The following is a 140578-nucleotide window of genomic DNA, read 5'->3' on the forward strand; positions in this document are numbered from 1 at the left end:
AGACCCAGCTTTGGGGGCAGACAGGGCCCAATTCTACTGTTGGAGCACAAGCTATTCTTAACTTTGATGCTCAGTTTCCTCAGCTCTAAAATGGAGATATTGCTTATTTCATAGTTTCTGTAAAGATTAAAAGCTGTCATGACTGCCTTAAGGAAACTCCTAAATCATTGGGGGTACTTGGACCCATGCCAAACTCTGGGAGACCAGGTGAGAGTCCAGGCTGGGAGGCTGGGGGAGAAGCCAGGAGGGGAAAGTCTGGGAAGGCTTCCTGTAGGAGGTATTTGGAGTGCAACCAGGCTGGAGCGACAGAGAGAGAGGAGGAGGGTCTGGTGAAGAACCAGGTGGAGATTTTGTGTAGGAGCTGGCTACCAAGTGAACAGGGTCAGGCCATGGTGGGGGAGGCGTAGTTGGGGGCAGAGGGTTCACGTGGGGGCCATGGCTCCCATGGCCCCATGGGTGTAGGAGGAGGCCTGGGGAGTTTGACTTCTGCAGCGGGATACTTCTGAACCAGAAGCTCTGGAGCTCTGGTCTGGTAGGGAAATGGCCCTCTCCTCTGCCTCCCATGTTCTGGAGGCTGCTTCTGCCGTTCAAGCTTCTCTTAGCTTCCCGAGGTGATCACCTGGGAAACCTGGGGAGGCAAGGAAGGAGAGGGCAGCACTTGTGTGACACCTTGGGGAATCCTGGCCTCAGGCTGGAATTCTGTTGGGAATGCAGGAGCACACAGTGGGTTGTGTTGCCGTGGGAGATTGCCGAACACTTCCCTGAGGCTAAATTGGCTCCGGCTGGCCCAGACCAAGTCCAGTCCCACCTTCCAGGTCAGCAGCTTTGTCATTAGACCTATGATGGTGACACTGTGTCCTGCTTTGGGGTCGTCTTAGCCCTTAGACACCTGGGGATCCCGGAAGAAATGTTGATTATTGGGTGGTTGGTAGCAGGGCTTTCCTTGACCTGAGCTGGTCTCCCACTCTCCCTTTCACTTCCTTTCTAATAGATACACACACACACACACACACACACACACACACACACACACACACACACGCATGATGGCAGAGGCTTAGTCAATCCTTAGTGAATTCATCATATGTTGGTGCGGTGCCTTCTAAGCGCTTTCTAATGCTGTAGATACGGTAGTTAGCAAGGCAGTTAAGGTCGTTGCTCTCAGGAGCTTTCCCTTAGGTCAGGAGGTGTCCCCTAGGTCTGTCTGGATCACTGAGTAAGAGAGGTCATTGAATGTTCAATGAATGCATGTAATATTTATTTTTTGGATTGCTAAATAAAATGAGAAAAATGTTTGGGGACATTTCTTCTGGGTTATCCACAATGACTCTATATGAAAGCGTCACTGGAAACAGCATGCCCAGGCTTTTGGGCTTACACCAGACTTGAGGTCAAGTCTTGAAGGACTTTTAGTTTCCTTATCTGTAAAATGGGATAATGTTACCTTCCTCCTGCGTTTTTTTATGATTATAAATATGTAAGAGATCTGACACTTTGACCTTTAGTGGGACCCAGCAAATGAAAGCTGCCATCATCATCACCATCATTCATTCCCTACATCACCACCACCACCACCACCATCATGGTCGGCAGGGAAAGGAACCCTGAGTTGGGAGATGGGGAAGCAGAGGGCGTGTCAATAGGCAGAGCTCAGTTTACATGGCTGGCTCCCTGGGAATTGGATTTGCAAACTTCTGTTTTGCATAGTGGCAGAGTTTTGCTTGTTATCCCTTTATTACTATCCCAGAGACTCCTTCTTTTTTTTTTTTTTCTTGCGGGCCTCTCACTGTTGTGGCCTCTCCCGTTATGGAGCACAGGCTCCAGACGCGCAGGCCCAGCGGCCATGGCTCACGGGCCCAGCCGCTCCGCGGCATGCGGGATCCTCCCGGACCGGGGCACGAACCCGTGTCCCCTGCATCGGCAGGCAGACTCTCAACCAATGCGCCATCAGGGAAGCCGCAGAGACTCCTTCTTATCATCCCAATTGCCACCTCTCTCTAGTTAGCCTCCGAACCAGCGTTCTCTCCCACTTGAGCACCTCCTGTGGGCTGAGTGGACACTGCAGAGGACACAGAGATGCATGAGACATGGTCCCATCCTGCAAGGACTTCAATTCTCACAAGGCAAATGAGTCAAAGCGGGTGTGAACACAAGTTCCATGGGGTGATGGTCTCAAAGACAGTGAAGGGATGGGGGAGGCTGCACAGGGGGGTGGTGTGGTGAGAGTCGAGCTAACGTTGATTGACAACCTACAACTGTCAGGCACTGTTCCCTTACCTGATGTTCAGACCGGTCCTCTTAGGTAGTTGCATTTTCAGCTGAGGAAAAGGAACATCAGAGAGATTAAGTAGAGTGTCCAGCTTCACACCGTTGGGAAGTGGCTCCAAAGTTCTTTTGATTGCATTCACTATCCTTTGGCCTTCAGTCACACCTGGCTGCAGAGCCGATGAACATGCATTAACAGGCTTGGTGAGTCCCACCAGTGAGGAGTCCACGGGGTTCAGATTCCAGTGCTCTTCACAGCTGTGTGGACCTGGGCACGTACCCATCCCTGCCCGGAGAGGTCTTTATAAGCTTGCATGAGCTGAAGTTTGCAGTGCACATAGTTGGCCTTAGGATGTGTGTCTGGGGCTCCGCCAACCCATCTATTGACCCTCTGCCACAGCCTCCCAGATGACGATGCACGTGGCACTTGCACAAAGCTTGAGCTTTGGGAGTTCCTTACTTACAGTGAGCAGAAGTCTCTCTCTGGGGGCTTCTTCCTGCTGGTGCTGGATGTATCCCTTGGGCCACAGGGATGAATGTCGCTTCTTCTTCCTGGCAGTTCATGTTTCTTCTCCAGGGAACATACTCAGTGCCAGCTGAAAATGCAACTATTTAAGAGGTCTGTGGAATGTGGTTCCCATTCATCTCCTTATCCCAGACATCTCCTTGCATCAGCTCCCATTTGTCCAGGTCCCTTGTAAGAGTCAGACAAGAGCCAAACCCTGTTCTCCAAGTATGGCACAATCAGAGGGGAGGAAATGGCCTTTCCCATGCTTGGATCTGTTGCCGAGGACCACGGAGGGTTTCACGGCGGCCTCGTCATGCTGTTGCTGGCATGAAGGTGTGCATGTGCACGCGTGTGTGATGAACAAAGGTAAGGTGATGGGTGTAAACTGTGTGTTCAGGGGAGGGTCTACACATTCCCTCTGTGGCATGTACTCTGGGTCAGGGCCCTGCCAGGCAGAGGCTGGCAAAAGAGTTGGGAACTATACTCAGACACTAGAGGATGCTGTCCTGTCTGCAAGAAGCTATGGTCTGAGAGGAATGTGATGGCAAGGGAAAGTCCAGCAGCTCATGACAAGTGTGTGCAGCAATGTGGCTGGAGCAGAAGGTGCTAAGGTTCAGGGAGCTACGGGAAGTGCCTGTGTTGGACTCGGCCATGCAATCAACTGCCGTAGGTTCTTTCTTCTTACCGTCTTCTCTCCGCATGGCTCCTGGCACCCCACAAGCCTTCTCGCTTGTGTGCTGCAATAGCCCCCTTTCTAGTCTCCTGCCAGTTTTTGCCCCTACCATCTAACCTACACACTCAGCCCCCTGAATCTTCTTAAAGCACCACTTTAACCGTGTCCCCTCCTGCCCCACACCTTCCTTGGCCCCATGACCACCTTCATGTTCCATAGGAATCCTGTTCTCATCCAATAACTTATTGCATTTCCATACCTTTCTTTTCTAAGCTCAATTCCATCAAGCCCAAGCTCATTTATTTTTATTTTTTTGATTATTAATTAATTACTTTTTGGCTGCGTTGGGTCTTCATTGCTGCACGCGGGCTTTCTCTAGCTGTGGTGAGCAGGGGCTGCTCTTCATTGCGGTGTGTGGGCTTCTCATTTGGTGGCTTCTCTTGTTGTGGAGCATAGGCTCTAGGGCGCAGGCTCAGCAGTGGCGGCGCACGGGCTTAGTGGCTCCACAGCATGTGGGATCTTCCCAGACCAGGGCTCGAACCCATGTCCCCTGCATCGGCAGGTGGATTCTTAATCACTGTGCCACCTGGGCTTCTCTCCAAGGTGGGCTGGGCCTTAGCTGTTTGCATCCCATTCCTTCCTGTTTCAACCTCAGCTCTTCACTTCATCAGAACAGAATGGTCTCCCCAAACCAGAGCTTCCCCGCCAGGGTGCCTGGTCACACCATTTGTGCCGAGAGTGGGCTATACTTGTGTGATACATTGGGCCCACCAGCCCTCTGAGTGTCAGAGGGAGGCCTTGGGTGGCCAGAGCCTCTGGCCTGACCACAACTAGTCCCAAGCAGACCTTTTCATTTACCCCAGCTTGCCATATATGAATGATCATTTCCTGTAAGTCACAACACGACCGTGGAGAAGGCTGGGAATGGCCTAAGCAGTGGCTGTTTCCTGGGGTGAGGTGGAATGAGATCCAGATACCCGGAGAACTCTCAGAGGACCACGCCTTGCCCGTAACTTTTCATGACCCCACCAATGTTGTGCAACTCTCTCTTCTGTACTAGGTGTGGAAGGGTCACTGCTCCTGTATGTCAGGAGAGCAAGAAAGGGCCCCTCCTCTTCACCCAGGGTTGGGAGGGGTGCCTGAGCTACTGTGTGAGAGTGGGCCCTACCCTGGGACCCTGGCAAGTACAGGGTATCAGGGTGTTCAAAGGTTCTTTTTTTTTAATTGAAATGTGGTTGATCTACAGTGTTGTGTTAGTCTCAGGTATACGGCAAAGTGATTCAGTTATACATACATATATATATGTATATTCTTTTTCAGATCCTTTTCCATTATAGGTTATTGCAAGGTATTGAATACAGTTCCCTGTGCTATACAGTAGGTCCTCGTTGTTTATTTATTTTATATACAGTAGTATCTGTTAATTCCAAACTCCTAATTTATCCCTCCCCAAAGGTTCTTGTCCAACCACACTAGTTATGGTTTTTAAAAAATGTTTATTTTAATTAATTAAATTAATTAATTAGGTTGTGCCTGGTCTTAGTTGTGACAGGTGTGCTCCTTAGTTGTGGCTTGTGGGCTCCTTAGTTGTGGCATGCAAACTCTTAGTTGCGGCATGTGGGATCTAGTTCCCTGACCAGGGATCGTACCTGGGCCCCCTGCACTGGGATCGTGGAGTCTTAACAACTGCGCCAGCGGGGAAGTCCCTAGTTATGGGTTTTTAAGGGGGTGCCGGGCGGGTGTTTTTCAGACCACAAAGAGCTCCCCTTTTCAAGCAGACCCCTAGATTTCTCTGAGGCTGGGGGGTGTGGGCTGAAAAATGGACAATCAGAAGTGCATCCCGGACAAGACCAACTTCAGGCAATGTGGCGGTGAGGGAGCTCACTTCAGCATGCTTCTCCACCTCACCAGTCCTCCTGCCTCCTTGGAGGACCCTTGGACCCAACTCTGACACTCTGGTCCTCTTTTCATCAAGGTATGCCCCCCATCTCTCAAGCCCCGCCCCTGATAGTGCCAGTTTGCTGATCTGAGGACAGTCTCTGGGCTGCTAAACGCCCACACCACTCTTCTTGCTTCTCATCATTATACAGGAAGTGTGATATAGTGGTTAGGGCCTTGGAGAAAGAGCCACACTGCTGTGTGAGTCTGGGTATGTTTCTTAACCTCTCTGTGGCTCATCAGGTAAAAATGGTATTATAGCACTTACTTTATAGGGTTCTTACGTAGTGTAAATGAGTTAATACTTGGAAGACATTTTTGTACCATATCAGTATTATTATTACCCTATTAGAATAAGTGGCATTATGTGTCTGTCTCTCTCTCCCTGCACACAGTGAAGACCATTGGGGACCCAGTTCCCTCAGAGCCTTCCCAGCACGTGCCCAGTGTATAGCCACCCACCAATATACTGAATTAATGAAGAAGGACTCCTAATATTCACCTTTCAACAGAAGCCTTCAGGCCACACCTTGCTTTGGTCATAGGAGGCTCCTACCTGTACTGAACTGGTGTGAAGGGAACCAAAAAACTATCTCACCATACTTTTTAGGCTACTGCCTGATAAGTAAATGAGTGGACAAGTGAATGAATGAGTGAACAAAACCAGGACGGAATAAAGGCCTGGGGTCCCTGCCCCTGACTCCCCACCTTGGTCCTCAGGTTGCTGGGCAGGAAATTCAGAACAAAAAACCTCTGGACAATAGCTCCATTGCCCAGCAGCCCAGGCCATGGGTAATTCTCAGTGCTGGAGCGGGTGGTGGTGTGTGTGTGTGGGGTGCTGTAGCTGAGGCCCAGGTCCTTGCTGTTCCTTTTCCCTCCTGCGCTCCTGTCTGGTTACCTGACACACCTTTAGGAAAGCTTTCTTGCAGTGGAGCTGTGTAGTGGGGCTGGGCTGTGTGATTACTTCCTTAGGGTCCCATCCTCCCGGGGAGCCTTCTTCAGTGACTCCCTGCTTCCCACTTCCCATCACTCAGGCCTCTTGCATGCTGTCCTCCCCTCCATGAGTGGGACCCATTCGGGTCCTCTCTCCATCTCTGTCTATGTCCCTGGCCACCCCAGTGGAGTGTCAGGCTCTGGGGACTGGCCACTCTCTATTTTATCCCCTCAGAAAGGTGTATCATCCTTTCTGAGCAGGGACCCTGCAGTGCACTGGACTTGGGCTCTAACCTATTCTTCCAGGGGGAAGAGAAGAGTGTGTTCCTGGAGGTCTTGGTGTGAGAGCAGAGCCAAAACCAGGTGCTCAACCCTGGCGGCACCAAGGAAGCTTTATAAAACATGCAGGTGCAGCCTGGGTGATTTTGGTGTGCAAGTCCAGACAGACAATCAGAATGAAGGGGAAGGACTCTAACAGTTGAGCTAGGCTTGACTGCCCATCCAGCGGATGGCCTCTTCTGGTTTGGTGTCAGTGGAAGCGAGGGTGTGAGGATGGGAGACCTCATCATCTCCAGGCTGTCAGGCTTGTCTCCTTTCCTCCCTAAGAAGGTTTACCTCATGGGGAAGGTTCTCCCCATGCTTGTTCTAATAATTTCTAACCACATCTTCTATCAAAATCAACATTTCGGTTCGGAGAACATTCGTGGATGCCTAATCAAAGCGTAAAGCTCTGTGATGGTAGAATATGGATCAAGGCTCTCAGAGTGGAGAGGATTGTGATGTTCTCGTCCGAACCCTTACCTGATTTAGGAATCCTCCTACAGTGAGCCCAGTGGACAGCTGGTTAGCACACCTTGGGCTCGAGACTTCTAGGGACAGGAGACTGCTTCCTCTCTAGGCAGTCCATTCCCATTTGGGCTGGCTTTAATCATCAGAGCCGTGTTTATCACGAAGACAAATAGTCGCCATTTACCGAGCATCGACTATGAACAATTTTGGCCTTGAGGCACATGGCACAAAAATCAACAATCAAATCAACTTTATTATATTCATGATGTGGCTTACTGATGGGTGTTCCCACCATCTGTGGCTTCCCACTTAAATGAACTATTCTCGCTGCCTTGGTGCTAAACTCAGCTATTTCCATGCCAACAATAAGATTTTAAATTGCTCATCTTTTAAACTGATTTCAGTGCTTTGGAGATGCTGCCCTGGTTACTAACCTAGAGGCAGGGAATCTACCTTCCCTTCTATCCCCTGACCCGTCTGCTGGCCCACCAAGTCCGTACTTTATATATGTGGCTAATTTATGCTTTTTCTTTTTCGTAACAGCTTTATTGAGCTATAATTCACATACTGTACAATTCAACCATTTAAAGTGTACAATTCGATTTTTTTTACTATTTTCACAGGCTTGTACAACGATCACCATAATTAAGTTTAGACCATTTTCATCACTCCAGAAAGAAACCCCGTACTTTACCAGTTACCTCCATTCTCCGCAGCCTGGAGGTGGTTTGGCAACCTCAGATCTGCTTTCTGTCTCTACAGATTCGCCTCTTCTGGACGTTTCATATAAACAGAATCATGCAGTATGTGATCTTGCGTGGTAGCATGTATTGGCGATCCATTCCTTTTTACTGAGAATGATATACCATCGTATGGAGACGTTGCATTTTGTTTCTCCATTCATCAGTTGGTGGACATTTGTGTTGTTTCCATTTTGGCTGCTGTGAATAGCGCGGCTGCGAATGTGGTGTCTTTGTGTCACCATTCCTGATCACTGAGAAGAACGTGTTCAGACCATCTTTTCTGATGATTGTGAGTGATGTAGTGATAAGAGCTACCCTGCTCACCCATCTAAGCCCTCAGCCTTGACACAACTGCTCAGGGATTCAGGGCCTCCTCGGTGTCACCCTGAGCATCACCATCGGGGTGGAGGGAGCACGCGTCTCCTCTTTCCCTCTTCTGATCTCCAGGAAAGGCAGTTTGGAGCAGAATCGTCTGGGTTGGGCAGTCACCAGAAACACTTTCCCTTTCAATGGGTAGGCAGCAGTGTGCAGACCACAGTGGCCAGAGACAGTCTTACAAGGAGTTGTCCCCACGGGCCACCTGAGTGCAGTTTTCTGTTCCCTCACCACTAGGCCCTCGTCCTGGGGCCTCCCCCTATTGCCTCCATCCCGGAATCCCAGGCAGAGGCCACTGGAGAGGGCAGCTTTGGTCTCTTCTCTTGCACCAAGGCTGGGCTTGGGGCATGGGGGAGGGGTTGGCTGGGGTCTCTGGGCAATAGGGTGGTGACAAGTGAGATGCAAACGCTTCCGGCCCTGCAGTGTTCTGGGCTGCCCCAGCAAAGAGGGACTCCCCCTGGGTGAGATCTGGGCCGCCCTACAGCCCGAAAACCACAGGGTCCCTTGTAGCCGGCTTTGTCCTCACCTTAAACAAAAGGCAGTCCTGGAACCAGGGAACCAGGTGAGTTCGGGTGGAGGGGCTGAGATTTCAGGGAGGGCTCTGGGCTGCAGTTCTGTGCTCAGGACTTCAGGTGAGGTCTCTTCCCTCCAAGTTTGCCCAGGTGTACTCTGTTGGGGAGGAGAAGTGGGGAGCTGGTCGTCCTCCCTCCCCAGGGCTGCCATACCTGTCTGACCAGCCCCTCCCTCTCTCCTTCCGCCTTCTCTGCGCCTGATTTGGCACCGGGCCCATATCCCTCCCTTTGGTCTCAGGAAGGTGAAGTCTCTCTTTCCTGCACGGTGTGGGAGTCTGTTGGGGAAGGGGTAGCTTGCATTCAAATCACTCCTTGGAAAATTAAGCATTGTTTAAAGGGGCTGAGAGAGGGCCTGGTACAAACAGGTACTGCCTGGTTCCGTGTGGCAGGAGGCCAGGGCTGGGGAGGGTGGGGAGGAGAAAAGAGGGGTGGGGAGAAAGGGATGTGGTCTCTGCGTCCCCTCTAAGAGTCTTTGTCTTTGTCTTTCCGGAAGGGACTTCAAAGTGTGTCCTTTTGTGTGTACGTGTGTGTGATCTGGTGTGTGTGATCCGAGGGGAGCTTATCAGTGTGTCTGTCTTTTTGGATTTGTCTCTCTTCCAAGGAGGGGGCTTCTGGTCTCGCTGTCCCTCTGTAGGAGTCTCTATGCCTGTCCTCTGGAACCCTGGGTGTCTTTACCGGAGAAGGATAGGGAGGCATCTGCACATCTGCCCCCTCGTGATAGGTGGTCAGGGTAGCGGTCACCCTCTCCCCTGGGTTGGGGGTTGGGGGCTGTGGGCCATCTGTCCCTCTACCCCCAGGGGATCTGTTGGTCTCTAGTTAACAGCTATCCAGTCCCCACTTCATGCCCTGCAGGATCTTTCAGAGAATCTAGCCCCAGCCATTAGAGAATCGAAGCTGGAATCTCTGCCTCGGGGAGCCAAACCTCCTGTTTTCCACCCACAGCCTGCCCCACCCAGGCCTGGGGTGCCTTACTCAGCTCCCCATTCTCCAGCCTTCTGCAGGTGCATGCTGTGCCCCAGCCCACTCTCCTGACTCATTCTCATAATGGGTTTGTGGAGACAGGTGCAGGGACTCTTCCCCTTCTCCTCTGGCCATCTGGGGGCCTGGGAAGAGAAAGAGAAGGAGGGCCCAGGTGGCTGCAGGTTGACTCACCATCGGTGCCCCCCACTCCACAGTTCTGCCTCCTTTCCTGTGATTCACCCACTGGGAGCTATGGGACTGACTCCCCCAGGCAGCAAGGAGAGCGATGAGATGAAGTCCCCGCCGACGTAGCTGCCTGCTCTCCTGCGCTCTCCCAGCCTGCCCACTGGCTCTTGTTCACCCTCCTCTGTGCCTTTCAGCCCGGCCCAGGGAATCCCATGATCTTTTTATTTTTTACTTATTTATTTTTTTGCGGTACGTGGGCCTCTCACTGTTGTGGCCTCTCCCGTCGCGGAGCACAGGCTCCGGACGCGCAGGCTCAGCGGCCATGGCTCACGGGCCCAGGAGCTCCGCGGCATGCGGGATCCTCCCGGACCGGGGCATGAACCCGTGTCCCCTGCATCGGCAGGCGGACTCTCAACCACCGTGCCACCAGGGAAGCTCAATCCTGTGATCCTGGGAAGAGAGAAAGACACGGGGTTGTGTCCAGGACAAGTGTTGTGTTGGACCTCACGTTGACTTGCATGTACAGCCCCAGAGGGAAGACAGCCTGTGTGTGTGTGTGTTCATTCATTCATTTCACAAATGTTTACCCAGCCCCTCTTGGCATTGCACCAAGGGCTGGGGGCACAGCAGTAACTAAGGAGAGACTGGGCAAATGGTTGACCTCGGGTTCAAGGATTCGGAACCCAGCCCCGTCCTCCAAACTGGGCAGACCTTCATAATCACTCCAAGTGGAGAGAAGAACACGAAGGACACAGGGTGGTGCCTCTGGGGCGTCAGCTGCTCAGAGGAGACCCAAATGCCACAGATCGCTTTCCTGCTCTGCTCCTCAGTCTGTGCATTTATTTCCCACAGCAGGGAAGGAGATAAGACCTAGGATCCAGGGTTGCAGTGGCTGGGCCACCCCGCAAGGCTCTGTTAGGGAACAGGTAGAGGCTGGCAGCCCTTGCACTTCTCACATTCACGGAGTTACCCTTTCCTGGGCTCTGCGGTGGTGCAGGGGTGGGCTCCGGGCGGGCCCAGCTCTCTGCTGCCCCCACCTGAGTCCGGCCTGTAGGTGGCAGGTGTCAGGTTAGGCCCTGCCCCCTCAGGGCCTAGCCACTCAGCTACAAGGCCGATCCCCTCCTCCTGGGCTGGGCTCTTTCTTATAAGAGGCCATCCGGGGAGCTGCACCCCACCTAGGAGCAGCTTCGCAACTCCTCGAGTCTCTGTGTGCTTCAGCCTGCTCGCCTCCTCTCCAGCCTCCACCATGTCCATCAGGGTGACCCAGAAGTCCTACAAGGTGTCCACCTCCGGCCCCCGGTCCTTCAGCAGCCGCTCGTACACCAGCGGGCCGGGCACCCGCATCAGCTCCTCGGCCTTCTCCCGGGTGGGCAGCAGCGGCAGCTTCCGGGGCGGCCTGGGCAGCAGCATGAGTCTGGCTGCAGGTTACAGTGGGGCCCCGGGTCTGGGGGGCATCACAGCTGTCACGGTGAACCAGAGCCTGCTGAGCCCCCTCAAGCTGGAGGTGGACCCCGACATCCAGGCCGTGCGCACCCAGGAGAAGGAGCAGATCAAGACCCTGAACAACAAGTTCGCCTCCTTCATCGACAAGGTGAGGGCTCCCCCTGCGTGGCCCGCGGTGCCTGGGGCCGGACCAGGATCCCAGCCCTTTCTCTTGGTCACCCCACCCTCGGTGGGCACATCTCCAGCCCCTCCCTGGCGTCCTGCTGGGCCCCACCCACTCTGGCACCGCTCCCGCTTCCGACGGATGTCTCGGCGCCCTCCCCCGGCCCCATGCACTTTGGTTTGGGCTGGGGAAGGGATAGAGAGGGGGTCCGGGCGGCTTCGGACTCTAAATCTTGGGGCTCCCTCCCTCACTCGCCCATCTCACCCCAACTCGGGGTCTGATCGTCTGTAAAGCTTTCAGCTCTGGAAGAGTCCCACCTGTTCAACTGGCGTGTGGGAGGGCAGTTCCTCCCTCAGGTTCACCCTTCTCCCTAGCATGGCCCCAAGGGCTTCTCAACAGTGCTCCCGTGCTTTAAATTTTTTTTTTTTTAAAATAGGAGATTGATAGGATTCTGGGAGAAGGAAGCAGCTGTCTTGATTCAAACAGGCAAATATTGATCCAGGCCTTCGGCGTACCGGGGCCCAAGTGTTGGGGGCATCAAGATGAGTCATAACTTGGCCAGGGCCCCGGGAGCCGGCCATGTGGGCGGCGCCGGGCGGGGCCGAGGCCCGCGGTACTGGGGACACGCTCCTCTGCCTGGGGGCGTGTATCGGTGTGGGGTGGACGCCAGGGCCTGGCTTCGGAAAAGCCCATCCAGGATTCAAAGTCCGCGGGCGTGCGACACCCCACCTGCGTTTCACGTCCTGTTAAACCCCACGATTTACGGCTTTAGATAAGGCGTCTGTCCGCTAACGCCCCTCTCCCCGCTCGGCACTAGTCCCCTCTCACTCCTCCCTACTACCCCGGCTCCGCCCCAACGAACTGGCTCTGCTTTCCCATGGAAGGCGCCAGGCCGGGTTTTGCAGCCTCGGGGGTTTGCCTCCTCAGGGGCCCCAGGGCCCGCAGCGCGCTGGAGGCTCAGCCCCTCCCTGCTGACTAGCTCCTGGGAGGCATTTTGGGAGCGGAAGGAGGGAAATCCTGGGGCAGATTAGCGCCTTTAGGAATTGGAGTCCCCCGGGAAACCGGCGCTCCCCAGATTTTGGGAAGTGCTTGCTGGTTCCTTGGCTTTAAGCAACCTTCACTTTACTTCTTGACTGCGTTTTGCTAGCGCTGGGGTCCTCCCAGTGAGTAGCTAAGCACAGGCCGAAGGTTCCCAGTGCTCTGCCCTTTCCTTGGATGGACTACCTTGCTAAATCTGATTTCCTCATCTACAAAATGGGCACGCTAATCCCTAAGTCAAAGAGGTTTTGCCTATTCAAGCATAAAATGTAAGAGCTTAGCAGTGTTTGGCCTACATTAAACAGTCTAATAAGGCTAAATGTTATTATCACTTAGTTTTTATAATTTTGGGGCAGAATGAGCTGGGGAAGAAAGAGATTTACAGAGAGAGATTTGCTGGATCTGGACCAGACCCTTAAAATAACCTTCTGAGTCCTCCCAATTTAAAAGAAGTCCAACTTTGGGTTGACTTAAAAAAAAAAAAGAAAGAAAAAAAGTCCTTCCTCTTCTTGGAACCAGTTTATTATTCTTTCTTTTTAAAAATTTCCCTTCCAACGTGCCTTAATTTCATCCTAAAATCTGGATTCCTTGAGCCCCAAGGAACCTAGGACCTTTGTGTTTGGGACAGGAGGACAGGGTTGTGGATTCGGGGTAGGGTAGGGTAGGGTGGGGTTGGATGTTGAGCTCAAAGGAAGGGCTGTGGGGAGGAGGGTCTTCAGTTTGCAGACAGATTTACCTTGTTTCTTGCCTCTTCCCTGGCTAAAAGTGACTTCTGCACAGGGGTGGGGCTCTGGATAGGGCTCGCCTGAGTTCTTCTAAGTCATTGCAGGGCTGAGGAGACCCAGGCTCAGAGAGGGGAAGTAATTCAAGATCAGGTAGCAGTGTTTGGCTAAAACCTAGGTCTTCTGGCGAATGCTCTCCAGGCTGTAGGGCTAAAGTTTCCTTATAGTCAATGAGTCCCTCAAAGCCACTCCAAATAATAATCATGATGATAATATTATTTGCTGTGAACAATCTACACCTTTTTCAATCATATATAAAGTGTTAATTAAAACTTGGCTACTTTTATTGACTGCAATATTACAATCGAAGTCGATAAGAACCATTTGTTTTGCAAATATAGCTTCAACATAAACTGCTAGCTATCCTCTTACAACCATGTATCCCCTTCTTTCCCCCCAACTCAGCACTAATGGGGTTCCGGAGACCCCACTGCTTGGGGAGTTGGATGAGGGGAAAAGACAGTGCTTGCTTCATGCCAGACTTTGAGCCCTGGCCTGATGTGCGATGTGGACCTTTCTGCCTCATCGTGCAGGTGCGGCACCTGGAGCAGCAGAACAAGATTTTGGAGACCAAATGGAACCTCCTGCAGCAGCAGAAGACAGCCCGGAGCAACATAGACAACATGTTTGAGAGCTACATCAACAACCTCCGGCGGCAGCTGGAAACCCTGGCCCAGGAGAAGCTGAAGCTGGAAGTGGAGCTTGGCAACATGCAGGGGCTGGTGGAGGACTTCAAGACCAAGTGAGCCTCTGTCATCCCACCCTGCCCGGCCCCTTGGGACCAGAGGCCTAAGACACCAAGGCCCTCTGCTTGCTGGGCAGTGCAGTCTTATATAATTAGAGTGACCCCAGGACAAGGTTTTCTCAGGACAGTCTAGGTTTATGCCCATTGTTAATAGCACCTCCCTTGCCCCTTCAATCTCAGAGCTGTCCCAATTTGGACAACAAATTATCTGCTAATGTTTACACAGTAAACCTAAAATGGGAGACAGAGGTAGCCAACAGGCTCTCTTGTATACTAATAGCCCTAGACTCTATTTCTTCCTTACCCCTGATTTCCAGCACATTCCAGAAAGTTCTGTCTGAGGTTTCATGTCAGTGCCTGTTGCTAATCCTCCTCATATGCCTAATCCAATGTGTATTCGTGGATCTGGAGAGAGATTTCCTGCTCCAGGCCCCCCACTGGCTGATGATAGCATGGAGTAAGGGTGGGGAAACAGTAGCTGGTTGGGGCAGAAGGACCAGACCAGCCATCTCATATCTTCTTGCATTCCCATTAACTGAATTTTCTAGCTATCCTTGTCCCCCTGGAAAGACCCACAGCAACCTCACCTTTGCCTCCATCCTCTGATTATATCTGTCTCACCAGGTATGAGGAAGAGATCCAAAAGCACACAGACATGGAGAATGAATTTGTCATCATCAAGAAGGTGAGGGAGTACCCATTCCCCCACCAGACACTGGAGGCTGGCGCTTAGAGACTCAGGCTAGAGGCTTTCTGTTCCTAAATGTTTCTAAGTAATGGGACGACATTTGGGTGCCTCCTGGGTATCTAGCATAGAAGGACAGAGAGGTAGTTCGGTGTATTTGGACAGAACTCTGGACATCAATGTTGGAACATGGTTAAGAAAACGGAGCAGTAGAATTTGAGGTCTGGCTATAGAAGGCTTCCTGGAGGAGAAGGAGGAGGGGAGGGGGAGGGGAGTGGGGGAGAGGGAAGGGTGTGTGTAGGAAGCAGAGGTAAGAGTGCTGGGGCTGGGGATGCAGGTGTGATGAGGCAGAGACTGGACTGGGTCAGGCCACACATAGTGAGGTGGGAAAGACAACTAGTTAGAAAGTTCCAAGTCCAGGCCGTTGGGTGCCCCTGGCTTGGCGTCAGGAGTGGGCACTCAGCTCAGGCTCCCCTCCCCCTGCCCCGCAGGATGTGGATGAAGCTTACATGAACAAGGTAGAGCTGGAGTCCCGCCTGGAAGGGCTGACTGACGAGATCAACTTCTACAGGCAACTGTATGAAGAGGTACGTTCTTGGGCGCTGGAGACTGAGGTTCCCCAGCCCCATCAGAGGCCCCTCCCAGCCCCCAGTGCACCAACAGACAAGGGCCCACCACTGAATAATTACAGCTGCCAATAGTAGCCCGGCATGGATGTTCTATATGTTCTGTCCCCCTGCATGAGGGAGGGTTTATTATCCCACTTCACAGATGAGAAAATGGGCTCAGAGAACTGAAATAGCCTGTCCAAGGTCACCATACACAGAGTGGTGACCCAGCTGCAGCTCAGGCCTGCTCTGTCCCCAGCTCCTTAGTTAGATTCTTTGGGCCGAATGAGAGCCCTCTGTGGACGCCATACTGGTAGCTGAGAGCACGGAAGGGCTCTGCCCCTCTGGTTTCTCGCCCAAAGCCAGATTTCCTTTTATCCTGGCCTCATTTCATCTTTACTTCCCTCCAAGTTCCAGGTCTTTGACCCATTTTCCTTCTTTAGGAACTTTGCCTTCTCTCCAGCCCCAACTCCCACTGTCTTGTCCTTTACGGAAGGCCCTTCTGCAGAAGGGAACTCCTTGTATGCGGGCCCAGGGCCTCACCACCTCCCTTCCCCACCACAGGAGATCCGCGAGATGCAGTCGCAGATTTCTGACACCTCCGTGGTCCTGTCCATGGACAACAGCCGCTCTCTGGACCTGGATGGCATCATCGCCGAGGTCAAGGCCCAGTATGAGGAGATCGCCAACCGCAGCCGGGCTGAGGCCGAGACCATGTACCAGATGAAGGTGAAGAGCAGCGTCACTATAGGCTGGTGTCCCCTTCTGGCAGGTTCTGTGCCCTAGTCCTTGAGGAGGGAGCAGGATTTCAAACTGGACGCTGCCTGCTGCGAGCTGGGCTGCCGCGTAGTGCTGGGGGACAGGGACGTCCCCGTGCCCAGAGGTGTAGAGGCGGGTAGGGGAGAGATGACCTGGGTTCTGGTGACTTGGCCGAGAGGGCATTCTCCCTCGGAGGGACCGGGGGGTCCCCTCTCAACCTCACTCCTTGTCTCACATCTGCAGTACAAGGAGCTGCAGACCTTGGCTGGGAAGCACGGGGATGACCTCCGTCGCACGAAGACGGAGATTTCCGAGATGAACCGGAACATCAACCAACTCCAGGCTGAGATCGAGGGCCTCAAAGGCCAGGTACAGGCTGGGCTGGGCTGGGGGTGGGAGAGGGTCTTGGGACGCCTCCGGGTGAGAGGAGATAATGCAGGAGGAGTGAGGGGTCTGGGGGTTGGGGAAGGAATCCTAGACCAGAGTCAGGAGTTGGAGGGGCAGCTGGAGTCCAGACTGCTCCTGGGAGGCTGAGGGGTGCTGAGGAGGCCCCCGTGTGAGGGGCCGGGCAGGTAGGTTGGGGGTCCAGGATGGGTCCCCCAAGCCTGCTTTATTGTATCTGTCTTATATATCAGGGTAAGATTGGGCTCTGATGCTTTAAGGAAGTTTAGAAAGCAGAGATCTAGTCCAGCTGGGGGTGGGGATAACACCGCACAGCGTCCCAGGTGAGAAGTTTGTGCGGGGAAGTGGCTGGAAGCTGCTCATGTTTCCCCGTTCCGCTTCCTGACTCTCACCCCCCTGTAGCATTTTCTTGGATTGAGCCAGGTGGAGTTGGTTAGTCCAGGTCGGGGAGAGGGGGTCCCTAAAGGAGGGGAAAGGGAGAGAGCGGGTGCAGGGGGAGGAGGGGAGGAGGCAAGCAGACTCTGCTCTAACTGCTTACCCGTCCCCTCCCCGCCAGAGGGCTTCCCTGGAGGCCGCCATTGCCGATGCGGAGCAGCGTGGGGAGCTGGCCGTCAAGGATGCTCAGGCCAAGCTGGCCGAGCTGGAGGCCGCGCTGAGAACCGCCAAGCAGGACATGGCGCGGCAGCTGCGCGAATACCAGGAGCTGATGAACGTCAAGCTGGCCCTGGACGTGGAGATCGCCACCTACCGCAAGCTGCTGGAGGGCGAGGAGAGCCGGTGGGTGTGGGCGTTCTCTGACCGGCCCTGGCGCCCCATCCCTGGGACCTGGGGTGGGGAGGGGTGGGACTTGAGTCCTGTTGTCCTGGGATAGGGCCAGGGGTTGGTCCTGACATCCCATGTGTCCTCTGGGTACAGGCTGGAATCTGGAATGCAGAACATGAGCATCCACACCAAGACCACCAGCGGGTACTCAGGTGAGTGTCCTGGTCCTGGGGGGGCAGGGCAGGAGACAGCTCCTATACAGTTCCCTCCGGTATAGCTGAGGAAGCTGGGGCCCAGTTAAATGCCTTGTCCAAGGTCACGTAGCTGATAGCAAAGCTCTCTCCTGCCCTGCTCCTGGTTTTCCCCAACCATCTTGGAGGAGTGAACCAGGGGGGTTCCCTATCCCTGGGGACCACGTCCGGTCCGGAGTAGCAGGGAGAAGGGGGCGTGGCCCCTGATGTGCGCATGGGCTCCTGTGCTCACGTGGCTGCCTCTGTTCCTGACCAGGTGGGCTGACCTCACCCTATGGGAACCCTGGCTTCAACTACGGCCTGAGCTCCTACCAGTCCAGCTTGGGCTCTGGAGGGGGCTCTGGCTCCTTCAGCCGTACCAGTTCCAAGGCTGTGGTTGTGAAGAAGATTGAGACCCGTGATGGGAAGCTGGTGTCTGAGTCCTCTGACATCCTGCCTAAGTGAAAGGCTCCCGCGATCCCTCCCAGCCTCCCCAGCTCACTTGCTCCTGCAAGGAGTTGTGCAGGGGAGTGTTGGAACCAAAGACCTGAGGCTCAGTCCTGTCCTTAGCCCACCCCTGGGGGAGTCAACTGCCTGGGGCTCCCTCTCTTGCCCACGCCCCCCCAAAAGCCAATCCAAGTGTCTTTTTCAGAATAAAGCTTCAGCTGGCTCTGCCAGCACATTTTGCTGTGTGCAGCCCTTGTCTGTCAATGGGGTGGGAGACAGATGGTCAGGAGGCCTCCCTCTGGGATCAGAAGGCTGGGGTTGGGGGACACGTGGAGGAAAGTCTGACCTCCTCCAGGGAGACTTTGCTGAAAAACCTCGTTGATGCCTTGGTTTCAGATACCCCATTTCATTTGATCTGGGCAACAAACCCTGTTGGGGCACAGAGCAGGTTTTAGATTGGAGTATCAGGAGATTTCCTTTCCCGTAGACCTCACAGGAGGTCGGCCTCAGGACCAGGTCCAGAGAGACCAAGCAATTGGCCTAATTAAAAAGTGGCTGACTGGGATTCGAACCCAGGACCGTCCAGTTCTCCAGCCTGTCCTCCTCCTCAGCCAGGCACATGGCATTTCCTCGGTGGCCAGAGGTGTTTTTGTACATCTTCATTCCTTAGCAGCTAGGGACAAGGAATCCTGGTTTTCCCGTCCCTTCAGAGGCCCAGAGTCCATTCTCAGCAGCTGGGTGTGTCACACGCACAATTTCTAAAAGCCAAGATAGTATAGGATTTGGCATTGACAGATGGCCCCTTCCGTACCTCACTCACAGTCACGCCCACCCCCATGGTACCTCACCACCCCTTTCCACCCATTTACCTGCAGTGTTTGTACCATATACAGCTGAGTGTGTAAAGGGTGTGTGCGTTCTGTGTTTGCAGGTGGAGGGCGTGCTGTGTGTATTTGGGTGTGGATGGGTCCTGTGAAGTGTGTAAAGGGTTTTTGCTTGTCTTGTTGGGGCAGGAGCGGGGCTGGGTGGAGCAGTGGCTCCACTGCCACCACCCGTGGACTCCCCGGCAGACACGCTGGCCCCTTAGTGCTGAACTAGGTGTGGAACATGCCCTCACTTAGAATGGCTGAGATGGGGGCATTTTCAGACTTTCCCAAACACTAAAGGAGAATGAACAAACCCATGCAGAGGGTCCAGTCATTGGGACAGCCTGGCGCAGGAAGCTCAGGTTCTGGTCCTGCTGTGAGGTCTCCCAGGGTTCCTTTCCCTGGGGTCTAGGCTTCCCAGGCCCTGGGCTCCCACCCAAGGGCCCATCTCACTACCTCCCCTAGCTGCCCACCTCAATGGAGCTGCTTCCAGACCGAGCCCAGGCATTCTACCTCCTCCGCCCCCTCCACCCAGTCCTGGGACCAGGGCCAGGGTTCTGGACTCTGTCACAATAAAGGACTTCACTCTTCCACGATAAAACTTAACAGTACCATTATCTAGAGCAGTGACTCTAACTACTGTGGCAGCAGCTCTCAGTACGAAATTCATTTTTATCACAACCTGCAAATGTTTATATCTATATAACTGAAAGAAAAATTTCATAAAACCATACCAACCTTCTGCCCTCTGCTCATGTGTGACTGGCCATCTTACCGGGTCCCCGGAGCCCAGAGAGTGGTGTTAGAGCCCAGAGCAGGCGCAGTACCCAGTGAGAGAGATCTCTTGCCCACTGAGGACCCAAGTCAGCATTTTCACCTGTGGCCCACCCGATCCTCCTGGAAGCCAGCCACCTGTCTTACCGGGCCCTGCCCCCTGGCGGTGGGCACATGGTTGGGGAGGGGGCGGGCAGGCAGCCAAAGGCCCCACCAATGTTCTCCTGGAGTTTCCACACCCCCGACCTGACCTGCTGCTTGCTTAGGGAAGGGCAGGAAAGCTCCAGGGAGAATTCCCTTTCCCTCTCCCCCGCCTCCTTCCTTTCCTGGTTATTGTGCATCTACTGTGTCATCAAGGACACTCGGCCTTTAGGAGACACCATCTCATCTACCTTTCAGTATTTGATGATGTAATGGAGCCGGACCTCCAATTCTCATTTACAGGAGACACCGAGGAAGGATGAACGCTAACATTTCTTTAATGCCTATTTGGTGGTAGATCTGTGCTTCAGCACGTTTCAACCTTCCAAGGATCCTGTGAGGCAGGTATTAAAATCTCTCTTCTTTCAGGAGCTGTTTTTCCAGCTCCAACCCTGTGGTTTTGGTAGGTGCGACCCTCACAGCACCTCTTCTCTGGGGCCACAAGGGTGGAGGGAGCCAGGCTTGGCCAGTCACAGCCCCCTTTGTTATTTTTTTGCTCAGGTATAATACTAAATGTAATAGAATGCAGAAAGTACTCGATGGATTTCTACTTACAATCACACTGTGATATAGAACACTTCCTGTGTCACAGAAGAGTCCCTTGGGCCCCTTGCCAGGGTGCTTTTTTTTTTTTAATTGAAGTATAGTTGACTTACAATGTTGTGTTAATTTCTGGTGTACGGCAGAGTGATTCCTCTCTCTCTCTTCTTTTCTAGATTCTTTTTCATTCTAGGTTATTACAAGATATTAAATCCAGTTCCCTGTGCTATACAGTGGAACCTGTTTTTTATCTGTTTTATATAGAGCAGTGTGTATTTGTTAATGCTCAGCTCCTAATTTATCCCTGGCCCCTCTCCCATATCCCCTTTGGTAACCGTAAGTTTGTTTTCTATGTCTGCAAGGTGCACTTTTAAAAATGCACATCAAAAGAAAATGCAGGGCTTCCTGGTGGTGCAGTGGTTGAGAGTCTGCCTGCCAATGCAGGGGACACGGGTTCGAGCCCTGGTCTGGGAAGATCCCACATGCCGCGGAGCAACAGGGCCCGTGCGTCACACCTACTGAGCCTGCGCTCTAGAGCCGTGGGTCACAACTACTGAAGCCCGCGCACCACAAGGAAGAGTAGTCCCCACTCACCGCAACTAGAGAAAAGCCCACGTGCAGCAACAGAGACCCAACGCAGCCAAAAATAAATAAATAAATAAATAAACCATTCACTTTATTAAAAAAAAAGAAAATGCAAATCGGATTCAGTTACTCTCCTACTTACTCCCTGCAATGTTGCCGCCCAGGATAAAGCCCCAAGCTCTGCCTTGGCCCACCGCCTGGGCCTGCTCAGCACCCCCCCGCCCTCCTCAGTGCCTCCCCCACCCCCCCACCCCCACGCTCTCTCTGACTCAGTGGTGCGGCTTAGCGCTCACATCACATTCCTTCCTCACAGGGCCATTGCACATGCTGTTGTCTGCTTGGAACATGACGGCTTTTCTTTGTGGGCTTCCGAGCTTCCTAGGGATTCTGCAGAGTGCAGCCCAAATGCAGCTTCGGCAGGAAAGCCCCTGGACTCCACAGGTCAGGTGGGGTATTTCTAGAATAAGTTCTCAAAGCATTTCTTGTAGATTGCAGTCATTTATTCATCTGCAGCGATATTTTACTAATGTCTACCTTATCTGATAGACTGTAAGCTCCATGGGGGCGAGGACCCCTTCATATATGCCTGGCTCTTCACTGATTCTTTTTTTTTTTTTTTTAAATTGAAGTATAGTTAATTTACAGTGTTGTGTTAATTTCTTCTGTACAGCAAAGCGATTCAGTTATACGTGTATATATATATAGTCTTTTAAAAAAATGTTTTATTTATTTATTTATTTTTGGCTGCGTTGGGTCTTCGTTGCTGTGTGCGGGCTTTCTCTAGTTGTGGCGAGCAAGCAGGGGCTACTCTTCGTTGCGGTGAGTGTGTTTCTCATTGCGGTGGCTTCTCTTGTTGCTGAGCAGGAGCTCTAGGCACACAGGCTTCAGCAGTTGTGGCACGTGGGCTCAGCAGTTGTGGCTTGCGGGCTCTAGAGCGCAGGCTCAGTAGTTGTGGCGCATGGGCTTAGTTGCTCCGCGGCATGTGGGATCTTCCCGGACCAGGGCTCGAACCCGTGTCCCCTGCACTGGCAGGCGGATTCTTAAGCACTGCTCCACCAGGGAAGTCCCTATATATTCTTTTAAAATATTCTCTTCCATTATGGTTTATCACAGGATATTGAATATGGTTCCCTGTTCTATACAGTAGGACCTTGTTTATCCATCCACTGATTCTTGGGTACCTAGCAGAGCATCAGGCGCATAGCAGGTGGTCAATAAAAAAATTATTAAATAGGGCTTCCCTGGTGGCGCAGTGGTTGAGAGTCCGCCTGCCGATGCAGGGGACACGGGTTCGTGCCCCGGTCCGGGAGGATCCCGCATGCCGCAGAGCGGCTGGGCCCGTGAGCCATGGCCGCTGAGCCTGCATGTCCGGAGCCTGTGCTCTGCAGCGGGAGAGGCCACAGCAGTGAGAGGCCTGCGTATTGCGCAAAAAAAAAAAAAAAAAATTAAATCAAAGAATGAAGGAAAGGGTATTTCCCTGGCGATCCGGTGGTTAGGACTCCATGCTCTCATTGCTGAGGGCCTGGGTTAGATCCCTCACTGGGTAACTAAAAATCCCACAAGCAGTGCAGTGCAGCCAAAAAAAAAAAAAAAAAGAGAGAATGAGGGAACTGTTTCCAGATTGATGGTCATCTATTATTTATTTATTTTCTGCCATTTTAATTTTTTAAAACTCCTTCCTTTTGGGGAAGATAGATCCATTTGCTCAGGCCTAGTCCAGGAGCAGGTGATGTATTGGTCTTTTAAAGCGTCTCCCTGTCAAGTGCACTTAGCCACATGTTAGCAATAGACAGTCCTCTGTAAGGGCCTGGGAAGGAGTGGAAAGAGCAGAGTTAGGGCCGGGCTTGGTGTAAATGTGCCTAGCAGTGTGCCTGGCACCTGGACGCTGGGGAGGAGGTTGGCAGATGTGAATACAAAAGAGCTAACATAGGGTCCTTGATCTGAAACTACTTCCAGCTTACCTGGAAAAACAATACACATCCCAGAAACGTCCAGGCGCTGTGTTCAGTCATGGAAACATTCATTGGTCATCTGGGGTGAACCAGACTCTGGAAGAAGGTCTAGATGCTTGGCATGCGGCAAGGTGAGGAGCTGTTGTGCGTGGTGGGCTTAGCAGTGACTTAGTGCAGCACTGACGGCTAGTACTCCCCCAATGCCTGTTCCCTCTCTTTTCCTCAGTAGGTAGAATGCCACTTTTTAGTTGGGCACCTGGCTACCCAGAAAAAAGACTACATTTTTCTGCCTTCTTTGCAGTTTGTTGTGGCTATGTGAGAAGGGGATAGAAGTGGAAGTGGAGGGTGCAACTTCTGGGAAGTGTCCTTTAATTTTTTTTTCTTAAGTGCCTACTTTATTCCAGACATCATTTGGGGCCTTTGGGATACAGCAGTGTCCTTGTCCTCAAGAAGGCTTATTCTAGTAAAAAGCACATTTATCTCTCTTCTAGGACACGAAGAAGGTAAATTCCTTTTATAGAATTCTTCATTGTTAAGGTAGCACAGTAATTGCATTGATACCTTTGCATTATCCAATACCTTAGCCCAAACTTTACTTTTTTTTTAAACATCTTTATTGGAGTATAATTGCTTTACAATGGTGTGTTAGTTTCTGCTTTATAACAAAGTGAATCAGCTATACATATACATATAGCCCCATATCTCCTCCCTCTTGCGTCTCCCTCCCATCTTCCCTATCCCACCCCTGTAGGTGGTCACAAAGCACCAACGAGCTGATCTCTGGGAAATGTTCTTAAAGGGAGAGAGCATGAACTCTTTCTTTTGGCTCTCCTTTCTGCTGGTGGGAATGCATATGTGATGGTTGCAGTTCAGCAGCTATCTTGGACCATGAGGTGACCTGGGGAATGGAAACTCCCCTTGGTAGAGCAAAGGAGAGTTGGGACCTGGGTCCATGGCACCATGAAATGCCATACTGGCCTTGGACAGATTATCTCTATATGTCTGGAAAATTGAGAGAGAAATAGGCTTCTGTCTGGATTGAGCCACTCTTATTTTGGGTTTTCCTGTACTCTCAGCTGAGCTAATTCTAATATAGTGAGCCTACCAGCCTGTCTCAGGGATGTAGCTGCCAGAGGATCCTGGAGAATGAGCAGAGAGAGCACTGACTGGGATAAGCAAACTGGCTTCCAACCCCGGCCTGCATCCTGCTCTTGACTTGCTCTGGGATGTTTGGGAAGCCCCTCCCCTCTCTGGGCCTCAGTCCCCTCTTCTTGGACAAAGAGGGCTAGACTTTAGGGTTGCTATGGTATCTTCTAGCTGTGCCATTTTATCTTCTGGACATTTTGGTGAGTCATGGAGCCCAGAATGCCAGGTTTGAAATTTGAACTTGATCTCAGAAATGGTGGTGTCACTGAAGATTTTTTTTTTTTTTTTTTTGTGGTACGCGGGCCTCTCACTGTTGTGGCCTCTCCCATTGCGGAGCACAGGCTCCAGACGCGCAGGCTCAGCAGTTGTGGCTCACGGGCCCAGCCGCTCCGCGGCATGTGGGATCTTCCCGGACCGGGGCACGAACCTGTGTCCCCTGCATCGGCAGGCAGACTCTCAACCACTGCGCCACCAGGGAAGCCCTGAAGATTTTTTTGACGGGGGGCCAGGAAGTGAATTGATGGGAGGCAGTTCTTTAGGAAGATAACCTGGCAGGTCCCGACAGGGACACGTGACTAAAGTGGGGCGGGCACTGGGTGAGGGTCAGAAGACCTGGTGGACACCCTGGCTCTGCCAATCATAGCCTCTGTGACCTTGGGCATGCTGCCTCCCCTCTCTGAACTTCAGTTTGCTGCCCGTGACACGGGGACAATCAACACGGCCCAGAGTGGTTGTGAAGACTGGAACCGATCATGCATGTGAAGGTATCCTTTGAACTGTAGATGCTCTTTCCCTCAGATCTCTCTCAGGATGAATATTCTCCGCCTTCCCTTCTGTGTCTCTCCCCCACCCTGGTGCACCACATTCACTCCGCATAAGACCAGGGAGCCTCCCTGGGAAGAAGGCAAAGGGGCCCGGAGGCATCTGCCTGCTGCCTGCCCCCTTCCCCACTTCTCTTACGTTTTTTTCTCCTCACTTCTCTGTGTACTGAGCTTTGCAGTTTCGAAGTGCTTACAAAGGCTTCACCTCGTTTGGTTCTCACATGTTCTCTGAGAGGAAGGTTCAAGTCTCTTTTTATTTTATTTTAATTAAAAAAAATTTTTAACTACAAATCTTAAATGTTTTAATTTCAAAAATATCTCTAGTTACATGAAGTAATACTTCCAACTCACTGTAATAGAACTGTATTGTGCAGGACGCTTCTTTTATTTAATACTATAGTGAGTCTGTAAACTCAGTCTCCTTCTACTGTCACTCCTCTCATTCAGAAACATACTTGGAATATCGTCAAGTCTCATTTTATAGGTGAAAAATGACGCCCAAGGCTGGGGAGAGGGAGTCACTTGCTCAGGGTTGCCTGGCTATTTGGGGGGCAGAACTTGGGTCAGAACAAGGGCCTCAACCTGAGCTTTTCCCAGATTATTTTACTTGCCCAGACTCTTTTAACCTAGGGGAAAGTTGCAGGATTACAGTAAAGGACGGAGGAGTGAACCACACTGGTGGGTGCGCCTGGGGCAGTGGAGACGAGGGCAGTACAAGTTCACGGTTGGTCCCCGTGGGGTCACTTTACTCAGGCTTCTGGCGCCACCTGGAGGGAGATTTGGAAAGTGCAGCCAACTAAACACCCCCACTGCAGCCTGCTCCTGGCTTCGGGATGTTTCCTCTAACACTCCCTTTCCTTCCAGCTCCTGGTCTATTTTGGGGGCTTATTGGAACAGAGAATGTAAGTAACTTGGAGTTTTGTTTTTTGGTTTAGGAGGTCAAAATACAAATGCCCACAGGGGTCAGACCACTAATGTAAAAGAGGAAAGTGAGTCTGGGGTAAGAAACTGTAGATAGACACAGGTTGTTTGCACATGAAAAATGCTGGAATATTCTTCTGCTCACAAAGAATTGTGTTTTCCATTGTCTTTTTTGAAACCTGCTGGCCTTTCATTCTCCCACTGTAGATTGAAAGATGGGTGCAGGGATGGTTTAATTTTATTTTTAGCTCTATCATAAGGCGGTCCAAGTGTAGAAAAGGCATCTGACCTTCGGCTTCATTGTTGGGACAATAAAAGGGAATGGTGAGGACCATGGCCAGCTAGAATTACTGATAATCCCTGGACCAGAGGCACCCCTTCCATGCAGCTCTTGTTTTAGCAGGCTCTGCTCTGTTACCCTCCGGCTCTGACTCTTGACCCTTAGTTAGGAGTCCAAGGGGCCAAGGAGGTGCCCACCCAGACAGAGCTGTGTCTCCCTGTCCCTGTCCAGATGGACCTGAGCTCACTTCCAGAAACTGCTGGGCTTCTTCCCTGGGCCCTGTCTCCCTTGAACCTCTAGTTCTGACAGTGGCTATGGGATGGTTGATTTGGGGGTGGATGGGTGTCCAGAGCTGGCCCATCCTATCAGGCAGCCACCAGCCACATGCGGTGATGGAGGATTTGAAACATGGCCAGGCTGAATTGGGACACGCTGTAAGTATAAAATAGATAGCACCTCTTGAAGATAGTATGAGAAAAAATGAATATAAAATATTCATAATTTGAAATATTGATTACATGTTGAAATAATATTTTGGATATATTGGGTTAAATATGTGTACTATTAAAATGAATTCCACCTATTCCTTTTTACTTTATGAAGTAGCTACTAGAAAATTTAATATTCCATATGTGGCTGGCATTTGTAGCTTATATTCGGTTTCTGTTGGGCTGGTAGAGAGGGCCCTTGGAAGACTTGTTAGGGTGTCCACAGGCCTGTGCATGAGGGCCCTTCAAATATGGGGTGAGATTCAGGATGCAGCTGGGTCAGAAGAGCAGGGGGCTGTGGGTCTCCCTTTGCAACCCGTCCTGGCTCCCCAGATGCTGGGACCAGGCCCAGGGGGGCCTCTCTCCTCAGCCCCTGCCCGCTGTAGAAGACATGCAGGGATTCCAGAGCTTTCAACTTTGCAACAGAAATCGGAAATCTGGATGTTTACAAGAAATCTCTTGATTTAAAAATGTTGGCAACTAATTCAAATGTTTGGAAAAAAAATTGTCCTGGCCAAGACCTCACAAGCCACAGAAAATATATCTTTGGGCTCTGGTTCAAAGCAGGGAGACTGAGGGACTTCCCTGGCGGTCCAGTGGTTAAGACTCTGCGATCCCTGGGCGGGGAACTAACATTCCGCATGTCGCATGGCGGGCCAAAAACAAACCAACCAACAAAACAAAACCAAAACCAAAAAGCAAAAAACAAAACAAAACAAAGGAGGGAGACTGAGCTCAGAGAGAAAGCTTAGCTTGGTCCCCATAGCATAGGAGCCTGAGTCACCATAGAAGGACTGAGGGGAAGCAGATGAAAGGGGCTGCAACATCTCCACCACCAGCTCCCACCTCAGTGCAGCACTGGTATTAGGGGAAGTGAAGTGGTGGGGACCCAAGGGACACAGAGAGCCCCAGATTTTCCTCTTTCCCTGCAGCCTGCTTCTCAGTCTGTCTGGACCCCTGAAAGATGGGCAGTAATTGTGGGCTACGCTCAGAGGGAAGGAGGTTGGTTGTGGGCATATAGGAGGTTCAACAGGTGTCCACTGGGGGGCAGCAGAGGAGCAGGGAAGAAGCAGCTCCACAGGCTCCTTAGAGCAGAACTGGCCGGCCTGCTGCATCCTCCGCATTCCAGGAGCCAGATCTGGGAGGTGCGTTGCAGACCACCAGAAGTCCACAGAGAGCTTGCATGCAAATCAAAGGAAGCTCTCATCTTCTGGGGGGTTGCAGCCCCAGGTCAGGGTCTGGCTTGATAAGTGGAACTTGGGGTGGATTTTAGTCCCCATCCACTTATGCCCTACCCGCCTGGCAACCCAGGAGGCATTGCTGTGGTGGTGGAGGAGCTGAGGGCTGAGGGGACCGAGGTCTGGAGTGGGGCAGCCCCGGTCCTGCAGGTGTGTGCGGTTCGCTGCTCTGGTGCTTTGAGTTCTAGGTGAGCGGTGGCAGGGGTTCCCACACTGCCAGGTGCCAGTTGCTGGCTCCCGCCTTTCCGGCAGGTGGCAGGCTCCGGGCTCCATCGGCAGAGCCGACTGAGGCTGGGGTGACAGGGCTCTGCCGAGGGCTGGCAGGTGAAGCTGGGGAGGGGGCGGTGAGAGCTTGACAGGGTCCAGGAGGATGGGCACAGCGGACAAAGGAGGCGGGTGGGATTTCTGGTTCTGGAGGAGGGGACACCCGCCCCTGGCACTTGGGTCAGCAGTGCAGAGGCCGGTGCTCTCTTGTGGCGGCTCAAAGAGGGAAGTCACCGTGCGTCTGGGCAGAGCCAGGGCCCTTGCTCCCAGTCCATGCTCCTGCCTCCAAAGCACTCCTTCAGGTTGGTTTGGATCATGTCACACCCCAGCCCAAATCCCTTCTTTGGAGTCACCCAAGCCCCTGAGCTTGGCACTCAAGGCCCTGCCTGCCCTGGCTGAAGACCACCTCTGCAGCTGCAACCCCATCATCTCCCCCCCACCCCGGCCCAGCAGCTCAGCTCCTTGCAGGTCCCTGGAGGAAGCCGCACACCCTCACACCCCTCACTCTTTGTGTGTGCTTTCCCCTGCCGGCAATGCGGGCTCCCTCTGGCTCATCTTAAGTCCTCCTGACCCTTCTGAGGCTGAGCTCCCAGTTCCCCTGTACTCCAACCCGTGGCTGTTTTCTCTGCATTGCATCCCCCACCCCTTGCCCCAGCAGATGGTGAGCTTCGTGAGTCTGCCTGGAATGCATTCTATATCCCTATGCCTGGTAGGAAGGCCTGACTATATCCCCCCTCCCACCCTTCCAGCTGCAGCCTTGTCATCACAGAAGACTGGTGGGGAGCCAGGTGTGTGTGTGCATGTGTATGCATGTTTGTGTGTGTGTGCTCATATGTGTGCATGGTAAGTGCACATACAGAGGGCCTCAGGCAGCAGAGACAAGGACTAATTCACATGGGAGCTAATATGTGAGCAGGCGCAGGCAGGCCGTGCACATTGGCCTGGCAAGACAGAGCTCCATATGCAGTGCGGGCTTTACTTTAAAAAAAAAAACAGGGCTTCCCTGGTGGCGCAGGGGTTAAGAATCTGCCTGCCAATGCAGGGGGCATGGGTTCGAGCCCTGGTCCGGGAAGATCCCACATGTGGCGGAGCAGCTAAGCCCGTGCGCCACAACTACTGAGTCTGCGCTCTAGAGCCCGCAAGCTACAACTACTGAAGCCCACGAGCCACAGCTACTGAAGCCCGCGCGCCTAGAGCCCGTGCTCCGCAACAAGAGAAGCCACCGCAATGAGAAGCCCACGCACCTCAACGAAGAGTAGCCCCCGCTCGCTGCGACTAGAGAAAGCACGCGTGCAGCAACGAAGACCCAACACAGCCAAAAATAAATAAATAAATAAAATAAATTAAAAATACTTTCACTGAAGTACCTATACATGCAGAGAAGTACTTATGTCAAAAGTATACAGCTTAACAAGTTTTCACAAACCGAACACATCATGCTACCAGCACCCAGATCAAGAAAGCGCAGGGCCAGCACCTGCAGCCCACAGTAGGGGCTTTTAAAAGGCCTGTGCCTTGACTCTGAAGCTGGGAGGGGGTGGCGAGAGGGTGCGGGAGGAGAGAGTCTGGGGGGCTTCAGGCTTCCACCTGTCTCCCCTCCAGAGTCTGGGCTGCTCTAGGAGATTTACTGCTTTTTGAACCCAGGCCCTCTCCCTAATGCCTCCGTTTTGTCATGCCCGTCCTCCTCCAGCACCCTGGCTGCCAGGCCCTGGCATGGCCCCCTCCTTGGGCGGCAGGCCCAGGGCCTATTTCATTTCCCAGTCTACCTCAGGAGCCCTAGGGTCCCTATGGCCCTGTGCTCAAATCAGCTGATGGCCAGTTTGTGCTTTTCTCCCACGCCCAAGGGGCAGACTGTGGGAGTGCGTGGCTTCTGGGGTGACATCTGCCCCAGCCAGGCTTGTCATAACTACAGAATATGGACAGAACAGGGATAAATGAAGCCCACCCAGTGTCCTAGAACTGCAAACACAAGGTGGGTACAAAGACCTGCCCCCTAAAACCAGCACTCCCAGGATGGAGCTGGCTTGACTGTATCTGGGACAATTGTAAACGCCCAGTGACGCTGTGCAGGTCTGAGTGACTGGACACGCACAGGGACACTGTTTTATGGAGACTGCGTGGAACCCTGTGTGTGTGGCAGGGGGTTGGCGTGTCTGGTGGTGCTGGCACCCTGGGTGTGACAGGCCGGGAGTGGATGGCTGTGTGGCTGTGTGTGTAGGGCTGCGCGTGTGGGGCTGTGAGAAGGGCTGGTTGTGTCCGCGTGCTTGGGAGCCCATGTGTGCGCACCGATGTCTGCAGGTGAGGGGATAGTGCGGGGAGAGTTGTAGCTCTGGGCGTGTTTGCTCACTGCAATCAGGAGGTCACCTGTTCCTGTGGGGACCCAGTGCTGGTGAGGAGAGGTGAATCTGGAGAAGCAGAAAGAACAAGGGGGTGGTGGTCGGAGGCTGTGGATGGGCTGTCCCTTCCCCCCGAGGGTCTTGTCTGTGGGCCCCTCCTCTTGGCTCCCAGCTTTGCGGGTCAGTTACCCTGCCCACTGCCTGCAGAAATGGGCTAGGTGGGGACTTCCCTGGTGGTCCAGTGGGTAAGACTCCGCACTCCCAATGTCGGGTTCGATCCCTGGTCGGGGAACTAGATCCCGCATGCATGCCGCAACTAAGAGTCCGAATGCCACAACTAAAAAAAAAAAGGTCCTGCATGCCGCAACTAAAGATCCTGCATGCTGCAACTAAGACCCAGCGCAGTCTAAATAAATAAATATTAAAAAAAAAACAACTTAAAAAAAAAAGAGAAAGAAATGGGCTAGGTGGAGCCCAGGCTGGGACCTAGATGCTGAGGTGGCAGGCAGGCCTGGGAGGAGGGAGTGGGGCTGGTGACAAGCCAGAGCGGCAGCCAGAAGCATGGGGCACCCTGCCCTGTGTTGAGCTAGCAGCTGGCTCGGGGAGCGGGCAGGGCCCCACCTAAGCAGGCCAGGGCAGGCAGGGCAAGGTATGTCTTGGATCAGGGAGGGGATGGAGCTGATGCGGCAAGCCTGGGCCTTGTTTGGCCAAGATGGAAGGTTGAGGGGCAGCTGCGGGGGATTCCTTTGTGATGGGGGCAGTGTGTCTGTGCCTGCTTACTCATTATTGTACATGTGATTGATTTGCTTATGCATTTATCTCTCGTTGTATGCATGGATCCATGGGTCTGTGCGAGGGCCACGGGTGGTTGTGTGTGTGTGACTGGTACCCAGGCATGTCTGTGCGAGGGTCTTGCACGGATGTGTCTGTGGGAAGGCTGTGTGCTTGCATGACGGCTATGTGTGCACCTCGTCCGAGAGACCCACGTGACCTCTGTATGTCATGTTTGTGGCAGACATCTATGTGAGTCAGTGTAGGCTTTCTCCAAGGCCTCTGTGTGTGTGTGTGGTGTGTGTGTGTGTATGTGTGTGTGTGTGTGTGTGTGAGGGTCTCTGTGTACGTGTATATGAGTAGTTCAGGTCTTGGGCTCAGACAGCAGAGGGCCAGCGGTTGGCAGTAGCCTGTCCAGGGTGGGTGATGTGGGGAGGGGAGGGGTCTGGGCTTCCTGGGTTGGGGCTTGGCCAGGCCCTGGGACCAACTTGCTCCTGCAACAAATTCACATGTTCTTTCCACTCCCCCATCACCTCCCTTTAATGGTTCTGACAGTGTGTGTGTGTGTGTGTGTGTGTGTGTGTGTGTGTGTGTGTGTAATGACCCCCAAACCATTGCAACTCTGTGTATAAACATTCCACTGATCCCTTACGATGTGTTTGTGTTTACAGCAATCCTGAAGACCATGTGTGCACCATGTGAAACATGCAAGTGTAAGTGTGACACACACTCCTGTGTTCCTCTGTGTGGTGACTCCACAAGCCACTGGGTATGTGCCTTGGTGTGTGTGGGTCCCACAGTCACTGTGCATGTATGTGGGTCAAGCTGACATCGTCCCTCCTCAGCCCGGGGATCTGGCGCATACATCTTGTTGCCTCCTCCAAAGCCCACATGTGCTGACACTCAGCTTCTTTCTGCTCCCCACCCCACCCCTTCTCACAGCCCTCAGGGATCCTCCCTGGAGATGGAAACCCTGGGTGGTGAAGTTGAGAACAGGACCTCCTGCGGAGTTGGCATTTTTTCCCTCCCAAATCTGCTTTAGTATAATGGGTCCAGGAGGAGGCCACACCAGCTACGAGCTCAGGGGGCAGCCACAGCCAGTGGAAAGAGCACATGTTTAGAGCAGAACTGGGTTCAAATTCAGACTCTCACATCTGTAAGACCTTGGACAAGTCGTACTCTATGCCTCAGTTTCTCCTGTTTGTTTTTGGAGTTGCTATGTGAACATAATGCTCCCAGCAGTAGGTGAACAGACGCAGTAGTCTCTGGACAAATGGGGGTCCTTTTCTATTTAAGGAATCACTTTGAGAACACTTGAAGGTCACTGTGAGATCTTGCAGGAAAGGGCCACAGGGCTTGGAAGGGGCAACTGGAGCCTGATCTCAGGGTAGCATCTGGTCTCTGACCTTCAGGGGCCCTGCAGTGTGGAGGTGGGCAAAGCCGGAGCTGGAGAACTCTCCAAGTGTGTAGCCCCTGTCAGGCCCGACCTGGCCTTGCACTGCCTCATAGAGCCTCAGGCCTTGCACCCCTCTCAGAGGGAGGCAGAGAGTAGGGCATCCAAGGTGTGTGTGGAGGGGCTGGGGGCTACACAGATGATACTGAAACGGTGGTCATGGAGTGACACCCCAAAAAGTCAACATGCAGACTCCAAAAAGCCACAGCCCAGCAGCTGCACACACAAAGATCCAGGAGAGGAAGACAGAGACACCCTCAAAAAGACAGGCACACACACAGCCTCCCATTTCAGAGGGACAGAAGTCCCCACCGCCCCAAGGACGACCCCGGAAGACCAGACACCAGATTCCCCTCCTCTCCAGAGGGCTCGATTCTCCCGGAGGGATGGACACGCATTCCCCGCCCCCTCGCCCCTGGGGAGGACGCGCAGAGGGCGGCAGGCAGGTCCCTGCTCCCCCTGCTGAGTCAGCCTGTCCCCGCTCAGCCGGCGGGTGTCGGGTGGAAGCGGCTGAGTGGAAGCGGCTGGGCGGCGGTCCAGCTCCAGGGGTGGGCGGAGAGTCAGTCGTCAGGCTGCCGGCCGGAGCCGCCCTGGGCCCCACGGCGGCCGAGGGAGCGCGAGGGCCCAGCCAATCGGCGGCCGCCACCCGGCCTAGCGCTCTGGCCCCGCCCCTGCAGCGGGCGGCCGGCCTCTCGGTTCCCAGGGCCCCCTCCCAGGCAGCCTGATCGGCCCCTGACCTGGCACCTGGCCAGATGGAGCCCGTGGTCGCTACCTGGGGAGGGAGGTACAGGAGACGGAGCACGGGGCTCTCAGGGAACAGAGCTCCCAGCCAGGAAGTCTCAGCTCCTCTCCCGGGGTCCCCTTCTTTGCCACTCCCACCTGCTGGTTAGGGGTAGGGGTGACCCTGTCGGTGACAGTGATGGGGTGGGGGGCGGGGGAATTGCCTCCTTCTTGCTGCCCTCTGAGCTCTTCCCAGATCGTCCCTTCCTCGAAGGGGACAGACTGCCTTGCTTTTCAGACTCGCGGACTGTGTTGGCTTCACACTGGTGTTTCCTGCACAGTCTTGATGGCAAAAATTCTCTGTCCACAGTCAGCCACATCACAAGCTCTGTCTTCTGCTTCAGACAATACAGTCACTCCTTGGGAGTGTCATTGTTCCTAAGACTCTGGTGCTGCCTGCTACTGAGTCCGGCCTGGCCAGAGCCTGGGCCTTGATACAGACATACAGGCAGATACGCATAGACTCATCTGAGCAGGTAGACATTATGCAAACACACAGACACAGAGAGACAGATCTACAGATGTTCTGTCCAGATTCTCATATACATGGAACGCAGACACATTTTCGGCATGAAAGTATCCCAGCTCTGTCCCTTACTACTTTTCTGACTTTCCAACTGTTTTTCGGTGAAATGGGGATAGCTAGAATCCCTTCCTTACAGGGTTGTTGTGAGGATTAAAGAAAGAAAAAAAAAACACCTGGAGAGTGCCTGGTACCTTGTAATAACTCAATAAATGGGAGCTACAGTGATCTCCCAGGCCCACAAGAATATATCCACACACACACCTCATGGACACACACTGATGCACACACACACACACACACACACACACACACACACACACCCCAAACTTCAGACATCAATACATATGCAAGCACCAGGTGTGTCTGCACATAGCAACACAGGCACAAACAGCACCCCTCCCCCCCCGGCCCCTGCCCCCCGCCCCCCCCTCCACCCATGACCTCTGCAACAACAATAAAAGCAAAATTTACTGCCCAGGGTGTGATGGGAACAGCCAGCCCAGCAGGGCAGGACAGGGGCGGAGGCCTCCGCATAGGGCGGTGCCTGCTCTGCTGGGGCTCCCACTCAGCCCCTGGGAGAGGACGCTTTCATTCTTCCAACACGCCCCTCTCTGTCCCCGAGAGCACTCACCCCATCACCTCTCCACTGTCACCTGAAATCAGGCTCCACCCTCTCCCAACAGCCTGAGCCCCAGGGTGGGCCCCCGCAATGATTTGTGCTCCGTGTGGTTGAGGGGTGCGCATGATGGCCTGGCTCTCTGGGGAGGACTTGAGGGTCGGCAGGGTGGCCCTGTCCCCACCGCTTCTCTGGGCCGGTGGATTTTGGAGGGTAGTGATGGTGAGGATTTTGTTGCTGCGCCCTGGAAGCAGCCAGAAGGGGACCACCTGCAGCTGGGGATCCCCCTCTGGGCTTAGATTCCCCTGGGCTGCACACAGCTTTCAGGCAGCTTCTCTCTACTTTCTATTTTATTTTTATTGTGGTAGGAACGCTTAACACGAGATCTACCCTCTTAAACTTTACGTGTACAGTATGGTATTGCTACAGGCACCGTGTTGGTAGCATCTAGAACTTACTCATCTGGAAACTGGACCACCCTCTACTTTGTCATGTGCTTCCCAACCCCAGCTCTCGCCAGACCCTCAGCCCTCCCCAGAGCTGGGGACATCTGTAAGTGGTTCTCTAGTCTCAGGGGACACTAGAAGGAACGCTGCCCCCAGCTCTGGGAGGGAGAGTCCTTTTCTGAGAAGCCATGGCCACAGCAAGCTAGTCTTCTACTTAAGCAGGTTCTCATTGCCCTCAGATCCCCTCCCCCCATTAACACATGAGGATACCCCTAGTAGAATAAGCTGTCAGAGCTGGAAGGGACCCTCAAGGTTACTGAATCAAGACCCGAGATGGAGACCCCCATGTCTGAGGTCACACAGTGATTCTGTAGAAGCAGCAGTGGGATTGAAGCTGGGGCTCCTGTCTTCTCATGCAAAAAAGCCCGAGTCTCAGTGCTGGCTGTACCACTCCCCCACCCCAGCCCCCATGTCCATTTTCACAGGGCTGCGTCCCTTCTGTGTGCTGTCTGATCCTAGGAGCTGGGGAGGGGACTCGAGCAAGGAGGGGACTCGGGCCCTGTCCTCAGGGATTCCAGCCTGATGGGGGAGGAGGGTGTCAGATCCAGGGAACAGAGAAGCTCAAGCCATACATGGGACCTGAACCCATCAGACTGGAAGGTCTCACAGACTTAGGGAGATTATCAGGCAGTTGCCCGGAGGAGGGATTAATTAATTAATTAATTATTTTTTTGGCTGCGTTGGGTCTTTGTTGCTGCGCGCGGGCTTTCTCTGGTTGCGGTGAGTGGGGGCTACTCTTTGTTGCGGCGCATGGGCTTCTCATTGCGGTGGCTTCTCTTGTTGCAGAGCACAGGCTCTAGGCGCCTGGGCTCAGGAGTTGTGGCTCGCAGGCTCTGGAGCGCAGGCTCAGGAGTTGTGGCACGTGGGCTCAGTAGTTGTGGCGCATGGGCTTAGTTGCTCCGTGGCATGTGGGATTTTCCCAGACCAGGGCTCGAACCCGTGTCCCCTGCATTGGCAGGCGGATTCTTAACCACTGCGCCACCAAGGAAACCCCTGGAGAGGGTTTTGAGGGAGAAGAGGAAAATGGGCAAGTCCAGGGGGGTGGCCTCTGGATCGTGGGACTGGGGGTCTTGAGGGGAGTTGAGGAGTCTTACTCTGTCCCCTTTGTGGAGTAAATTTCTGCTTCCCACTGTGGGGACTGGATTTTGGGGGGTTGCCATGAGACACCAGGTGACTCTGCTTTAAATGTTGCAGATGGCCAGAGGGAGGCCAGAATGTCTTGCCAGGGCCAGACGTGGATGTAATGGCCTGTAATGTAACCTCCAGGGCTGGGACACTGGTCACCTTCAGTGGCTGATCTCCCTGGGGGGCTGGGGGCGAGGGGATGAGTTCACCAATGCCTTGCCAACCTCCACTTGCCCACAACCCAGTTCAAGCTTCCTGGAGACCAGCTGGCCCTCGAGTGTGGCCGTGTCCTGCCAATGGGTCCCCAGAGGACTAGGAAGTCTTCTCAAATGCTCTGGCCTTAAGCAGACCCCTTCCTTTCCTGCTTTCAGCTTTCCTGCCCCCCTTTGCTCCCAGGGTCTGGATGAGCCAGAAGGGTAGGGCTCCCACTTGGCAAGACCCAATTTTGCTGGCTGGGGGTTTTTCAGGTGCGAATTAAAAGGAGCCACCCAGAGAGAATGACTTCATTTGTTAACACACCCACCCTTCTGCCCTGCCCTTTTTCTGCCCCCGTTCACACGCCCAGCCAAGACAGGGGCGGTGGCCAGCCCCACAGGAAAAGCAGGGTTGTGAGCCTACGTGGCTGTCAACAAGCAAACCGCAGGCTCAGAGCATTTTTGACATTCTTTTCCCCCTAGTCAAATGTTGCAGTCGCTGCATTTCCCCTGTTCCCCTCTCAGCTGAAGTGGATGGGCAGAATTGATCTGGATGGGGAGGGACCTAGGTGGCTCCCAGAGCCCCCAAAGAGCCCTACTGTGGGGAACTCCTTCCCTGGCCTGGACTCAATCCAGCTAGCTACAGCCCTGTCATCTGGGGCCCCTTGGTGGGTCCACCTTCTGCACAGGCAGTGTGAGTTTCTCCCCACTTCTTCACAGTTCTCTCTGTTCCCTAAATTCTTGCAAAAGTAAAACCACGAGCCCTTCCATCCGGGGTTGCGAGATGGAGGTGTGATAGCCGAGGTGGGCACTAGTGCAGATCCAGTGGTATCTGGAGGAGAGGTGCTGGAGTGTTGCTGACTTTGCAGAGCTCCCGAAGATTCCTACCCGGTGTTTGGGCTACAATCCCCGTTGACCCCTTGGTCTTGGCTGGCTGCGGGGAGGGATGTGAGTTTACGGATTCCGTCAGGATGGGGGCATGGTGTGAGTGGGTCTGCCCCCAGACTCCAGGTGCCCGGGAGCGGTGCCACAGGTCGGAGGCAAAGGAGCTGGGCGGCTGCGGCCCACGTGGAGCGGGGACGGGTCAGCGCTGGCCCCTTCCTTCCCCTCTGTTCCGGGAATTCCCTGCAGGGGTCGCCCTAAGCCAGGCTCTGGGCCGGTGGCAGCGGTACAGGCCGTCTCCAGAAGCCAGGTGCCCTCTCAGACCCTATGTCCCTGACTCGGGCTCTCTTCTCTCTCCGGGGTCCTTCAGCCCTCAGGAGTCTGGGAAAGGCCACGAGGGAGGGACAGAGACCATGTGGGGCCCAGTGGCTCTGAAGCGACAGGAGTGACAAGTGTCAGTGGCCAGACAGGACACGTGCAAATGACATGCAAATGAGCCCAGCTACCTCGCCCTGGCCAGAGCCGAGGGTGTTTTGGCCAGGGCCCTGGGGCGCTGAGAGACTTTGTCACCTGTTTTCTACCTGTCTCTGAGCTTTAGGATACCATTTTTTACTGCTCCCTCCCTCCAAGTGACTGTGCCAGGCCTGTGCTAACTGCTTTAGTTACCTCTCTTAGTTGTCATGATAAGTCACTGGCGGGGACCGCTATCCTCATTTGTATATGGCTCCCATGGGGTTGGATTAATGTTTCCCAGTTTCTCCCTTTTGCCCTCGCAAATCACCAAGTATCAAATGCGCTTGAACAGAATGTAACAGGACCACTCCCACCCCCAGCCTCTGGAGAGCAGGGTCCTCCTGAGAAGTCCCCGAGAGTGGAGGCTCCGCTCTGTGGTCTGGCACCAAAGGACTCCCTGGGGTCAGGTGAGGACTCCAGAGAAGTCATCTGGAGCATTCCCCTGCCTCTGTGGGGCAGCCTCTCCCTGCCGGACCTGCGTCCCCTTGACCCAGGCCCACTGCTCGTGTCTGTTGTCCTTCCCTTAATGGTGTCAGGGGTCTGACTCCAATCCCCCTTGCTGCAGCGCTGGCCTATTCCCCTGGTGGTGGGCCAGGCTCCCCAAGGAACTTTTAAAGGGGGGTTTGATGCAGTTTCTGTACTCCCCTCTTGCAAAAGGCCTTCATGAAGCTGGGGGGCTGAGGGGGACACTGGTCAGTTTCCTGGAGTAGAGTCCCAGAGAGAGAGGGCCTGTGGACTGAAGCCCTGCTTCCCCAGGGGATAGACATGAGTTCTCCCTGGCACTTGGCTGCCCCTGGGGAAGCTGGGAGGGGGCTGGGGCGGGGGCCGGGGCAGTTTGCCCTGCCTTCTCCTCCAAGTGCTCTGCCCCAGCCTGGTCTCAGGACAGAACCTCCCCTCTCCAGACCCGCCCCCATCCAATTCCTCCCCTCACTTCTCCTTCATTCACCCTGCCCTGCTATCTCTCCCACCTCCCACTCCCTCCCTGGCCCCTGCCCATCTCCCGTCTCCTGGAGCTTCAGCCAGGCGCCCCCTTCTCTGTCCCCGACCCTCCGGGAACCTTGGCTGGCCACTCTGGAGACCCACAGGGTTTCTCTTTCCCACATGCCTGGGGCCTTAGTGCTCTTCCCTGTTGCTGGGAATGAGGTGGCTTGAGGAATGAAGCTCTGGCACATTCCAGAGCTTGGAGGTGCTCAGATGCCCACCACCTGGGCTCTTCGGTCTGAGACCTCTGGCCCAGCAGAAGCCATGAGGCAGACGGCCCAGGCCTCCTTGCAGAAGTGATGGCACAGCGGGGTAGGTACTCTGGGGGCTCAGCCACTAGGCCTCAATTTCTACCTTAATTTCCACTCCCCACTCTGCCATCCTACATGCAACCATGTGCCACCCTCCCTAGCCAGGTGTCACAGAGGTCTGGGTCCCCCTTCTTATCCCCTCCACTCAACAATCTCTCCCCCTTGCTTCCTGCGGCCCCTCCACGCTCCCCTCCTCTGCAAGGTGCTGCCAACTGCCCCAGCCCACTGTTGCCCGGGTTGTTCCAGCTGGCTGAGCAGGTTTCTGTCTTTCTTTAGATTCCCCCAACCCCCCTGGTAGAGGGGGAAGAACGGAGGTGCCGATTCAGGCTGAGAACAGACAGGCAGATGCAGGCACAAACCTGAGAAAGGGTCCAGGTTGTACAGACAGACCTGGTTCAAATCCTGGCTCTGCTACCGCTGGTTGTGTGAGCTAGGGCAAGTAATTTAACTTGACTGAACCTCAGTTTCCCCATCTATAAAATGGTGTTAATTAGAAGCACAATATATAAAACACCTGGAACGTAGTAGTTGTGCATTATGTGATAATAATTCTTTTTTCTGGCTGCACCGCGCGGCTTGTGGGATCTCAGTTCCCCAACCAGGGATTGAACCCCGGGCCACCGCAGTGAAGGCGCCAAGTCCTAACCACTAGGCTACCAGGGAACTCCCTAATTATTCTTTTTTTAAAAACATCTTTATTGGAGTATAATTGCTTTACAGTGGTGTGTCCCTAATTATTCTTGATACATATAATAGTATTAAAAATTGATCCGCCTGCCGATGCAGGGGGCACGGGTTCGTGCCCCGGTCTGGGAAGATCCTACATGCTGCAGAGTGGCTGGGCCCGTGAGCCGTGGCCGCTGAGCCTGTGCGTCTGGAGCCTGTGCTCCGCAACGGGAGAGGCCACAGCAGTGAGAGGCCCGCGTACAGAAAAATTGAGACAACGTCCTGGAAGAGAGGTCTTCTCTTGAGCCCCTAAATGTAAGAAAGGACCCTACTTTAAAAAAAAAATTAATCAATTAATTAATTTTTGGCTGCATTGGGTCTTCGTTGTGGTGCACGGACTTCTCATTGCAGTGGCTTCTCTTGTTGTGGAGCACGGGCTTTAGGCACGTGGGCTTCAGTAGTTGTAGCACGCAGGCTCAGTGGTTGTGGCTTGCGGACTCTAGAGCTCAGGCTCAGTAGTTGGGGTGCACGGGCTTAGTTGCTCTGTGTCATGTGGGATCTTCCCAGACCAGGGCTCGAACCCGTGTCCCCTGCATTGGCAGGTGGATTCGTAACCACTGCTCCACCAGGGAAGCCCCAGGAAGGACCCTACTTGATGTCCAACCCCTACCTCCAAGTGGCCTTTCTCTCTGAGACACCCTCCCACCCAGTCCTTTATTGGGATTTTGCCTTCCTAGGAGAGGCAGTGTGGGTTGGAGTGCTTGCCTCCTGGGAGGGGGTTGGTCGTGGGCCTTGAAGCTGGTCCCCCTCCCCCCAGCCCCAGTTCCCCTCTGCGTGCAGTTGCCAGCTACCCCTGGTTGGGCCTGCCTGGGCAGGTACGCAAACTGCTCTCAAAGCTAGCAGAGGGGTTTAAGCGTTCTCATCAGTGGCTGGGAGCTGGCCCGGGCACCCTGGCCCTCGGAGGGGCTGGCGAGAACAGGGAGAGGGTGTGGACCTGAGCAGCCCGTGGGAGGTGGGGGGCGAAGTGTGGGTCAAGCTGGAGCTTTCCCAGGCGGGGGTAGGGGTGAGGGTGCAAAGTGGGTATGGCTGGTGCTGGATTCCTTCCCGAGTTTTGATCAGAGGGGCGGGTTTAACGTTGGGCTCTCTTGAGCTAGCAGCTTTTCTCTAGGAAACTTGAGAGCTTCGAAGGGAGAAAAAAAGTCTGTTCCACAACAAGTCAGGGCACTGGGAAATGTTTTTCTCTGATGAAGCACTGTCTCCTGGGTCCTGGGGTGGGGCTGGGGACTGTGGACATCCACACACAACCCTCATACACACACACATCACAACACACAACCTCACAACACATTCACACCCCTCTATCCCCTCTTTCACACACACCCCCTCACATGCTGTCATACGCAAGTGTCTTCTACCACACACATTCACAGAAGCTATGTATTCACACTCTCACCCTTACGCACACTGCTAGCTTACACGTTCACACCCAAACCTGGCTTCCACAGCCCCTACATTTTTACTTGTATGCACACATATGTAGTCCTTCATGATCATGTCCAATCTCTTTTCACCTTCACGCTCACTCCCTCACATTCATTACAAGCTCCTGGCGATACACACCCTGCATGTATTCACACGCATGTCCCTATTCTCTCTTTCTTTTACCCTGGGAGGTCGGGAGGGCACAAAAAGCCCTTCAGACCACAGTGAGAGCAGGAGTCCCAGGAAAGTCAGCCTTTAGTAGGCCAGGCCTGGTTGGTGAGTGGAGGCTCGGGAGACGATGATAATAAAAAAATAAAATAAAATAAAGCTAATAGTTGGTGGGTACTACACTGTGCTAAGTTCTGTTCTGAGCATTCTACGTGTATCATCTTGTTTGACATACACAGCAACCCTATGAAATAGGAATGATTATCCCCTTATTATAGTCAGGAATGCAGAGGCCCAGAGAGGTTAAGTGCCTTGCCTGAGGCCACACAGCTAGTCAGTAGTGGAGACAGTATCCGAACCCAGGCAGTCTGGGCCAGCAGGGACTTCTTCTTCTTCTTCTTTTTTTTTTTTTTTAACATCTTTATTGGAGTATAATTGCTTTACATACATACATATACATATGTTCCCATATCTCTTCCCTCTTGCGTCTCCCTCCCTCCCACCCTCCCTATCCCACCCCTCTAGGTGGTCACAAGCCACCGAGCTGATCTCCCTGTGCTATGCTGGGACTTTCTTAAAGTCCAGAAAAATGCCCAGAAATCACCAGGATATTAGGTCCCCATTAGGGGGGGCTGTTTGAGGCCTCTGGCCTTACATCCCCACCAGGCACCAGGAAGGCGGTGGCAGAGAAGGGACTCAGGGAGATCAGAATCAGCCCCTGCTTCTGTTCCTCCTGTTGCTGCAGGGCTGGCTCCTGCCGGGCTCCCAGGCCTGGTTCCAGTTGCGAGAACCCCGGCCGCCTGCAGGGGAAGTCAAGACTGGGAGAAGCCGGGCTCCTGCTCCTGCCCGGATGGGAACGCCGGGAATGGGGCTGTGCCCTGGTGAATCCTGGAAACATGTCTCGTACCAGGACTACATTAGACTGCACGATCCATCAGGCCGACGGCTGGCTCCCGTGTCTGCAGTGCGCGCGTGCAGCCTCCTGTACGTGTCTGCGCGCATGCGCGTGTGCCAATGGGCTTCCAGAGCAAGGTTCAGGTCTCCTGCGGGGAAGAAATCAGACAGTGGAATTGGGGAAAAGCTCTGAGAATACGTGCAAGGGAATGCTCTGAGCCATTCACTATAATCTAAGGGTATATTTATTGACACAGACGGGGAGGAAAACTGGCTAGAAATCTGTATGTGTAATATGATCCCACTTCCGGGAAATACATATTTACACGAATAAATGGTGCTTACACTATCGTAGAATACAGCACTATACTAGACATATGAATAGACATACACACACACACACACACACACACATCATCGTGAGATGGAAACTCCATAAAGGCATGGATTTTTATCTGGTTTTTTTTTTTTTTACTGCTTTATTCTTAGCACTGGAAAAATATCTGGCACATAGAAAGTGTCCAATAAATATAGGTTTAATGAATAATGAAAGATATTTACATATGGAAAAGTCTGGAAGATTATGCACCAAAATGTTAATAGTGACTACTTCTAGGTGGTGGTATTTTGGAAGAGTTTTATTTTTTCTAATTTTGTTATCTGTTGCTTTAAATTTTTCAACAATGAATTTGTATTGTTTGTATAAAGAAAAGGAAGTGTCACCAGCTTTGGACTCTTCTTCTTCCTCCACATCTTTAAAACAGGAGCCTAGACTTTAAGAAGCACGGCAGTGGGTGGGATCTGCATTTTCTCCCCCTTTCACTTGCCCATCCAACATCTTCCTGCCGGTCCTCTCCTCTTTCGGCCACTTCTCCGCCCACAAACTTCTGCTGGCACGGCTCCCCGGGCTTTTTGTGCCACCTTAGTACAAAAAGGTTTAGGTAAAGTCATTGGAACAATGGACGGGCTGACTCAGGAGCCGGGAGAAGGTCCTGGGCAGCACTCCCCCCCTGCCAGGCCAGGCTAGCAAGCAGGTGCCTCTGGGGCCAAGAGGAACTGGGCTGATGTTGCAGCAGGAAGGAGTGAGGTTAGACCCGAGAATTTCCTGACAGTCATAAGAGTCTGGAGCAGGTCAGGGAGATCACAGAGCCAGTCTCCTTTTCTGGAGGGCAGGTGGGGCACTCCCTTCTTACCTGGAGGGGATTATGTGGTGTATCTCCGCATACCGAGCACAGTGCTTGGTGCTGAGAAGCGCCCAGGAAATGTTCTGGGTGGACGATAGCGTGCATGAGCTTGTTGGGATGGGGGGGGCTGTGTGGGTGGGGGTTTGGGGTCCTCTTCTATAGTCTCTGTCCTAGTCTCATGGCTCTCTGCAGTGCAGGATGAAATGAGTCCTGGCTTAGTGGGCTCTCGTCCTACCCTTGCTGTGTGCTCTGGGCAGGTTGCTTGCCCTCTCTGGGCCTCAGTTTCTTGTGCTATGAAACAAGGGTGTTGGATAAGATGACCTCTTAGGTCTTTCTGCTCTGACATCTGACAACAACTGGCAGGTATTATGCACGTGTGGGGCATTTTTGGTGTCAGGTCATTCTCCAGTTGTGGAGTATTGTGATCTTAACTTGCGTCTACAATTCCCAAGACCTGGTCTGTGTCGCCACAGCATACGCAGTCTGGCCCTCCTTGCCCTGCTGGCACTGAGCACGCTGCTGTCTGTGCTCCCTGGCTTGCCTGACCCTCCCTCCCCTGGACCCAACTAGTGGTTCCTGTCCTTGTCACTTTTGTGACTCGGAGGCTCTGTGGAGCAGGGGCCCATGATTCTTCCTTTTGGGGAGTCGGCCGGCTGCAGGGCAGAGCATGCATCAGTGGGCTTAGGGATTAGATTTGGTATTAGGAGAATTTCCTAACTTTCAGGATAAATTGAGAGCGGTCCTCACTCTCCAAGTTCCCCCTCCCGATCCTGCTTTCATTACTTTTCTCTTCTGGAAGATCTCCCCAGACTAAACCTTTATTTTCCCATCCCCCAGTCCTGACAACTAACGCCACTCCTGTTTCTGGTCTTATTTCTTGGGTTTGCGTGTGTCTGGGGGTGGGACCACCTCCTCTATCAGAGGGTTTCTCAGCTGTTTTGGACGATGATCCTTAGTAAGAAATGCGTTTTATACCACAGTTCTGTACACACTTACACAGACATTCACACATGGAACACGATTTTATGATGATACACTCTGATATGTTGGTCGAGATCCATTAAATCGATTTCACAACCCACTAGTGAGTTGTAACTTGCAGTTCTGAAAATACTATTCTCTCAGACTGAAGTTCCTTGGGGATGGGGGCAGAAGATTCAACCCCCTCCCCATGCCCCATGCCCAGGGCTTAGTGCTTCAGATGGCCATGGGAGGGTTGCTGGGGAGGGGGACTGAGGAGGGGCAGGGAGCTGGTCCAGGTAAACCCCCTACCCTATCTCCCAGTCCAGGAGTTCTGCTGGGGCCTTGACCTCGTTTTCCCAGGGTTGTAGGAATCCTGGAAACTTTGCCCTAGAAGTTGCCCCGTGGACCTCTGGGGTGTTGGGAGGCTGTCCTTAGTAACATGCTGTATAAATATTTACCAACTCAGGAGTGGTTGCTTGCAGCAGGGCACCCAACTGGCTGAACCTGATTGGTTCAGAGAGGCAGTGGCTGCGTGCTGGGTCCTGATGGGCAAGTCTGGACCCTCAACTCAGATTTTCCCCTCTCAGCCCAGCCCTCTTTCCTCTCCCAGCTACCATCAGTTTGCTCCTAAAGATGTGTTCTTGGCTCCCACAGTCTGGGACGGGTCCCCCTCCACAGAAAGGCCTCTACCTTCCTCACCCTCGGCCAGTGGTGTGCTGGAGCCAGTTGTGCAATCTCGTGAGGGCTAACCGTGTTCACCTCTTCCCAACTCTGCAGTCAGTGACATCATGCCGGTAGCTTGAAATCAGCCATGGCGGGACCATTTATACCCTAGAAGATGGCAAACACTACAAAACAGAGACGTGTTCTCCCAACCCCGCAGACAGCCAGCCGTTACACAGCAGCCCCCACTGCCCAGGGAAGCTCAGCGAGTCCCCTCCACGGCCTCTCTCCCCAGCACGCACCAGAGGGGAAGTTTCTGGTTCTCTGTTGACTAGGGAAACACTCCTCCTATTGCAAGAAGGAGTCTTGGAGGAGGCTTCTCTTCCTGAGGAGACGATAGGATACTTAGAAGATCTGGGTTCTCGTCCTGGCTGGGCCTCTTCACGTCTTTGAGATCTTGGGCAGTTGTTTTTGTTTCTGTGTCTGTAGTGTGAATAAGAATCCCCACTTCTCAGATCGTGGTGAGGATTAAAGCACGTGAAGCATCTGCAGGGCCCGACACAGTGACTGGCACTCAGAGTCAGTATGACAATCTCTAGGTCCATCCATGTTGCTGCAAATGCCATGATTTCATTCTTTTTTTATGGCTGAGTAATATTCCATTGTGTATATATGTGTGTGTGTGCGTGTGTGTGTGTGTGTGTGTGCGCGTGTGTGTGTGTGTATACACACCATATCTTTATCCATTCATCTGTCTATGGACACTTAGGTTGCTTCCATGTCTTGGCTATTGTAAATAGTGCTGCAATGAACGTTGGGGTGCGTCAATAGAATTTTAAAAAGTGTGTTATGCATGGAAAATGGTTATCACTCCAAAGTTAGAGTTTGGCATTGTCCCTCCTCACTTCCACCCTCAACCGGGAACTTGGAGACAAACATTTAACTACTAAGCTCCCAGGAAAAGCTTTGCAAATCTTTCCTCTCCAGGCCTCTCCCTGTGGGTGTTGGGGGCTCATTACCTGGGCACGGAGGCCTGAGGAGGCAGCAGCTTGGCTCCCCTCTGGGACACCCCTTCCCTCACAATAAGCCCATTCTCTGGATGGGCAGCGCCTTCCTTCATGGCCAGTGCAGTGAGGAGGGCAGGGGCTACCCGCCCCCAGCCCAGCAGGCAGGACGGTGCCAGGGCAGAGCAGGCTGGTGTGAGTGTGCTCTGCCTGGCCTGGGGAAGAGTGAAGGGCAGACCTTTCATCTCCTCCCTCCCCTCCTGTCCCGACAGGCCAAGAGAGCTGTAATTACAGGCAAGATAGAAATCAGCCACATCTGATGGGTGCTACGCCCTCCTTGCCCTCCCTGGCTTTGGGAAACTTCGAATAGGGACGAGATTGACCTGTGTTCTCTGTAGGCCGACAGCACATGGAGGAATGTTTTACATTTTAATAGTTATGTTTTATTTGAATATGAATTCAAAAAAATTAGAACCAGCACGCAAAAGCTACATTTTCAAGGATATTACGGCTTAGGGTCAGGATAAGAAAGAAGTGAACTGATTTAGCTTTGATTTAAAGAAAATATTAAGTATATACTAGTACATCTGGCTTTACAAAACGGCGCGATGATGGAGGTTGAGTGTGAGTGGCTGATGTTTGGGAGACTCAGGAGATTCTGGGTCAGAATCTGGCATGTATTTCCCAGCTGCAAAAGCAGAGCTGAGGGAAGGTTCCATTGTGCCTAGATCGGGGAAGTCATGGGGTGTCCGTGGTGGGGGAGGGGAGGCTGACTAAAGGCAGGCCCGAGACACTTGAGCCTTTTCTGTCCAGTTCCCCTCAAACAGGACAGGACACTAACCAACCCCTTCGTTGCCCTGCGAAAGCTAGGAAGACCCGAATGGGTGTGGGTAGCCCCGCCTCATCTTGCCCCAGGAGATGACTTCTGTTCTTCTGGGATGTGCCCAAAATAAGCACTCCTGCCGCTGCTGCTTCGAGAAGATGGCCAGAACCACAAGACCTGTACATGCGTCTACAGTGGAGACTCCAACACTTTATTGCACTTACTGGTTTTCAAATAGATTCCCCACTTCTCTCCCACTCCCCTTCCTGACTGCAAACACCTCGAAGGCAGGGACTTTCATTAAATTTTGTTTAACCTGGGCTGGCATGGTGTCTGGCACCTGGTAGTGCTTAATTAATGTTGATCATGGATGAATGTTGAGAAATGAGTTCACTTTTGGATCTGCTGTGTGACCTCGGGCAAGTCATTCTACCTCTCTGGGCTTCAGTTGGTTAAGGTGTCCTTCAATACTGACATTCCCAGGTCTCTGAGAGGAGCACAGTGAGGTGGTTAAGTGCAAAGACTCTGGAGTCCAACTATCTCTGTTCAAATCCTGGCTCTGTCACTTACTAGCTGTGTGGCCTTGGGAAAATTATTTGTTCCCTCTGCAAGGTGGTGATAATCACAGTACCAACTTCATAGGGTTGTTAGGATCAAATGCTTATCATATGTAGAGTTCTTAGATAAAAGTACAGGTGGGTAGATTCCCAAACAGCTGAGCATAGCATCCAAAGGACATACACTGGGAGGATGTAAAACTGCAGAGGAAGGGTTTCTAGTGGCATGCCACAAGGCTCTGTCCTTGTTTTCCTCCAAGGACAAGAGGAGAGTCCAGGTAAAAAGAGGAATCCCTCGCTATTACACCAACATGCCCACTTGCAGCCCAGTGCACTCTTTCTCAGATCGTTTCCCCCATTCTTTGTTCATATGTGTATTCTCCACGGGACTATATATTCTTTCAGGATGGGGATGGCGCCTTATCCATCTTATGTCTCCTGTATCATTTAGCTCAGTGCTCAGCCCACAGCAGGAGCTCAATAACACACACATACACACACACACACTACCATGTTTGCTTGCTCCCAACCTTGTGGGGGAGTGAGATGGGGAGTGATCAGTGCTTTGGAGAACAGAATTGAGATTCACAAGGATATCCAGGGGTTAAAAGATGGAAGGAAATCAACAAGATGAAATTGAATGGGGAATCATTCATTTAACAAGTATTTACTGAGCACCTACTGTATGTCAGGCAGTGTTCTAAGGGCAGAGGTTACAGAAGTGAGCAAAGAGACCAAATCCCAACCTTTGTGGAAATGATATTCTAGTGCAGGAAGATTGACAAACAAAATGAGTAAGTGAAATATACGGTATGTTAGGAAGCGCTAAGTGCTAAATGGAAAGAGATAAAGCAGGGAAGGGGTAAGAAGTGTCAGATGAAGGATGGCCTCAGCGTTGCACTTTTGGTTTAGGACAACCAGAGAAATTGACTTGTAGCTATACGGGGATCTGGGAAGGAGCATTCCAGGAAGAGGGAACAGCGAGTGCAAAGGCCCTGAGGCAGGAGTGCTCCTGGCATGTTGGAGAATAAATTAGGGGCTAAACTAGATTAGGCCTCTTTCATGCCCTGTACTTTTCTCTCCTTATCATAATTGCAATCAAATACGTATCTAATTACCTGTTCTGTGTCTGTTTCTCTACTAGACTCTAAGCTTTCTTGGTGCAGGGGCTGGGCCTTGTTCTCTGCTAAATTCCTAACTCTCAGCGTAGGCTCCGGCACATAGAAGGTGCTCAATCGTATCTTGTTGAGTCAATAAATAAATGTGGATAAATGGCTATTGGGTCAAAAAATCCGCTTCACAAGCAGAACAGGCTTGAGGGCAATTAGAGAGAAAGAGATTGAGGAGTTGTAGCTGTGGCCAGGGGTGAACTCAGGGTGGAGCAGTAAGAGAAGGGGCTGCTGGGGAGCTACAAGAAGCTGCATTGGCCAGGGCATTCTCGAAGGCAGGACTGGGGTGGGCAGGGACTGTAGAGCGTGAGGTGTGGTTGGGCAGTAGTCCCCAACTTTTTGGCACCAGGGACCGGTTTCATGGAACACAATTTTTCCACTGATGGGGACAGGGGATGGTTTGGGGATGATTCAAGCACGTTACATTTATTGTGCACTTTATTTCTATTATTATTACATTGTAATATATAATGAAATAATTATACAACTCACCATAACGCAGAGTCAGTGGGAGCCATGAGCTTGTTTTCCTGCTACTAGATGGTCCCGTCTGGGGGTGATGGGAGACAGCGGCACCCAGGGTGTGTTGCTTATGTCCAGTTTACTCTAAGTCGCAGCTTAATTGTCACTTGCCACTCACTGATAGGGTTTCGATATGAGTCTGCAAGCAACTGATTTATTATGGTCTCTGTGCAGTCCGACCTCTTTGCTAATGATAATCTGTATTTGCAGCCGCTCCGCTCCCCGGGGCTAGCATCACCGCCTCAGCCCCACCTCAGATCATCAGGCATTAGATTCTCATAAGAAGCGCGCAACCTAGATCCCTCGCATGGGCAGTTCACAGTAGGGTTCGCGCTCCTATGAGAATCTAATGCCGCTGCTGACCTGACAGGAGGCGGAGCTCAGGCGGTAATTCGAGCAATGGGACCGACTGTAAATACAGATGAAGCTTCGCTTGCTTGCCCCGCTGCTCACCTCCTACTGTGTACCTGCTGTGGACAAGTAGCGGTTCATGGCCTGGTTCCTAGCAGGCCATGGACAGCTACTGGTCCGTGGTCCGGGGGTTGGGGACCCCTGTGGTTGAGGACGGTTGACCTGGAACAGGGGATTTAACCCAATAGATAAAACCCACTAGAACCTTTGCATGCTGGGTTTAACGTTAAGTTCACGATTCCAGCCATTTGGACTTTTGCTGCTGTGTGATCGGGGTCCCTTTGCGTACCTTTGTGTGTACCACTCAGCCTCCGAGGGGCCTGGCATTCAAACGTCCAAGCCATTTTTTCATTCTCTCCATCACAGCATGATTTTTTTTTTAAATAGGGGAAAACATGTGTTCCAGCAGTGTTTGAGAACTCACGGGGATTCATGAAGGTCCCTGGCTGTAACTGTCATGGATAAGAATTCATCTCTTAAACAAGTACTTTGGATGCCTAGCGTAAGCCAGACCCTGAGCTCGATGGAGGGGTGGACAAGGCAGATGTTGTGGAGTCATGATCAAAGGTTTGTTTAGTGGGCTGCTCTGTGGGACAGTGGTCTGAGCTGGGTGGGAGCCCTGGCTCCAGCCTGATCAGCTGTGTAGGTGGCCTTGAGCAAGTCACTCAAACCACAGAGTGAAGGTCAAAGTAGGCTCCGCGGTCATCCGGTGCAATCTCTTAGGTTACTCAAGGCCGCACAGTCTTTGCACCCTGCACTACACCCTATGGGTCCTCAGAGTCCTTAAGTGTGAAACAAGGGCATTGTACCGGAGGACCCTGAAGCTCTCTGGCTCTAATGTTCTGTAATATTACAAACAAGGGGAAGTTCCAGGGAGGTACGTTAGGCCCCGTTCCAAGTGTGACCTCTGCCCTTCACCCTCAGTGCCAGTGGAGAGGGGTGGTAGACTCCAGCCCACGGAGATCTTTCTTAAGAATGTTTGTGGGAGGAAGGCACCCGGCCCTCCTTGCCTCTGCAGAGTGGTCCCCAGGGTGTAGGGTTTCGAGGTGGGTCCTCAGTGGGATTCAACCCATTTTCCAGATTCTCTTTCTAGACTCTGAGGCTGCTCCACGTTGCCTCCTCTCTCCTCTGTGTCCCTGAATCTCTGCTTGGATCATTTCTCTCCTCTTCTCTTCCTCACCTGAGCCTTCAGTCCCTTGATCTCCTTTGTTTTCCCCACAGAAGGCCTGACCTCGTCATCTGTCATTCAGTTTCCTTCCGGGATGCCATCTGCCAGATGGGGTTTCTAATCCTCTGGAGGGAGGGGAGATGCGCTCACCATTGTCTGGTCCCGGGGGGTGGAACATCTATGGGACTGTTTGCATTGCTAGGACTGACTTCCTCATAGCACATCTCTTGAGTGTTTATTATGCTGAGTCTCTGTTTGTCCTGGCTTTGAGTTGCATTATCAAAGGCCCAGTATCCCAGCTTCAGGGTGCATCAGGCTCTAAGAAAGCGGGGGAGGGACAGGGAGAAATAGCCCTCCCGCCTTGTAAAGAAGACATTTTGGAAATTTCTAAAAATCAGAGATGCCGGCCCTCCTTGCCAGCAGTGGGAGGGCAGCAGTGGAGGTGGCTGGATGCCTCCCATCACGGGTCCTCCACCGGGTGGGAGGCCTGCTGAATGATGAACCTTGGGGCTCCTCCAGTTAGCAGACTCTCAGGGCGGAGACGGAATCTATCCTGCAAGCGAGCCTCAAAACTCCTGTTTTTGCTCCCAGTCCCCGGGGAAGGCATGTCTCTAAACGTACATTTTATTTCAGAGCCTGGGATCCTCTGATGTGTGACTTGACAGGCACAGTGCTGGACCCAAGTGGATGTGCCTAGTGCTGTGTGTTTGTGAAAGGGACACAGGCTGGGCTTGGAAATGCTCCATTCGCCGCCCCCCCGGGTGCAGATGGCTGGTTTGAGTGGGGTGGCGCCTCATGGATGATTGCTGGGTTGGGCAAGAAGAGGGACTTGGGTACCTTGTTTTTCTGTTTCATTTCCAAATCCTGCAGTGTCTTTTACTTATTTATTTATTTATTTTTGCGGTACGCGGGCCTCTCACTGTTGTGGCCTCTCCCGTTGCGGAGCACAGGCTCTGGACGCGCAGGCTCAGTAGTTGTGGCTCACGGGCCCAGCCGCTCCGCGGCACGTGGGATCTTCCCGGACCGGGGCACGAACCCATGTCCCCTGCATCGGCAGGCGGACTCTCAACCACTGCGCCACCAGGGAAGCCCTGCAATGTCTTTTAGCTAACAATGACAATAACACCTCTATTAACCTCCTGGCTTCTCCTGTGCTGCAAAGTGCCTTCCTCCTCCTCCTCTCGAATGTAGACCCTCCCTCGGGAAGATGCACTCCTCTGTCCAGCATCTGCAGGGCACTCAAGGGCTCCATCTGAACCCCCTCCATCTTCTTTTCCCTTTGAATGTGCCTCCCTTCTTCCCCATCTCCTCCGCCAGGAAGCCTTCCTTGAATGACCCTCAGGAAGTTTGCTCAGGGCCATCTCCCCCCATCCCCCAGCACTGAAATCCAGGTCTCTGGCTACTTCCTGGTCTTCAGAATGTGCCCATCCTTCCTATAGCCTGGGAGCTCTGAGGGCAGGCTCTGGGTCTCTTCCTTGGGCTCTGCACTTGCCAGGCACCTATTCCCCAGGTGTGTCAGAAGAGGCCAGCTGGAGTCAGTGACAGACACACTCAGGCCAAGAGCATCTTGCTCTCCAAGACCCAGCCCAGGCACGGGAGGAGATAAAAGTCTTGTGCCGTCCCGGGGCCTCAGGGCAGGAACACACACACCTTGAGGATCCTCTGTCTGTAGCTGTGAAACCTTCAGTCTCTGCCATGTCTCTCTCTCCCTGCCGGGCCCAGAGGGGCTTCAGTGCTTGCTCAGCCTGTTCTGCTCGCTCGGGGGGCCGAGGCAGGGTCAACTTCAGCAGCAGGAGCCTCAGTTCCTTTGGGGGGTGCCAAGGAGGCTCTCGTGGGAGGGCCTGGGGTTCAAGGGGAAGGCTAGGGGTGAGGTATGGGGAGGGGATCGGTGGGCCTGGGCTTTCCCCGTGCCCTCCGGGAGGCATCCAGGAAGTGGCCATCAACCAGAATCTGCTGACCCCACTGAAGATTGAGATCGACCCCCAGTTCCAGGTGGTTCAGACTCAGCAGACCCAACAGATCAGAACCCTCAACAACCAGTTTGCTTCTTTCATTGACAAGGTGAGGGTGAACTCAGCTAAGCCCCTGTCTCTGTGACTCCCTCGAGGAACTGTTCTCGATGGACTTGGGAATGGGGAAGTCTGGTCTCCTACTAGTTTTCTAATCACTTCTGCAGCAAGGAAGTCCCTCCTGTGGTCTAACTGGAGGCTCTCTGGTTATGCTGAGGCTCTGTTTAATTAGTGTTTTGAAATTCCCTTTATAAAAATGTCATTATAATTCATTTAGTGTGTTGGAAAATATTTATCAAAGGCCTTAAAGGCTCCGGGCTGGCTAGAGGGTTGCTCAGGCTTTATTTCCCAGAGGCTGTGCCCAAGGAGTCTGGCAGGGGCTTGCCTCAGGGACCCGCTGTTTGTGCTGTAGGTGCGGTTCCTGGAGCAGCAGAACAAGGTCCTGGAGACCAAGTGGGACTTGCTGCAGCAGCAGGAGTTGAGTGACAGTCCCCAGGCCCTGCGGTCTTTCTTCGAGGCCTGTCTGTTCCAGCTCAGGAAGCAGCTGGAGCAGCTGCAGGGAGAACGGGTGTCTCTGGACGCCGAGCTGAAGTCCTGCCAGTACCAGCAGGAGGAGTATAAAGCCAAGTAGGCAAAATGCAGCATCCCCATGGGCCCTGGATGGGGGCTGGGAGGGCTTGAATCAGGCTGTCAGCCAGAGGGTATCTCACTGCTGAGCTCCCAGGGTCACATGACCAGTCTCCCCTCTAGCCCCTCCGCATCCCCATTCCCTCTGATTCTCAGGGGGCCCCACCTGCTGCAAGTAAGTGGTCCCACAGCCCCTGATACCCAGGACTGGAGAGCCTCGATTCTAGCAGGCCCCAGTTACGAGGGCCACATTTCTGGTCAAGGCTGGCAGGGGCTTATTAAACAATGCCTATGTGGGTTTTTTTCTTGAGAAATTTCTGTTGAGCAGGCTGTGGGTCAAAGTGACTCAGACATTCTCTGGTCTCAGAGGTGGAAGAGAATTCATTAGTGGGAACATTCCTAGGCCTGTGGCATGACTCACAGGTAGGCTGTGGTTCTGGGTTCCCCGCCAGGTGACCTGGTGGTATGGAGAGAGCCCTGGACCAACAGGAGGCTTGGGGTTAGTGACTGTGAGCAAGGAATAGCTGTGTGGCCTTGGGCAAGGCATCTTACCTTTCCCAGCCTCAGTTTCCATATCTGTGGACTGGGAAAATGCCACTTGCCTTTCTTACCTTCCAGAAACATTGGGAACATTGCTCCAGGACACAGGTGGAAGGTCCTGGAAAGATTGGGGCCAGGAGACCTGTGTTTTAGATCTGCTTGGGCCACCTAATTATCTAGGACTTGGGCACATCTTGTAATCTCTCTAATAAAATCCAAAATGCCTGCTTCAGATGATGATTGTGAGTGGCAAGTGAGAAGAGTGTTTGAATGTGCCTTAGAAACATGAAGCAAAGTCGCCTGATGTCACAAGTTGACCTGGGCTGAAAGAGTGAAGAGGGACATAAGACATGACAAAGCTTCCTGATGGAAGAGTAGAGAAGCAGGCTGGTGGCGTGTCCTGCTTTGGAGCATCTAAAGCAGAGTGGCCTTTGCAGGGAGGGTGTACTTGGAGAGGGGCCTGGGCTCTGATGCCGGCACTCCAGGCAGCGTCTTTCTATACTTACTTGGCAGGTATGAACGGGAGGCCCACAGGTGCGCCACACTGGAGAAAGACTTCGTGGTCCTCAAAAAGGTGAGGGTGGGGCCAGCTGCTCTACCCGAACCCCAAGCATCCACCGTGCACAGAGCCCAGTCCTGGGCTGGGAGGGCAGTGGGTGGGAGATCCTCACGCACGACATGCTGTCACACTGCCTCTAGGGACCCTCTGAGGAAATAGGACGTCTACGTAGACACAGGGGGACCCTAGGACAAGATCCAACTGAGGGACTATGTGATGCGCTCTGGTGTCACTGTGGGAGAGGATGGGGAGGGAGTGGAAGAAACAGGACTGGTTAGGATGAATCAGGGAAGGCTTCCTGAAGGTGGTGTGGGTCAGTGTCAGGCAAAAGAGAGAGCAGGGCAGGGCGGGGCTGGAGGAGGAAGGAATGGGAGCTGGAGATGGCCATGGGGTGGGTGTTGGGCAGTGTGTGAACAGAACTCCTGGGTCAGAGTGGGACCCCCAAAGAGGGAGTGGGGGTATATGGCTTTTATCTTCCTGTCCCCAGGATGTGGATGGAGTTCTCTCGAGCAAGATGGAGTTGGAAGGCAAGGTGGAGGCTCTGAAAGAGTACATCTGCTTCTTGAGGCGTCTGTATGAAGAAGTATGGATCACTAAGGGCAGAAGTGATGGTCTGCCAGGGGCAGGTGGCGGGAGGGAAGAGGACAGGGTGGGCAGGCTCCTGTGGCAATAGTGGGAGTGGCTGGGAGGTGAAGCCTGGTTAGAGTGAATTAGATGCCGGTCATTCAGTCCTTTGATAAACAGTTACTGAGAATGTACCATGTGAATTACTAGGTATTGGGGATACACCAGTGAACAACCAGACAAAAATCATGAAGCTTGCTTTCTATTGGGAGACAGACAATAAACACTAGACCTAGTAAATAAATAAATGACCAAGTATGTTAGAAAGTGATAAATACTATGGGAATAAGGAAAATTAGAACAGGGAAAGGAGGATTGGGAATGTGGCAGGGGGGTAGGGCAGGTGGCGATTTCAAATAGGGTGGTTGGCATGGCCTTATTTAGAAGACAAAGTCTGAGCCAAGATCTGAAGGAAGTGAGGAAGACAGACACACAGTGGGGAATCTGGGATTCCAGGCAGAGGGTGCTGGTGTCTTTGAGGAAATGCAAGGAGGCTGCTGTGACTGGAGCAATGGGAACAAGAGAGAGGATGTGTTAGGAGGTCAGGGGAGTGATAGGGACCAGGTGATTTCAGACCCTGCTGGACACGTTCCTTTAATGTCCACGAGTCGTTGGGCAGCCCTCAATTCCAGAAAAGGACACAGCCCCGCAGAGGGCAGGGTGTGCTCATTGTCACCTGGCACGAAGGAGGGCTGCCTCCGAAGGAAGAGGGCACTCTGCCCACCTGCCCGGGGCTCCAAGGGGAAAGGGAGCTGGGGGGCCAACGGACACTGAGTCAGTCTTCCCCACAGGAGCTGGGCCAGCTGCAGACCCAGGCCAGCGACATGTCTGTGGTGTTGTCCATGGAAAACAACCGCCACCTGGACTTCAGAGACCTCATCACCGAGGTCTGTGCCCGGTACGAGGAGATCGCTGGGACCAGCAAAGCCGAGGCTGAGATGCTGTACCAGACCAAGGTGCCAGGGCCGGGGGACAGGCACCATGCTGGAAATGGCTGGGTCTCCCTGCCTGCCCCCCCAGGGTGGTCGTCCACCTTGGTCCCGTTGGGCAGTTGTAATAACCTCTCTGAAGCACCAGGGCTGGGTGGGCACTATGTTTCCCCTCTCCAGGAGGGAGGCAATGCAGGGAAACTGTGGGAGATGAGCCCAGACTTCCGCAACCACATCCCACCGTGTCCTGGTTTTCCAAGCGTTTTAACCCGCTTCCCAAATGAGGATGTGAGGAGGCAGAGAACCGGGGCCATGGTGTTCCTCATGGTCTTGGGGTCAAAGGTGAGGGTCCTCTTCACTGACGGTGTTACCCCATCCCCCATCAGTACCGGGAGCTTCAGGTGTCTGCCCAGCTTCATGGGGACCGAATGAAGGGGACCAAAGTCCAGATCACTCAGCTGCAGCAGGCAATTCAGAAGCTGCAGAGTCAGACTGAGAACCTCAAAAAGCAGGTGAGGGTGCCAGAGCCCCCAAGCCCTCTGTCTTACCACCTTTGTGCCAGGGTCACTGCTGGGTTTGTGTGAAACTTTGATAACTGGCTGGGGGTTTGGCTAATTTGGGGTGGAGAGAACTTCAAGCCCCATTTCAGAGGTGTTCAGCTCTCCTCCTGGGAATTCTAGCTGCATGGGCTCTGCACTGCCAACCCTGGCCCCAGCCCTCACGCTGCATTCCGTGTCTACATGCACATCTTGCTTTCAGCTCCTTGGGGAGAGGGTTCATTCATCTCTTTTCTTATCTCTTCTTTTGATACTTACTCGTCAAGCCCAGTAAGGACTCTAAGGCCACACGCTGAATTTCCTGGTCCCGTGTTAGGGAGGGAGAGTACCAGGATCTCAGGGAGCGGGGGACATGGGCAGGACGGTGGGGTGCCGAGACCCCCTTAGGGTCAGGTGATGCTGTGGGTGTGAGGAGCTGGGAGAGGTGGAGGGAGAAAATGGCAAGGGCAGGGAGGTGGGTTCCTGCTTCTCCTGGAGACCTGACTTCTAGGTGTGAGGATTACAGATTCTTAAGTTTTCAAGTGTCTTTGCCCTCACTTTCCCCAAGCCCAAAGCATCGTGTTTTTGGGATCAACAGGGGGTTGAGAGCTGAGACCACAGAGTCTGGCGGTTTCCTCAAGCACTTCAGCCTGACTCGCAAGCCATGGGTGGCCTGTCCACATGCAAGCACAGACCATTCAAAGGCCAGACTCAGTCTCCAACCATTCTGACCTGCTCTCCTTCGGAGTGTGAGGAAGGACCTGAGATGAGGGTGACCAGGTCCTATTACTCAATTTGCTGCCACGGTGTTTTGCCCATAAATGTGGACTTTTTGCTCTGGAAGCTTTGAAGTTCTCTGGGGATGTCTGATAAGATGCAGATTCCTGGGCTTCCCACCAGAGAGAGGGAATCTGAGTCTCTAAAGGTGGAGCCAAGAGGGCTTCCCTGGTGGCGCAGTGGTTGAGAGTCCACCTGCCGATTCAGGGGACACGGGTTCGTGCCCTGGTCTGGGAAGATCCCACATGCCGCGAGCAGCTAGGCCCGTGAGCCATGGCCGCTGAGCCTGCGCGTCCGGAGCCTGTGCTCCGCAACGGGAGAGGCCACAACAGCGAGAGGCCCGCGTACCGCAAAAAAAAAAAAAAAAAAAAAAAAGGTGGAGGCAAGAAACCTGCTTTCTCAACCAAGTTCACCCAGGTGACAATGAAGTGCGTGGAGTCTCAGAGACCAGTGGCCAGTACTTAGGAGAGTCACTATGTCCCCATGTCTGGGAAACACAGTCCCCCCTGCATAGCAAGGTGCCTTTCCTGGGAGAATCCTTCTTGGGGTCACAGCCCCCTCTCACTCCTCCTTTTCATGCAGAAGCCTGATGAACTGAGGCTACAGTAAGAGCGGTGGACTGGACCTCAGCTGTTCTGGGTTAGGGTCTCAGCTCCGCCACTCACCTCCTTTCCGAGTCTCAGTTTCTTCACCTGTAGAATGGAGACCCTGTTCCTCATCCATGGGGTGCTTTGTGGTAAGTGAAAGAGAGCCTTTAGGGAATGTCTTCTTTCTTGAACCGAACGTGAGGGAAAATCAACTAGATGGCTGATTGGACAGGGATGCTGTCCTTCCTCTAGGAGTTTTCTGTCGGATTGGAGAGGTGAGCACAGAGAATGTTTTTCAGACCCCAAACTGAGGCCCATGAGACTCTGACAACATCAGGATAAAGTATTTGAAATGGGGCTGTTCCAAAAACCTCAAGGACACGTGGCCCTCAAGATGAGACTTGTAGATAATGACCCGTACGGGACAGGAAGAGCTTTAAGTACCCTAGGAGAGAGAAGTGCTGCAGGGAAGGTGCTGAGGGTCGACAGGGTGGGGAGAAATAGGGGAAGATCATGGGAGAAAGTGGAGAAGGAGCTGCATTCATTTCCTGTGGCTGCCATACGAACAGACTTGGTGGCTTGCGAGAGCAGAAATCTATTCTGTCAGTTCTGGAGGTTAGAAGTCTGAACTCAGGTGCGGGCAGCCACACTCACTCTGAAGGAGCTGGGGGAACCCTTCCTCACCTCTTCCTGGTCTCTGGTGGCTCCGGAAGTTCCTTGGCATTCCTCGTCTGGTGGTGCGTCACTCCCATTTCTGCCTCCATCTTCACACGGTGTCATCTCAGTGTCTGTCTCATCTTTTTCTTGGACACCAGTCACTGGATATAGGGCTCACCCTAAATACAGTGTGATAGCACCTTGAGATCCTTAACTAATTACATCTGCAAAGACCCTATCTCCAAATAAGATTATTTTCTGAAGTTCTTGATGGACCTGACGTTTTTGAGATGCTACTTAACCCACTCTGGGAGTTAAAGAAGCAGAAGAGGCAATACTCTCTTTGACAATGAGAAGAGCTGGCCATGGCCAGGAATAATTTTGAGCTCTTGAGATTATGGTCCATCTCAGCCTTTAAGTTATATCCACAGTAGGTGCTTTGGGAGTCTGTGTCGGGCTTACAGCCACTTCTTCCCTTATTTCTACCCCTCTCTAGAATGCCAAACTGCAGGCTGCCATCGCCCATGCCGAGCAGCGTGGGGAGCTGGCCCTCAAGGATGCTCAGACCAAGCTGGCCGAGCTGGAGGCCGCTCTGAGAACCGCCAAGCAGGACGTGGCGCGGCTGTTGAGCGAGTACCAGGAGCTGATGAGCTCGAAGCTCTCCTTGGATGTGGAGATCGCCACCTACCGCAGGCTGCTGGAGGGCGAGGAGAGCAGGTGGGGCTGGTCAGAGGGCCCTGAGGATGTGTGACGGAGGTGGGGGTGGGGGGATGCAAGGCCAACACAGAGTGCTGAGAGATTTCTTTCTTTCTTTCAAAATAAATTTATTTATTTATTTTTGGCTGCGTTGGGTCTCCGTTGCTGCAAGCGGGCTTTCTCTAGTCGCAGCGAGCGGGGGCTACTCTTCGTTGCGGTGCACGGTCTTCTCATTGCGGTGGCTTCTCTTGTTGCGGAGCACGGGCTCTAGGTGCGTGGGCTCAGTAGTTGTGGCGCACGGGCTCAGTTGCTCTGCGGCGTGTGGGTTCTTCCCGGACCAGGGCTCGAACCTGTGTCCTCTGCATTGGCAAGCAGATTCTCAACCACTGCGCCACCAGGGAAGCCCCTAGGATGCTGAGAGGTTTCTTGACGCTGGGAGCCACCGGGGCCACCCATTCTGCTGGGAGGGATTTAAAATTGGGGACTGAGGATTTTATCTGCCCAGAGGGTGGCGAGCTGCTCTAAGAGGCTTAAAAGCACCTGGGAACATATTTTCTGCAGCCCTTCTTAGCATTTCTTCCTCTCGTCCTTTTGCCCCCAGGACGTCTGGGGAGTACACCGGTCAAGTCACTATCTGTGAGTATCAGGGGACTTTGGGAGAGGGACCCCATGGGGAATCGAGGACCTGCTGTGACCCTGGTGCCTTTCCTGGCAGCTGTTGGGCAAGGCAGCACCATCGTGTCTGGAGGAGCAGATGGTGGCCTGGTGGGCACTTGTGGACTCGGAGGCGGGAATGGCAGCTTTGGGTCCAGCCGCTCCAGCATCGTGACCGGTGACTCCAACGTCATCCTGGGCTCTGGGCAGGGCCCTGTCTTGGGCTCTTGCTCTGTGTCCGGCTCTGGCTCCAGCTCCACCTGCCACACCATCCTGAAGAAGACGGTCGAGTCAAGTCTGAAGACGTCCATCACATACTGAGTGACTCGGAGGCCATTTGCTCCTCCCGCCCTCCCGCCTTCCTGAGCCCTCTCAGCTCTTCTCCCACTCTTATCACTCCCATCCCTGCATGGCCAGCTCTGTGTCCACTGCCCACAGCCCGAGCCAGCCCACAGGGGACTCTGCAGAAGTCAGTCGGGTCCGGCCTGCTGTTCTGAATGCTTGCCCAGTCTGGCCTTGTTCCATGTACTGATTTGCATCTCATTTGTCCGCTGCCTACACCAACCAAGGAGCACAGCACCGAGCCTCCAGCCAGGCTCGTCCTCTCCCCCCTCCACAGCCTTCAGCCGAGCTAGGAAAACTCCTGGTTGGGCTTGGCCAGACTGCATCCGCATCCCAAGGGAGAGGCCTGAGGCCCACTGACAAGAGCCTGAGGGCTGGAACCAAGGGACACCATCCTTGCCCTCTTCAGCAGCCTCTGGGCCTCCATTTCTGTATTTCTGTCCAATTATTTCCCGTGAAATAAAGCAGCACCCAGTTCTCCTGGTAGTGGGTCTTCCTTTCGCTCTCCCTCCCCCTCCCCCCTCCCTCCCTCCCATAAATTTGATTGAGTGCCAGGACTAGGGCTACTCTGGCAAACAAGATCAGACCTATTGTGCCCTCCTAATGTGTCTTTCTCACCCCTTCTGTTCCTGGTGTCTCCTGCACAACCCCTCTGTGCTGAGGTCCTCTGTGTTCTGTCACTTCATCCAGTCCCCTCCCAGTGATGTGCTGGCTCCAGCTCCACCCAGGGTGGCAAACCTGGGTCTTGTCACCTCACCCCCATCTCTCACCTCTGAGCTTTAACCTGACCCTTCCCCTGGGCAGGTTAATAATTCAGCAATGATGCTGAGCCATAGCCTTAAATATGTGTTGAAAGGGCCTTTAGAGGACAGGCTGCAGGCCAGAGATGAAGGCTCCTTTTGGCAATGTGCGGCTTCTCTGCCGCTCCTTCCAGCAATTCAGCTCTGCCCCAGGATTGCACAGCTCACCCAGCAAAACAAAAGCTATGCAGCTACCCAGCTCACTCTCCTCAGGAGGCAATTTATGGAATATCTATGGTTGTTTGGGTAGGTCCTGTGGACATCTCACTCCTCACCCCAATCAGCTCATCAAGGGATTCTTTCCAACCCTCCACTATGCTCCCTGGGATGCCCTCCATCTCCTCCATCCCACTGATGTTTTAGTATCTCTTGTATCTTGCTCCCTGCTTAACTGCCTACAGTGGGCTCTACTCCTGACCAGGACAACCCCATTCATCCCTGTTCCTCCTTCTTCCCAAGTCTGCACCAGTTTTCGTCCCACCTGGAAACCTTCCCCAATTCTCCATGTCAGAATGCACGAGACCCTTCTTGTCCCTGGCACAGTCTGGCTGCACCCGTTGCTGTTCTTGGCTCTGTTTCTGTCCGGTTCTTGTCTGGAACGCAGGTTTCCTATTAGCCTGGGACCCTGGGCAGGCTCTTCTCCTGCACCCTGGATGGGGATCAGCAGCTCAGCTTGTGCCTGGAGGCTTGATGGGTACTTGGGACTGGAACTATGCCCCATCCCTCCTGCCCCTTGGTGCTCATCCTATCTCTGGGCCTGTCTGAACATGACCCTGGAAACATCTTCTCCTTCCCTCTTCTGCAGGAAGCTCTGCATGAAGCCGGGAGTGTGGGCATCAGGGCCAGGTGCTAAGAGGGCGGGAGGGTCACCTTCTCATTCTCCAGCAGCCCATCAGCTCCTGCACTGCTCCTTCCCTCTTCCCTGTCTCCACCTGGTCAACTCCCAACTCCATGGCCTGAGCTGCAGGAGGTCACGCCATTGCCCTCTCCTTTATGGGGAGGCCAGCCCTTTTCTCAGACCCACAGTTCTCTCCATCAAAAGTATCTAAGAAGGAGCTTTTCAGCCTTTGCCTTCTATGAGGGAGACATGAGTGGGTAAGCACATGGCCCTGGAGCTAGAATTCCTGGGCTTGAATGCTGGCTCTGCTATTCACTGGTGGTGTGACTTTGACCAAGTACTTGACCTCTTTGTGCCGCAGTTTCCTCACCTGTGAAAAGATTTTAGTAATAATGATACCTACCTCACCGGGCTGTGTGGGGATGGGACCATTCAGGGTCCCAGAAGGAAACCAATTTACCCAAGATAGTTCAACTAAATGGACTTTAATGAAAGGATTGCTTACAGAGGTGTGGATGTGGCTGAGGGCACAAACACAGGACGGAGAGGCCAGAGGCAGGCAGTTGTGGGAAGCCATTGCCACCCACCCCATCCCCCCACTCCCCCTGAGCAGGGGTGGCCAACCTTTGGTTTGTCCAGGGCCCAGGGGTTTTCCGGGGTGTGGGACTTTCAGTGCTAAAGCAGGACAGTCCCAGGAAAATCAGAACGAGATGGTGGCTCTGAGTAGAGCTGAAGAGACAAGAGGAAGAATGGATGACTGATTGGGTGATAGAGGTGCGGGGATGGGAAGAAGCTGTAATCACAGAGGAAGGCAGCCACCTCTGGAGCAGGGAGGGGGCCAGGAGGAAATAGCCACCTCTCTCTCAGATCTCCTGCTAGTGTCCCCTCCTTGGCCAATCCCCTCCTCCAGAAGCCAGAGAAGCAGGGAGCAGCCTGCAGGGGTCAAGGAGGTCTGGAATGGATCGGGGGCAGAAAGGATGCAAACGGAGCATCCCCAGCGTAGGGATTGGATGCATTACTGCATGGAAAGTAAGTGCTTAATAAATGACGACTATAATAATTATTCCTATTAGATGAGAAAGCGCTGCCCTGGATGGGGCTCCTCACGGGCAGTGGCTGTTTTCTTCACCTCTGCATCTTTCCTATCGCTCAGCCTGACTCACGTTGGGTGCCTGGTTGATGCCATAGGCTGTCTCCCCTCATCCTTTCCATAGTGGCAGCAGCGCTCTGTCCCCTCTGTCCTTGCGTCCTGTGCAGGGAGAGCCCCTGGACAGGGGAAGGTCTCAGAGATGGAAGCCCTTGGTCCAAGCAGCAGAGGTGGGGAGGGAACCACGCCTCCTACACTAAGGAGGTCTGAGTTTGGGTGTCCTGTATAAAGATGAGTGGAGAGTTGGACGGGAGGAGGCACAGTGGCTCCTTGCTGTCTGGGCTGGGACTGGTGAGACTGTCTCCAAGCAATAACGGTTAGAGTGGGCCCTGGGCTGCCTGAGCGCCTGTTACCAGCTCCCGGCACAAAGCCTGGCACAGAGCACCAGGTAAATACTGGAGGATGTCAGTCTCTGGGGAGAGGGGGAGTGTGTGTTTGCAGCTGACTCTACTGTCACCATCCTGGCTGCGCCTGACTCAGATGGCTGACATCACTCCCTTCCCCAGTTGCCACTGTCTCCCCCTCTCATGCTCCGTGGGGAGAGATAAGGGAGCTGAGAAAGTAATTATAGCCTCGGGGACAGGAGACAAAGGTTAGTGGAAGTGATGGCTCAGTTCTGGGACGGTGTGTCAGCAATTTTTTTTTTGTTCTTCTGCCTCATTTATTCTGCTATTGATTCCTTCTAGTGTATTTTTCACTTCAGTTATTTTATTGTTCAGCTCTGTTTTTTTGTTTTTGTTTTTTTTTTTTCGGTACGCGGGCCTCTCACTGTTGTGGCCTCTCCCGTTGCGGAGCACAGGCTCCGGACGCGCAGGCTCAGCGGCCATGGCTCATGGGCCCAGCCGCTCTGCGGCATGTGGGATCCTCCCGGACCGGGGCACGAACCCGTGTCCCCTGCATCTGCAGGCGGACTCTCAACCACTGCACCACCAAGGAAGCCCTGTTTGTTTGTTCTTTAAACCTTCTAGCTCTTTGTTAAATATTTCTTGTATCTTCTCTGTCTGTGCCTCCATTATTTTTCTGAGATCTTGTATCATCTTTACTATCATTACTCTGAATTTTTTTCGGGTAGAGTGCCTATCTCCATTTCACTTTGTTGTTCTTCTGGGGTTTTATTTTGTTCCTTCGTCTGGAACGTATTCCTCTGCCATCTCACTTGGTCTGACTTCTGTGTTTGTGGTCCCATGGACTGCAGGATTGTAGTTCCCCTTGCTTCTGGTGTCTGCCCCCTGGTGGGTGAGGCTGACCTAAGAGGCTTGTGCAGGCTTACTAGTGGGAGGGACTGATGCCTGCCCACTGGTGGGTGGAGCTGGGTCTTGTCCATCTGGTGGGCAGGGCCATGTCAAAGGGTGTGTTTAGAGGTGGGGGCCAGTGATTTTTGAAAGGATTTCCCTGGCGGACCTTGCTTATAGGCAGAGGTGAAGGGGCCCAGAGAGGTTGAATGTTGCCCGAGGACATACACCTCAGTGGGGATTCATCTCCCAGCCCAGCTCCCCCAAGTGCCTGGTGTTCTAACTCTAGGCAGGGAGAAGAATCCTTCTTGGGCATTAAGGGACTAGTTCTGTGAGCACCTTCACCCCATCCTCCATGGGAGGCTGGGTTCACTCCTTCAGGCAACTGGGAGCCATTTGTAGCCTCCCAGAGGCTCTAGAAAGGATCCCACAGCCTCCTGGAGTGGCCTGCTCTCTGCCTGCCTTCCTGTGGGGGTGGTCCCATGTCCTTTCCTTTGGGATCCTGGGGACACAGTTGCTGAGAGTCCCAGCTCTAGCCCTGGCAGCTGTGTGAGGACCACAGCAAGTGCTGTCTCTGCTCCTTCCTCAGGCAAGTCTCTCTCCTCTTGGTGCCCCTTCCTTGCTGAAAGCTAAGGTGGGTGAGGAGGAATCATCTCTAACTCAGGTCCTCAAAACTCCCTCGTCCTAACACTTGACTAACACTGATGCTTCCCATTTCTCCCTTGGGGATATGTTTGGTCCCAGCAGCCTGAGGTGAGGGGGCGTGGAGGAGTGTCTGCGATGTGATTTGAGGAACCCCCTGGCCTTTCTGGATTGAGCACTGGGGCTCCGCGGGCTGGGAAGACTGGGGTGTCCATAGGCCTCTTGGGGCTTTTCTTGGACACTTACGTCTTCCTTTTTCTTTTTTTTCTGCTGCACTGTGTGGCATGAGGAATCTTAGTGCCCGGGAGCCTGGGCAGGGACCCTCTTCTGTCTTTGTATCCCCTTTGCCCAGCACAGGATCTCCACCGAGCAGACAGTCTGCCAGCGTATGACAAAAGATCAGGCTGCCTGCCCTATGCCACCCCAGGCTGTCACCTGTGCCCCTACACCCTGGACTTGCCAGGAGGCACCGAGGCCATGGGCCGGGAAGGTGGGACTGGAACAGGTCTGGGCACCCTCTCCACAGCCCCTTGCCCAATGCCTCCGCCCTCACCACCGCACAGCCTGGGCCCTGGGGCCTTGGCTTACCACAGGGGACTGGGACCAACCCCAGAACAGAGCCCCACTGATGGTGGCCACAAAGCCTGGGTGGGAGGAGGCCAGCCAGTCACTGCGTGGTGGCGGTGGCCATGGCAGCCCCTATCATCCTGTTCCAAGTCAGGAGCGCCCCAGGGGGGAGAAGGGGGTGGCATCCTGCCCCAGACAGTCTCGGCTAAGCCCCAGCTCTGGAGCTCAGGCAATAACTGGGAGCAGCCCCTCCCTCCCGCTATGGGAGAGGAGACTCCCCTGACCAACAGGGCCCCTCCCTCTCTCCAGGGGCGATGGGGCAGGAGTGTCTGTGGGGGGCAGGAGTGTCTGTGGAGCCCAGGAGCCGGGAAAAGATAAAAAAGCCATCAGTGGCCCAGCAGCTCACCGTGCTCTTTCCCAGCTCTCCCGGCCTGCACTCCAGCCCTGCTGCAGCCATGAGGTCCTCCGCGTCTCAGCAGACGTACTCCACCAAAGGGGCCTTCAGCTCTAACTCTGCCAGCGGAGGCAGCGGCTCCCGGGCCCCCAGCAGCATCAGCTGGGTGACCGCGTCCCGGAGTGGTGGCAGCGGGGGGAGGGCCCGCTGTGGCCCCAGCATGGGCGGCTTTCGCAGCCGGAGCCTCTATAACTTGGGGGCCAGCAAGAGTATCTTGGTGAGCGTGGCTGGAGGGGCCTCATCTGGACAGGCCCTGGGAGGCTTCGGCCTTGGTGGTGGGGCCTATATGGACCCGGGGGCTGGCAGGCAGACGTTTGGGCCTGCCTGTCCTCCTGGAGGCATCCAGCAGGTCACTGTCAACCAGAGCCTGCTGACCTGCCTCAATGTGGAGATCGACCCAGAGACCCAGCGGGTGCGCACCCAGGGGCGGGAGCAGATCAAGACCCTGAACAAGTTTGCCTCCTTCATCGACAAGGTGGGCCGAGGTGGAAGGAGGCAGGGAGGGGCCATGGAGTGCAAGCCAGGCCCCTAAGAGAGGGTGGGCTGGGCGGAGGCTGGTGCAGCCCATGTGCACTGGGGCCTGGAGTGGATGGAATGACCTTTGGAGCACTTCTGGCCTGAGCGTGGGACGCCTGGACCCGAATGGCTGGACCGTCTTTACTGTAGTTGATGGTGAATCTCGAGTCCACTCACGAGGACTGTTGGCCCAGCCTAGCTTGACCGTGTTGCAGCCTTTCTTATAGTCGTCATTAATGGGGTTACACGGCAGCCTTGTCCCCCAATTAAACAGTGGATTGTCCTCATTGCTCTTCTTAGTGGGGTGGCCCTCACTGCCTCTTGCTGTTTTGTAGCTGGGAAAACGGGCTCAAGTGTCAAGTCTCCAAGGAACCCCATCTGTTGCCTGTTCTCTTGGTTTTGGAGGAGGTCTAAGGACAAAGATGTGATCAGGACACAATGGTGGGGGGGGGGTCCTAGGGGAAGTCTCCTTTTCCCTTCTCCAATTCTTCCTCGCTGTTCCAACCAAGGAGCTCAGTTTGGGGTGGAAAATGAGCATGGTGGTCACCAGGTCACCATGACCCGGGGATATGCAGTTTGATCTGTCCCAGATCAGGAGTGTCCTGACTCCTCCTCCGGCCCTCAGGCCAACTAGGGAAGCTCTTGTAGTAATCTCTGGCATTTCCAGGTCCACTTTGCTGCATTGTCTACCTCTACCCCGAGCCCCCCCAGGCAGTGGGACCATGATGAGGAAAATCCTGGTGGATGACCATACCTTGCTTGGTTCAGTGATTTGTGGGTTCCCAAAGGATATTCATGTCCCCTTTCTCATATGATACCCACAGTATCTCATGAGGAATCAGTCTAGTGATAGTGTGTTCCTTTTTTTTTTTTGAAGGATTATTTACTTATTTATTTACTTATTTTTGGCTGCGTCTGGTCTTGGTTGTGGCATGTGGGCTTCTCTCTAGTTGTGGCGTGCGGTTTTTTTTTTCTCTCTCTAGTTGTGGCGCACAGGCTTAGCTGCCCTGCGGCACGTGGGATCTTAGTTCCTTGACAAGGGATCGAAACTGTGTCCCCTGCATTGGAAGGCAAATTCTTTACCACTGGACCACCAGGGAAGTCCCGTGTGTCCATTTTTAAGAAGAGAAAATTGAGGTCTGGAGAGGTTGAGTGATTTGCCCAGGATCATACAAGTACTTGGAGGCAGAGGTAGCCCTGGGACTCAAGTTCGTGGCATAAAGAGGTCTTTTTGTCACTGCTGCCTAGTGCCCTGGGGCCATGTGACTGTGGGCCTGGGGTGCTGTGGAGGTGGGATCTGGAGAGACCTGATGGCAAAGGGTGAGGCAAACTGTTCTGCCCACCTCCTCACCTTTTCCCCTAGTGACTTTTGTTTCTTTTGTGGGACTGTCCCAGAGGTCAAACAAGCAACACCTTCTCAGACTCTCAGAACCATGGTCTGGGAGCTGAGGCCTGACAGGTTGTCCGTGTCTGATATCCTGAAATCCTGGGTGGGCAGAGAACCCCCCTGGGGGCCCATTAAGTTCACGCCATGAGCACCCTTCTGAGTCTGTAGAAATAGGGCTGGACATCCATGTTTTAAAAATTAAAAAAATGTTGGGCTTCCCTGGTGGCGCAGTGGTTGAGAGTCCGCCTGCCGATGCAGGGGACACGGGTTCGTGCCCCGGTCTGGGAAGATCCCACATGCCGCGGAGAGGCTGGGCCCGTGAGCCATGGCCGCTGAGCCTGCATATCCGGAGCCTGTGCTCCGCAACGGGAGAGGCCACGACAGTGAGAGGCCCGCGTACCGCAAAAATAAATAAATAAAAAAAATTTAGAAATGTCAAATTTACAGAAAAGTTGCAATAATGGTACAACATATTCCTATATTTCCTTTCACCCAGATTCACCAATTTTTAGCATTTTGTCACATTTGCTTTCTTTCTCTCTCTTTCTGTATGTATATTTGTATATATCCATATGTACCTATATATACACGTATACTATATATGTATCTGCATTAAAAATTTTGATTTTGATGCAGAATTGAGGCTCAGAAACATTGATCTAGTTTGATTTACCCAGGATAAGTGAGAAAGGGAGACCCAGGAAGAAGTGACTTGACTTCTTCCTGGGTCAGGAAGTAAATGACTGACTGAGCGGGGCTTTTTAAAAAAAATTTATTTATTTATTTTGGCCACGTTGGGTCTTTGTTGCTGCATGTGGACTTTTTCTAGTTGCTCTGAGTGGGGGTTTCTCATTGCGGTGGCTTCTCTTGTTGTGGAGCACGGGCTCTAGGCACGCGGGCTTCAGTAGTTGTGGCTCGTGGGCTCTAGAGCACAGGCTCAGTAGTTGTGGTGCACGGGCTTAGTTGCTCCGCGGCGTGTGGGATCTTCTCAGACCAGGGATCGAACCCATGTCCCCTGCGTTGGCAGGCAGATTCTTAACCACTGCGCCACCAGGGAAGCCCCGGAGCTGGGCTTTTATGTTTATTAGCTCTTTAGAGTCCTTGTCATTGGATTGGACTGTCTTTTCCAGCAAAGATTGTTCACTCAGGAACTCCTCCCCACAGCAAGACAGAGGCCCTGCACTGCCCTGTGGTGTCCTGGTCAAGACAGATGGTGACGATGGGCCAGGTCCTTGGTCCCTCCTGGGGCTGGGGCTGGCGCCAGCCACCCTTCTTGCTCTGGCTCAGGTGCCGTTCCTGGAGCAGCAGAACAAGATGCTGGAGAACAAGTGGGCGATGCTACAGGAGCAGGGCCAGAAATTGGGCATCATCTGGAACAATCTGGAGCCCCTCTTTGAGTACTTCATCAACAACCTATGGGGGAAGCTGGACAACCTCCAGAGCGAGCAGGGGAGGCTGGACTCAGCTGAAGAACGTGCAGGATCTCGCTGAGGACTTCAAGAGCAAGTGAGGAGAGCTGGATAGGCTGGGGCCATGTGGGGATGGGGAAGGGTCAGCCTGGGAAATCTCCCCAGAGAGGGCCACCCTATTCTTGGGTCCAGGGACCCAGCTGGGGGAGTGTCCAGACAGAGCTGCTTCCCTCGGGGGCTCAGGTCCTGGACCCATTGCCTCCTGGAGGATTGTCACACTGTGTACTGTTGTAAGATGAAAAAATATTATAAGGTAGGGAGAAAAGTGTAATGAACATTTATGTTCTCATTACCCAACTTTAATAATTGTCTACTCATAGCCAATTTTATTTTGTCTACACCCCTACTCACTCGCTTTTCCTCTTCCCTTATTGTCTTGAAGCAAATCTCAGCCATCATGTCATTTCATTCACAACTATTTTTACTGGATATATTCATATAGTTCATCTGCATAACGTGACTTAATAACACACAAACACAATGCCCTAAGAACACCTAAATCTTTACTTTTTTTTTTTTTTTTTTTTTTTTTACGGTAGGTGGGCCTCTCACTGTTGTGGCCTCGCCCCGCTGCGGAGCACAGGCTCCGGACGCGCAGGCTCAGCGGCCATGGCTCACGGGCCCAGCTGCTCCGCAGCATGTGGGATCCTCCCGGACCGGGGCACGAACCCGCATCCCCTGCGTCGGCAGGCGGACTCCCAACCACCGCGCCACCAGGGAAGCCCCCACCTAAATCTTTTGAAACAATAATCCTCAGTATCACCAACTATCCAATCAACAATTGAATTTCCAATTGTTCCATAAATGTCATCAATTTAAAAAATACAGTTTGCTTGAATCAAGATGCAAATAAGGTTCACATATTATGATTGGTTGGTCTGTATATTTATGAATTTAAGGTATAAACTTTCATATCTTTTCCCATTGCTTGACACTGGCAATTTCTAAACCTTAAATTCTCTGCAAAAACAGTTGGAGAGAAGTTGGTGTTTTCAATGACATCCTATTGTAGAAAGTGAACGCAAAGGTTAATCATTGTTGACATATCTTCAACCTGTTCCCATAAAGCCTCCCAAGGGCTCTGATCCAAAGAGATGGCTACTCTCAATTGCCATATTATTGCACAAATACTGTGCTTATTTCCTCAAAGGAAGTGGGAGGAATGTTTAAAGACTGTATCCCTGTTTCTTCATTGGTTAGCTGCATTACAGAACTGCTCCCCAAAGGTGTTCTTGGCCATTGTGGGACCCATCAGGGCTTCCTTAAAGCCAACTGGGTTCAATGTCTTAAAAGGCAGAACTGGGGGGAGGCTGGGCTGAGTCTTCCCTGTGTAACAGGTATGAGGATGAAAGCAACAAGCACACTGCCGCAGAGAACGAGTTTGTGATGCTCAAGAAGGTGAACGAGGTGGCAGGGAGTGGGGGCAGGTGGTCTTCGGCTGCCAGGGTGCTGGGCTGACTCGGAGAGAGGTGAGAGCCCTGGGGGCTGAGCCAACCGCCCTGCTCTCTCTCTCGCCCCCAGGATGTGGGTGCTGCATACATGGGCCAAATGGATCTGCATGGCATGATAGACATCCTGATAGAGGAGATGGAGTTCTTGAGGCATCTTTATGAAGAAGTAAGGTAGCCAATGGACAAGGATACTTACATTCACATACAGCTTTGGGGATTCCCCCTGGAAGTCTGATCAGAATTCACTAGTGCAACTTAATTGATAGAATATAGCACCTGGACCTGGATCAGTACTCGTTTCCATGTTTATGTGCTTATGATGGGCCAGGAACTGAGCTAAGCTTTTTACATAATCCTCTCAACAACTCCATAATATAGGTTCTATTACTGTCTCCCTTTTATAGTCAGGGACACTGAGGCTCTGAGTAACTTGCCCATGGTCACACAGCTAGTTAGAGGCAGTTCTGAAATTAAAACCTGGTCCTTGGACTGTTATACTGTTCCCCTTGTTGCCCAGTTTGTAATGGAGCAAGGGATACAGGAGCAGAGATGGACAGAGAGTGGGGACTGAAATTCCATGTGAGAGCAGGAGGTGAGGTGTGGGTAGCAGGTAGATCACAGAATCTACGAGGGGTCCCAGGAAACAAGGGGGCTTTGAAGACCAAGGTAAGAGGGTTGAACTTGACATGAGTTGGTGATAGACTCTTAGATTCAATAGGGAGCCCAAGGCCAACCTTATGCTCAGAATAAGAGTCCTTTCTCTAATATCCCTGACGGGGGGCATGTAGCCTTTACTTGAATACTTCTAGAGGCAGGGAGCTCACTCTTTTTTAGGGCAGGCATTTCCATTATTGAACAACCGTATTGGAAAGCTGACTTGAATCTTCTTCCCATGACTTCTGCTCTTGATTGGCCCTGATTCTGCCCTCTGGGCTGCACGTATCCCATTGTCTTCCATGTGACACATGTCTGTCATATGAGAACAATGTAGTGGTCGGGATGATTAGTGAACTGACATTTGTGGCATGTGAGAAAGTTGGGGAAACAGCATCCTTAGTCCAGAATCCAGAAAACAGAGAGGTGGGGAGGAAGGTTACAGATACAGACCTCTCTTCATGCAGCCTAATATTGTACTAGTTTATGTGTTATTTTTAGAAGCCATTTCACAATGTTTGCCCCTTAAAAGCTCCCTGGGTTTTTTTACGTGAACGCCTTCAAGTGAGACATGCATCCCCTGTCCTCCAACTTCCTGTATTTGGGCAGCTGAATTTTTGAAACTGAACGCAAGAGTTAATGATTCCCCTTTTTCCTGTGAAATGTTATTGTGGTTCCATCCCATCATTTTAGGTCACTGTGGGTGCTTTGAAACTTGATTCTCCTATCCATATATTGGAGGTGTCCAAATGGCTAAGTGGATATATTACTGATGCCCCAGCTTTGGGTTATCTGCAGACCTGATAAACTTTCAGTTTAGTTATTTACAACATTTCAGTGTAAATCATTGATAAAACACATTAAGGCGGACAGAGCCAAGAAAAGAGTCCTCGTCCAAGAGCTAGATCTTCCTTGGTGACTTCCCACCAGGCTGATCTCATCACTCCACTAATAAATAATTTGTGTTTCAAGAGGCTCAGTTATTTTAAAATCCAGTGAACCATGGCATCATCTGGCCCACATTTTTCTGTCTTATTTTTAAGAATGTCAGAAAAAAAGCATTTCCAAAGAGAGGGGAAAAAAAGCCGTCTTCCAAAGAAAGTCTTGGTCAAATAGCATCTGTGGCATCCTTGAGTAGTTTGGCAACACAGCCGTGGAATAAAATCTATTTGGTTTGACTTTTCCTTAGGGAAGTCTTGCTGGCTCCATGCCTCTTACCCACATTTTAGAATTCATTCTAGAGGTTCATAGGAGATTGATATCAAGTTTAAGTTGGAGAAGTCTAAATCTCTCCCCTTTGAAAATGAGGACGTTTTCATGTCTCAGGCTCTGGAAACTCTTCTACTGTCTATATTTGTCATGGATCTCCAGGGGTGTTTATTTCCTTGGCCATGGCCATGGGGTCCTAGGATTTGCTCCTCTGGCTTGGACCCCTGAGATTCCCAGCAAGGCCAAGGTCTCTCATACCCTCAGTGTCTGTCTTGGCTTCCATTTCTTCTCACGCATCCTGCCCTTTCCAGTTTGATGACTGTTTTCTTGATGGGAAAGAGCAAATGACATAGCAGTTGAGTTGTTGGCTTTGCCTGGGTCTTCTGTAGGGTTAGCCCAATGCTACCTCCCTGTTCTTCACACCTAGAGCTTGTCTAATGACCCCTGTCCACTGGCCTTAGCGTTTTTCCAAGTACATCCTTGGCTGTGTTGTTCCCCTTCAAACATCTCTACACGCCTGTCGGGATGAGCTTGTTGGGGAGTGTTCTGTGCCATCATGCTGATCTCTTAGGTGCCTCCCCAGTTTCTTTTTTAGTGGGATCACCGATGGGCATTCACCATCCGGAGCTTCCTTATTCTCCTCTCTCAGGGTGGACTCTCCTTTAGGACAGGTCAAGGGTGCCTAGCTCCTCTTCTCTGAATGGGTAGGAACTAGCTTTCCTACTCTCTCAAAAAGCTTTCCCTTCCTTTGCTGTTCCCTGTCCGTTTGACACATGTGGCTGAATACCTTCCACACGACCACAGAAGGACAGTCTGCCTTTGTGGGTTACCATGTGACGAGAGCCATGTTGGGACAGGGATAAGGTGCATGGGGCAGGCTGTGGCTGACCCTCCCTGGGAGGTCTGGGGGCATTTCAGAGGAGACAGCATTCGTGTTGGATTTTGAAGGAAGGGCGGGACTTCTGAAGGAGGAGCAGCGAGGGTCTGCCAGCCAGGGCCCCAGCCTGCGCCATGACGCGGAGGCACCAAACAGCACGGTGTGTTTGGGGAGCAGCAGGTGACCTGGCGTCAAGTGTGTGGGAGAAATGGATGAGGAGATGAACAGGGAAGGCGAGCTGGGACCAAACCAGGGTCACTTCCTGTCAGAGTTCCCCATGTCTGTGGGCACCTCCTTGCGGGGGGAAGAGTGAAGGCCAGAGCAGTCATTCCCTTGCTTGCATACCGGGCGTGATGGCTAACACTGCACTCGGTAATCGATTTCATGGTCTGGTTTTGGTCAAGCCAGATCTCAAGGAAATCCAGAAGGCCAGCCACCAATCCCTGGTGTGTTGTACAGGGCAGGAAAGTTACCTCGTGGCTTCCCTCTGGTCCGGGGGCTCCCTCCGGGATCCAGCTCCAGTACCCTCACTTCGCCCCTCTGGCTCCTTTTCCCATGCGTGGGTGCTCCCTCCCCTCAGGGCCCCAGATGTCTAAGGAGCTCACACCTTTAATCCACAGAGTTCTCTCTCCACTAGCATTAGCTCTTTCTTTGGAAAGCCTGAACTTTTTATCCTCTAGTCCTAGCAAGAACACCTTTATCCACTCTTGATGGTGTCTGGTAGATAGTGTTTGCCTCCTTGTCTTAAAAATTCCAAGTTAATTTTCCTCAGGACCACGCTCTGGCATGGGACTGTAGAGGGACCCTGAGCTGGGGAGGGTGACGGGTGATGCTGCAAGATGATGCTGGCAACGCACGACTGTGACAGAATGACTTGTTCTGTGGCACATGCCTCACGGGCATCCTGACTGACTTTTGGAGAAATCTGGGCAAATGATTCATTTTACTGAGCTCCCACCATGGGCCACGTATGGATCTGAATCCTCAGATCAACTGCATGAGGAAGGTATTATCACGGCCATTTTACAGAAGAGGAGACTGAGGCCTCGTGAGGCTTAGTGATGACAGTGGTCCCACAGCTGGTAGATGTCAGACTGGGGACTTGAACTTAGCTTTGTCTGTCTTTAGAGCTCATGTCTTTTTTTAAGAAAAAATTTTTAATTTTTTCTAGTACACTTTGGCCATGCCGCGTGGCATGTGGGATCGAACCTGTGCCCCCTGTTGTGGAAGCGCGAAGTCTTAGCCACTGGACCACCAGGGAAGTCCCTAGAGCTCAGGTCTTTTCACTAAACCGTAAATATTTTAGTGATTGGATTTCTGCCCCCTCTCCTCCCAACCCATTTCACCTTTTAAAAGAGAATCTAATTTGAGAATTTAAATCTATGTCCATACAGATGTCAGTTTTGGCTTTGCTAGTTCTTTCTTTCTTTTTTTATAATTTTATTTTTTAATTGAAGTATAGTTGATTTACAATATTGTGTTAGTTTCAAGTGTATAGTAAAGTGATTCGGGTATATATATATATTCTTTTTTCCCCGATTCTTTTCCATTGTAGTTTATTACAAGAGGTAGTTCTTTCTTTCTTTATGCCCATCTCCATCTCAGTCTGTATCATCTCAGGTTCTGGTGTCAAACTCCCTGTGTTTGAGACTTAGCTCCTTGCTTAATAGTTTGTGATTTTGGGCAAGTTGCTCTCTGTGCCATTGGGAAAGGGCAGGGAATGAGTTAGTACCTGTCAAGTGCCTAGCACAGTGCCAGATCACAGGGAACGTCCACTAATGTGGATTGTTCTTGCCATTCTTCTATCTACTGTAATCCCACTGGCAGCAGTGAAGGGCAGCGTGTGAGCAAAGTTGGAGACAAGACCAGAATATGTTGGAAGGTACTGACTTTGAGGCGGAAGATTTTCTTCCCTTTGGGAGCCACTGAGGAGCACTGAGTGGATGAGGGATTTGATCGGAGCTGGGGTTTGGGGCAGTTTGTCTGCAGCCCAGGGCAGGAAGGACCACGGGAGAGATAGAGGCAGAGCCCAACTGGGAGTCAACACAGTCATGACCTAGTGATAAGAGCTGGTCTCAAAGCCCAACATACCGTTCTCGGCATCTTTAAACGTCATTTTAGGTGTGAGAGCTGATGGTCCTGGAAACACAGGGAGGGCCCAGAACATCAGCATGGACTGTAGATAATTAGTGTATTCCAGAGGAAAACACTTGGGCTTTGGACACTCACCTGACTGGTTCCAGGCTGGGCCCTGCTGGGTCAGACTGGATGACCTTGGATCTTGTGACCCTGGATGTGTCACTTCTTTTCTCCAAGCCTTGTTTCTCACCTGCCTATGTCAGGACCACTGTGAATGGTGATGCAAGTTGTTAAATGCCTGAGCAGAGAGTGGCGTTTGAATCAGGCCCATACTTGGCTGCCTCTGTCCAGAGGAGTGCTGTTTCCTAATTTGCACAGAAGCACCCTGTGGGCCAGCTGTGGCCCTGCCTGTCTCACAGGGTGTTCTGAGAATTAAAGATGAATGTGCTGGCTCAGGCCTGGTACCAGCTGGAGTCCAGTCAGCACACATTCCCTTTCCCCTTCTTTAAGCTCTTGGAAGCCTGCAAATCCACACAAAGAAAGATGTCTATAAAACTGGGAGCCCCATTCCAGCTGGAGAGATTGAGGCCTTTCCTGGCAGTTGTAGCTTCCTTCTAGGGCGGAGCCTGGGGGAGAGCACAGGCCTCCTGATGCCACCTGGGGACCCCTGGCCTGGAGCATGGGCACTGGTGACAGCTATTTCTGTTTTTGCAGGAGCTGAGTCAAGTGCAGACTCACATGTCTGACACCAGTGTCATCCTCTCCATGGACAACAATAGCAACCTTGACCTGGACAGCATCATCGCCGAGGTTAAGGTCCAGTATGAGAAGATTGCCCAGAAGAGCAGGGCTGAGGCCGAGGCCTGGTACCAGACCAAGGTGAGAGAATGGCCAGTCCAAGGATGTGGGCTAGGCCCGCACCAGGACCTTCCCCCATTGTGAGAGGCCTGGGCAACTGGGCTCCTTGGAGGTCTGGGGCCAAACACATCCAGCCTACACATTCTGCTGTGAGGGTGGGCCCAGGGGTCAGTGGTTACCCATGGGGGCCTGGAACGATCTGACAGCTCACTGTCATTTCTTTGCCTCCAGTACAAGGAGCTGCAGGTGACAGCTGGGAAGCATGGGGACAACCTGAGGGACACCACGAATGAGATTGCATAGGATCATAAGAGGCTTCTATGAACAACTATATGCAACAAACTGGACAACCTAGAAGAAATGGATAAATTCCTAGAAACATACCACCTACCAAGACTGAATCAGGAAGAAATCAGAAATCTGAACAGATCAATTACTAGTAAGGAGATTGAATCAGTAATCAAAAGTTTCCCAGAAAAGAAAATTCCAGGACCAGATGGCTTCACTGGTAAATTTTCACTGGTAAATTTAATGCCAATCCTTTTCAAACTTCTCCAAAACCCAAGAGGCAGGACAACTCCCAAACTCATTTTATGGGGTTAGCATCAAAGCCAGATAAGCACACTACAAGGAAAAAAACTACAGGCCAACATCCCTGATGAATATAGAGGCAAAAAAATTCCCAACAAAATACTGGAAAGCTGAATTCAGCAGCACATTAAAAGGACTATACACTGTGATCAAGTGGGACTCAACCCTGGGATGCAAGGTTGGTTTGACATACACAAATCAATAAATGTGATACATCACATTAATAGAATGAAAAATAAAAAAATCATGTGATTAAAAATCATATGATCATCTCAACAGATGTAGAAAAAGCATTTGATGAAATTCAACATCCATTCATGATAAAAAACTATCAACAAAGTAGGTATAGAAGGAACATATCTCAGTATGTTCCTCAGTATAGTAAAGACAATGTATGACAAGCCCACAGAGAGCACTATACTTAGTGGTAAAAGGTCACAAGCTTTTCCTCCAAAATCAGGAACAAGACAAGGGTGCCCACTCTCATAATTTCTACTCAGCTAGTACTGGAAGTCCTAGCCAGAGTATTCAGGCAAGAAAAAGAAATAAAAGGCATTAGAATTGGAAAGGAAGAAGTAAAATTTTCTCTATTTACAGATGACATGATTTTATATGTAGAAAATTCTAAAGACTCCACAAAAAAACTGTTAGCTCTAATCAATGAATTCAGTGAAGTGACAGGATACAAAAGCAACATACAAAAATCTATAGTGGGGCTTCCCTGGTGGTGCAGTTGTTGAGAGTCCACCTGCCGATGCAGGGGACACGGGTTCGTGCCCCGGTCCGGGAAGATCCCACATGCCATGGAGTGGCTGGGCCTGTGAGCCATGGCCGCAGAGCCTGCGTGTCCAGAACCTGTGCTCCACGATGGGAGAGGCCACAACAGTGAAAGGCCCGCATACTGCAAAAAAAAAAAAAAAAAAAAAAATTATAGTGTTTTTAAACACTATCAACAAATTATCTGAGAAAGAAATAAAGAAAATGATCCCATTTACAATAGCATCAAAAACAATAAAATGCTTAGGAATAAATTTAACCAAGGAGGTGACAGGTCTCTACATTGAAAACTGTAAGACATTCATGAAAGAAATTGAAGAAGACACAAATAAATGGAAAGATATCTGTGCTCATGGATTGGAAAAATTAATAGTTAAAATATCCATACTATCCAAAACCATTTATAGATTCAATGAAATCCCTGTCAAGATTCCAATGATATTTGATATAGAAGTAGAAAAAACAATCTTAAAATTCCTTTGGAACCACAAAAGAACCCAAATAGCAAAAGAAATCCTGAGAAAGAAGAACAAAGCAGGAGGCATCACAAGTCCTGATTTCAAACTATATTATAAAGCTATAATAATCAAAACAGTAGGGTCCTGGCATAAAAACAGACACATAGACCAGTGGAATAGAATGGAGAGCCCAAAATACACCCATGCATGTATAATCAACTAATATTTGACAAGAGAGCCAAGAATATTTGATGTAGAAAGACAGTCTTTTCAATAAATGGTGCTGGGAAAATTGGATATTCATATGTAAAAGAATAAAACTAGACCCCTATCCTACACCACTCACAAAATCAACTTGAAATTAATTGAAGACTTAAATGTAAGACCTGAAACCATAAAACTTCTAGAAGAAAACAGGAAAAACCTTCTTGACATGGGTCTTGGTAATAATTTTTAAGGTGTGTCACACCTAAAGCACAAGAGAGAAATTAAAAAATGAACAAGTGGATACATCAAACTAAAAAACTTCTGCACAGCAAAAGAAATGATCAGCAAAATGAAAGTTCCACCTATGGAATGAGAGAAAATATTTGCAAACCACATACCTGATAGGGGGTTAATACCCAAAATATATAAAGAACTCATACAACTCAATTGCAAAAACCTCCAAATAATCCGAAAAGGAAGAGGACCAAGAAAAACATCTTTTCCAAAGAAGATATTCAACAAGTACATGAAAAGGATGAAAAGGTGCTCAGCATCACTAATCATCAGGGAAATGCAAATTAAAGCCACAATGAGGTATCACCTCATGCTTGTTAGAATGACTATCATCAAAAAGACAAGAAGTAACAGATGCTAGTGAGGATGTAGAGAAAAGGGAACCCTTGTGCACTGTTGGTGAGAATGGAAATTGGTACAGCCAACTATGGAAAACAGTGTGGAGCTTCCTGAAAAAATTAAAAATAGAACTACCATAAGATCCAGCTATTTCACTTTTGAGTATTTATATGGAGGAAACAAGATCACTATGTTGAAGGGATATCTGCAGTGCCATCTTCATTGCAGCATTAGTTACAATACATGGAAGACTTTGAAACAACCTAAGTGCCCACTGGCAGGTAAAGAAGATGTGGTTTATATAGAAAATGGAATATCATTCAGCCATAAGAAAGAAGGAAATCCTGCCAATGCTACAATATGGATGGACCTTGAGGGCATGATGCTAAATGAAATAACTCAGACAAAGAAAGACAAATACTGTATGATCTCACTTATATGTGGAATCTAAAAACAAAAACAAACCCAACCCCCCCCCCAAAAAAAAACCTCATAGAAAGAGAGATCAGATTTGTGCTTACCAGAAGCAGGGTATAGGGGGTGGGGAAATTGGGTGAATGTGGTCAAAAGGTACACACTACCAGTTATAGGATATGTTCTGGAAATGTGATATACAACTTGCTGACTATACTTAAAAATGCTGTATGGGATATTTGAAAGTTGCTTAGAGAGTTAATCCTAAAAGTTCTCACCACAAGGAAGAAAATTTTTTTTGTAGCTGTAAGAGGTAATGGACATTAACTAAACTTATTATGGTAATCATTTTGCAGTATATCCATATGTCAAGTCATTATGCTGTATACCTTAAACTTATACAGTGTTTAATGTCAACTGCATCTCAATAAAACTGGAAAAAAATCCACATTTTAATTAGACTTTGTGGTTCACAAATACGTTACTTTGCCTGTGACCTTCACAGCAGCCCCAGAATTTAGGAGGGGGCAAATGATACCCCTTTTTGCAGGTGAGGCAATTAAGGCTCACCGAAGTTAACTTTCACACCTGCAGTGGTATAGCTGGTGAGTGGTAGCCAGGGCTGCCAATTTCAAGCTCTCCACCCTTTCTTCACAGTGGCAACCTCCGTCCTACCTCTGTTTCCGTCACTCGCCAAATCATATGGAGCCTTCCTCCACTGTGTCTCTAGGAGTCACCCCTGTCCCTCTTCATCTCCACACTTCCCTACTCTGAGCCTCAGTCAATTAATTACCCAAGTAATTCCCCAACTGACTGACTTCCCAGCCCTGTGCCCTGCCACACCCCAAACCCTGCTGCCAAATCAATGTGCCCCTCCCTTCTCTGGCAGCCTTAGAGTTCCTGATGGAAGGGACCCTTCTTGATGTCCCCTCCACTCTTAGCCTGGTCACTCAGTCTCGCTAAAAGAGACCAGACAAGCCCCACGAAACTTCCACCAGGGTCGTGGGAGTGCCAGCAGAGGGATTTTGAGCCAAACCCTAACCACAGCTTAGGAACACAAAGGTTAGCACTTAGCAAAATTAACTCCACCACCTAGGTGGTCCCCAGCTTGGGGAGGCAGTCATACTTTCAGTGAGCTTTCTCTTCTCAGGGGGATGGAGTATAGAGCACCCCTGATAGGATTAATAACTAGTATTTACTGAGTGCTCACTGCCTACTGTACTACTGTCAACTCTCAACCTGATTCACTCTTTACTGCAGCCTATGAGAGAAGTACTATTTTCATCCCCATCCTGCAGATGAGGAAACGGAGGCATGGAGTGATTAAGTAACTTGTCTAAGGTCACACAGTTAGTAAGTAGCTGAGTTGGGTATGCAATCCAAGAAGCTTGGTTCCAGAGCCCAACTACTGGGTTATGCTGTTTTATAGAAAAAGAAATTGAGAAGCAGGGGTACTGGAGCTGGAGAGATATCTGAGGCAATCTAGTCCAAACGTTTCTTTCTTTCTTTCTCTCTCTCTCTCTCTCTCTTTTTTTTTTTTGGTCACACCACACAGCTTGTGGGATCTTGGTTCTCTGACCAGGGATTGAACCCGGGCCCCGGACAGTGAAAGCATGGAGTCCTAACCATTGGATTGCCAGGGAATTCCCCAAACGTTTCATTCTATAGGTGAGAAAACGAGCTGAGAGAGGGGAAGAACTTGCTAATGGCAAAGTAGAACAAGAAACAAATTTTTTCAGGTGGTAATCAGATTTTTTAAAAAAATTGAAGTATAGTTAATTTACAATGCTGTGTTAGTTTCAAGTGTACAGCAAAGAGATTCAGTTATACATATATATATCTATATATATATCTATATATATATATCTTAACAGAGAAACAATTTTATTGAAATTATATTTACGGCTTAAAAAATAGGGACAGTTTTATCAAGTAGCAAAACTCAAAGATTATACTATGGACCATGAAGATCCACTAATGATGTGTATGTTACTTAGAAATACTTGTGTAAAGCTGGGAATGGCCTGGACACGGGGTTTCGATGCTGAATTCCTGGAGCCTCAGGACCCCAGGGGCTGCTCTCAGGGGGTCCAGGGAGAGGCCAGCATGTAAGAAGGTTCACGGTTCCCTCCTCTGCACCAATCAGAGCATCTCTTCTTTTACTTGGTTTTCAAATGGGGCTGTGCGTATGTTTTTTCTTGTTTGTTTGTTTTTGTTTTTTGCCGTACGCGGGCCTCTCACTGTTGTGGCCTCTCCCGCTGCGGAGCACAGGCTCCGGACGCGCAGGCTCAGCGGCCATGGCTCACGGGCCCAGGAGCTCCGAGGCATGTGGGATCCTCCCGTACTGGGGCACGAACCCGTGTCCCCTGCATCGGCAGGCGGACTCTAAACCACTGCGCCACCAGGGAAGCCCGTGTGCATATGTTTTGGATGACAAGAATGGTTTTGCTGTCAAAGCAAGTTGGGTAACCCCTGCTGACACATGCCCGGGAAGTGGGGGGAGACCAAGAATGCTCTCTACCCCTGGGAAAGGGGGGACCTTGTGTACAGACTTCCCCTTCCCGATTCTAAGGGCTCCCCACCCTCTCTCTGCCCTCACTGTCCCCTTGCCGAAATGCTGACTGGTCCTCTTCTGCAGAGTCTCTGATCCCCAAGTTGGCTCTGGCTCCCCACAGAGTGACTCTGGGGCTGCTGAGGCTGGTTGACTGAACGGGGTGAGGGCACAACCCAGTCAGGACAGGCGGAGGTGCTTTCCCACACCACACACCAGGTTTGGGGCTAAAAGACTTGGGATCCCTGTAATCCCAGGACTGAATGCAAGGGCTTGCCTCCCTGACCCAGAAAACCCTAGGCAAACACACCCTCCGCTCCGCTCCACACCCCTGTCAGCGGCTCATCCTTCTTTGACAAGATGGGGAACGGCTGCCAGTTGAGGAAGGGTCACAGAGGTTAAGAGTGGAACTGTGGAGGTGGGGTGGGAACCTGCTTTTAGCTGTCACTGCCAGGGGGAGTCACCCAGGAGCTGGCCCAGGAGCTGCAGGAGGAAACCTTCCGTTTCTCAGGGATGGAAACTCTTCTTTGCCTCTCTCCCTCGAGGGTCAACGCTCTCTTGCACACTGAAGACATGCCTACCTTCAGTTTCTCAGGCTGCCGTTTGAGGATTTTGTGAACTTCTGGCAATTCTGACTTCATAATAGAGCCACAGAATATGGCTCTAGTCCAGAGCTTTCTTCCTGTTTGGTTTGGGTTTATTATTGGATTTGTCATTTAGTTAATTTGGACTTAGTTAGTTGGAGGACACAGAATTGGCCCCTCAGGACAGTGTCCTATATTATTGGATACTTGTAAGGACAGGGCCACATGATCCAAACAACCAGTCCTGTGGCAAAAGCAAGGACAGAACAAGCAGAGTGCTGGCCGAGACCCCGTGGCTACTCTGATGCACCATAAGCTACAAGTCTGTCTAAGTTGCTGTATAGTTGTTTTTCCTACAGATTCTGATATACAGCATTGTGGTGCAGAGGTTAAGGTCACAAGCTTTGATGTTAGACAGACAGGACTGGCCTCCTACCTCCACCACTTCCTAGCTATGTGATCTCAGGCAAGCTACATAACCTCTCTGAGCCTCAGCGGCTGTAGCTCTAAACTGAGCATAGCAACTCCTCTTTTTTGCAGGGTTGTTGTGAGGAAGGGAACCCCTACCTGAAAAGCACCCAGTGTCCAGCACGTGATGGCAGCTCTATACGAGAGTTCCTTCTACATGGAAAGCAAGGCGGGCTTTCCCTCATCTAAATTTTTATCTTAGGAATGGCGTCTGCCTCAACTTAGAGTTAGCTTGATGAGAAGTACCTCAATTGGGGATCCTTGGTTTGGGTGCCCCACAGGCACAAAATAAGATTGATTGTATATTATAGATTATTTCCCTTAAAGTCCCTTCCACCCCTGCTGGCTTTCTGTTTTAGGCACTGGACACAACTTAAGGACACAGCATTTTCTCCTAGTATCGGGGTGTCACAGCTATAGACTACAAGACACAATGGACACATCACGAGATGCCTTGAGGCTGCACCCTGCAGATGCAAACCCTCCTCCTAGCCCATGAAAGTCCTCATCAACCCCCAGGGAGGGCAGAGTCTTTGCGAGCAGACTGATGTGGGTTCGGGTCCTGGCTCCACCACATGCTACTGTGTGACCCTGGGGGGCTACTTCTCCTCCCCGGGGCTTCCAAGTCATCATTTGTAAACACGGTTGTGATACTGACTGCAGAGAGCTTTTAGGAAGATTACATGACCACATGTATATAGAGCATTCAGTACAGTGCCTGGCATGAAGTTGGCATTCAATAAATACTCATTGAAAGGATGAGAGGATGTTCAACCTTGTCCCTCGTAGGAGATAGTCCTGGCTCTAGAACGCTCACTTACTACTGGTGGACGGACCATCCCTTGGGCTCTCTCCCATGGACATTTGACGGGGCCCAGGGGGTCTCCTGTCCTCCCTGCTACAGCACTTCCACCCACTCTCCATTTACTTAGAGGTCACCTAGGCAGGGGCAGGGAGAGCCCAGCAAAGGCTGAAGTAGATGGGGACAGAGGGTGGGGTGCAGCTCAGAGGTAGAGGGAAGAGGAGGGCAGGGAGAGGCAATGAGGGTAGAGGTGGGGAGAGAGGAGCTGGCCAGAGGAGAGAGCTCCCAGCCAGTCCAGCCTCCCCTGCAGCCCGATCCCCAAGACCTGCATCCACTGACCACCCTCTTCTCACCCCATGGGCCCGCCCTGCTCTCTCTCTTTGCACGGGATGGCTTGATCATTTTTGGGGTGGCCAGCTTTCATTCGGTCAGAGTCAGCTCAGGCCTGTGGGAATTATGTAGGCCCTCATCACTGCTGTTCCCCAGATTCAGAATAGCAGTCTCATTAGGGATTGAGAAGAGGGGTGAGGTTTCATCTAATTTCTCCTCAGAAGTGGCAATGGCAAAGCCCGGGCAGGATAAGAATGAATGCCTACCGACCTACTACATACCAGGCACTGTAGATACCTCATCTCACGATCTATGAGGCAGGCGTCCCATATGATAGATGAGAGGATGGGTTGAATGGGTTCAGAGAGGTTAGGTGACCTGCCCAAGACTGCACAGCCAGTTAGTGGCAACAGGTGGGATTTGAAGACAGATCTGTTGCACTCAGTGGGGAAGAATTTAAGTCTGAGCTTAAAAGTAGGGTTTTGTATTTGAAAACATTGCTCTGGGCAGAGGCTCATAGGTTTCACCATTCTGCCAAAGGGGTCCCCAGCACCTTGGAACAAAAAGTTCCAAGCTCCTACCCTGAATGCCGGGACCATCATGGGAAAACAGAACATGACCTGTTCCGGTGGAGCCAAGAAAACAACTGGGCAGCAAACTGAGTAGCATGGCGCGCACAATAAGGACCCAGCCTGGAGAACGCTGACCTAGAATCCTGCCAACCCAGACTGGAAGCCCCGAGAAGGAATGCGAGTCTTGACGGCCCAAGGCAGAGTCAACTTTCTTCTGTCCCCAGCTCCATGCCCGGCACACAGTAGGTTCTCAATAACTGTGTGTCAAGTCGAGGTGAGTCTTGATCTAGGTTTGGAAGGCCAGAAGGCTGGAATATGGATTTCCCCTTTTGTGTGACTACATGGGGCCAAGTGCACATGGAAGAAGAGTAATGAAATTGACAAATGACTGTGCAGCCTCTGACGGTTTACAAAGCACTCATTCTTCTTAATCTCAGGATCTTGACAGAGGTGAAGGAAAATATTTGTAGTATTTTCAATTTATGGGTGAAGCAACTGAGCCCCAGAGAATGACTTGCTTCAGGTTTGCAGAGCATGCATGTGAAGTCAGGCCTGCAGGTTCCATATTCTGTGGAGTGAGCGACAGAGCGATGGGTTGTCTTGTCTGGAGCAGGGAGGCCCCTGGAGGCTGGTGAGATGGGAGTACAGTGGGTGGGGGGCCTGTGACCCAGGAGGCCCTGCATCACCGGTTCAGCTTCTCCCGGCGGAGAGCATGCCCTCCAAATGACTTCTGTAGGTGTGTTTGTGACATGTTCAGCAGGTGTAAGAAGGATGGGCCAGTGCCAAAGGCCAAGCCCAGAGGTGTTTCAGATTTTTCCCTTTATGCCCCTGCAACCAAGCCCTGCTCTCCTGCACATATAAGAGACCCAGGCTACGGCTGTGGCAGTCAGTGGCCTGGCCCTTCTCGCTTCTCCCTGACAGCTCTGAGCGTGTTCCTCTCTCTCCAGCCATGCTCATCAGACAGCAGTGTGTCCGAGGCGGGCCCCAGGGCTTTAGCTGTGGCTCAGCCATCGTAGGTGGAGGCAAGAAGCCTGCTTTCAGCTCTATCTCCATGTCTGGGGGCACAGGCTCCTGCTCTGGGGGCTTCAGTAGCAGAAGCCTTTGCAACCTCGGGGGAAACAAGAGCATCTCCATCGGCACGGCTGGCTGCTGGCGAGGCGCTGGGTTTGGGGCTGCTGGAGGTTTGGGGGCTGGCTGCTTTGGCCTTGGATTCGGTGGCTCCTTTGGTGGACGGGGCGGTGCTGGCTTCCCTGTCTGCCCTGCTGGAGGGATTCAGGAGGTCACCATCAACCAGAGCCTGCTGACGCCACTCCACATGGAGATTGACCCTGAGATCCAGAAGGTCCGGACCGAGGAGCGGGAGCAGATCAAGACCCTCAACGACAAGTTCGCCTCCTTCATTGACAAGGTGAGCCGGCCCCTTGGTCAGATAAGGTGGTAGAAGCCAGGGTTTCTGAGTCCTGGCATCTCAGACCTGAGCCTGCTGCGGACTTGGGAAAACTGTGAACTTCTCTGGGCCGCTGTTTCCCACCTGGTTAAGAAGAGTCATTACTCTTTCTCTTTTGTCCTGTGACTGGTGGGAAAACAGGCTGCTCAAAGCAGTTCAGTACTTGGATTTCCTGACCTGCTATGTGTTACTGGGCAAATCATTCAGCTTTTCTGGGTCCAGTCACCCCAGCTATAAAGTGGGTTCCTTGTTTCCCTGCTTCTTCTCAGATTTTGGTTTCATAAATAATATGGCTAATAATTTAATAGTTAATTAATTATAGTGAATATAATAGCGTAACGACTGACACTTCTGTTGTCAGAGCAGAAGAAAACCAGGCTGGTTTCCCAAATGAGAAAGGGAGTGACTCTAATGGCAGATTAGAGTTCCTGGTAGGACCTCGGAAGGTCATTGTGTTCATCCTCCTGATTCTGGGCAAAATTGCTCATTTCTGGGTCTGTTTGAAGAGGATAGGGGATGGCTCTCTGATTTTCCTTTTTGTAGTCCACTTCCCTACTCCATGCAAGGTCTGGAGGTTCAAGTCTTTTCTGCTGTATGCTGTGCTTCTGTATGATGGATGATAGCAAAGAGATTAGTTCCAGAGAGTCATTAATCCAAAGATGAATGACTGAATAGATGACTGTAGCACGTTTGGCCCAGGGTGCCCTGGTTCTCTGTGCATCGAAGTCTTACTTCTCTTAGATGATGGGGCAAGAATGAACAATCTTGGAGTAGATCGAGTGGGAATATTTGCTCTTCTTGCTAGTTTGAATTAACCCATAGCAGCTTAAAAGGGCTTTACTGTGACTCTAGGACCTATAGATGTGAAAGTAAGACCAAGGCTTGGGTGCTTCCTTGTCTAATCTCCCATCATCAATTTAAGTTCAAACTGTGATCAGTCACCCTTACCAGCTTTTCTTACAATTCTGAAGCACCTAAAGTGGAAGTATCATGCCAAACCCTGGTTTATCTGGCTAGATCTCTTCCTAGAGGGAAAGTTCAGGGAAGTCCTCTTGCAGCAGTGAGTCTATGAGACTCAGAATATGTCTAGGGCTTGATCTTAAATATTTATACTCAGTTGTGCACAGGTTCACAGGGACACACCAGGTCCATTTAGAAGAAAGCTTGTTTAAGACATCTTCAGTGAATTTATCATTCCTTTGCCGTGGGTCAGGATCACTTTGAATGCAATAGCCCTTAGGCTGTGGTTGTATCTCCTAAGTTTGTTTTATTCTATTATTTCATAGAGGTTCAGTATTCTCAGCAACTCATCCCTTCTCAGTAACTCTGGATCCCTGTGGTCAGGAAGTTGTTCTTGCTGCACAGTCAGGCCCCGATGCTTGGGCTCTGCTCTGCTCTCCCCAACACACGTGGCCCACTTGCTGCTATGGAGCGGGGCCGCCATGTTGACCCCAGCAGATAATGCCTGGAGTTGCAACGTGGTGGTCCTACTCGGATGGCTCTTGGGCTCCCTGGTTAGCTTGGATTGACGGGGATGGTGTTGGCCAGCCCTCCTGCCAGAGATTCAGGCCCTCATCTGTCGGTTGGTCCCTGTGTTAAATACAGGTGCGGTTCTTAGAGCAGCAGAACAAGGTTCTAGAGACCAAGTGGAACCTCCTTCAGCAGCAGGCGACAACCACATCCAGCAAAAACCTTGATCCCTTGTTTGAGGCCTACCTCAGTGCCCTGAGGAAGCAGCTGGATACCTTGACCAACAACAAAGGAGGCCTGCAGTATGAGTTGAAAATCATGCAGGACAGCGTGGAGGACTTCAAGGCCAAGTATTTGGGGAGGGGATGTGACAATCTGCCCAGCCATGCCCCAGGCCCCCCGGGTTCCTCTTCATCATTTAGAATCTCAGGCTCTGGAGAGACCCCAAAGGGTCAGGGAGGACCTCCAGTCTGTTCCCATGCTTCTACATGGTCACTTTTTTAATGGGGTGAGGTCTAGTAACCCTAAGTTGCCCCAAACAGAAAATGAGTGATATATTCAGAGAGCTGGGCTTGCCATATACAAATAAGATAAAAAACCAAACAGATGGAAAGTAATACAGCAGGGTTAGAAGAATACAGGCTGTAGAGATAGATGGACTTGCTTGGCATACTGATTCCTTCACTTACTAGCTGTGTGATCTTGGGTGACTTGCTTAACCTCTCTGAACCTTAGTTTTCATAATCTTTAAAATGGGGATAATAGTTCTACTTTATAGGTTGTGAGAATTAAATGAAATTAAATGAGATAGAGAGAGCTAGTAGCATAGTGCCGGACATAAAATGAACATTGAATGCAGAGTAACTCTTATTATGCTCATTATGGGATGGAGCTGAGAAAAATACCAGCTCCCTCTCTCAATTCACTCTCACACCAAAGAAAAAGAACTGGAGTATTGGCAACCCTCCTGAGAATTTAATCCACCCAATTGCCAAAGGACAGCCCTTCTATGGAAATAAAGTCGACCAGATCATTGCTGGTTCTCCTCCTCACATCTTATCTCTTGCAAACAGTCTTTTTAAAATTTGGTTTTCACTTCTCTGAGTAAACTAGGGTCTAGACTGGTACCTCATATGCTGTAATTACTCCATAAATGTAGGTGGAATGAATATCTGTATGAACGTGGGAAAATGTAGCCAATTAGATGGATTTTTCCAGGTAGTTAGATGTTTGAAAACCAGCAGGAGAGAGTGAGAAACAGTAGCTCACTGTGGGCTTTTTTTTTTTTTTTTTTTTTTGCGGTACACGGGCCTCTCACTGTTGTGGCCTCTCCCGTTGCGGAGCACAGGCTCCGGACGCGCAGGCTCAGCGGCCATGGCTCACGGGCCCAGCCGCTCCGCAGCCTGTGGGATCTTCCCGGACCGGGGCACGAACCCGTGTCCCCTGCATCGGCAGGCGGACTCTCAACCACTGCACCACCAGGGAAGCCCTTGTCTTTTTTTTTTGCATCTTCCCATCCCCAGGTATGAAGATGAGATCAACAAGCGTACAGCTGCTGAAAATGACTTTGTGGTCTTAAAGAAGGTAAGGGTTGAAGGCGGGTAGGGATGTGCTCCCACTTCCCTCAGGAGTGGCCTTTGGCTTGAATCGTGGGTTCGGTCCATCCCTCTCATCTCCACCCCACTTGGTACTATCCAGATCTCACTGAACTATGAATTAAGGCTGTGAAAAAAAAGCCCATTTAGGTAATTAACATCCATGTCTGCAGGTGGCTTTAGGGGCAGAATAGGCCAAATGATTAGTCCCCCGCCACCTCACCTGGTGCTACCTTGTGTGTCACATAACACTCCCTGCCCCCTGTTGGAATGCCTGTACCTTGTCTCTTATCCTCCCCCTTCCTCTGCAGGACGTGGACGCCACCTACATGAACAAGGCGGAGTTGGAGGCCAAAGTGGAGGCCCGTAATGATGAGATCAACTTCCTGAGGGTCCTCTATGCTGCGGTGAGGACTCCATTCAGGGAAGGGACTCCTCCATCTGTGAGGCTGCTGGTCGGAACTGACAGTTCGTTGAAAGGACTCCAGCTCCCTTACTTCAGGGCCGTGGGCTCTCAGCAAGGTCATGGATAGAAAGGGTTGAAGTGAGAGATTCAACTGAGTGGTCTCAAAACCAGAGGTTGTCTTAGAAGATTAGGTCTAAAGATTGCATGGGATAGAAGTTATTGCTGTCTAGCATTTCTCTGGTGAAATAGATCCATTCCCTTCCCTTCCATGTAACATACTCAGGGCCCCCTGACCTGGAGGAGCTTAGGGAGCAGTAGGGACTACAAGCATTGCTTTTCTGACTTGAGATATCGCCAACCACTTGATTTCTACATAGAAATTTACCCCTCCTCCTTCTCTGTATGCCATGCCAAGTTGGCTTCCATCTGAGCCTGTGGCATGGCCATTTCCATGGTGATGGCAGGTCTCTGGTGTCAGAGATTAGGGAAGACTCTCCAGGAGGCCTGATGTGAGACATTTTCCCTGCAGGAGCTGTCCCAGATGCAGACCCACGTCAGCGACATGTCTGTGGTCCTGTCCATGGACAATAACCGCAACCTGGACCTGGACGGCATCATCGCCGAGGTCAAGGCCCAGTACGAGGACATCGCTCAGAGGAGCAAGGCCGAGGCCGAGGCCTTGTACCAGACCAAGGTGGGTGTCGGGGGTCTCTCAGGGGCCGAGAGTGGCTTCTGGGGCTCTGCTTTTAATGTCTGTGAGCAGATGAGCATCAGCTCGAGCCCAAGAGAAGTGAGGGGTTCTGGTTCTTCTGGGTGGCACTGATCCTGGTCTGCCTGGAGATAGCATGACATTTTGTATCATTCCTGCCACCTGTGGCTATTCTTGCTGAGTCCACTTGAGAATAGACTCTACCCAAACACCCCTGACCCCTGATTCCCTGTGTCTCCTGGGTCTCAGGTCCAGCAGCTCCAGGCCTCAGTCGAACAACATGGTGACAGCCTGAAGAGCACCAAGATTGAGATTTCAGAGCTTAACAGGATGATCCAGAGGCTGCAGGCTGAGATCGAGAATGTCAAGAAGCAAGTATGTTTCACCTCTACCCGGCCTCGGTACAGGGCCAGGGGCCTGAGGCAGATGCCTCCACAGTAGACAAGCAGACAAGGCATCAGCCCAGAAGATCTTGAGCTAGTCTGCGGGAGATTTGTAGCTCTTTGCATAAGTCATACCCAGATCTTTTCAGCAATAGCCTAGTTAACATGACATGATAACCTCAGCAGATAAGTTTTCCTGGCTCTTTTTCATTGGTTTTGCTCATTTTATCTAATCAGTCTGGTGGGGGCATCGGTGGACCCTAGCTGGAGTGAATAAAATACATAAGAGTCAGGGAAGGTGGGGAGAAGGACAGACAGAATCCTGACATCCTAACCCAAGCAAAGCTGCTACAGGAGAGGGGACAGATTTAGAGGTCTTGACAGCAGGACCCTGGTGATCGCCTGTCCCGCGCCCCTGTCTGCAGTGCCAGACCCTGCAGGCATCCGTGGCTGGTGCAGAGCAGCGTGGGGAGGCGGCCCTGAAAGATGCCCACGGCAAGCGCACAGAGATGGAGGGCGCCCTGCAGAAGGCCAAGGAGGAGCTGGTCCGGATGCTGCAAGAGTACCAAGAGCTCATGAGTGTGAAGCTGGCCTTGGACATTGAGATCGCCACCTACCGCAAGCTGCTGGAGGGCGAGGAGTGCCGGTGAGGGGGCCTAAGGCAGGGTGAGAACAGGAGGAAGGGAGAGGGTCCAGAGCCATGGCCAGTCCGGGACACCTCTGCTGGACCGCTTGCTTCTGTGCTGGTGTGTTATGAATCAGGACGGTGTTATATAACAGGTTCACATTCAGGCCTCAAATCTGGCTGCTGAAGGATGGGAGGGTGCTTGATACCTGCTTGTTGAACGAAGTGTGGCTCCAGGTTTGCTGAGGTTCACTGCTCTTTCTGTTGCCCACAGAATGTCTGGAGAATGCCAGAGTGCCGTGAGCATCTGTAAGTACCATCTGCCCCCGCTGTGGCCATTTGTTCACCCTGGTTTGGGGTGAGATTCCTGGTTTCCAGCACTGTTGGAACGACCATGTCCTTGTCTTTCTCCCGCAGCTGTAGCTGGGGGTGCTGCCAGTGCAGGAGGCGTTGGTGGAGGGTTAGGAAGCTGCTCCGGATTTGGCCTGGGTTCTGGCTCCGGAAGTGGTTTTGGGTTTGGTGGTAGTGTTGGTGTCGGCGGTAGTTCCAGCAGCAAGATCATCTCTACCACCACCCTGGCCAAGAGATCCCACCGATAGAGGAGGTGAGGTCCCTGCAGCCGCCTGAGGCCAGCCTGGTCCATTCCTGGTGTCTCTGCTTCCTTCACCTCCACCTCCACCCTCCCTTCCTGGGGCTTATCTTACCAATGCCTCCTCAGTGCCAGGGCATGGACTCTGCTCTCTTGGAGTTTGGTAGCTTCTTCCTAATTTGGGTTTGCTGACCCAGCTGGCATGGGAGAGGTGTCAGCTGACTCTTCACCTCCCACGGACAGAGAAGAATCCAGCCAGGCGCTTCATCTCCAGAATTATTAGGGTCGCATATATCCCCACCCAGCCCAATGCCGCCTCCTACCAGATCCCGGATCTCCCTCTGCAGCAGGACCAAGCTCCTTCTCCATCACTTGGCAGCCTCTGACCCTGCAAGGTCAGGACAAGAGCCACTCAGTACCCTGTCCACCTCTTCTCCTTCCCTCTGTCCATCTTTGGGTGAATCTTCAATAAAAAGCTTTTGTCATTCACTTTGAGCAATCGTGTTTGTTCCTTGGGGAGAAGTCTCAAGAATTCAGGTGAAAGTGAAGGAGGCTGGGGCCTGCGGGGTCTGTCTGTCTGTCCAAATCAAGGTTATCAGCTAATTTCTCAGATCTCTACTTCTAAGTTGCCCAGATTATTAGGACAGAAGGGTCATGTGTGGAGCCTGAAGGCTGCCTACAGAACAGGAGCACAGTCTCAAAGCAACCAACAGTTATCCAAAGATCGCGCATTGCAGGCAGTCAGGGTGGGGCCGTCTCAGTGCTGAGACCCAGGAGTATCTGGCGGGAAGGGGTGCAAGTCTGGAGGTGTGGCGTATAGGGCAGGTATGGGGACAGGCAGTCAGAGGTCTCCACTGAATATAAAACAAGAGGTCAGGGAGCTTATGCTCAGCGTCTAGCAAGTCCCTGTCTTCACGAAACTCCAGGCATGGGCTTTCCCACCAAGCCAGCAAGGCTTTTGGGAACTTGTTCGCAGAATCAACAAGGTCACGACTGTCGGATGGAGAAATGAAAACATGTTGCTCTCACAGAGCTTTCGTGCTGAGCTCCCTTGCCCTTGTCCTCAGGTGATTGTGTCAGAAGTTATGTCTAGTGGCTGTTCCTGAGTGGTGGGAGAGAGGGGGGCGTGAGGCAGGTCTTTGGGGGCACTGGAGGGTGTAGCTTCCTGTTTGGGGCCAGCCCTGGAGATTCCGGTTGGATATTCAGAGGTGGGGGTCTGCGTATAGCCTTTGTGGACATACTGTTTTTATACTGGACGGATTCCAAGATACCTGGAGCATCACAATCTTCCCTTCTTCGGAGGAAGTCCGCACAGCTCCCCTTGTGCAGTCTGACCTAAATCCCTCCTACTATGGTTGCAGACTGCACTCACTCCCCGGGGCCGTCAGTTGGTGCCTCCCACCCTCGACTGCCAGGGAGTGCATGCAGACTCCAATCCCTCCTCATGGTGCCTCCCACGGGCCCTTACTATGTGCAGAACAAAGGGCACGCCGTTTGCCCAAGGCTGGTCTCTGCCCATGGGGCTTTCGCCGCATGCAGGCAGGCTCAGGACAGCAGGGCAGAGCAAGAAATGTTAACCTCAGGGGTTTGCGCTCCCAGGCAGGGGCCTCCTGCCAGAAGCAGCTGCTTCCTGCTCCCTGGGCTGGCCAGCTGGTCCTCCAAAAGCTAATCTCCCCATAGACCTGGGGCTCACCCCGTGTGGCAGAGCAGGAAGTCTTTGACTTCTTTCCATCACTGCACCCCTCCCCTGGGAGAATGCTGAATCGGCTCTTTTCCGAGTTTCTGGGGTGGGGAGGAGGAGTCAAGGGTTGGAAGCAGGGGAGGGGCTTCTCAAGTTCACCCACCGGGAAGTTGTAGGTCGCGACGGGCCACGCTGAGAAGCCCAGAAGCCCAGAAGCCGGGCAGGTTACTGCCTTTTTTGTGCCCTCTGAGCGGGCGGAGTGCGGGAGCGGGGAGTAGCCAGCCTGAGTATCACTGTCGGGTCTCTCAGGGCCTCCTCAGTTGAATTTAATGACTTACACTCAAAGTTAGATGGTAGAAATAAAATTAAAGGTCCCTGCCATCCTGTCATTCTGAGCCTGATGGAAAAGACATAGAAACGTGTGATCACAGTACAGCGTGGTAAGACCTACAGACTGGTGTGCCAGGGGCTCTGGGCACAGAAGTGCACCCAAGCAGGGAATCAGAGAAGGCCTCCTGGAGGAAGTGACTCTGCCCTGAGTTGGAGCTGGTTAGGGAAAGAGGGAGGATGGGTGGGGGGATATTTTCCAGCTGGAGGGAGAGGCTCACGCAAAGAGTCAGAGACTTGAGAGCACATGGGCCCTTTCTGGAACCTGGAACTGTTTGGCACAGGTGGAGAGCCAAGTAGGTGATGGGCAGGGGCAGTGAGAACTGAGTCTGAAGATCTTGGTGGATCTCAGATCTCAAAGCACCTTGATGCCAGGCTAGGAGTTTGAATCTGACCTTAACTTTGAAGGGCTATAGGCAGGGGAGTATCATAATCTAAGTTGTGTGTTGTAAAGCTGCTGTGTGGAGAGTATGGGAATTTCAATTGACCTTAAGGCCGAATCCAACCATCAGTGAGATCAACTGTGTTTAAGGCAAATAAATCAAGCCAATGAACGGATGGTTGAGTGGGAGGCAGGTGATAGGCCTGGAGAAGCTGGACAGATACCTACCTCTGCCACACTCCCCAGGCAAAGGCACAGTCTGCCAGGCTGAGCTCGGCTCCTTGCTTTGACCCCTCTCCCCGTTGTTCCAGCAGCTGCAGCTGGCAGCTGGCTGGCCTGGGGATGACCTCAAACACACCAAGAACGAGATCTCAGAGCTGACCCGGCTCATCCAAAGGCTGCACTCGGAGATCGAGAGTGTGAAGAAGCCGGTGAAGGGGCTTTGGGGGTTCCTGGCTCAATCCCAAGGGAGGGGTGAACTGTCCATCATATACACTCCCCCATGCCCCTTCTCCTTCTCTGGGTCCTCCATCTCAGAAACCCCTTCCTCAAATGGAGCCCCTGCTCTCATCGCCTGCAGGTAGCTCCCACCTGAACTCTGGAACAATTGGAAGGGCCTTTTCAGAAAGCCAAGGGGCTGGGAATAACAAGCCCCCCAGTCCCAGGTTGACAGGACTCTATCGCCATGCATGGGGTTTTGCTCTAGGAAGTGGGGCAGGACAGGGCTTGGTCCAACCACAGTAAGCACTTGGGGCGGGGGGCGGGAAGGGAGGCTCAGGCTGCCTTAGAACTGAGGGGGCAATGCCACCTCCTGGCCCTCAGTGCTCCAGCCTGGCGATGGCCACTGCTGACGCCGAGCAGCGGGGCAACTGCACCCTGACGGATGCTTGAGCCAAGCTGGATGAGCTGGAGGCCACCCTGCTCCGGGTCAAGGAGGAGCTGGCCCGGATGATGCATGAGTACCAGGAACTTATGAGCACCAAGCTGGCCCTGGACATCGAGATCGCCACCTACCGCAAGCTGCTGGAAGGTGAGGAGTGCCAGTGGGTGATGGGAGGGGTCTTAGAATGTTCCGGCTGGAAGGACTTTTGGAATCCTCTGACTCAGTTTCCCAGATGGGGGGGGCAGGCTGCTGGAGGGGTTGGAGATGCTTTTTTAGGTCACCCACAAACGTAGCCTTATACAGAATCTGGTCAGATAATAAGATGATGATTTCCTTTAGGGTTCTCTTTCCAGTCTTCAGACTGTGATGGGGAGAAAGTTTCAGTGTAGTGCTGTTGTATCTTTAACACTGCTGCTCTGACACTTGCAAATGTCCCAGTTAGTAAAGAGATGGTAGATCTCAGCTTCACAGCCTCTGGGCAGACAAAAATATCTAGCCAAAATTTTAAAAAATTGTTTCATTCATTATATTATTTTTACTACTACAGTTTTTATCTTTTTCGGTCCAGCAATACTGGTTTTCTGTTTACCCTGGTGATATAAGACTTCCTTTTAAGAGAAATGCATTTTTTATTATAAAAGGCAGGATCAATGGAAAATACTAAATATATAAGAGTATGAGTTATACGTGGTCGTAGCAACAATTGGAAGGGTGGTACATGAAGCACTGACATTTGAAAAACCCTGTTCTAACCTAGCACCATTTTATAAGTGAGACCTAGAGAGGAGAAGTTATTGGTCCTAAAATCATACAGTTGGTTCCTTAGCGGCAACTCCTGATGCTAGCGTTTCTACATGTGTATTTATTCAGGCAGTAGCCCCACAGGGATGAAGAAATGGGCTGAAGAGAAGCATGGCAGGAGGGCCTCTGGGAGGTGGTGTTGCCATGGCGGGGGGGGGCGGGGGCGCTCCAGGGTTGAAATTCGCACATCTCTGAAGGGGAAAGAGCAGATGAGGAGGGAAAGAGAGGTGGTTAGAGTCACACAGGTGCACTTCATGCCACCTGGCCAGCTAGAGGGCTTGTGGAGGCTGCAGTAGCCTGGCTGATGATTCCAGGCTGGGGTGAGCGTAACTTGGATTCCATGTAAAGGAGATTTACCTGTGCTTGTCTCCCTGTGCAGGATGTCTGGGGAATATACCAATTCTGTGAGCATATGTGAGTATTTCATTCCCTGAAAGAGTATTTTTAGCCCATTAATGAACACAAAGTAAGCAGTCCCCTACCACCAGGACCCCCTGGAAGAGCCTGGGCTCTGCCTGGTAGAGCATCATTGTCCTAATCGCCTCCTTTGATGAGACCTTCGGCCTCTTCCTCTGTGGCGTCAGCTTCCCATCACATTCTGACATTTCACACTGACCCCTTCCCCAGAAACCTCACCCATGCTAGGATGAGACTCTCAGTCCTACCCTCTTGTGTCACTCCCATCCCGGCTTTCCTTCATGACGGAAGCTGTGAGTAGGAAGAGGGGCACCTCCTCAATCAGACTGGGACCTGCGCACGGAAACACTGCGTGAGCCGGCAAAAACTCCCCTGGGACGAGCAATCAGGAACTGCTTTGAAAAAAATTAAGAATGTCTCCTTGAGTTAAATGCAAGACTTTTTGGCTTATGCGATACTTGGGCATCATCTGTTCTTTGGGGGAAGCCCCTGCTACTAGAATGAGGAGGCTCTGGGTTTGGGGGTCCCGCGGCATCTGGGCTGATTCTCCCAGTGCTTGAGCTGCCCAGGAATTGAGCATATGTCACTAAACTCAAGTCCACTGTTGATGTGGAGTGTTTGTGTAAGAGGGACACATTAAAGCTAGTTGGGGCTGGGAGGTTGGAGAGGACTTCGGGTCAGCCCTGTCCTGGGACACACCCTTATCATCCCTCCCTCTGTCCTCCACAGCGGTCATCAGCAGCTCCATGGCCAGGACCGCAGGCGCAGGAGTCGGCTTTGGGTTCAGTGGTGCCAACACCTATGGCTATTGGCCCAGCTCTGTCGGCAGGGGCTATGGCATCCTGTCTGGGGGCTGTGTCACTGGCAGTGGGAATTGCAGCCCCCGCGGGTGGCCAAAACTAGGCTGGGGAGTGCACGTGAATTTAAGGATTGCTGGGGAAGCCCCCAGCTCTGAGTTTACCCACCAAGAAAACCCCAAAATAAAGTGCAAGACAGCTGTCCAGACATCTTGCTCTGGTTTCTCCTGGACTCCCTGCTCCAGGAAATTCCTCCGTCACATTTGTCATCATCTCTTCCTTGCTTTTCTTCTCCACTGACATGTCCTGTCTTGCAACTCTCTGCCTTAGTCCTTCTTAATTAAGAATAGGGATTCTAGCCCATCCTTCTGCTTTCACACCAAGAGGCCTCTTAACCCAGCCTCCCCTTCCTGCTGCATTGCCCAGGATAAAGACTTGACCCTTTCTCTGGCTGCATGCCCCCTTGCAGATGAAGGTTTTCTCTAAAGGGCATCCCAGGCCTCCTGTTGCTCCTTCCATGCCCCGGCTTAGATAGTTATTCAGCCATATGCTCCATGGGTACAGGAGATTACAGGTCCACTGATAGACCTGCAAGGACTGTATCTTGCTAGAGCAACGTCAGCTCTGGGGAGACACCTGGTTATTTGTTGTACCTTGCATGGTCCCTGCAGACTATAGCTGGGAGCACCCCTGCAGACTGATCCCATCAATGAAGGGATCCGTGTTCTCAGCATGTACGTTTTTGTCCTGGTTCAGGCCTCTGTCCCTGCTTCCTCGTCTCACCAATAAACTTATACAACTCATGCAGGCCCAGGATGCTTTTCTCTCCTAAGGGAATCCTCATCTTAGGCCAAGTCTCTCCTGTATGTAGAGGTCAATGACCTGGAGCCCAGGACATCTGAGGCGCATCTCTCTTCCACAGAGACCCGAAGTATCCTTTGATCTGAGTGAAAGACATCCTTGCACGGATGGCAGGACCCCACCATCACCTCCGCTGGATTTTGTGATACTCAGGATTCATCTCTGTCTCCCATCCCCAGCAGATGCATCTTTTTTGCGGTACGCGGGCCTCTCACTGTTGTGGCCTCTCCCGTTGTGGAGCGCAGGCTCCGGACATGCAGACTCAGCGGCCATGGCTCACGGGCCCAGCCACACTGTAGCATGTGGGATCTTCCCGGACCAGGGCACGAACCCGTGTCCCCTGCATCGGCAGGCGGACTCTCAACCACTGTGCCACCAGGGAAGCCCCAGATGCACCTTTGAAGTCATGCTTTTCTCAGATGAATGCACCGGTGCATGGAAAACCTTTGAGAACGTTCAGATTCTCAGCAGAGAGAGGGAGTCAACATTTGTCTTGTGGCAAAATTTAAAACTGGCCAAGAGGCAGCAGAAGGCCAGTTCCAGAAAACCTCGGGCTCGAGTTATAGCTGTTCCTTGTTCTCTGGGAAAAGGTCAAAGGTAGATTCTGTTTCAAGTAATGAGCCATGTTCTCTTGGTGCCTGGGGAAGGTTCACTGGGTTGAACATGGTTGTGGATGTATATGTACGAGTTGTGTTTTAAGCATGGGGGGCATCTCTGTTACACGCCACTCAGCTTCCAAACACTCTTGTGCTCAGAGCCTTCTTTTCTTTGGCTGCGTTGAGTCTTCATTGCTGTGCGCGGGATTTCTCTAGTTGCGACGACCAGCGGCTACCCTTTGCTGTGGTGTGTGGGCTTCTCATTGTGGTGGCTTCTCTTGTTGTGAAGCACGGGCTCTAGGCGTGCGGGCTTCAGTAGTTGTGGCTCACGGACTTAGTTGCCCTGTGGCATGTAGGATCTTCCCGGACCAGGGATTGAACCTGTTTCCCCTGCATTGGCAGGCAGATTCTCAAACATTCTCAAACATTGCACCACCAGGAAAGTCCCTCAGATGTACGTTTGAGACCTTTCTCATAGGTCTCTAGGCCATGACTATGCTGGCAGGATATGACAGGAAGCAAAAAGCAAGTGAGAGGCCAGCACACATTGAGGCTGGGGCTCACAGGTGCATCTGAACAGGGTCACTGTGGGTCCAGAGTCCTACAGTTCAAGTCAATAGCCTTGAATTCAGACCCAGTCCCTGTGACTAAGTGGTGATCATGAGTGAAGCTCTCAACCCTTTTGAGAGTCATTTCTTTAGCTATAAAATAAGCAGAATTAACCCCCAGCTTGCTGTTAGGCTATGAGACAGCATGAAGATGTTCTGTGCAATTCCTGGTACAAAGTTCATGCTTAATAAATGTTAAATGGAAACAGAATCTTGTTCTTAATCTTTGTGGTTCAAAAACAAAATTAGCTCACTGAAAGGGGTGTTTAGCTGCTAGTAAAGCAATTCACAAAATCTAAGCTTTAAAGAAACCATCTTATAAACTACATGCAGTTTATTTATTGCCCAAAGGAGAACTGGCTGGCCAAATAACTAGTCTCAGGGAAGACACTCTTGGGGCCAGTAAAGAAATGGTGGTCAATTCAAGGAATATTTAGTAAGTAGCTATCATGTGCCTGGCATGAGTTAGTGTTCGGGATAGTGATATGGAAACAGGTCCATGCTCTTAATGGAGACATAACCACAAAAAATGTAACTATAACACAGGTGAGATATTGGCAACACAAGAAATGACAGAGTCAGCACAGAGGAGAGTGGGGAACTTCAGGGAGGTCAGGGAAGGCTGGCAGAGGAGGCAACATGTGCAGAGTTTCGAGAGGATGGAGTTTACTAGGCAGTCAAGAGGAGGGAGTGGGCATGGTACCCAGAGGCACTAGCATGGTGTAAGTAGGTCATGGTTGCTGGAGTGTGAAGAGGAAGGCTGAGGAAGTTCTGCAGGTGGAGATGGAGGGGGCAGTGGCACCTGAAGCTGGGGAGGTTGGCAGCAGCCACATCAGAGGGGCCCTTTCAAGTCTGCTAAGGAGCTGGGATTTCATGCTGTAGAGCTCGTGGGAGAAGCCTACACATTGGATGTCGGATGGACCCAACTGGAGTCCTCCTCTGCCACTCAGTGTGACTTAGGCAAGCTACTTCTGCTCGATGACCCTCAGTTTCTTCATCTGTAAAAAGGAGTTAATAATAGTATTCCCTAAAGAAATTGCCATGAGAATTACATTTAATTAGAGAATGTAGGAGAATTATTTAATTTAGTGACTGGCACATAGTACGTACTCAATAAATGGCTGCTATTAAACATTGTTAATATTATAGCTCTCTCTTTTTTTAAGCATCTTTATTGGAGTATAATTGCTTTACAATGTTGTGTTAGTTTCTGCTGTATAACAAAGTAAATCAGCTATATGCATACATATATCCCCATATCCCCTACCTATTGCCCCTCCCTCCCACCCTCCCTATCCCACGCCTCTAGGTGGTCACAAAGAACGAAGCTGATCTCCCTGTGTCATGCAACTGCTCCCCACTAGCTATCTATTTTACATTTGGTAGTGTATATATGTCAGTGCTACTCTCTCACTTCATCCCAGCTTACCCTTCCCCCTGCCCGTGTCCTCAAGTCCATTCTCTACCTCTGTGTCTTTATTCCTGTCCTGCCCCTAGGTTCATTATAACTTTTTTTTTTTTAAGATTCCATATATATGTGTTAGCATACGGTATTTGTTTTTCTCTTTCTGACTTACTTCACTCTGTATGACAGATTCTAGGTCAACCACCTCACTACAAATAACTCAATTCTGTTTCTTTTATGGCTGAGTAATATTCCATTGTATATATGTGTCACATCTTCTTTATCCATTCATCTGTCGATGGACACTTAGGTTGTTTCCATGTCCTGGCTATTGTAAATAGTGCTGCAGTGAGCATTGTGGTACATGTCTATTTTTGAATTATGGTTTTCTCAGGATATATGCCCAGTAGTGGGATTGCTGGGTCATATGGTAGTTCTATTTTTAGTCTTTTAAGGAACCTCCATACTATTCACCATAGTGGCTGTATCAATTTACATTCCTGCCAACAGTGCAAGAGGGTTCCCTTTTCTCCACACCCTCTCCAGCATTTATTGGTTGTAGATTTTTTGATGATGGCTATTCTGACTAATGTGAGGTGATACCTCATTGTAGTTTTGATTTGCATTTTTCTAATGATTAGTGATGTTGAGCATCATTTCATGTGCCTCTTGGCCATCTCTATGTCTTCCTTGGTGAAATGTCTATTTAGGTCTTCTGCCCATTTTTAAACTGGATTGTTTGGTTTTTGATACTGAGCTCCATGAGCTGTTTGTATATTTTGGAGATTAATCCTTTGTCTGTTGTTTCATTTGCAAATATTTTCTCCCATTCTGAGGATTGTCTTTTTCTCTTGTTTATGGTTTCCTTTGCTGTGCAAAAGCTTTTAAGTTTAATTAAGTCCAACTTGTTTAGTTTTGTTTTTATTTCTGTTACTCTAAGAGGTGGGTCAGAAAAGATCTTGCTGTGATTTATGTCAAAGAGCGTTTTACCTATGTTTTCTAAGAGTTTTATAGTGTCTGGCCTTACATTTAAGTCTTTAATCCATTTGGAGTTTATTTTTGTGTATGGTGTTAGGTCGTGTTCTAATTTCAGTCTTTTACATGTAGCGGTCCAATTTTCCCAGCACCACTTATTGAAGAGGCTGTCTTTTCTCCATTGTATATTCTTGCCTTCGTTATCAAAGATAAGGTGACCATATGTGTGTGGGTTTATCTCTGGGCTTTCTATCTATATTTCTGTTTTTGTGCCACTACCATACTGTCTTGATTACTGTAACTTTGTGGTATAGTTTGAAGTTGGGAAGCGTGATTCCTCCAACTCCATTTTTCTTTCTCAAGATTGCTTTGGCTATTTGGGGTCTTTTCTGTTTCCATACGAATTATAAAATTTTTTGTTCTAATTCTGTGAAGAATGCCATTGGTAATTTGATAGGGATTGCATTGAATCTGTAGATTGCTTTGGGTAGTATAGTCATTTTCACAATATTGATTGTTCCAATCCAAGAACATGGTATATTTCTCAATCTGTTTATGTCATCTTTGATTTCTTTCATCAGTGTCTTATAGTTTTCGGAGTACAAGTCTTTCAACTCCTTAGGCAGGTTTAGTCCTAGGTATTTTATTCTTTTTGTTGTGATGGTAAATGTGAGTGTTTCATTAATTTCTCTTTCCGATTTTTTGTTGTTGATGTATAGGAATGCCAGAGATTTCTGTGCAGTAATTTTGTATCCTGCAAACTTACCAAATTCATTGATTAGTTCTAGTAGTTTTCTGGTAGCACCTTTAGGATTTTCTATGTATAGTATCATGTCATCGGCAAACAGTGACAGTTTTACTTCTTCTTTTCCAATTTGTATTCTTTTTATTTCTTTTTCTTCTCTGATTGTGGTGGCTAGGATTTCCAAAACTATGTTGAATAAGAGTGGTGAGAGTGAACATCCTTGTCTTGTTCCTGATCTTGGTGGAAATGCTTTCAGTTTTTCACCATTGAGAATGATGTTTGCTGTGGGTTTGTCGTATATGGCCTTTATTATGTTGAGGTAGGTTGCCTCTATGCCCATTTTCTGGAGAGTTTTTATCGTAAATGGGTGTTGAATTTTGTCAAAAGCTTTTCCTGCATCTATTGAGATGATCATATGGTTTTTATTCGTTAATTTGTTAATATGGTGTATCACATTGATTGCTTTCTTATACTGAAGAATCCTTGCATCCCTGGGATAAACCCCACTTGATCGTGGTGTATGATCCTTTCAATGTGCTGTTGGATTCTGTTTGCTATATTTTGTTGAGGATTTTTGCATCTATATTCATCAATGATATTGGTCCATAATTTTCTTTTTTTGTGATATCTTTTTCTGCTTTTGGTATCAGGGTGATGGTGGCTTTGTAGAATGAATTTGGGAGTGTTTCTCCCTCTGTAATTTTTTGGAAGAGTTTGAGAAGGATCAGTATTAGCTCTTCTCTAAATGTTTGATAGAATTCACCTGTGAAGCCATCTGGTCCTGAACTTTTGTTTGTTGTAAGATTTTTAATTACAATTTCAATTTCATTACTTGTGATATGTCTGTTTATATTTTCTAATTCTTCCTGGTTCAGTCTTGGAACATTGTACCTTTCCAAGAATTTGTCCATTTCTTCGTGGTTGTCCATTTTATTGGCATATAGTTGTTTGTCGTAGTCTCTTATAATCCTTTGTATTTCTGCAGTGTCAGTTGTGATTTTTCCTTTTTCATTTCTAATTTTATTGATTTGTGTCCTCTCCCTTTTTTTCTTGATGAGTCTGGCTAAGGGTTTATCAATTTTGTTTATCTTCTCAAAGAACCAGCTTTTACTTTTATTAATCTTTGCTGTTGTTTCCTTTGTTTCTATTTCATTTATTTCTGCTCTGATCTTTATGATTTCTTTCCTTCTACTGACTTTGGGTTTTCTTTGTTCTCCTTTCTGTAGTTTTTCTTTTTTTTTTTTTATACATAAGTTAACCCATTTAATGGACTTCCCTGGTGGCGCAGTTGTTGAGAGTCCGCCTGCTGATGCAGGGGACACAGGTTCGTGCCCCGGTCCGGGAAGATCCCACGTGCCGCGGAGCAGCTGGGCCCATGAGCCATGGCCGCTGAGCCTGCGCGTCCGGAGCCTGTGTTCCGCAACGGGAGAGGCCACAACAGTGAGAGGCCCGCGTAACACTAAAAAAAAAAAAAAAAAAGGATATTTTTATTTTAGCCATTCTAACAGGTTGTATAATGGTATCTTGTGGCTTTACTTTCCATTTCGCTGATGGCTAATCATGACGAACAACTTTTTATGTGCTCATTTGTCACCCATATATTTTCTTTGGTTAAACATTTGTTCAATCCTTTAAAAAAACAAAAATACCAAAAACCCAAAGGCAGCTGTGGCAGTGAGTTCAAGGATCCCCCTGCCAGAAACCTCAGGCTGCAGGTGTGCAAGCAAAAAGGCCTCGAGATGAAGGGCAAGTGAAGGCTGGCTCTGTGAGCAGAAAGCTGCAGACCTCATCCATCTCCTCCCTGTGTCCTCATCTCCTCCCGCAGGTTCCCTTTGCAAGTCAGGAAATGCTTCCTCCGGAACCACAATCCCAGCCCATCCCCCCTCCCTGTTGTCCTCAGCAGGGCAATGCTCTGATGCAGGAAGTCCAGCCACGGACTCGCTCGGTGACGCTCTCCTTGGTCACCTTTCACTGGGTCACTGCCCCAAATGCAGAGATAACACACATATCCAGGATGCTTCCCTACGACCAGGGGAAAGCTCATCTGTCCCTGTGCCTTTCTGGGCCTTCACAGCCAAGGAGCTCTCATTGTCCTCTTATTGGGATTGTGTCCAGGTCTCTGCTTCCCCCACAATAAACGATTGATATCATTTGATTCTGAGTGTTGAATATGTTGCCCGGGATGTCGACATCTGAGTTGCCCTGAACAGTTTTGCTCGGTCCAGCTCTTTCTTCCTTCTGGGTCCCTGCGCTGACATGGATCTTTGCCGTCTGGTCCTGGCCAGGTAGGCTTTGTGTGAGAGGTGCTCCGTATAAACAGCAGAGATTTGTTACTGATGCGCCTCTGGGCAGGCTTGGGGCTTCCAGTGCACTGGGGTACCTATTGTACACAATGGACCTGCCAGATGGGCACAGTCACCACCCCCCGACCGTTATAGAGAGGCTCAGGCCTCTGTGATCAAGGAACCAAATCACCCCCAGACTGTCAGGTGTTCGAGCTTCAGCGTGGCTTCCTGCTGCACTTCTCAAAAGCTTCTACAAGGCTTCCCTGGTGGTGCAGTTGTTGAGAGTCTGCCTGCCGATGCAGGGGACGTGGGTTCGTGCCCCGGTCCGGGAGGATCCCACATGCCGCGGAGCGGCTGGGCCCGTGAGCCATGGCCGCTGACCCTGCACATCCGTAGCCTGTGCTCCGCAGCGGGAGAGGCCACAACAGTGAGAGGCCTGTGTACCGCAAAAGAAAAAAAAAAAAAAAAGCTCCCACAGCGTCACCCGCAACTGCCTCTTGTTGCCGGAGAGTCACTCCTTCTTTCCTCCTCACTCCTGCCAACCCACCCCCAGTCCTACTCCCCCACTCCAGCCCTGCTTTCCTCTTCTTCCAGCCGATTCTTTTCCACCCTCACATTTGAGGCCAGCATGCCCACTTGCTTACAGATGCATCTGTATCTACAGTGTCCGCAAAGCAGTGGCTCACTAGACAGAGCTTCGGTGAACCCGGCATTGTCAGGCACCGGGAATTGTGGAGTCAGCAAACGGGTGCACAGAGCCTGTCCTCAGAGAGCTCACAGTCTGGTGGGGAGAATAAAAATCAGCAACTAACAAACGCAGGATACGTTGTCAGGCAGTGATGACTGCTGTGAAGAAAAATTAAGTGGAATAAGAAGGGTGCCCTTTGAAGCACATGTGTGTTTCTGTTAGTGTTCTCTCAGAAGCAGCACAGTCGCCTTGATCAAGGTGCGGAAGGGCAGAGTCCTCCAGGGTGAGGCCACCTTCCAAGGATGAGTGTCAGTCGAGGGTGACTTTCAGGATGCCCATGACCCCTTCTCCTCCCTGTCATTCCCCAGCCTCACACTCCAGTCTTTCTTCCCAGAGGCCAGGACTCTTCACACCCCAGGACCATGGCAAATCTGACTTCCAATCTTGATGCCCATGACCCATTTCCTGAAAGCCCACTCATCCTTCGTGGCTCGGCTGAAATGCCACCTCCCATGGACATGCGTTTTCTGTTCCCTCCAGGTGGACTCCATCAAGTCATCAAGCATTAAATGAGAAGGAACATTAGAGCTGGTGGCAACAATTCCCCTGGTACCCCCACTATATAGGTCAGCAAATGGAGGCCTGGATGTCTAAGTGCTCTGCCCATGTTCACAGTGCTGGTGAGCAGCAGGTTGGGGACCGGAGCCCTGCACATCCACAGCACTGTTCCCGAACCCGTATTACAGTTGTTGCTTTATTTTCCTGGTGTCACGTTAGCTGCGCACATGTCTGTCCCCTCCCCCCCACCACTCACAGCCCCGTGTTCTGTTCCGGGGCCCTCAGTCTGGCTCACGGTTGGCACTCAATGTAACATTTGCCACAGATATGCATGGCTCAGTCTCACCGACCCTCACTGGGGAGAACGAGCTCATGGAACACACATGTGTCCTGATGAGTTGGCGTGCAAGTGATGAAACACATTTGTGTTAATAAATTTGTGCTTTACATGCATCCACGTGTAGGCAGTTTATAGAATTTATCAACCAAACGGAGACACCTTTATTCTGGACACATGCTAAGCTGGATCTGCAGACAGCAGGCATAAGCCAGGACTCTGTCAGGCACATGCTGTCGTAGGTCTAGTGTCCTGGCTGAGTGTCATATGCCTGGCTTCAAATCCTGGCTCTTCTAATGGCTAGTTGTGACTGGCTGCAAGATCCTGCCCTTACAAAATAGGGTCGATACAAGCTGGCCTTGACTGAGTGCTTTCTATGTGCCAGGTACTTCTCTCAGTACTTTATGTCTGGCAACGATGAATTCTCCCAACAACCTGGTAGGTATAGTTGTTATAAGGTGCAATTCTAATAATACAGATCTCACTCGTGAAGATATTGAGACTCAGAAGGGTAAAATAACCCACCCAACGTCCCACAGTTAGTAAGTGGCAGAGTTGGGAGTTGACCCACAGTCCAATCCCAGAGTCCATGCTTCCAGGCACGATACCTCCTTACCTGTCAAAGTTCTCACCGTAGAGAAGAGTTGAGAATATGAAAAGGGATAATGGAAGTAATACAGTGCCTGGAATATAATTTGCAGCCAATAGATGTTAGTTGTTATTATAATAATTACTATTAATGCATGTTCTTTGGGCCTTTTGTGTTTTGCCAGCTGTGCACTGGTTCCTGAGCAGTCAGTTCACAGCAGGACTGTGCCCGGAGACCTGGCTCAGGCGGGTTAAATGCAGGGCCAGGGCGAACACTGGCTCTCTTCACTGACACACGGTCCCATTCAGTCACCAACTGCTAATTTGCAAGCAGGAAGAGTAACTCCTCGGTGCCAGTATTTTTTTTTTTTTTTTTTTTTTTTGCGGTACGCGGGCCTCTCACTGTTGTGGTCTCTCCCGTTGCGGAGCACAGGCTCCGGACGCGCAGGCTCAGTGGCCATGGCTCACGGGCCCAGCCGCTCCGCGGCATGTGGGATCTTCCCGGACTGGGGCGCGAACCCGTCTCCCCTGAATCGGCAGGCGGACTCTCAACCACTGCGCCACCGGGGAAGCCCCGGTGCTGGTATTTTTTTTTTTTTTTTTTTTGTGCATACACTGCCCTCTGCCAGCAGCCCCGGGTACTGCACCTTCCAGCCCAGTGCCTTTGGAGGAAAGGCTCTTCCCTAAAACGGAGAGGGTGTGGGATGATTTTGGACAGGCTCTGTGCCCACCGTGGAGCTGCCAGCTGGAGGAGATGCTGTTTCGCTCCCTGGCGTGCCCAGGCTGGCCCAGCCTCCTTGTTGCCCAGGCCCTGGCTTCTGTCTCCCCTCCCTCTCCTTTCCCATCTCTCCTCTCACAGGATTGGGGGTTAGGAACTGTGGTAGTGCTGGCATTGCTGCAGCCCAAACCCCTTTCAGGACCTTCCTTGACAGGCACCTGAAAATCTTGGTGCTAGTCAGGAAGTCCGGGGAGTGAGAGCCCCCGTCCCTCAGCAATACTGTCCTCTAGCCTCACCTGCACTGTAGGTAAGCTCCTGCCCTGGCTGCAAGGGGGACCCTCTGAGATCTCAATACCACACCCCGCCCCTGCCCCAGTGCAGTAGATGATCTGGGCATGGAGGCACTGGTGAGACACAGGCAAGGGGCTACAGAGGAAGGAAGGGATCACAGCTGAACACAGACAGCCTGGGAAGTCTTCCTGTAGAAGGTGAAGGGGACATGACTTGTTGGAGAACGGGAGTGTCTTAAGACGTTTTAGGTCTCATCTGGCAGCTGCTCTGAGGTTTGAGCTGCCCTTTGCCAGCTGCCTCTATTTCCCTCCCAGGGCCTCCACCACTCCTGCCATCTCAGGGCGACACCACTTGTAGGACTAACCCTCCATCCCTCAGCCCTTAGACTCACATCCGGCAAGTGCTGCACAGACCAGAGAGGCGCTGAGGGTCTCTCCTCTCCTGCACGCCAATTTCCACCGCCCTGGCCCTCCCTCCCTGCTTGGTGCACTTCCACACCACAGCCCCTTGTATATTTGGTCCCTCTTCGAGCACGCATAGACACGTGCTCATTGGCTCACAGATTCAAGTCTACGGAAGATACTCAAAATACTTAACTGGTATAATCAGGCACCAACTCATCAAAGTAGTTGTCAGCCACAGACAACCGAGACAGCCATGCCAGTCCCTGGGCACCATTCTGCTTAAGTTCGTGTTCACGACTACTCGCATGTAGATGTGGACCCCCACGTGGCCTCTGACACATATGGGAGAACATCTTTCAGCTGGTGAGCAGTGCTCACAATTCATATCATGATCCCGAGCCTGGGTCCAAGGAGCAGAGAGCATCACCTGGCCTCGGAGGGAACTGTTAGGCTGGAGGAATGCACACAGCCCTTAGGCAATAGGGTTGTGTGAAGAAAGGTGCAGCTGACCCAGGGAGGGCTTGGGGGAGGTTTCTTAGAGGAGGGGTGTCTTGGTTTGTCTTAAAGGATAGGACAAGCCTGCCCTGGTGGGCAGGAGGCTGGAAGAACAGCCCAGAGCATGTCATCAGGGAAAAGCATGATGCATGTGAGAAACATGCAATCATCTCATAAGCACACCTACCCAAGTCCCGAAGTTACAATTGTCTTCAAAAGAGTAAAGCAGGCTGAGAAGGGGAGCGGGGCGGGGGCGGGGTCAGTTCCGCTGCCTAGAGAGTCTGGGACAGGAAGAAGAGTGAGGGAAAAGTGAGTGCTGGTGAGCTCAGTGTTTCACACCGTGCAGGCACTTGCACTGGACATTTGCACATGAGAAAGCCAGGACAGTGTAGAGGCTATGAGCACAGATGGTAGCCAGGCTGCCTGGGCTGAACCCTGGCTCAAATCCTGGCTCAGCTACTCACTAGCTGTGCAACCACCAGTAAGTTACTTAACTTCCTGGTGCCTCAGTATCTTCATCTGTAAAATGGGGATAACAACAGTACCTGCCTCACAGGGCCGCTGTGAGCATTAAATGAGTTAATATATGTGTAGTGCTTAGAGCAGTGCCCAGCAGAGCTCGCACTGTGTGTTAGCTATTATCATTACCATCATCATTATTACTTACAAGGTGCCTCCCATACACCTCTGGGAGTAGGTGGAGCAGGTATTAGCACCCCCCTTTTTAGGGATGCGGAAACATAGGCTTAGGAAGTTGGGAGACCTGCCCGTGGTCACATGGCAGGACCAAGACCTGGGTCCTCAGAGTCCTGAGTCCACACACTTCGCCAGAGGCTTGGGGTGGGGCTGGAGGAAGGAGATGGCTAGCAAAACTCAAAGGAGATGGTCCCGGCCACGGAGCTGAGCAAGGAGGAAGCGAGGGGGATGGGGCTGCCCAGGAAGGCACCTCTCTGGTAGCCAAACAGCAGGATGGGAGCAGAGCTGAGTGTCTGGCAGGACAGTCCTCCTTGGACTTTATATCCCAGCTCCTCTGGGGTGAGCTCACCTTCAGCTTTGCCAGCTGCAAACCTGCTGAACAGCTGTCCTGCCCCCAGATGTGTGGCTCTGATTGTGGCCAAGTCCCCCAGGGACTGTGCTCCAACCAGCTAGCATGGGGCTGTGTAGTCTTTCCCGACAGAAGGTAGGTCAATCTCTACTGGCAGAGGCTTGTCAGGGTTACTGGCAGGAGCTCCAAAGAGAAGACAGACCCTTGCTTCTTACTCCTGAAGGCCAGCTTGGTGCTATTGCTAAGCCTGGGTCCATGCAGGCTGTGCACAGGGAAAGCCAGTGAGAGGGAGTCTGCCCCTGATAGGTCAGGGAAGCTGTCCTCCTCCCATCAATTTTAAGCTGATTTCTCCGCTAGTCATTTGACAGGTGGATTGGGGGCATCAGTGTGTGGTCATTCACAGGCGGCTTGGCCACGGGCATTAGTTTTGGTGGGCTAAGGACTCTCTTGAGAAGCAGAAGAGTGTGGTGGGGAAGAGGTCTCCACAGCGTTGTGAAGTCAGACCTGGCTTCCACCTTGGCCCCATCACTTACCAGCTGTGTGACTTTGTGTGGCTAAGCCAGCTATGTGGACACGTGGAGAGTCATTCATCCTGTCTAGGCCTCTGTTTCTTCATCTCTACAATGGAGATACTAACCTACCTCTTGGGGTCATTGAAGGATTCACGAAAGAAAATCCATGTGGAGATGTTGGCACGATGCCTGGCACATACTAAGTGCTCCCCAAATGGCGGTTATTGTTATTGTCGTTTTTATCTCTGAGAGCTAGGGTAGGGGTGTTGAGAAGGAGAAGAATCAAAGGTCTGGAAGAGGCCTCAAGGGATCATCCAGTCCAGATAGGCCCTGACTTTCCATAGATAAGAAATGATTGCTCCCATTTTGCGGGTCGGCATAAGCATGGAAGTAATGCCGTGCCCAAGATCATCTCCAGGGTAGGGAAGGTGAGGTTGGATGACCAGCCTCCTGCCTCCAGACCTAGTACTGGGGACTGGAGGGCTATGCTGGCCACATGACAGTGAGGCACCAAGGACAAGTCAGCCCAGGACAAATCCTATGTTGTGATGGTCAGTGGCCATCAGAGTCTCACCTGCCCACAGCTCTGGACCCTGGCTCAGAGGATTCCCTGCTGCCTCTGCTCTCTTCAGGGGCTGGCACCTTCTCTGTGGCTTCTTACCTCTAAGCCTTTTACCTCTAGGAGATCAAAGTGTTCTGAAATTTGAGGTCTGGGGGGATGGGAGTGGACTGACTTTTGGCTGGGCTGATCAAACCTCATTAAGGAGTAAAGTCTGGAGACATGGAGAGAAAGACAAACATGAAGACAGTCACCTCTGTGAAAAATGTGGTCTGCCTGGGGTGAGAGGGAAACAGGCTCAAAAGCCTGGAGGGTTCCTAAATAATTTTATTCTCTAGAGGAGTATAATCCCATAACCCCAGGCAGCCGGAGAAGATGGGTGCATCCTATCGGTCATCCAGATGTGGAGTTCAGATGTGTATTGTGGTGTCCTGGGTGTAGGGTTTTCTCTTTGGTCAATGCTTAGTCTTATGAGTAGACATGAAAAAGTCAGGACTGGTTAAACCAAACCAAATGCTGGAAGATCTGCTGGATGCAAGCTGTTTGGTGACCAATCCCATCTCAACACTGAATACCAGACGGTTTTCTAATGTCCTGTGCTTCTGACTTTAAGGGACACAACCTTGTTTAAACAGTAGCTGCACTCATGTACGATTAAGGGAAGTCACGTTAAAGAAAAGTCCCAAACCAAACAAGAGAGGTGTATGCAGACCCACCAGCTCTGGTCAGTTTCCCGGCCCAGTGAGGACACAGTGGCGTGGGGAGCTCCGTCTGTCCATCTGGCTCCGTAAGCCATGCTTGCTCTAGGGAAGATGGTTCTGAGGAGCAGGACAAAGGGAGGAGGAGGAGGCATGAGCAGAGATGCAGTTGGAGGCTGATGCAGGAATTTAGAACACCCAGAAGTCCTTGGTCCGTTGAGCCTCACTGAGCTTGAGATGTTAGAAAATGAAGAGCAGACTCCCTTCTTTAGAGTGGTCAACCTTTTCAAAGATGAACCCTGCCTGGCTCTGTTCCAGTACTTTCAAGCTCACCCCTGCCCTGGGCTGGTTTGGCCACAGCGGGTTCAGAGCGATCTGATGCATGGGTTATGGGGACACATATCTGTGTTCAGTTCTGGGCTCTGCCACTTATTAAACTATTGGACCTTGGAAAGAAGCCCAACTTCTCTATGCCTCAGTTTTCTTTACACAAAATAGGGTCAATGATGCACCCACCTCATGCAGATGTTGTGAGGGGTAAAGGAGAAAATGCAGGGGAGCGCTTTGCAAAGCTCCCTGGGAGTGACAGGTGGGACTGTTTTCGTGGTGGCTCAACACTTCTGGGTGTTGGGCTCCAGGTGTGGATCCTGGAGCAGCAGAACCAGGTGCTGGGGACCAAGTGGGAGCTGCTGCAGCAGCTGGACCTGAACAACTGTAAGAACAACCTGGAGCCCATCCTCGAGGGCTGCACCAGCAACCTGCGCAAGCAGCCGGAGACGCTGTCCGGGGGCCGGATGAGTCTGGACTCGGACCTGAGGAATGTGCGGGATGTGGTGGAGGACTACAAGAAGAGGTGGGCTGGGAGGGGACCCCCTGTAGCTACATGACTGTCCCTGTCCCTTTTGAGCTTGTTAAGCAGGAGTGGGCAGCTACCCCAGCTTAACATTTTTGGAGGTGGAGGGAGGCAGTGTTCCTTGTCATCCCAAGCAGAATCACCCCCAAGAAAAAGGAAACTTGCTCTCCTCCTCCAGCCTGGCACTTAGGACGATGTGAGATTTCCTACAGGACATTCATGCCACACGCTCCTTCCTCATTTTTTAAAATTAATTTATTTATTTTATATTTATTTTTGGCTGTATTGGGTCTTCGTTTCTGTGCGAGGGCTTTCTCCAGTTGCGGCGAGTGGGGGACACTCTTCATCGCGGTGCGCGGGCCTCTCACTGCCGCGGCCTTTCCCGTTGCGGAGCACAGGCTCCAGACGCGCAGGCTCAGTAGTTCTGGCTCATGGGCCCAGCCGCTCAGCGGCATGTGGGATCTTCCCGGACCGGGGCACGAACCCGTGTCCCCTGCACTGGCAGGCGGATTCCTAAACACTACGCCACCAGGGAAGCCCTCCTTCCTCATTTTTGAAGCTGGATCTTCAATAATCTTCCAAAATTGGTGATCACATCTCCTCCTCCAGGAAGGCTTCCTTGCCTGGCTGGCCCTACTGGCCCTGGACTCTGCAGCCCTGCAGCATCTGTGCCCTTGCTCAGGGTCTTCCCTGGGCAAACGAGGGTTCTCAGTGAGACATATTAACTGACAGAGCACTGGCATGCCTGCAGGTATGAGGAAGAAATCGACAGGCGGACAGCAGCAGAGAATGAGTTTGTGCTTCTCAGAAAGGTGAGGGGTAGGCAGGTCTTGGATCTGGGGCTGGCCTGGGACCTGGAGGAGCTGAGTCTGCCAGTGTGCTCTGCTTTCAAAGAAAGTGAACTGATTCAGAAATAGCGAGGGGAAGGCAGGGGAAAACCGCGATGCAAGAGTATCCAGAGAAGGGAATAAAACCGGCAGAGAGGATGATGGCATTCTTGAGTGTTTAATGGGGTCGGGGTTTGTCCACAGTGAAGAACAGTGGAGGGTGACACACAGGGGCTCTCCCTGCAGTTGCGGGCCTGGCTAGGATGTCACAGTGATGACTGACAGCAGCCTCGATGGGTTCCCTTCCTTAGAGGGGCACCCCATCCCTACTGCCGAGGGAGCCCATTCTCAGGATGGGGCAGGGCTGGGCCTTTTGCTCCTTCCTCCCCTTTCCCATGAACCTCCCAAAGAGAAGAGGTGGCTATTTCCCCATGCAGGGGACCCAGGCTGGGGTGTGTGTTGTCTTCTGGCCTGCACTGGCAGTGATTTGGGGATGGCTGGGATATCTTTCAGGACATGGTTGCAGCTTATGCCAATAAGGTGGAGCTGCAGTCCAAGGTGGACTCCAGGGACCAGGAGATCATGTTCTTCCAGTGTCTCTATGAAGCCGTAAGTCCGTCTCTTCATTCCACCCCTCCGAGGGCTGCCAGCGGGTAAAACTCTATTCTGGGGCCGGGAGGGGCACACAGGCCCCAGCTCTCAACCACTCATCTCCATTTCAGCCCGCAGAGGCTCCTCATCTCCTCTCTGGGTGGGAAGGAAATGGTCCTGGCCTTATCTCCATAGCAGCAGGACTCTGTCTGGGGCCTGGAGGGAACTCGCTTTGCCCAGAGAGCAGCAGCCTTGGTTTGGAGCCTCTAAATTGGCATCACCAGGATTTGCTTACCTTGGGAGGGAGGTTGTTGGCCTCCATCAGTCAAGTCCTGAGACCATCACTGTTTCCCCTTCAAGGGATCGCTCAGATCCAGTCCCACATCAGTGACATGTCTGTCATCCTGTCCATGGACAACAACCGCGACCTGAACCTGGACAGCATCATTGATGAGGTTCGTGCCCAGTACGAGGAGATCACCCTGCAGAGCAAGGCTGAGGCCAAGGCGCTATAGCAGACCAAGGTGAGCTGGGCTGAGGCCGGCCTGGGGAGGGTGACCCCAGTAGGCATGAGGGCTGGGCCGGAATGTCTAGTTAAATGTCCAGCGTGGCCTGCTCCCATGACATCACCAACCCCAAGCCACCATGTACTCCCACGACACGCTCATCACCCCCATCCATGGCTCCGCCCTTTGGGTCCCTAGTTCCAGGAACAGCAGCTGGCAGCTGGCCAGCATGGGGACGACCTCAAAAACACCAAGAATGAGATCTCAGAGCTCACCCGGCTCATCCAGAGGATCCGCTCAGAGATTGAGAATGTGAAGAAGCAGGTGAGGTGGCTGGTTGCCTTTGCATGGGGTGGACAGGCACAGTTGGAGGGGGATGAGTGAGCCGAGAGTGTCAGCCTCCCAAATCTCTGCCCAGGGGAGGAAAGGGACCAAAGAGGTGGCTGTGTCAAACCCTTAGAACAGGTGTCCCTGGGGCATCTCATCTGCAACTCGCCCCAAGGACCCCTGATTTGAAGACCCCTCCCCTAGGAAGACTTCTCTCACCCGACAGGGTGGGCTAGGACCACATCCCTCTGCCCCTCTTGCCCTGATATCAATGTGTTCTCCTGGCACTTGTGTCTCCCCTGTACTTGTCAGGCTTCTGTAATTGCCAGACACCTGCATGTCCCTTCTTCCACTGGACCAGAGGGAGGCAGAGAGCTGGCTACTTTGCTCCTGTTGTTTGCCCAGCGTCTAGTACAGTGCCTGGCACAGAGTAGCTGCTTAATAAACATTTGTTGATTCAGGGATTGAGGAGAAGGGGGTTCAGAGAGCACCCCTTCAAATCTGTGGATATCTATTAAGGCCTTACTCGGAGTACTGCTCCTGGGAACATAGGGAGCAGTCTCAGTTCTAGTAGGTGGGGAGACAAGATTCTCATATACATTAACAATAGCAGCATCTCCTGTCATTTTATCACACTGAATCCTTCCAAAGACCCTGTGAGGCAAGCCTTACCTGTTGTTACAGATGAGGAAACGGGTTCAGAGAGGTTAAGAGTGTTGCACTGCGGTAAGTGGTGGAGTTGTGATCTGAACCAAGGTCTCCTGACTCCTGGTCCAGTCCTCTTTCCACTCTCCCATGGGTTTTAACACTTAGTAGCTCTGGGACATTGGGCAAGTTACTTGTCTGCACTGCACGGGGTGTTGTGAGGACTGGATGAGTCAAGGTACATAAAAGCCGTGTGTAGGGCTGAGCACAGTGCCGGGCATATGGTAAGCATTTGGGAAATTGTTTGTCCTGGGGTATCTCCTTCCCCATTCCCTCATCTGTGACTCCATGCACCTGAGCAGCCACTGTTGTGGTACCTGCAATACCATATTCCAGTGATCTGTCCTCCTAGACTTTAAACAACTCAAGAGCGGAAGGCTGAGCTTACTCTTACTCATTTTGTATCCTCAGAGCAGGGTGGCCAAATAAATGACTTTGAAAGGTACTCAGTGGCACTGAATTAGCCATCAACTCAGGGGGGCAGGATGCACTATTTTTCATCACCACCAGTGTCTAAACAGAGTGGAGGTAAAGCTAAGAAAGGACTTGCCGACCCCAGAAGGGGCTCCAACTAGAAGAGGAACAGGGAGTCTGAAGGGTGGAGGTGGGCATCTCTGCTCCAGAATCTCAAAGAATGAGTGGGACTTGGATGTGGATGATTCCAGTGAGCACTTCCAGTTTCCAACCTCTGTAATTCCCCATTTAGGCTTCCAACCTGGAGACGGCCATCATCGTTGCTAAGCAGCGTGGGGACAACACCCTGAAGGATGCCTGGGCCAAGCTGGATGAGCTCCTCCAAAGACAAGCTGGCCAGGATGATGCACGAGTACCAGGGACTCATGAGCCTGAAGCTAGCCCTGGACATGGAGATTGCCACCTACCACAAGCTGCTGGAGAGCAAGGAGTGCCGGTGAGGGAGCGATGCTCTGGCAGGAAGGCCACAGGGGTTTGGGAAGGACCAAAGGAGAAAGCCTAACACATCTTAATCCAGAAGAGATGAATTCTTGGGGAAAGAAGGGGTGGTGATGCTAAGAATAATAATAGAATTAATAATACTACACAGACACGAGTGCTTACCTCATACCAGGCACTGTGCTACGTTGATTGGTTCATTCAGTCCTCACCACTTCCCTGCCTGTACCTGGGTACACTACCCAACCCCCCCCCCCAAAAAAAACATTACTCTGTTAGGCCTTCTTGTTCTCTCTTCCTTAATTGTCCAGGTAAAAGATGAGCTTGTGAGTGCTGTCCCAGGGCAGCCACTCCAGCATCACCAATGCCCTTGGGAGAAGGAAAGCCTCGATGCCTGGGAGGCTGACCCTTGGGAGGTGTGCATGCCATCCCCACAAGTACTCCTCATGAGAGCTACTGTTTGATGGATTTTTGCCTGGTTACCCCAAAGATTCAGGGGTGGCCCCCATAGCTTCTGGAGCTCTGCTTGTGCCAAAGGAGCCCTGGTATTTCCATAGGTGCCTACTGAGTTCAGAAACCCACATTAGGCCAGTGGGGGCACTAGCTTTGAGGTTAATAACTCGTGGGTTGAATGACTGTTTGTTCTTATTTTATTTCTCCCCTAACAGGATGTCATGAGAATTTCCCTCCCCTGTCAGCATCTGTAAGTACTTGTGTTCTTGGACCTAGAATTGTAGAATGTGTGGACTTGAAAGGGTCTTAGTTATACCCTGTGTGTGGAGATGAGGAATCTAAGGACCAGAGAGGGGAAAACTTTGCCTGAGATCACACAGCCAGATGGCAGGGCATGTCCAGCAATCAGGCCTTCTGACTCCCAGCCCAGCACTCCTTCCTTTTTATCATTCTGTCTCCCTGTTCTGAGGGCAGCTAGGAAGGTTATCACCATGGTGATGGGGAACCAAAGGACACAGTGCAGGAAGGTGTGTATGGGTGTGTGTGAGGCCTGGGGAGCCAGGTTGCAAGTTATGATGAGACCTGGGCTGGGGAATTGGTAAATGGGGGACCTCGGAGGTCAAGCTGAAAGTGTTAGATCTCTGGATTTCTCATCAGGGCTAAGAGTTAAATCATAGCTTCCAAAAGATGCCATCTGGAGGACAGACGGTAGAGGTTGGAAGCTGGGAAGTTTAGAAAAAAGACTAATAGAAGAGACAGAGTGTTCAGAATGACAGGTGGGTCCATTGGTACCTGGACCAAAGAGGTGGACCTCTGAAAGTTAAGAATCAGCTAGATTGGATGTAAGCTGGGCAAGTCAAGGGCAACGCATGGAGGAAGCTGTCTCTGAGATATTTTCCCCAGTGGGGACGGGGTTGGCTGTGACTGGGTCCCCCACCAAACCCATTGTTCCAAGAAGAGCCCTACCTGTCCTGGGGAAAGGCGGCCTCGTCTGGTCCCACTCCCAGCTGTGCTTGTGGGGTGTTGACCCTGCTCTCCCCCTGCAGCCACCATTAGCAGCACCAGCGTCAGCAGTGGCTATGGCTTCTGGCCCAACTCGGTCAGCGGAGGCTATGTGGTCAATGGCAGCAGCTGCATCTCTGGAGTGTGCAGCATCCGTGGCAGGGAGGGTCAGAACCTGAGCAGCACCACTGACTACAAGGATGCCCTGGGGAAGGGCTCCAGCCCGAGCGCCCCCTCCAAGAAAGCCAGTCCATAGAGAGGGCTGTCCTCCCGCCACCTCTTCGTCCTAGCTCTGGCTCCCACGTGCAATCTCCCTAGCCTGCTCTCAGCCCCACTCCCACCTTGCTGGCCCTGCTTTTGTACCTCCAGTGCTGGACTTGGCCACCCACCTGTGTCATCCTGAACCTGGACAGGTGTGGATGACTAAGCCTGGTGAAATTCGTCCCCGCACACGCTTGGAGTTCGCCTCCTTGGCTGTGGTCCCCGAGCCATGCCACCAGCTCCCAGTCTTCGATCCTCTGCACAGCCTCTGGCTCAGTCACTAATTACTCTCTCTGGCCCCGTGGGTCTCAGACTGAGGCCCCCCTCTCACACTGGGGCCTTTGTCCCAGCTCCTACTAACTACCTGTGGTAGGAGTGGCTCTGTGTTCAGGAAAAGGCAAATGAAAGACAAACGACCAAGCGAGGCCATCCCCGCCCCTCCCTGGCTGGCTCATGACTCATTCTGAGTGGACCAAGTACAACTCAGGGTCTCTTTCTTCATTCTCCTGCACGCACAAGCAGGGAAGAGGAGGCCTGTTCGTTTCTCCTTTCTTCTTAAAGGCCCTCCTTCTGCATCCTCAATAAACAGCAATGATCTGATGCCTTGGCCTCTTGAGTAGTTAAGGTGTGCACAAGGACCTCAGTCCAGATGCTCATGTGAGCAGACACCACAAACCCACACGGACACACTACACCACTGCATATCGCCTGTGCAGCCTGTATTTCCAGGTTAATCTTCTCTGTAGAGCAGAAAAAGAAGACGTTCTCAGACCACACATAGCAGAGGGGCTGGAAGCACTTCTGGGGCTGCAGGGAGGTGAAGCGCGGACAGTTTGGGAAGAGGGCAGGAGAAGGCATGGGGAGAAGAAAGGAAACCATAGAGAGGGGGTGTGTACAGCCTGGTTTGTTGTTTTCAACAAAAGTGTTATATGTGACCACTGGCAGAAACGGTCCTGCTCCTGACAGGGGTCCTGGCCTCTTCTGGAGAACTGGATCTTTCCTAGAGGGAAGGTAGGGGCTTGGTGGACAGGTATCTGCCTTTGTTCAGCCTGTTCCTCACTCTCACCGTCCTGGCCTTCCGGGGGGGGCGTGTCTCCAAGGAAGGGTGAAGCTGGTGGGAACCACACATGCTGGCCCCACTGTTAGAAAATCTAAGATAGGGAACCAGAGTTCTGCGAACCTGAGCCTGGACTGAGGGGGAGTGAGATGGGGGAGGGGCAGATTGTGAAATTTAGTGACTATGCAGTTGGTACCTCTCCAGACACCTGTTCACCCTGGAACTACTGTTGGGGTGGCCAGTCCTGCCCTGTGGTGAGGAGGGCTGGAAGGAGGAGAGATGGACAGATTCTCCAGTGACCAGCAAGAGCAAGCAAAACTCAGCTGGGAAGTCTTTGGGAGTCCAAAGGGTTTGCAGAGATGGAGGTGGAGGGATTGGAGGATGGGATGGAAGGGCTGCGCTGAAGGATTGAACCTGAGAGTAGTGGTTGGGGCTTAAGACAAGGCTGCAGGGCCAGGCTTGAGCAACCCACTCCAGGAGGCGACCATCAGCTGCCCTCAACCAGGAAGTCAACACCACCATTCAGTAGGTGTCGGTAGAGGAGGGCAAGCAGATCAAGACTCAGAAGCAAGTTTTGCTTCCCCGGTTGACAGGGTGAGGCCAGTGTCTGTCCTAACCTGTACACAAACACTAACCTCTACCCTAACACGTAAACTAACCAAAACCCGTTGTCGTACCCTAAGCTGAACCCTAAACCATACCCATTCCCTAATCCTAAACCTAATCCTAAACCTTACACTAACCCGAAACCTAATCTTAACCTGTACACTAACACTAACCCGTACCCTACCACGTGCCCTAACCCTAACCCGTTGTCGCACTCTAACCTGTACCCTAAACTGTACCCGTTCCCTAACGCTAACCCTAAACCTAACCTTAACTGTAAACCTTACCCTAAACTGTACACTATTCCTAATGCATACACTAACACTAACCCGTACCCTAACACGTACCCTAACCCTAACCCGTTGTCGTACACTAACCTGTACCCTAAACCATACCCATTCCTAATCCTAACACTAATCCTAACCCTAACACTTACCCTAACACGTACCCTAATCCTAACCTGTATAATGAAACTAACCCATACCCTAACACGTACCCTAACCTTAACCCGTTGTCATACACTAACCTGTACCCTAAACGTACCCATTCCCTAAACCTAACCCTAACTCTAAACGTAACACGTACCCTAACCCGTACACTAATCCTAACCTGTACACTAACACTAAACCGTACCCTAACACATACCTTAAACAAAATTTGTTGTCGTACGCTAAACTGTACCCTAAAACATACACGTTCCAAAACACTAACCCTAAATTTAATCCTTACCCTAACCTGTACCCTAATCCTAACCTGTACACTAACACAAAATCGTACCCTAATGTATACTCTAACATTATTCAGTTGACGTACACTAACCTGTACCCTAAACCGTAACCGTTGCCTAACCCTAACCTTAACCCTAACCCTAAATTTAACCCTAACCTGTAACCTAATCCTAACCCATACATTAACACTAACCTGTACCATAACACGTAACCTAACCATAACCCATTGTCGTACCCTAGCCTGTACCCTAAAAAGTACCCGTTACCTAACCGTAAGCCTAACACTAACCCTAACCCTTACCCTAAACCATACCCTAATCCTAACACGTACATTAGCACTAACATGAACCCTAACACATACTCTAACACTAACCCATGGTCATACATTAACATGAACCCTAAACAGTACCCATTCCCTAACCCTAACCCTAACCCTAACACTTACCCTAAACCAGACACTAATCCTAACCCGTACACTAACACTAATCCGTACCCTAACACGTATCCTAAACCTAACTCGCTGTCGTACACTAAACTGTACCCTAAACCATACCCATTCCTAATACTAACACTAATCCTAACTGTAACACTTACCCTAAACCGTATCTTAATCCTAACCCGTATAATAACACTAACCTGTACACTAACACATACCCTAACCTTAACCCGCTGTCATACCCTAACCTGTACCCTAAAGCGTTCCCACTCCCTAACCTAATCCTAACTCTAACCCCTAAAACTGACCCTAACCATACAATAAACCAAAAATGTACACTAACGCTAATCGGTAACCTAACAGGTACCCTAAACCTAATTCATTGTCGTACACTAACCTGTACCCTAAATCGTACCTGTACCCTAACCCTAACCATAACCCTAACCCTAATCCTAACACGTACCCGAAGCCTTACCCTAACCTGTACCCTAATCCTAACCCGTACACTAACACTAAACCGTACCCTAACACGTACACTCACCTTAAACCGTTGTCATACCATAACCTGTACTCTAAATCATACCAGTTCCCTAATCCAAAGCCTAACCCTAACCATAACCCTAACCCTTATACGAAGCCTTACCCTAACCTGTACCCGAATGCTAACCTGTACACTAACACTATCTCTTACCCTAACACGTACGCTAACCCTAAAATGTTGTGGTACCCTAACCTGTACCCTGAACCATACCCGTTCCCTAACCGTAACCGTAACCCTAACACTAACACTTACCTGAAGCCTTACCCTAACCTGTAACTTAATCCTAAACCGAACACTAACACTAACCCGTACCCTAACACATATGCTAAACCTAAACCATTGTCGTACCCTAACCTGTACCCTGAAGCGTACCCGTTACCTAACCCCAACCTTAACCCTTACCCTAACACTAACCCGAACACTAACCCTATCCCGTACACTAACATCAACCCATACCCTGACACGTACGCTAAACCTAAACCATTGTAATACACTAACCTGTGCAACAAACTGTACCCTTTCCCTAAACCTAACCCTAACCCTAACCATAACCCTAACACTTACCTGAAGCCTTACCATAAAACGTCGCCAAATCCTAACCTGTATGCTAACAGTAACCCGTACCCTATCACGTACGCTCACACTAAACCATTGTCGTACCCTAACCTGTACTCTAAACCGTCCCCGTCCCCTAACCCTAACCCTAACCCTAGCCCTTACCCGAAGCCTTACCCTAACCCGTCCCTTAATCCTCACCCGTACACTAACACTAACACAATCCCTCACTCGTACGCTCACTCTAAACCGTTGTCGTATCCTAACCTGTCCCCCAAACCGTCCCCGTCCCCGTCCGCTAACACTAACCCTAACCCTAACCCTTACCAGAAGCCTTACCCTACCCGTCCCCTAATCCTAACCCGTACGCTTACACTAACCCGTGCCCTCACACGTACGCTCACCCTAAAACTTTGTCGTACACTAACCTGTCCCCTATACCGTCCCCGTCCCCGTCCTTTAACCCTAACCCTAACCCTAACCCTAACCCTTACCCGAAGCCTTAACCTAACCCCTCCCCTAATCGAAACCCGTATGCTAACACTAACCCGTGCCATCACACGTACGCTCACCCTGAACCACTGTCGTACCCTAACCTGTACCCTAAACCGTCCCCGTCCCCTAAGCCTAACGCTAACGCTAACCCTAACCCTAACCCTTACCCGAAGCCTTACCCTAACCCGTCCCCTAATCCTAACCCGTACGCTAACACTAACCCGTGCCCTCACATGTACGCTCACCCTACACCGTTGTCGTACCCTAACCTGTCCCCTAAACCATCCCCATCCCCGTCACCAAACCTAACCCTAACCCTAACCCTTACCCGAAGCCTTACCCTAACCCATCCCCTAATCCTAACCCGTACGCTAACACTAACCCGTGCCCTCACACGTACGTTCACCGTAAACCGTTGTCGTACCCTAACCTGTCCCCTCAACTGTCCCCGTCCCCTAACCCTAACCCTAACCCTAACCCTAACCCTAACCCTTACCCGAAGCCTTACCCTAACCCATCCCCTAATCCTAACCCGTACGCTAACACTAACCCGTGCCCTCACACGTACGCTCACCCTAAACCGTTGTCGTACCCTACCCTGTCCCCTAAACTGTCCCCGTACCCTAACCCTAACGCTAACCCTAACCCTAACACTAATCCTTACCCGAAGCCTTCCCCTAACCCGTCCCCTAATCCTAACCTGTACGCTAACACTAACCCGTGCCCTCACACGTACGCTCAACCTAAACCGTTGTCGTACCCTAACCTGTCCCCTAAACCATCCCCGTCCCCGTCCCCTAACCCTAACCCTAACCCTTACCCGAAGCCTTACCCTAACCCGTCCCCTAATCCTAACCCGTACGCTAACACTAACCCATGCCCTCACACGTACGCTCACCCTACACCGTTGTCGTACCCTAACCTGTCCCCTAAACCGTCCCCGTCCCCTAACCCTAACCCTAACCCTAACCCTAACACTTACCCGAAGCCTTACCCTAACCCGTCCCCTAATCGTAAACTGTATCCTAACACTAACCCGTGCCCTCACACGTACGCTCACCGTAAACCATTGTCGTACCCTAACCTGTCCCCTAATCCGTCCCCGTCCCCTAACCCTAACCCTAACCCTAACCCTTACCCGAAGCCTAACCCTAACCCGTCCCCTAATCCTAACCCGTACGCTAACACTAACCCGTGCCATCACACGTACGCTCACCCTAAACCGTTGTCGTACCCTAACCTGTCCCCTAAACTGTCCCCGTCCCCTAACCCTAACCCTAATCCTAACTCTAACCCTTACCCGAAGCCTTACCCTAACCCATCCCCTAATCCTAACCCGTAGGCTAACACTAACCATGCCCTCACACGTACGCTCACCCTAAACCGTTGTCGTACCCTAACCTGTACCCTAAACCGTCCCCGTCCCCTAATCCTAACCCTAACCCTAACCCTAACCGTTACCCGAAGCCTTACCCTAACCCGTCCCCTAATCCTAACCCATACGCTAACACTATCCCGTGCCCTCACACGTATGTTCACCTTAAACCGTTGTCGTACCCTAACCTGTCCCCTAAACAGTCCCCGTCCCCTAACCCTAACCCTAACCCTAACCCTAACCCTAACCCTAACCCCTACCCAAAGCTTTACCCTAACCCGTCCCCTAATCCTAACGTGTACGCTAACAGTAACACGTGCCCTCACACGTACGCTCACCCTAAACTGTTGCCGTACCCTAACCTGTCCCGTAAACCCTCCCCGTCCCCTAACCCTAACCCTAACCCTAACCCTTACCCGAAGCCTTACCCTAACCCGTCTCCTTATCCTAACCCGTACACTAACACTAACCCGTTTCCTCACATGTACGCTCACCCTAAACCGTTGTCGTACCCTAACCTGTCCCCTAAACCGTCCCCGTCCCCGTCCCCATCCCCGTCCCCTAACCCTAACCTTTACCCGAAGCCTTACCCTAACCCGTGCCTAATACTAACCCGTACGCTAACACTAACCCGTGCCCTCACACGAACGCTCACCCTAAACAGTTATCGTACCCTAACCTGTCCTCTAAACCGTCCCCGTCCCCTAACCCTAACCCTAACCGTAACCCTAACCCTAACCCTTACCCGTAGCCTTACCCTAACCCATCCCCTAATCCTAACCCGTACGCTAACACTAACCCGTGCCCTCACACGTACGCTCACCTTAAACAGTTGTCGTACCCTAACCTGTCCCCTAAACCGTCCCCGTCCCCGTCCCCTAACCCTAACCCTAACCCTAACCGTAACCATAACCCTTACGCGAAGCCTTACCCTAACCCGTCCCCTAATCCTAAACCGTGCGCTAACACTAACCCGTGCCCTCACACGTACGCTCACCCTAAACCGTTGTCGTACCCTAACCTGTCCCCTAAACCATCCGCGTCCCCTAACCCTAACCCTAACCCTAACCCTAACCCTAATCCTTACCCGAAGCCTTACCCTAACCCGTCCCCTAATCCTAACCCGTACGCTAACACTAACCCGTGCCCTCACACGTACGCTCACCCTAAACCGTTGTCGTACCCTAACCTGTACCCTAAACCATCCCCGTCCCCTAACCCTAACCCTAACCCTAACCCTAACCCTAACCCTTACCCGAAGCCTTACCTTAACCCGTCCCCTAATCCTAAGCCGTACGCTAACACGAACCCGTGCCCTCACACGTACGCTCACTCTAAACCGTTGTCGTACCCTAACCTGTCCCCTCAGCCGTACCTGTTCCCTAACCCTAACCCTAACCCTAACCCAAACCCTATCCCTAACCTGAAGCCTTACCCTAACACGTACCCTAAACCTAACCCACACACTAACACTAACCCATACCCTAACACGTACGCTAACTGTAAACCATTGTTATACCCTAACCTATACCCTAAATCGTACCCGTTCCCTATCCCTAACCCTAACCCTAACCATATCCCTTACATGAAGCCTTACCCTAACCCGTACCCTAATCCTAAACTTTGCATTATCACTGACCTGTACGCTTACACGTACACTAACCCTAAACCGTTGTCGTACCCGAAACTGTACCCCATACCGTACCCATTACAAACCCTAACCCTAACCCTGACATGAAACCCTACCCGAATCCTTACCCTAACCCGTACCCTAATCCTAACCCGTACACTAACACTAACAAATACCCTGCAACGTACGCTAAACCTAAATTGTTGTCACACACTAAACTGTACCCTAAACCGTACCCATTCCGTAGGCCTAACCCTAATGCTTACCTTAACCCTATCCCTTACCAGAAGCCTTACCCTAACCCGTACCCTAATCTTAACGCATACAATAACAGTAAACATCACCCTAACACTTACACTAACCCTAAATCATTTTCGTACCCTAAACTGTACCCTAAACTGTACGTGTTCCCTAAACTTAACCATAACCCTAATCCTAACCCTAACCATTACCCGAACCCTTACCCTAACCTGTACCCTAATCCTAACACTTAAACTAACACTAACCTGTACCCTAACACGTACGCTAACCAAAACAATTGTCGTTCTCTAACCTGATCCCTAAGCCGTACCCATTCCCGAAACCTAACCCTAACCGTAACCCTAACACTAACCCTAACCCAATCCCTTACCTGAAGCCTTACACTAACCCGTACCCTAATCCTAACCCGTACACTAACACTAACCTGTAATGTAACACATACACTAACCCTAACACATTGTCGTACCCTAATCTGTACCTTAAACCGTACCTGTTCCCTAACCCTAACCCTAACCCTAACCCTAAACATTACCCAAAGCTTTACCCTCACCCGTACCCTAATCCTAACCCGTACACTAAAACTAACCCGTACCCTAACACGTACGCTAACACTAAACTGTTGTCGTACCCTAACCTGTACCCTAAACCGTACCCATTCCCTAACCCTAACCCTAACACTAACCCTAACCCTAACACTTACCCGAAACCTTATCCTAACCTGTACCTTAATCCTAACCTGTACACTAACAATAACCCGTACCCTAACACATATGCTAACCCTAAACCGTTGGCATACCCTAACCTGTACCCTAAACCATATCCGTTTTCTAACCCTAACACTAACCCTAATCCTAACCCTTAACTTAAGTCTTATGCTAACCCGTACCCTAAACCTAACCCGTACACTAACACTAACACGTACCTTAACACGTACACTCACCGTAAACATTTGTAGTACCCTAACCTGTACCCTAAACCATATCCATTCCCTAACCCTAACCCGAATCATTACCCTAACATATACCCTAATCCTAACCCATACACTAACACTAGCCCATACCCTACCACTTACACTAATGCTAAATCCTTGTAGTACCCTAACCTGTATCCTAAACTGTAACTATTCCCTAATCCTAACCTTAACCCTAACTTTTACCCTAACCCGAACCTAATCCTAACCCGTACAGTAACACTAACACTTATCCTAACACGTACGCTACCCCTAAACGTTTTCATACCCTAACCTCTACCCTAAGCTGTACTCGTTCCCTAACACTAACCCTAACCCTAAGCCTTACCCAAAGCCTTATCCTTACCCGTACCCTAATCCTAACCCATACACTAACACTAACTCGTACCCTAAGACATACGCTAAACCTAGACCTTTGTCATACACTATCCTGTACCCTAAACCGTATCAGTTCCCAAACCGTAACCCTAACCCTAACCCTTACCCGAAGCCTTACCTTAACCCGAACCCTAATCCTAACCCGTACAGTAACACTAACCCTTATCCTAACACGTACGCTAACCCTATACCATTGTCATACACTAACCTGTACGCTAAGCCATACCCTTTCCCTAATCGTAACACTAACCCTAACCCTAACCCTTACCTGAAGCCTTACTCTAACCCGTACTCTAATCCTAACCCGTACACTAACGCTAAACTGTACCTTAACACGTACGCTAAGCCTATACCTTTGTCATACCGTAACCTGTACCCTAAACCGTACCCGTTCCCTAACCCTAACCCTAACCCTAACCCTTACCCAAAACCTCACCCTCACCCGTACCCTAATCCTAACTCATCCACTAACAATAACCCATACCCTAACACGTACACTAACCCTAAATCATTGTCATACCCTATACTGTACCCTAAACCGTACCCGTTCCCTAACCCTAAACCTAACCCTAACCCTAACCCTTACCTGAAGCCTTACCCTAACCTGTACCCTAATCCTAACCTGTACACTAACACTAACCCATACCCTAACACTTACACTAACGCTTAATCATTGTCATACCCTAACCTGTACCCTAAACTGTAACTGTTCCCTAATCCTCACCCTAACCCTAACATTTACCCTAACCCAAACCTAATCCTAACCCGTACAGTAACACTAACACTTATCCTAACACGTATGCTACCCCTAAACCGTTGTCGTACCCTAACCTCTACCCTGACCCGTACCGGTTCCCTAACACTAACCCTAACCCTAACCCTAGCCATTACCCGAAGCCTTATCCTTACCCATACCCTATTCCTTACCCATACACTAACACTAACCAGTACCCTAACATGTACGCTAACCCTAAACCTTTGTCGTACCCTATCCTGTACCCTAAACCATAACCGTTCCCTAACCCCAACCCTAACCCTAACCCTAACCCTTACCCGAAGCCTTACCTTAACCCGAACCCTAATCCTAACCCGTACAGTAACACTAACACTTATCCTAACATGTATGTTAACCCGCTACCGTTGTCGTATCTTAACCTGTATGCTAAGCCGTACCCTTTCCCTAACCCTAACCCTAACGCTAACCCTAACCGTAACCCTAACCCTAACCGTAAACCTCACCCTAACCCATACCTTAATCCTAACCTGTACAGGAACACTAACCCGTACCCTAACACGTACCCAACACTAACACATTGTTTTACCCTAACCTGAATCCTAAAGCAAACCCGCTCCCTAACCCTAACCCTAACCCTATCCCTTACCCTAAACTGTACCCTAATCCTAACACGTACACTAACACTATCCCATACCGTAACATGTACCATAACCCTAACCCATTTTTGTACCCTAACCTGTACCCTAAACCATACTTCTTACCTAACCATAACCCTACCCATAACCCTAACACTTACCCTAACACATACACTAATCCTAACCCATACACTAACACTAACCTGGAACCTATCACATACCGTAACTGTAACTCGTTCTCATATCCTAACCTTAAACCTAAACTGTACCCATTCCCTAACCCTAATCCTCACCCTAATCCTGACCCTAAACCTTACCCTAACCCATACCCTAATCCTTACCTTTATACTAACAGTAACCCGTACACTAACCCATACCCTTAGACTAACCCGTTGTCATACTCTAACCTGTACCCTTCACCGTAACCATTCCCAAACCCTAACCCTAACACTTACCGTAACACTAACCCTAATCCAAAACCATACACTAACACTAACCTGTACCCTAACACGTACCCTAACCCTAACTCTTTGTCGTACTCTAAACTGTACCCTAAACCGTACCCGTTCCCTAACCCTACACCCAACCCTAACACTTACCCTAAACCGTACCCTAATCCTACACCATAGACAAACACTAACCCGTACCCTAACACCTACCCTAAACTTAACCCGTTGTCGTACCCTAACCTGAACCCTAAACCGTACTCATTCCCTAACCCTAAACCTTACCCTAACCCGTACCCTAATACTAACCTGTACACTAACACTAACCTGTACCTTAACATGTGCCCTAACCCTAACCCATTGTCATACCCTAACCTGTACCCTAAACCATACCCATTCCCTAACCCTGACCTTAACCCTTACCCTATCTCGTACCCTTACCCTAAACTGTACAGTAACTCTAAACCCATTGTCGTACCCTAACTTGTACCCTAAACCCTACCTGTTTAGGTACGGTTAGCCGGTGTGTGTGTGTGTGTGTGTGTGTGTGTGTGTGTGTGTGTGTGTGTTTCCAGAACTGGTTTGAGACCCTGCCATTTCTTCAGCAAAGGATGCACACACACCTGCTGCCCCTGCCACCCTGTTCCCTTTGCAGCAGTAAGGACTGAGGTGGGATATCAGAAAGAACTTCCCAGTTGAGAGGTTTAGAAGAAATGCTAGATTCTCAAATATGGGGATCGAGGGTGCTTCTCTAGATGCTGCCATTTTATCACCCATATTGTGGTTGGTGGTTGTGGTGGAATTAAGAACTCTCCCACAGACCTTTCTGCCTCAGGGCTCCCAGCGGTCTCCTGGGTGTGAAGGTGATTCTGGGTACTGCGTCTCTTTTTTAGAACAGCAGATCAAGGTGCTGGAGACTGAGTGGAGCTTCCTGCAGGAGACAGTCAAGAGCCCCACACTGAAGCCCACAGTTGGGACCTGAGTTAGCTTGGTAGGTCTGAGGGTGAGAGGGCTGGGCTGGATGTGCATTACAGACCAGACAGGACTTGGTGGACAGTTTGGGAAAAAAGACAGTGCTCTGGGGAAGGGACTAAGGAAAATGACTAGCAAGCAGGGTAGCCACTATGTTACATGAGTCTACGTGGTCATCGGATTGTGGTTGCCAAGAGCAATATGGGCTGAAAAATAACCTGGGAACTTTTTTAAAATGCTGATGTCTGAGCCGCTATTCTAAACCTATTAAGTCAGGCTACTGGGATGAGGCCAAAGTTTCACTGTTATCTTTTGAAAGTTAGTGATGTGGTTCAAGGGAGTGGCCATAGCTAAGAACTATAGGCCTAGGGTGTGGCTTTAACCATCCAGAAGGGAAGAAGGGTGTGATTGATTAGTAATGCCTGCCATGGCTGCAGGTGGAGTGAGTCACAGCACACGATGCCCTCTCTCATTGGTGCCCACCTGTCGCTTCACAGTTTACCAAATACTTTCACACCCACTGTCTGAACAGCACTGAGTGTGAGGGAATGCTTCTGTTGTCATTTTACAGAAAAAAAAATTGAGGCTCAGATCCCCTGTCTATCAACAACCACCCTGGGCTGGAGAAGACCCTGAAGGTACCCTGTCCCTTGCCTGCCTAATTTTAGAGGGCTGAGGGGAGAGTGGGGTCAGGGCTTTGGCTCCAGTGCATGAATCTGGATACTTTGTCCTTGGCAGTGCTGCCACGTGCCTGCTCCTCCCTCCTGGCAGCTTCCAGGAGGAGATCAACCTCAGGGTCAATGTGGAAGAGGGCACGGTGCTGCCCTGACTCCTCCCATGGTCCTAATGTGGTGGCCCTTCTGTGCTACATAGCAGGAACCTCTCTATTTCACCAGTGAACTGAGACACAGGGAGCGGCAGGGGCCTCGTCTAAGGTGAACTAGGTTGTCAGGGGCAGAGCCAGGCTCAGACCCCAAAGCCCGGTGCTCTTTCCATCACATCCATGGCAGGATGGCATTGATCTCCAACATGGGTGAGGGGGGTGTTCCCTTCAGGTTGGCGGGTTAGGGACCTGGGTAGCCTCGGGAGCAGAGGGGATGCTGGACAGTCATAGAGAGGTGAGCACTTTACAGCCTTCAGTGGAGTCCGTGGGTGGAGGAGTGCAGGTGGGTCTGCGGCAACTCAGGGAGGCTCGGGAGTGGGCAGCCAAGGGAGAGGCAGGGCAGAGGCTGTCTGGGGAAGCAGGAAATACATCACATGTAGCAAGTCGGCTCTTCCCCACTCAAGCCTCTGCTCCCTGAAGCCCAGGAGGAGCAGAGGGAAGGAACAGGGTTTCTGGAGACATTCAAGGCAAGTAAAAGAGGTGTGGGCTCACTGTAATAGAGATGAGGCCCACGTGGAGGGGCCTTCAGGGAGCTGGAGGCTCAGACGGAAGGGCTGTGAGGAGAGCTGCTTCCCAGGGGGTCCCATCGGGGCTGGCCCTGCGGGTCAGAGTTGTAACTGAGTCGGTTGACATGGGGCTAAAGGTGCCCTTGGAGTTAACATGGCCTGGTTTTCCTCAGCTACTGAGCTGTTTCCATTTCCCCCACCCCCAGGACCACATTTCACGTCCGTTTCCCACTTACACACCCCGAAACTGAACCTCAGAAGGGGTAAGTGATGGAGCCTGGCCCAGGCCACTGACTCCAAATTCATTGCTCCTGAAGGGTTCCTACCTGTCATAACAATTCCTGCTGGATCCCCAAATCCATCTGGTGTGGGGACCAACAGGGTAAAGACATGGTTATGTGCATTCGGAGTATGAAGTGTGCCCTAAGTCAGGGAGTCCCTCATGCTACTGTGTCATGAGAGCTGGCCTGCTGGCCTGGAGCTGAGCTTCCCACCGCCTTGCAGGAGGGGACCAACAGGCCTGGGACTCAGACACATCCATGTTCCTGTCCACGGGCATCAAGCGGCTCTTGGACTGGGCTGCATCATCCCAGTAGGAGAATATGGTCGGGGTGGGGGGGTGCAGGAGGGAGGCCCGGGCCCTGGAAGACCAGGGGGCCCTGCAGTGCTCTGTAGCTGGGCTCCCTCTGTCTTCTGAGAGCTCCAGGTCAAAGGTCTGTAGTGCTGAAATCCAGGTTTAAATGACATCAGGCAGGAAGGTTAATAAAAATTGGGCAGGGAGATTCACAGAAATAGGATCTCCTTTGACCTTCAGAGTGGGTTCCTATAATTTGGGCTTGGGGTGAATTCCTGGTGTGTTTGCTATAGGTATTGAGTCCCTGCAGCCACGATAAAGTGACACTAAGGGATGGGAAGTGAGGAAGCCAAGGACAAGAATGAAGTGGGGGAATCATGCCGTGAGGACTGTTATGAACCATACTCAAGATGGAATGGGCTGCTTTAAGACATAGGGTGTTCACCATTATTAGAGATGTTCAAGAACAGACTCAACAACTCTTGACCGGTTTTATAGGGGACTTAAGAATTGGATGGACAGGTTGACTAGACCAATGCTTGTCAGACTTTCTTTTGCATATCAATCTTCTGGGGATCTTGCTGAAATGCACCTTATGCTTCAGTAGGCCCAGCTGGGGCCTAAGAGTCTGCATTTCTACAGAGCTTGCAGGTGTAGCTCATGCTACTGATCCTTGGACATCTCTTCCAACCTGAGAGCTTTAAATTCCCTAATAACTGAACTGTTTCTGCCTGAATTTGGCTACTAAGTCCCAGAAGGAGATTTCATGGAGAGAGCCAAGCCCAGAGTAAAGGGATGAAGGGCATTTGTATCTAGAGTAGTGTTTTCTGATTTGGGCTTTCTTTTCCTTTTGGTTTCATCATTGGAACTTTGTTAAGTTTCTTTATGGTGGGACAAGCCCATCTGGGCAGTTGGGTATTTTCCCGAGGTGCTGGGACTCTTCTCAGGGAGAGGAGGGAGGGGAAGAATCAACAGGGACCACGTTGGAATCTGCCCACCATAGTGACTGTGGGTAGGGGATGGATAAGAGTCTAGGGAGACATTGAGGTTTCTAGCTTAGGTGACTGGGCAGTAACACCATTTACAGGGAAAGGGAATATAGGAAGAAGATTAGGTTCTGAAAGGAAGACGTGGAGTTCAGGCTTGGAGGAGCTGAGTTGTACCTGTAGTACAGTCAAATGGAGATGTCCAGTAAGTGACTGAATTAAAAAGGGTCAGGCCTGGGATTCAGATTTGGAAGCATCAGAATTTGGGGACAGAGAGGACACCCAGAGAGATAATTAGGGGGTCTATAACAGAGCCCTGGGGCAAAGGGGGAAGATCCAGCAAAGGAGACTGAGGAGGAGTGATTGGAGAGATAGGCGGAGAACAGCAGAAGACATTCAGGAGTCAAGAAAGGAAAAATTCCTGAAGAAGAAAAGGATCAAGAGGGGCAAATATTGCAGAAAGGCCAGGAAAGGGAAAGAACCAAAAGACAGCTTTGGGTCTAGTGATGGGGATGGGAGGAGACCTGGCTTAAGTGGGCTCAGGCAAGAGTTGGGCAGAAGGCCTATTGAAGTGGGAGTGGGGTGGGTTGGAGTCAACTTGACCATGAAGGGAGAGAGACAGATGGGGAAGTATGAGGTACAGGGTAAGGAGCACATGGTGCGTATTTATCGTCTCTGGGAATGTGTTCAGTGGAGAGAGTGGTTCAAATTCCAGCTGATTTTGTACAGCAGAAATTAACACAACGTAGTAAATCAACAAGAAAAATAAAGTAGATTTTGAGATGTCGACAAACAAACCAACAAAACAAAAACAAATTCCAGCCAATGTAGCAAGGTCTTGGAATAAGGGAGTAGAGATGGTATCAAGGTACTAGAGATGGAAGGATGAGCTCTGAAGGGGACATGGGGTTGGGAAGCTGAAAAAGCTCATATCATACCACCCAAAAGGCTAATAGCCTAGCCTTTTGGGTCAAGTAAAAGGCATGGCCCTGTGCCGAGTGACGGTGTGTTGCAGGGTGTGGGCACAAGCAGAGGGTGAGGGGCAGGAAGGGAGCTGATCCCCGGGCTGTAAGAGCATTGTGATGGGCCTCAAGTCCTGCCCCCAGATCTGTCCCACTTTGCTGTCTTCCTCACATTGAAGGGATGCTCTGTGCAATGGATGCAGGAGAAAGAGAAAGCAAACTTATAGTCCCTGCACCAGGAAGCTTCTGGTCCTACAGGCCACTGAAGAACCACTCAGGGAGAACGCAGGTGGAGGAAAAACTGATGCAAATGACTAAAGTATGAGATGCGGTTGTAGAGACTGACTCGAGAGTGGGAGACAGAGAACACTATGAGGCACAGAGCTGTGTCCCTCCCTGACTAAAGGGCCAGGTCCAGGGCCCAGGACACTTTCAGTGGGCTCCCACCGTGGGAAGGGGGTGACAGGGCCCACCTGACACCTCTCCCACAATACCTCAGCCTGCAGAGAGGAACTGGAATGTCAGAAGGTCAATCACCAGGTGTGACAGAGTTGCTAGGGCAGCTCTTAGGCTGGAGACTGGTCTAAGACAGCCCTAGAAACAGCTGGAAAGCTCCACTGGACAGGATAGTTTGTGCAAGAGGGAGCCTGGAGTGGGTCTGAGGGGCAAGGGCAGGGCTAGGATGGCAGCCTAGGAGTATAGAGGTTGTGGTTGTCCGTGACTATGGGAGAAGAGGAAAGAGAGGAGTCATCATGTGTTCGTTTCCTCAAATGCTAATAGTGAAGGCCTTTGATACTTGGCGAGTGTCACTTGCTTTCTGAAACATCGTCTCTGCTCCCCTACCCACCTTACTCATCACCTCCCCCAAAACCAGTGACAGGGACGGAATCGTACTCTTTTGAACTCCTGTGCCTGGCACACCATTTGCACTCAGCACAAGCTGGTGGACTACGTACCCCCCACCTCTCCGCAGGCCCTGACTCCGGGCTGCCATCATGGCTCCTGACAGAAGCCAGCCTTTTGGACACCCCACTGGAGGCCCCTGCAGCAGGAAGGCCAGGAATAGCAGTGGCCCAGCTGGGGGACTATCAGGGGCAGCTCGGAGTCAGGCTGTAGATGTGGATGTTGGTACCCTCTGGACAACTCTGGAAGGCAAGGAGAGGAAAAGGGGTTCCACGCTGCACCCAGGGGTCCTGCCGAGGGGCTGAATCCTCCCGACACTAACCCCTGCCCAGCTTCTTTTCTCCATCTGTGAAGCCTCATCCCTTAGACCCTCTCCTATACTTTAGGCCCGGAGTACCAGGTGGGAGTCTGAGGGGAGGGATTGGAAACTAATGTTTACAGAGCCCCTACTACTGGATCAGAATCTCCTCTGGCTGGACACCTCTCTGAGGCAGGTGTTGTTCCTAAGACAGACATGCTAAATCCAGGGCCACAGAACCAGTACCTGGAGCCAGGATTCCATGAGCTCTGTCTCTCCAAAGCCCACTCTCTTTGCACATCGCCACCATGCCTCCTGGTGTGGAAACTGTCTGGCTCTGCCCACTCAGCTGCTGTGTGTTTGTTCCCGCCCTACACTGACATCCCACGGGCTCCCTGCCTGCTCTCTGTTGGAACTTTCATCATATTCCGTCATTCGAAGCCTGACGTCTCTGAGTCCTGGGCACTGGGCTGGGTTCCCTTTCCACCTCCTGACTGCTGTGTAAGCCATCTCAGTTTTACATACTGCAAGCTTCCTGCAGAGACTGTGGCCACACTGTCACTGGTCAGTCACAGAAGCTCATCCCCTCAATAGTGGGCATCGTCAAGGCAGCACCTTGATCAAGTTCCTCCTGAAGTCCTAATCTCCCATGCCAGAGGCGGCCAGGGCAGTGGGGTGGTGTTGCCCCTGGAGCAGGAGTGGATGAGGAGGGAGGCTGTGAGCAGGTGGTGGAGGTGGGCCCAGGAGAGGGGTGTGGAGGGAGCTTTTGGAGGGAATGGGGCTGAAGCAGATGGGGGCGGGCCGTTTATCCCGAGAGGCTGGCTGGGCTCTGGGAGCAGAAGCATCAAAATGAAACCCTAGATCAGCAAGAAGAATCTGGAGATACATGAAGGAGACAGCCCCGGCCAAGCAAGTCAGCTCTTCAGGGCACTGTCCTTTGTCTAGGCATCAGTGTGGTAGCCAGAGCAGCCAGCTGGAGACGGCCATCACCTCTGTCACCACCCCCGACAGAGGCATCCCCATGTTTCTTGAGCGCCTTCTGAGGAGACTCTGGAGTCTTCACGTCTCAAAACCTGACCTTAGAAAAGTTCTGCTTCCTGTCTGACCGCCACCCCTCCTGCCACACAGGACCTGGTTCCCTACCCTGCGTGCATTACCTTGCCCGGCAGTGAAGACTGTTTCTCGTCTGGATCACTCACCTGCTGCCTCTCAGGGCTGGAGATTCTCGGGTCCTGTACCCTAACCCCACTGGCCCAAATCTCATCAACTGTGGGCTTATCAACACCAGCTCGAGGAGACAAGATATTTTCAAGTCTAGGTGTCAACCCTTTCTCTGCCTTAGCTCTTTCTGCTCCCCCATTCTAGACTGAATACAATCACTGGCCGCTGCCAGTGCTGGTGGAAGAGGGAGGAAAAGCAATCCAAAAATGAAGACTAGGCCACAGAACAGATAATTCAGAAGCATAGATGATCCAAGGATTATTTCCATTACAAGATATAGAAAATATATTTATCCTCTAGGAACTAGCTCCCCTCACTTGGTCCTGATTTTTTTCTTTGTTTGAACAGCTCATAGATAGTCCTGGCATCCAGCCAAATCAGGAAAGCGGGACTTCTAGGTTGCCATAGAAAATCCTCGAAGCAAATAAAAGGTGGATGAATCATGGCTTTGACTGCCTGAGGGATGGATGCATGGTGGGAAGATTCCTGTTTGACTTCCCCTGCCCAACCCCCATCGCCAACCTCAAGTCAGCAAATGGAGCGTCAGGGCAAGGGGCCCCATGCAGGATGAGGCAGGTTTGAAAAGAAGGGTTGGTGGGGACACCGCACCCTCTGAAGCCAGAAAGACCGGGGTATTCCCTCTGCACGTCCTCAGCTGGCAGGGCAGCCTAGGCCCAGCGTTTCCTCTGACACCCTTTCCTCCACAGTCAGGGATGATGGAGGTCGGGGATCCTTCGTATTTTCTAAGCAGCCTAAGTGCACTGGATTAATTTCCCCTGCCCGGAAGAGGTGTGTGGTGAGAGAGCGCCATGCTCAGAGTCCACGATCCAGCTGGATTTCAAATCAGATTGTACCATCCACTGCCTTTATCCTTTCATAAAAGAAAAGGACCATTTAACAGTAGGAAGGACATGCTCTCAGAATAAGTTCAATCCTCAAGGCTTAAATTGCTAGCCACCTGAGAAACTTACTGCCTGGCACTCCCTTAGCTCCAGACCAGTAAAAACTGCTTCGAGTGTGGGCCCTGTCTCAGCATTTATTGTGCGACCTTTTCCTATCTTAGGCCCTCATCCAAACAATGAGAATAAAAGCGCTCTGTCAACTGCACGCCATTGAGAAAATCATCAAAAGGAACAATAAAGGGGAAGCCTGTAGAAAAATGAGCTACGGAATGAAAGGAGTGTTAACAGTGATGATCCTGCAGAGGGATGTCTTTGGGCAGGGAGGGGCACGGGCACTGGTCCCAGACTCCACCCTGCAGGGCTGCACCTCACAGCAAGTGCCTTATACCCTGTGTCTGCTTCTCTTCTGCAAAAATGGGAATATAATAACCACCTCCTGGCATTGTTGTAGTTGAGACATAAAATACCAGGCCCACAATAAACGTTAGTTTTATTATTATTGTTATTATTGTTATTATTATTATTATTAGGGATAATGATAGCTAGGAAACACAGGTAATTAGAGTTTAACTGGGACTCCGGTCCTGATTTGATTTCCCAGCAGCAAGAGTGCTTATCTCCTTCATCTTTGGCTTGTCCCCCAGACTGATGTATTTGAGCCCATGTTTCTGAAACTGCCTCTGCCAGGGAACCAGCCCGGTTCTTCAGAGCCCACGGCTTCCTTCTCAGTCTCTCCCTGCCAGAATGGAGCTTTTGCCCCTGGACTTTTCCCGAAACCAAACCCCTGGAATCTCTTCCTAAAGCTCTGCCTGGCTCCTGACGCGTATATGTTGCTCAGCTTGTCGTTTACTTTGAACAGGATTGCTACTTTGCCCCCATGGACCCCCTGCCTATTTATTAGTAGTCTCGGTGGTGGAGCTGTCTTTTCCTCCAGGGTCCTCGGTGGGCAGAGCCTGGGAGGTGCAATGTCTTCTTGTGTGGTGTTCAGGACTGAACTCGCTGTTTTTGATGATGGTGGGAAGAAGACACCTGCAGAGTCGTGTCTCAAGAGCTCTGAACACCACGCCCCTGCACCGTGCCACTCTCTGCCGCTCAGTCTCCCTTCTCTGCCGCTCATTCACCCCTCTGCCTCGCTGCGGACCTACCTGTCTAACGGGGCTGGGAATGGCCACCTTTCATCCCCGAGGGCCAGGTGTGCCAGGAGTCACTGTCAAAGCTGACTTCCAGCTGACAGAGTCTCAGGGCAAGAGTGGGCAGGCAGGGCTCGGGTTAAGCACCAAGCCTGGGAACGGAATCTCCACGGCACCGTGATTGACTATTCAGGGCTGGTGTCTGGAAACTGGGGTGTGAGCCAGGATGGGTAAGAGGAGAATAGGCTGAAAAAAAGACGTCCTGAGTGGAACAAAGCTGGGCGGGGAAGGGGGAGGAGGGGCTGCCAGTCACATCGCTGAAGCCTGCAGATTTGGAAAGTGAAGGTTCGGGAGGGACAGTCAGTACCACAGAGAGCAGGGCCTGGGTGCAAGAGGGTCAGAGACAGTGGTGTGCTGGTTAAAGCTTAATCAGCTCTTTGAAAAATGTATGTATGTAAATACACATACACACACGCATATACGTACATACATAATTTTACACTTTACTGATATATAAGGCGTGTAACACAGAAGTTATAAATAATAATAAAATATTCAATACTCTTTATTATAAACTTTGTAATAGCTTACTGATTCTCACGAAATGCTTTCAATTGATTTTTGTTAAGTTCTTACATCTATCAGCAGCCTGTGGTTACAACTGACCAACAAGTATAACTCTGACAGGAACGTTAGTTCATATTTTCATGCTAATGATTAAGACGAAAGTGAAACAATGAAGATGGTTGTTAGAGCTTCCCTTTTTCCTCAGTGATGTGAGTGACTTCATGGCTGAATCAGGTAACAGCTTATGAATCCTGGAAGATTATTTGGTCACTTTTTTTTTTTTTTTTTTTTGCTGTCCACAATGTAATGGCTACAGACAGGACACACTTTTAAGTTTAATCTGCATAACATTTTCACCATCACTTCATTAAATCTAGGCCAGAGCTGTCCAACAGAAGTGTAATGTAAGCCGGACATACAATTTAAAATTTTCTAGTAGCCACACTAAAAAAAAAAACAACTGAAATTCATTCTAATAATGTACTATACTTAACCCAATATATACAAAATATTATCATTTCAACGTGTAACCAATATAAGAATGATTAATGATCTATTTTACATGCTTTTTTCATACTAAGTCTTCAAATTCTAATGTGTATTTTACATTTACAGCATGTCTAACTTTGGACCTCCCACATTTCAAGCGCTTAATAGCCACATGGGGCTAATGGCAACCGTGATAGATAGTGTAGCTCTAGACAACCAACAAAACAGTAAAATATACACATATATACATGCATGTGTATACACATGCATGTGCACACATGTATACACATATATGTATGTGTATATAGAATCATTTTATTGTACACCTAAAACTAATATAATGTTATATGTCACTTGTATCTCAATTTTAAAAATACAAAAAGAAAAAAAAGAAAAACAGTAAATTAAGCTCTGATTTGCAGTGTTTGGTGATTCCTTTGGTATAGATGCTCCCATAGTGGTGGTTTCAAGCTACCAACACGATGTCACTGATCTCAGAGTTGCAGAAATGTGCAAGGGCCCATCACTGTGTGGTATTTCCACCCTACAGATTCCATAGATGTAAATAACCTCAAGAGCTTAGAGAACGGTAAAATAGGAAGTTATCAGTTTTAAACATTTCTTACCTTTGCTTTTGATTTAATTAATTGTAAGTTGATATAATTTAATTTGAATTATGGCTATGTTTAAAAACCAGCTCACAAAATTCTTGAAAATTTATCAATTGGCTATTGTAAGCCAGCAGAACTGGGTCCAGCACTACACTAGTCAGAGATCAGAACAAAAGGAGCTTTCAAATGAGACATATGGGTTTGGGGCAGGGATCAAAATGGGACTTTTCTCTGTTAAACTAAACAGACATTTATTGGTTATTTTTATGTGTCAGTTTGTCTGGGCCATAAAATGCCCGTACATTTGGTCAAACATTATTCCAGGTGTTTCTGTGGGGATGCTTCTAGATGAGACTTACATTTGAACCTTTTTGTAGGTTGAGTGAAGCAGTTTGCTCTTCCCACTGTAGGTGGGCCTCATCCAATCAGCTGAAGACCAAAACAGAAGCAAAGTGCTGAGTAAGAAGCAAATTTGCCAACTTGAATATGTGAGC

The 140578-nt window shown here is 51.2% G+C and overlaps 5 protein-coding genes across 5 annotated transcripts; all 5 read left to right on the forward strand.

Annotated features, from left to right (window-relative positions):
- Positions 1–11080: 11080 nt before the first annotated feature.
- KRT8 (keratin 8) lies at positions 11081–18118 on the forward strand. The gene is made up of 9 exons (XM_033866645.2): positions 11081–11533; positions 13902–14110; positions 14738–14798; positions 15290–15385; positions 15971–16135; positions 16409–16534; positions 17124–17344; positions 17483–17541; positions 17837–18118. The coding sequence occupies exons 1-9, from the start codon at positions 11189–11191 to the stop codon at positions 18022–18024; spliced, it is 1470 nt and encodes a 489-aa protein (XP_033722536.1). The 5' UTR covers positions 11081–11188; the 3' UTR covers positions 18025–18118.
- Positions 18119–30978: 12860 nt separating this feature from the next.
- Positions 30979–60767, forward strand: KRT78 (keratin 78). The gene is made up of 11 exons (XM_033866646.2): positions 30979–31067; positions 31861–31902; positions 49970–52811; positions 53172–53386; positions 54440–54500; positions 54973–55068; positions 55901–56065; positions 56425–56550; positions 59092–59312; positions 59893–59927; positions 60007–60767. Exons 3-11 carry the CDS (start codon positions 52446–52448, stop codon positions 60264–60266), a joined length of 1545 nt encoding a protein of 514 aa, XP_033722537.1. The 5' UTR covers positions 30979–31067; positions 31861–31902; positions 49970–52445; the 3' UTR covers positions 60267–60767.
- A 5201-nt stretch (positions 60768–65968) lies between these two features.
- On the forward strand, positions 65969–76770 carry KRT79 (keratin 79). The gene is given in 7 exon segments (XM_033866648.1): positions 65969–66442; positions 69158–69333; positions 69335–69376; positions 70677–70737; positions 70861–70956; positions 76324–76488; positions 76699–76770. Coding segments are annotated over 7 exon segments (1086 nt in total).
- An 8987-nt stretch (positions 76771–85757) lies between these two features.
- KRT4 (keratin 4) lies at positions 85758–92567 on the forward strand. The gene is made up of 9 exons (XM_033866647.1): positions 85758–86262; positions 87907–88121; positions 89295–89355; positions 89678–89773; positions 90302–90466; positions 90731–90856; positions 91290–91510; positions 91764–91798; positions 91907–92567. Exons 1-9 carry the CDS (start codon positions 85804–85806, stop codon positions 92086–92088), a joined length of 1560 nt encoding a protein of 519 aa, XP_033722538.1. The 5' UTR covers positions 85758–85803; the 3' UTR covers positions 92089–92567.
- Positions 92568–93611: 1044 nt separating this feature from the next.
- On the forward strand, positions 93612–116517 carry LOC141275938 (keratin, type II cytoskeletal 71-like). Its single transcript, XM_073789290.1, is given in 11 exon segments — positions 93612–93617; positions 94840–94959; positions 95426–95558; positions 97359–97486; positions 112433–112647; positions 113399–113459; positions 113988–114087; positions 114426–114589; positions 114770–114895; positions 116310–116395; positions 116397–116517. Coding segments are annotated over 11 exon segments (1260 nt in total).
- The last annotated feature ends 24061 nt before the right edge of the window (positions 116518–140578 follow it).

This window comes from Tursiops truncatus, chromosome 11 (genome assembly GCF_011762595.2).
Source record: "Tursiops truncatus isolate mTurTru1 chromosome 11, mTurTru1.mat.Y, whole genome shotgun sequence".
Taxonomy (NCBI): Eukaryota; Metazoa; Chordata; class Mammalia; order Artiodactyla; family Delphinidae; genus Tursiops; species Tursiops truncatus.

Bases quoted from the DNA above. Each gene is read 5' to 3' on its own strand.
- KRT78 (XM_033866646.2), top strand. From the start codon at position 52,446: ATGTCTCTCTCTCCCTGCCGGGCCCAGAGGGGCTTCAGTGCTTGCTCA. The intron at 52,812-53,171 runs GTGAGGGTGAAC...TTTGTGCTGTAG, and splicing joins TTGCTTCTTTCATTGACAAG to GTGCGGTTCCTGGAGCAGCA. The intron at 53,387-54,439 runs GTAGGCAAAATG...CTTACTTGGCAG, and splicing joins CAGGAGGAGTATAAAGCCAA to GTATGAACGGGAGGCCCACA.
- KRT4 (XM_033866647.1), top strand. From the start codon at position 85,804: ATGCTCATCAGACAGCAGTGTGTCCGAGGCGGGCCCCAGGGCTTTAGC. The intron at 88,122-89,294 runs GTATTTGGGGAG...TCCCATCCCCAG, and splicing joins GTGGAGGACTTCAAGGCCAA to GTATGAAGATGAGATCAACA. The intron at 91,799-91,906 runs GTAAGTACCATC...TTTCTCCCGCAG, and splicing joins CCAGAGTGCCGTGAGCATCT to CTGTAGCTGGGGGTGCTGCC.
- KRT8 (XM_033866645.2), top strand. From the start codon at position 11,189: ATGTCCATCAGGGTGACCCAGAAGTCCTACAAGGTGTCCACCTCCGGC. The intron at 15,386-15,970 runs GTACGTTCTTGG...TCCCCACCACAG, and splicing joins ACAGGCAACTGTATGAAGAG to GAGATCCGCGAGATGCAGTC. The intron at 17,542-17,836 runs GTGAGTGTCCTG...GTTCCTGACCAG, and splicing joins GACCACCAGCGGGTACTCAG to GTGGGCTGACCTCACCCTAT.